This window comes from Miniopterus natalensis, chromosome 5, assembly GCF_054644295.1.
Source record: "Miniopterus natalensis isolate mMinNat1 chromosome 5, mMinNat1.hap1, whole genome shotgun sequence".
NCBI classification, from domain to species: domain Eukaryota; kingdom Metazoa; phylum Chordata; class Mammalia; order Chiroptera; family Miniopteridae; genus Miniopterus; species Miniopterus natalensis.
Window position 1 is genome coordinate 9,398,007 of NC_142085.1, and position 144,179 is coordinate 9,542,185.

The 144,179-nt window shown below is 44.9% G+C and overlaps 1 protein-coding gene and 1 long non-coding RNA gene across 3 annotated transcripts; both read right to left on the reverse strand.

Moving 5' to 3' along the window:
* Nucleotides 1-21,947: 21,947 nt before the first annotated feature.
* On the reverse strand, nucleotides 21,948-112,829 carry FKBP5 (FKBP prolyl isomerase 5). 2 transcript variants are annotated; one of them, XM_087817357.1, is made up of 11 exons: nucleotides 112,743-112,829; nucleotides 73,786-73,914; nucleotides 69,368-69,512; nucleotides 52,133-52,275; nucleotides 51,087-51,201; nucleotides 40,727-40,883; nucleotides 34,992-35,082; nucleotides 32,427-32,510; nucleotides 26,276-26,461; nucleotides 23,387-23,626; nucleotides 21,948-22,481 (listed from the first exon to the last, which is right to left on the reverse strand). In XM_087817357.1, exons 2-11 carry the CDS (start codon nucleotides 73,891-73,893, stop codon nucleotides 22,374-22,376), a joined length of 1,377 nt encoding a protein of 458 aa, XP_087673483.1. In that variant the 5' UTR covers nucleotides 73,894-73,914; nucleotides 112,743-112,829; the 3' UTR covers nucleotides 21,948-22,373. The 2 variants fall into 2 exon arrangements, with proteins under 2 accessions (XP_087673483.1, XP_087673484.1); XM_087817358.1 differs by having other exon boundaries at nucleotides 73,786-73,917; nucleotides 112,743-112,823.
* A 24,959-nt stretch (nucleotides 112,830-137,788) lies between these two features.
* On the reverse strand, nucleotides 137,789-138,287 carry LOC107545597 (uncharacterized). The gene is made up of 2 exons (XR_001604047.2): nucleotides 138,017-138,287; nucleotides 137,789-137,903 (listed from the first exon to the last, which is right to left on the reverse strand). It is a non-coding gene; the product is annotated as an uncharacterized LOC107545597 (long non-coding RNA).
* Between the last annotated feature and the right edge of the window lie 5,892 nt (nucleotides 138,288-144,179).

Below are 144,179 nucleotides of genomic sequence, written 5' to 3' on the forward strand. Positions count from 1 at the left end.
GACTCACCCTCTTCTTGACTTCTCCGCCTAGAGGGTCTTTGCTTCCCCCGCAGCTAAGAGATTCCGCCCTCCTTCCATTCTCTCCCTGTCTTTCCCTCTTTCCCTCTGTCTTTCCCTCTTTCCCTCTGTCTCTCTCTCTTTCCCTCTGTCTCTCTCTCTTTCCCTCTGTCTCTCTCTCCCTCCCTGTCTCCTGCAGTTTCCTTCTCTGCTGATGCAGAAATTAAGGGACTCTGCTCCTGCACCTCATGACTGACTTTGGGTTAAAAATGGTCTCTTTTTAAGTACAGCATTCTTCTAAAGCAATTAAGTATAACTTACAATAAAATTGTCTGATATTGTGTTCAGTTTGATGAATTTTGACAATCTTATACACTCATGTAACCACCGCCCAAAACAAGGCAGAGAACATCCCATCCGTGGCCCTTCCAGTAAATTCCCACCTCTACTCCCCAGAGGCCACCACTGCTCTGGGTTGTGTCAACACAGGTTAATTTTGCCTGTTCTTGAACTTCACGTAATTCGAATCATATAGAATGTACTCTTTTATGTCTGACTTTTTTGAGATTTATCTTTGGTGCCTGTCTCAGATCATTCTATGTGCGGGTATATTACAGGCATTGGGGTTCGTGGGTTTACCAAGATAGAAATTGAGGGGAAACCCCAGAGAAATTCCAGACAGATTTTTTAAAGCTTATGCTGGAGCACCAGGGAGGCAGCACAGAAGAAAGGACTGTCCTCTGAACTGGCCAGGCAGGCTTTAAAATTTATTTTATTTTATTATTTTATAGGTTTTAGAGAGATAGAAAGGAAGGAAGGAAGGGAGAGAGAGAGAGAGAGAGAGAGAGAGAGGGAGAAACATCGATTTGCTGTTGCTCTTATTTATGTACTCATTGGTTGACTCTTGTATGTGCCCTGAGCAGGGATCAAACCCACCACCTTGGTGCGTCAGGGAGATACTCCAGCCAACTGAGCTACCTGGCCAGGGCTGCAGGTGGGCCTTTTGGAAAAGGCGGGCTTGCAGAATTTTCCATTTCAGGGTGAGTGACTTCCTTTTCCAGCTGTGTTGCCTGGTAACTATGTTTGCGCCTTTGCTGTGGGGCAAGATGGCCCACTGCTCATTACCGCCACCCCAGGAAGGCCGAACCTAGATCGGTGTGCATGGGGGTTGGGCGTTTAAGCAGGAAGTTAGGAGGGGGAGATAATCAGCTACCTCTGTGTTTTAGAGTAGGGAGTGGAGGAGTGGTGACATTTTTGTGTTCCTCTTAGCCACCTGGTTTTAATTTGGCTTTCTGGCCTCCCAGTATTTTCCATTCTCCCCAAGTCTGGGGCTGTCTCAGATACACCACAGTTTGTTTATCTGGTCTGCTACTGACAGACATTAGAGTTTTTCCTGTTATAGTACGATATTTTTTAACCAAAATTTTGTTCACGACCTTTTCCAGCTTTAAAAAGTGTGTCATCTGGTCATTGTCAGCTGCTTCATGCAATTATTCAAAACTTGAATTTCTTTCTTTTTGGAAGTAAGAGCTTCTGGTTGTCAATCCTGGCTGCTCAGTAGAACCACCTGGGGAGCTTTTAAAAGCCAACACGAGGCCACACCTGAGACCAATTAAGTGAGGCTTTCTGGAAGTGGGGCTCAGCCTCTGGTTTTAAAGCTCCCAGATGCTTGCAGTGTGTGGGCAGGTGGGTGGCCAGGTGCCTGCAGTGTGGCCAGGTGCCTGCAGTGCGGCCAGGTGCCTGCAGTGTGGCCAGTTGGGCGCGCTCTTGCACAGAATTTGAGATGTTGGGAGTCCTGGAGTGTTGCTCGTTCATCTTTTGCTTCCTGTAGTACCTGCTCCATGCTCCGTGCTCTTAAGCCTGGTATCTTTTCTTGTCTCTCTCTTTTTAAAAATATGTCTTTATTGATTTCAGAAAGAGGAAGAAAGAGAGAGAGAAACAGTGATGAGAGAGTCATTGGTCAGCTGCCTCCTGCACGCCCCTGACTGGGGATCGAGCCCGCAACCCGGGCATGTGCCCTGACCGGGAATCGAACCCCGATCTCCTGGATCATAGGTCAATGCTCAACTGCTGAGCCACGCCAGCTGGGCTCTTTTCTTCTCTTGAATTCTTTTTTGTGTCTTTTTTTGTTAATCTTCACCAGAGAATATTTTTCCCATTGATTTTTAGGGAGAGTGGGAGAGAGGAATGGGGAGAGAGAGAGAGAGACATCGATTGGTTGCCCCCCGCATGTGCCCCGACCAGGGCCAGGGATCAAACCTGCACCCTAGGTACGTGCCCTTGACCAGGAATCGAACCCTCAACTCCTCAGTGCTCAGGCTGACGCTCTAACCACTGAACCACCCCGGCCAGAGCTCTTCTCTCGATTCAATGACACTCAGATTCCGTGTTCCCTTTACTTGGTTTGGTCATTAAGGGCTTTTTTTTCCTTCTTAAATGTTACCAAATTCCTTGTTCCAAGCTCTCCACGGGTCCTTCACGTTCTTTTCTCCCTCACTCCCCTGACTTTCCTGGGCATCTGACCCAGACCCCCGAGGCTTCGAGAGGCTGCTCCCGAAAGCCCAGGCCCCTCATTGGGTCACTTCCTTTAGTTCATTGGTTTCTTCCAGACACATTGCAGCTGCTCTGTTCCTCTGTTTATACACGGACACCTTGAAATAACTTCTGTTTTTATTTATTATTTATTTATAAAACATATCTTTATTGATTTCAGAGAGAGGAAAGGAGGGGGAGAGAGAGAGATAGAAACATCAATGATGAGAGTCATTGATCGGCTGCCTACCCCGCAACCGGGGCCTGTGCCCTGACCGGGAATCGAACCCCGATCGCCTGGATCCCAGGTCGATGCTCAGCCGCGGAGCCAGGCCCGGCGGGGCTGAGATGGGATTTCTGACTGAATGTCTCTCTGGGAACGGTTTTCTGGTTTGTTGTCCGGCTCTCGGGTCTGTCCCGCCGCTTCCCTCCTTTCCCCGTGCGGCGTTGGCGCGGGCCCTCCGCTGGCTGCTCCCTGACTGTCCAGCTTGGGCGAGCTGCAGCGTTTCAGGCGGAGGAAGAGCTGGGCCTTTTCCAGACGGGCGAGAATCTCCCTGCGGCCGGGGCTGTGGAGCCTCGCTTTCCGCAGCGGGGATGCGGGCGGCCACAGCGGTGTTCACGACGCAAGGCCGGGCCCTGGCCAAGCAGCCGAGGAAGCACCTCCAAAAATTCTCTCCTCAGAAGAGCACTGAGGAAACCGGCAAAAGTGCTCCCAATGAACTTTCCAAACTCTGGAAATTGCAGCAATACAGAAAGTGTTTATGCAAGAGAAATGGCTGACTCTCAGTAAGAACAGTGAGCTTTTTAGGGTTTTTGTTAGTTTTTATTGTCGTAAAATACACATAGCAAGACTATTCTTTCCCCCTTGAATGATCTCGGTACACTTTGTCAAAAATCATTTGACCATATATGCAAGGGTTTATTTCTGGGCTCTCTAGTCTCTTTCATTGTTCTATATGTCTGTCTTTATGCCAAGACCACACTGGGTGGTTTTGTTTAATTTTTATTTTATTAAAATTTTAAAATTTCACTAATTTTGTAGTAATTTTTGAAACCAGGAAATGTGAATTGTATACTTCTTCAAGATTCTATAGGCTGTTTGGGGTACCTTGAGATTCTATATGAATTTTATGATGGCTTTTTCTATTTCTGCAAAAAAAAATCATTGGGATTTTATAGAGATTACATTGAATCTGTATATTGTTTCTAATATCTTCTGGTGGAGTCTTGAGGGCTTTCTTTATATAGAGTCATGTCATCTGCAAATAATGACAGTTTCTTCTTCATTTTAAATTGGGATACGTTTTATTTCTGTTTCTTGCCTAATTGCTCTGGCTAGCACCTCCAGTAATACGCTGAATAGCAGTAGCAAGGGTGGGCATCTATGACTTGTTCCTGATCTTAGAGGGAAAGCTCTCAGCTTTTCACCACTGAGTATGATACTAGCTGAGGGTCCATCATACACGGCCTTTATTATGTGCCCATTTTAGTGAGTTTTTTATTCATAGATGAATGTTGTATTTTTTCACATTCTCATTTCTGCATCTATTCCTCTGATCGTATGAATTTAATCCTTTATTTTGTTAACGTGGTGTATCATATTGATTGATTTGTGGCTGTGGAACCCTCCTTACGTCCCTGGAATCAACCCCACTTGATTGTGATGTATAATGATTCTAATGTACAGGGGTGGGCCAAATTAGGTTTATGGTTGTGAGCGCACAAGACACGGTTAATAAAGCTATTGTGCTGATCATAACCTGTATGTATTTTTCCACATGAACACCTATTTGATGTGCCAGGAGAATTTTGTTTAGGATTTTTTGCATCGATGTTCATCAGAGATATTGGCATGTAATTTTCTTTTTTCGTCCTTGCCTGGTTTTGGGATCAGGATAAGGTTGACCTTGTAAAATGAGTTAGGAAGACTTTCCTCTTCAGTTTTTCAGAAGAGGTTGAGAAAGATTGGTATTAAATCTTCTTTGAAACCATCTGATCCTGAGCTTTTGCTTTTTGGGGAGGTTTTTGATTACTGTTTCAATTTCCTTACTAGTGTTTGGTCTACCTAGTTTTGGTCTGCCAATTATTCATGGTTCAGTCTAGGAAGGTTTAAATATTTCTAAGAATTTGTCCATTTCTCCTAAGTTACTAAATTTGGTGGCATATATACAGCCTTTCATAGTATTCTTGTACAGTCCTTTGTATTTCTGTGGTGTCCATTGTAAATCTCCTCTTTTGTTTATGGTTTTATTTATTTTTGAATCTTTTCTCTCTCTCTTTTTAAAAATATATATCTTTATTGATTTCAGAGAGAGGAAAGGAAAGGGACAGAGAGAGAGAAACATCCATGATGAGAGTCATTGATCAAGCTTGCAACCCGGGCATGTGCCCTGACCAGGAATCGAACCCCAATCGCCTGGATCCTAGGTCCATGCTCAACCACTGAGCCACGCCCGGCCGGGCGAATCTTTTCTCTTTTTTCCTGAGTGGGTCTAGCCAGAGGTTTGCCAATTTTATCTTTTCAAAGATCCACTCTTTGTTTCATTAATTTTTCTATTACCTTTTAGCTCTCTACTTCATTTATTTCCGCTCTAATTTTTATTATTTTCTTTTTTCTACTGACTTTGGGCTTCATTTGTTTTTCTTTTTATAGTTTCTTTAAGGTGTAATGTTAGATTGTTTATTGAGATTTTTTGTTTTGTTTCTTGAGGTAGGCTTGTAATGCTATAAACTTCTCTCCTACTGCTTTTACTACATCCCAAAATTTTTGGTATGTTGTATTTTCATTTGTGTCTACATATCTTTTAACCTCTTATTTCTTCTTTGACCCTATAATTATTCAGGAGCATGTTCTTTAATCTGCACTTATTTGTGTTTTTTCTCAGCTTTCTTCTTGTAGTTAATTTCCAGTTCCATACTGATGTGGTCAGAAATATGTTTGTTATGATTTCAATATTCTTAAATTTATGTAGACTAGTTTTGTGCCCCAATATATGGTCTATCCTTAAGAATGTTCCATGTGCACATGAAAAATATCTGTATTCTGTCATTGTGGGATGGAAAGTTCTAAAAATATTAAGTCTATTTGATCTATTATATCATTTAAGGCTGATATTTTCTTGTTGATTTTCTGTTTGGAGGATCTATCCAATTGTATTTTTGTCAGTTTCTCCCTTTAGGTCTGTTAGTAATTGCTTTATTTATTTATTTATTTTTTAAATATTTCTTTATTGATGTCAGAGAGAGGAAAGGAGAGGGAGAGAGAGAGAGAGAAACATCAATGATGAGAGAGTCATTGATCGCGTCCACAACCCGGGCCTGTGCCCTGACCGGGAATCGAACCCCAATCTCCTGGATCCTAGGCCGATGCTCAACCGCTGGGCCACGCCCGGCCAGGCAGTAATTGCTTTATATATTTTGGTGCTCCCATGTTGTGTGCATGTATGTTGATGTGTTATGTCTTTAAAACATTATTTATTTTTTTGAAAGAGAGGAAGGGGAGGAAAGGGAAAGAGAGAGACGCCGATTTGTTCCACTAATTTATGCATTGCTGGTTGATTTTTGTATGTGCCCCGACCAGGGATCGAATCCACAACCTTGGCATGTCGGGACAATGCTCTAACCCACTGAGCTACCCGGCCAGGGTCATGTTATGTCTTCTTGATGAATTGCCACCTTTTTCATTATAAAATGTCCCACTTTGTCTCTTGTTATCTTTTTTATCTTGAAATCTATTTTGTCTGATTTAAGTACTGCGACCTCGATTTTCCTCCTGTTTCCATTTGCTCGGAGCATCATCTTTCCGCCCTTCACGTGGAGCCTATGTTTGTCTTTGGAGCTGAGATGAGTCTCCCGCAGGGAACATATGGTTAGGACTTGTTTTTTAATCCATTTTGCTGCTCTGTGTTCTGATTGGCGAGTTGAGTTTATTTATATTTAGGGTGATTATTGATTTATGAGGACTTATTACAGCCACTCAATCTGTTTTTGTCCTGGTAGCTCTGTAGCGCCAGTGTTCCTTTTCCCTTGGGATTCTATCTTCTATTTGAGTTTGGTGGTTTTCTGTGATGTTTTGCCTATTTCCTTTCTGGGTTTTTGTTTTGTGGTTACCATTAGATTTGTTTTAAATGTTTCATACATACAACAGTCCTTTTTCTTCTGGTTGCCTCTTCTCCTCACTCACCTGTATGTGTTCAGTCACATTTCTCCCCCCCCCTTTTTAAAATTCTTTTTTTATTTATCTTTATTGTTGAGAGTATTACAGGTGTCCCATTATTCCCCCAAATTGACCCCCTCCACTTCGCTCCCACCCCCTTCCCAGGCCTTCACCCCATTATTAACTGTGTCCATGGGTTATACATATAACTTCTTTGGTTAATCTCTTCCCACCCTCCACCCCCCTTCCCTCTTTCCTCTGAAATATGATTGTCTGTTGCATGTGTCAATGTCTCTGGATCTATTTAGTTTATCAGATTCTTTTGGTCATTAGCTTCTTAAAGAAGACCCTTCAACATTTCCTGTAGTGCTGGTCTGGTGGTGATGAACTCCTTTAGCTTTTCCTTGTCTGAGAAGCTCTTTATTTGACCTTCAATTCTAAATGATAGCTTTGCTGGGTAGAGCAATCTTGGTCATAGGTTCTTGCTTTTTACCACTTTGAATATTTCTTGCCACTCCCTCTGGCCTGCAAAGTTTCTGTTGAGAAATCAGCTGACAATTGTATGGGGGCTCCCTTGTAGGAAACTAACTGCTTTTCTCTTGCTGCTTTTAAGATTCTCTCTTTGCCTTTAACCTTTGGCATTTTAATTATGATGTGTCTTGGTGTGGGCCTCTTTGGGTTCCTCTTGTTTGGGACCCGCTGTGCTTCCTGGACTTGTAAATCTATTTCTTTTCCCAGGTAGGGGAAGTTTTCTGTAATTATTTTTTCAAATAGGTTTTCAATTTCTTGGTCTCTTTTTTCCCCTTCTTGCACCCCAATAATACAAATGTTGGGCCTCTTGAAGTTGTCCCAGAGGCTCCTTATACTATTTTCATATTTCTGGATTCTTTTTTCTTTTTGCTCTTCTGGTTGGGTATTTTTGTTTCCTCATGTTCCAAATCGCTGATTTGATTCTCAGCATCCTCTACTCTACTGTTGATTCCCTGTAAATTATTCTTCATTTCAGTTCGTGTAGCCTTCATTTCAAATTGGTACTTTATTATGGTGTCAATTTTCTCAGTTATTTCCCTAATAGTCTGCTAAACATCCTTATAAACAAAATTCTGAACTCTGTATCTGTTAGCTTGCTTGGATCTATTTCATTTAGTTCCTCTTCTAGAGATTTCTTCTGTTCTTTCCTTTGTGACATGTTTCTTTGGCTCCACATTTTGGCTGCTTCCAGGTGTTTGTTTCTATGTATTAGATAGAGCTATGTCTCCTGGAATTTGTAGAGTGGTTTTGTGTAGTAGGTGTCCTGTAGGGTCCAGTGGCTCAGCCTCCCCAGTCCCCTGAGCTGGGCCTTCCAGGTGCTCCCCTGTGTGGGCTGTGTGCACTGTCCTATTGTAGGTGAGCCTTGGTTGCTGTTGGCGTCCCTGGGAGGAACTGACCCCCAGGCCAATCAGCTGTGAGGACCAGCTGCAACTATAGCCAGAGAGCTGCTGTGCTGGAGACACCCCTATGGAGCAGGATTTACCTCAGTGGGCCTTTGGTGTTCACCAAGTGCGCCCCTTGAGTGTGTCACTCGTGGATGTGGCAGGGTTGTAATCCAGCGTGGTCGAGTCACCACCAGGTGCACTGTCTCTGGGGCCTCCCGGGAGGTGCAAAGTCAGCCTCTGCCAGTGCCTTGCCCAGGGCCACCCAGCATGAGCTACTCAGCAAACCATAGTTGGCTGCTACTTGTGCTGGGCTTGGAGGTGCCCAGGAGAGGCCAAGCTATGAGCCAATGCAGCTGCTGCTAGTGCCAGGCCTGGGGCCGCTTATCAAGCTGTATGGGGCAGCTGCTGCTTGTTTGAGAGATTTTAGGAAAGTCCTAAGCACGAGGCTCGAGAGGCCACTTGCACAGAAAAGCCCCTGGAAATGGCCTGGATGAGCTGCAGGTGGGGAGGGCGGGGCCTCCGGGAATCAGGGGGCGGGGCCAAAGGCGTGAGTCAGGTGCTGGCGACTCAAATATGGCGCCTGCCTGCCGTCCGTGGTTGGGGAGGACACGCCAAAGGAGCCATGGCCTCCGCCAGCCCTTCTGCCCAGGAGGAAGCCGCCCTCCGCCTCTCGCCCGGATCTCAGGCAGGTCAGTTCCCCCCGAGTGTCCCGGGTCCTTTCCAGCTGCTGCCCGGCGCTGGGCCCAGAGGGAGCGTCCGAGTGAGTCCGCGCCGGGCCCTTTAGAGGAGCTGCTGGGGCTCCGCAGCCTCCGCCACCCTCAGCCGCAGTCCCCGCTGGTTTCACAGCCCGGAGTTGTGGGGACTCCTCTTCCTGGCCCTGGAGCCCTGGGCTGGGGGCCTGCTGTGGGGCTGGGACCCCTCCCTCCTCCAGAAAACCTCTGCTGCCGAGATTCCCTCCCGGGTTTACCCACGGCACCGGGTGTGGGCCCGAGGCCGAGTCTCCATGATTCAGCCCCGCCCCGCCCGCGTCTCCGCCCCTCCTACGGTCTCGGTGCTGCTTCAGGTCCCTGGTTGTGGGGCTTCTGTGCAGCCGGATCTCAGGAGGCTCTGAGTGAGGGTGGCTCTGTGTTTAGTTGTGATTTTGATGAGGTGGCGGGAGGCGGCGGGCGCAGCTGTGACCTGCGCCGCCAGCTTGTTTCTCTCTCTCCTCCCCTTTTGTAATTTTTTTGTTAAAAATGATTCCTTTTTATGCTGTCCATTAATTACCAAATTGCCGTCGTCATAGCTACTGTTAACACCCCCTCTCCCCCTTGAAGCTGTGTTCAATTTAGTGTTTAATAACTTTCTCTGAAGCAGATTTGCAGTTTCCTGCGTCCGCCTGTCGGCCGTCTTACTCGGTTTTGCATGGCTTTGCCTTTCTGTTTCCAGGATCAAGAGCTCCTTTTAACACGCGCAGCAATGCAGGTCTCGCGGCGGCAAATTCTCTCAGCTTTGTTTTGTGGGGAAGCCGTATGTCTCTTCCCTTCTGAAGGGGAGCTGTTAGCCCTGCCTGATGGCCCCTCGCTTTCAGCATTTTGAATATTTCTTTCCACTACCTCCTCTCTTGTAATGTTTCTACTGAGAAATCGGATGATAACCTGATGGGGTTTCCTTTGTAGGTTACAGTTTCTTTTTCCTCTGGCTGCCTTGAGAATGCTTTCTTTGTAATTAATTTTTGACAGTTTGAATAAAATGTGCCTTGGAGAGGTCTTTTTGCATTGATATAAGTAGGTTTTCTGTTAGCTCCCTCCCTCCCTCCCTTCCCTCCCTCCCTTCCCTCCCTTCCTCCCCTCCTCCCCTCCCCCCCTCCCTTTGTTCTAAAGTGCATTTCTCTCCATAGGCTTGAGGAATTCTCATCAATTATCTCTCTGTCCCTTCTCCCTCTCTTCTCCCTCTGCTATACCTATTACCCTTAGGTTGTTATTTCTAATGTAGTCAGACAGTTCTCGTGGAGCGTTTTCTCTCTCTCTCTCTCTCTCTCTCTCTCTCTCTCTCTCTTTTTCAATTCTTACCCAAGGATATTTTTTCCATTGCTTTTTCAGAGAAAGTGGAAGGGAGAGGGAGAGGGGAAGGGAGAGGGAGAGGGAGGGAAAGAGAGAGACACAGAGAGAGAGAAACATCGATCCCGACCGGGGCTGGGGATGGAGCCTGCAACCGAGAGGTGCATGCCCTTGACTGGAATCAAACCCAAGACCCTTCAGTCTGCGGGCCGATGCTCTAACCACGGAGCCAAACTGACCAGGGTCTGTCTTTCTTTTTTTTAACTGTTAGTTCTCTCTTCTTCTTCCTTTTGGGTCATTTCTAGGTTTTTATCTTTGAGTTTGCTAATTCTCTCGCCCATCTATTCTGCTCTATTTTCAGTGCTCTCTGATGCTTCCTCATCACATTTCTTGAGTCCTTTAGCTCCATAATTTCTGTTTAGCTCTTTTTCATAGTTTCAACCTCTTGGGTAAGGCACTCCTTTTGTTCATTAATTTTATTCTTTAGTTCACTGAACTGTCTTTCTGTGTTTTCTTATATATCGTTGAGTTTCTTCATAACTTGAGTTCTCTGACATTTACATTACAGCCTTAAATGATGTTGTGTTTTGTTCCATTTTCTCTCTGTGCTCCCAAGTTACCTTGGTTGTTCGTGGTATTTGGTGGATTGTTTCTGTCTGCACATGTGAGGTAGTGATCTCTTCTTGTGTGGATACTGTTTGACTTTGGACAATTCAGCAGGTTGGTCGGTAGGACACCTCCTTTTGTTCTCCAGTAGGTGGTGCTATAGTGCAAGTTTGTGTTTTCTCTTACAGGTACAATCTGCGTTTCTTGGATTAGTGGTGAAGCAGCATTGTTTTTGGTTAAGGAAAGTGCCATATACCCACTTGGTTATGGGGCATCACCACTATGGAGGGGGAATGTGGCAGGTGGTAGAGAACTCATTTTGCAAGCACCCAGAGTTACCTTCTTTTTCTGCTGAGTTTTTGGCTTTACCAGGCTCTGCCAGGGCATGTGAGGAGAGAAGGAAAGTTCATGGTAATTTTAGCTCTGACCCCCTGGCAGTAATGGCTGTGAGTCCTACTGTTTTAAAATTTCCCAGCCACCTCTACCTGGGTCCGAAGTGATGGGGAGGGGAAAGCAGATGCCTTTTCTGGGAGGGTAACTGCTTCTGCCCCTCTTACACTCCAGGTTGTAGTGTTAGGTCTGCAGCCCAATTCCTCCCACTACCTCTCTCACTAGAGCCATGGTGGGTGGCCAACTGCATCTCTGGCCACTGTCCTTGTCGTTTCCCTCATCCTGCCTCCCCTACTCAATCCAATATGCCCACCATCAGATGTCCCGATGTGTGGACAGGCGATCTTTTGTTGTTATAGTTTTCTGACTTGTAAATTTAAGGAGAGAAACAATGAATCTTCCTACTCTGCCATGATTGCTGATGTCACCTCCGTTTCTTGATTTTTTTTTATGATAGCCATTCTTACAGGTGCGAGGTGATACCTCATTGTGGTTTTGATTTGCATTTCCCTGGTGATTAGTGATATTGAGCATCTTTTCATATGTCCGTTGGCCAACTATATGTCCTCTTTGGGAAAATGCCTATTCAGGTCCTGTGCTCATCTGAAAATTGGATTGTCTGTCTCTTTTGTGTGTGTGTGTTAAGTTGTATGAGTTCTTTGTATATTTTTGAGAGGTATATTGTTTGCGAGTATCTTCTCCCATTCAGCAGGTTGGTAGTCTTTTCATTTTGTTGATAGTTTCCTTGGCTGTACAAAACCATTTCAGTTTGGCATAGTCCCATTTATTTATTTTTTTCTTTTATTGCCCTTGCCCAAGGAGACACATCCAAAAACATGTTACTAAGACTGATGTCGAAGAGTTTACTGCCTGTGTTTTCTTCTAGGAGTTATATGGTTTCAGGTTTTACATTTAAATCTTTAATCCATGTTGAGGTTATTTGGGATATGGTATAAGAATGTAGTTCAATTTCATTTTTTGCATGGACCTGTCCGGTTTTCCCAGTACTACTTATTGAAGAGACTGTCTTTTTACCTCATTGTATATGCTTGCCTCCTTTGTTGCAGATTAATTGATCATATAAGTGAGGATTTATTTCTGGGCTTTCTCTTCTATTCCATTGGTCTATAGATCTGTTTTTATGCCTGCGTTCTACTGTTTGGGTTATTGTAGCTTTGTAGTATAGTTTGAATTCAGGGAGCATGATACCTCCAACTTCGTTTTTTCTCAAATTTTCTTTGGTTATTTGGGGTCTTTTGTGGTTCCATATAACTCTTTAGAATTAGTTGTTCTAGTTCTGAGAAGAATGCCATTGGTATTTTTATAGGGATTGCACTGAATCTGTATATTGCTTTAGGGAGTAAAGACGTTTAAACATCATTAATCCTTTCAATCCATGAGCACAGTATATCCTTCCATTTACTTGTATTCTACTCAATTTCTTTCTCCAGTGTCTTGAAGTTTTCAGAGTATCGGTCTTTCAAGTGTTTGGTTAGATTAATTCCTAGGTGTTTTATGGTTTTTGATGCAATCGTAAATTGTGAATGGGATTGTTTTCTTAATTTCTCCTGATAGTTTGTTATTGGTGTATAGAAACACAACAGATTTCTGTATGTTGATTTTGTGTTGTGCTACTTTACTGAATTAATTCATTGGTTTAACAGTTTTTTGTGTGTGGAGTCTTTAGGGTTTCCTACATATAGCATCATGTCATCAGCAAATAGTGAAAGTTTCACTTCTTTTCCTACTTTGAATCCTTTTATTTTTTCTTGTGTGATTGCTGTGGCTAGGATTTCCAATACATTGTTGAATAGAAGTGGTGATAATGGGCATCCCTGTCTTTCTCCTGATCTTAGAGGAAAAGCTTTTAGCTTTTCATCATTGAGTATGATATTAGCTGTGGGTCTGTCATAGGCAGTCTTTATTATGTGGAGGTATATTCCTTTTCGTTGAGAGTTTTTATTATAAGAGGATGTTGAATTTTGTCAAATGCTTTTTCTGCGTTTATTGAGATGATTGTATGATATTTATCTTTCATTTTGTTAATATAGATGTTGACCCATCCTTGCATCACTGGGATAAATTGCACTTGCTCTAGGTGTATCTTACATTTATATTATTGTTGAATGTGGTTTGCTAAGTTGAGAATTTTTGCGTCTACATTCACCAAGGATATTAGCCTGAAATTTTTTTTCCATGATGTCTTTGTCTGGTTTTGGTATCAACGTAATGCTGTATTCATAGAATGAGTTTGGAAGCATTCTTTCCTCTTTGATTTTTTAAAATAGTTTAAGAAAGATAGGTATTAATTCTTTAAATATTTGGTAGAAATTACCTGTGAAACCATGTGGGCCTCTACTTTTATTTGTTGGAAGCTTTTTGATTACTGCTTCGAAATCATGGCTAGTAATCAATCTGTTTAGGTTTTCTATTTACTTTTGGTTCAGTCTTGGAAGGTTGTATGTGTCTAGAAAATTTTCCATTTTTTCTAAATTGTTAAACTTGTTGGCATATAATTATTTGTAGTATTTTTTAATGATTCTTTGTATTTCTGTGATGTTTGTTATAACTTCTCTTCTGTTTATGATTTCATTTATTTCTGCTCTTCATTTTTCTTTAAAATTTTTTTTTTTAATTTATTGATTTGAGAGAGAAATCAGTTTGTTATTTCACTTATTTATGCACTCATTGGTTGCTTCTTGTATGTGCCCTGACTGGGAATCAAATCTGCAACCTTGGCCTATCGAGATGATGCTCTAAGCAACTGAGCTACCCGGCCAGGGCTTTCATTTTTGTTGATGAGTTTGGCTAAAGGTTTACCAATTTTGCTGGGTCTTTTCAAAGACCCAGCTCTTAGTTTTATTGATCTTTTCAATTGTGTATTAAATTTTTTCTATTTTCTTTATTTCCACTCTGATCTTAATTATTTCCTTCTGCTTACTTTGTGGTTTGTTTGTTCTTCTTTTTCTAATTTCTTTAGGTGTAAAGTTAGATTTTTTTTTATATCATATTTTTGTTTCTTGAGGTAGGCCTGTATAGCTACAAACATCCCTTTTTAAACTGCTTTTGTTGATTCGCATAAATTTTGAAAAGTTGTGTTTTTGTTTTCATTTTTCTCGTGGTAGTTTTTGATTTCCTGTTTGATTTCCTGTTTGATCCATTGATTGTTTAGTAGCATGTTGTTTAGTCTCCACATATATGTATTTTTTTCTAGTTTTCTTCCTATGCTTGATTTCTAGTTTCATGCCATTGTGGTCAGTAAAGATGCTTAATATAATTTCAGTCTTCTTGACTTTACTGAATCTTGTTTTGTGGCCTAATATGTGATTTAGCCTCGAGAATGTTCCATAAGCACTTGAAAAAAAAGTTTATTCTGCAGGTTTTGGATGAAATGTTCTATCAATATCTATTATGTTGGTCTGACCTAATGTGACATTTAAGGACATTATTTCCTTATTAATTTTCTGTCTGGATAATCTATCCATTTACATAAATGGGGTATTAAAATCCCTTATTATTATTGTTTTACTGTGGTTTTCTCTCTTTATGTCCATCAATATTTGCTTTATATACTTATCTGCTACTATGTTGGTTGTGTAGATATTTACGATTGTTATATTCTCTTCTTGGATTGACCCCTTTATAATTATGTAATGTCCCACTTTCTCTCTGTTTACATTCTTTGTTTTAAAGTCTTTTTTGTCTGATGTGAGTATTGCTACCCCAGCTTTCTTTTCGTTTCTATGTGCATGGGATATTTTTTCTGTCCTTTCAGTTCACTCTGTGAGTCTTTTGATTTGAAGTGAGTCTCTTGTAAGCAGCATATAGATGGGTCACGTTCTTAAAACCCGTTCAGTCACCCCATGGCCTTTTGTCGGAGCCCTGAATCAATTTACATTCAAGTAATGAGTGATAAGTATGTATTTATTGCCGTTTTGTTAACTGTTTTTGGTTGCTTTGCATTGCTCCTCTGTCCTTCCTCCTTCTCTTGATCTCTCCCTTGCTGTTTGCTGGGTTTTTTTAGTGATTTGTTTGAGCTCCTTTCTCTTTATTCTTTGTGTATCTTTTAGTTTTTGGTTACCACGTGGTTTCTGTATTTCATTCTGTATCTATAGCAGTCTATTTTTAAGCTCATAGCATTAGAGTTTGAATACATTGTAAAAGGACGACATTTTTACTCCCCCCTCCATGCTCTATGTTTTTGACGTCAGATGTTAGATCCTTTTGTCGTGTGTATCTCCTACCTACGTATTGTTGCTTGAGTTTGGTACTTTTGTCTTTTGACCTTTTAAATGCCAAATTTGCCATATTTATTAAATATTTGACTTTACCTGTATGATTTTTTTCTTTTATCATATTTGTTATTTCTGGGGCTTCTCTTTTCTGCTTAAAGAAGACCCTTTAATGTTTCTTTTAAAACTGGTTTAATGGTGATGAACTCCGTTCGTTTTTGCTTGTCCAGGAAACTCTTTTTCTCTCCTTCAGTTCTGAATGGTACCCTTGCTAGGTAAATTATTCTAGGCTGTAGGTTCCTTTCTCCCTGCCACTCCCTGCACCTATTGAGGCGACTATACTCATTTATTAATGTGCATCACATGGGTTGGCATGTTGGCGACAAACCGTTCTTGCACCCCAGGGGCCAGTCCCACTCGATCACGGGGTCTGGTTCTTTTAATGGGTTGTTGGATTTGGTTTGAAGACGTTTTGCTGGTGACTTTTACGTGCACGCTCCTCCGGCACATCGACCGGCAGTTTTCTTTCCTTGCAGTGTCCTGGTCTCGTGCTGGTAACTGGGAAATGTTGGGCTTGTAAAGTGAGTTTGGTCGAGTATCGTCCTCAATTTGGGGGAAGAGTTTCACTCAGATTGATATTCATTCTCCTTTGAATGTTTGGTAGAATGAAAGCACCAGTGAAACTATCTGGTCCTGGCCTTTTTGGGGGTGGGGAGGGGGGTGTTGAATCTTGATTCAATGTCTTTACCACTTAGAGTTGTATTCAGACCTTTTTCTTCATGATTTGGGTTTGGCAGGTTTTGAGCCCTAGGAATTTGCCCCTTTCATCTAGGTTATCCGGTGTTTAGTGTACAGTTGCTCATAGCACTCCCGTACGATCCTTTCTATTTATGTAGCATCATTCGTAACGTCCCCACTTCCATTTCTGATTATAGTGGCATCACCGGACTAAAGGGGTTCGTTTGCCTGCGTGCATCAAAGTCCAAATAGGAACAGGAGAATGCAGCCAAGAAAGTAAAGGTCTCTTTCTTTCTTTATTGATGTTAGAGAGGACGGGAGAGGGAGAAACATCGATATGAGAGAGAAATATCGGTCAGTTGCCTCCGGCACATGCCCGACCGGGGATCGAACTCACAGCCTGGGTAAGTGCCCTGACCCCGAATCAACCACACGACGACGCCCCAAGTAAGCCACAGCAGCCAGGGCGGGAGAGGCTTATTCTTAAGGAAGTGGTGCCATGGCCACAGGGGACTAAGGGGAGTTAGGCTCCCGGTCGGCGCTGGGGTAGAGGGTAGTTGATGTCTGTTCAGAGCCTTTCCCTGGGCACGTGTGGTCACTTTTTAATTTTCCCTGTACATACACTTGTTTTTTTATGTCCTTGTTTTTAACGTCTGGATCCTGAAAGGGGGGGAAATGTGAAAAATGAGGGTGTGTGTGTAAAAAGGTTGCTGGCCCTGTAAGCCCCCAGCAAGTAACTTCAGCCAGAGGGCGAGGGGCCTGCAACGGGGGGAGGGGAACCGGCTGCCACCTGCGCCCCTCAGTGGGGAGGCGGCGGGGGAGGGACCCCAGCACCCGGGGGCAGGCTGCCGGCACCTGCCCCAGAACAACTTGGAGCTGCCTGCCAGGCGGCTGGAGGCTGTGGGCGGGCGACTCCGTGCTGAGCCGACTCTCCCGGCGGCGGCCAGGCCTCAGTGGGCTCGAGGTCCGAGGCGGCTCCCTCAGACCCTGGCGGAGCAGCTGTCGTCTAGCTTGGGGGAGAGGTTCCTGGTGCTCCCTCCTCTGCCCCCCAGGCCCCCCTCCGCTTCACGTCTGATCTGCGGGGGCCGAGTTACTGCGTGGGGGGGAGTAGAGTTAAGATCAACGTGGCCTGCAGGCCACAGGCCCACTTCGCAGTTAAGCCCCCTCAAGCCTGCCGTCTGTTCACCACCTCAAGGAATTCCAGGCCAACGTCGGGCTGCAGGAATCGCCAGAAAGCCACGCTTCTGGCCTCCACACCTCAGGACAGTGACGGGAAGCAAGGTCGGAGCTGGAGCTGCGAGGCGGCCGGATGAGGAAGGACAGCAGTCCCGTGCTGGGCGCCTGCCATATTCGGTACCGGGTGGCGATGCGCAGTCCCTGGACCTCCGTGGGTTCCCCTGAGCACTGGCTCCGTGTCCAGGCTGCTGTCATCTTGCAGAGGGTCAGAGTACACGTGTGGGGTTTTGACTGAAAAGGTCAGGCGTTCCCAGTGTGGGGACATGGTTGTGAGCTGACATCACTGGTGCAGTAACTGGAATTAATCGTTGATCCCCAAACACTGACCATTTACTGTCCTTCCACCCTGTCGCCGTGGTCAGAAGCCTGAAGAGGTAACTGGAAAGCCAAGTCAAATGCCTACAGGAAGAAGGTATTTTATGGAAACGCTGATCCAAGCAGACCCGGGTCAGAAACACTTAGTTCCTCAAGAAAGGCCGACACGTAACGGGCTGTATTCGTAACGCGGCAACTACGCCAAGTTTGAAATACGTGCCCCGGGATCCCTTGCGTAACGTTGGGTTAGTAAGAACCACATGATCTTGTGTGAGATTTGGAAACAGCCCAGCAGCCCCATCCTTCATGTATCTGGGGGTCAGTGGGGAGAGGGTGAAGCGCCTGGCACGCAGGGAGCGCTCGGCGGTCTGACCCGTCTTCGCCTGTGGCTGCAGGACAGCGTTTCTTACGCACTGTTCTCCGCAGCTGGCACCTACCCTACTCCTGCGGCAGGTCACTGAAGATTTCACTCCTCGCTCTGGAACATGTTCAAAGGGCCGGGTCCCTCCACGCACGGCTATTGAAGTGTCTGCAAAATGAGCTGCGTACGGAGGAAAACCTTTTGCCTTTTCTCGCACGAACCAGGTTCCAAGGTTGGGGCTGGCAAGGATCTGGCACCTGCCAGGGGTGGGGAAAGTCCGACTGGGGGCCTAGGTCTGGCCCTGCTGAGGAAACGGCAGGCGGGGCTCGAAATTCAGTAAATCTAGGAGCTTTTTTCACAGCTAATTTTTAAGGAGGTAATTTTGTAGGGCCCACGAATTATAAATACCCAAATGGCCCCTGATCTAGAGACAAGGATCTGAGAAAACAGAAGCCAAACACGCAAGTTCCTTATCTCAACCTGGAGCATGGGGTTGAAAAGCGCAACACGCCTGCCCTTGGGGTGCTGGTGGTGCCCACACAGCTTTCACTCAAGCAGAACGTGCGGCCCACGCTCTGTGCCGTTTCAGTTCCACCCAGCGCTGAGGGACTTTGAGGGACCACCACCATCCCATCCCACAGGCCAAGAGATCCACGCTTCAGGCTAGAGAAGGGCCCATCTGGGGTTGTATGAGGGCATCAGGTGCCCTGCACGGCCAAGGGGCAGACGCCTTACCGCTGGGTCTTCACCCTTATGACCAAAGTCCTCGGGGATCCCTGTATTACGGACCCCGCTCCACTTGTGCATCTACGGGAAGCAGCGGGCTCCAGCAGGACGCTTCTTCGGAGCTACATTCAGTGACGGGCCCTTTCTGTCGTGTATCATTAAGGTCACACGTAAATTATGTGCGGTTATAGGTCGAGAGAAATGACGCTAATGTAGCAGCATCAAAATTATTGTTCCTTCTCTGTATCTTCTTCCTACCTCCCCCGAAACATCAGAAAGTCTGAGAGAAATCTGAGGCCGCCCCGCGGGTCCCCCCAAACATCTGCAAGCCATCAGAGGATGTCCTTTCCCGTACAGCTCGCCAGTCGTTGCTATCCACACACCTACGCAGCCAACGAGGGACCGAACGTCAGCTGGGGGGGGCGGGGATTCTGAATTTGGGGATTTTGACCAAACTCAAACCCAATGCATCTGCCACCAATGTCGGTGCCAGTCTCCCACACGTTCTAACGCGCATATTAAGAGGGGTCCCGTGTTGCTAGAGAGACCAAACGGGTGGGAGCAAAGCTCTCCACCGATACTCCCCACGCTCTGGAGCCTGGAGCAGGCTGCCCCGGGTTACCCAGGCCACCAGTGTACAGCCAGAAGCTTTCTCTGGCTCGCCTCGGGCTCCCCAGCGCGACCGTTACTTGCTTGGGAAAGATGTGGAAACGAAGGGAACTGTGTCATCACTAAACAACTTAGCGGCCAGAGGGGAGGACTCAGATCCAGAGACAAGCAGGGAATTCAGAGAAGAGACGGCGCCTGGAGCCCGCACCGACCTGGCCTTCTGGAGGCCTCGGTGGCGCCCCCGGAGAGGTGGCCCTGCCCGCTCCTCGCCCCCTTTTGTGGCGTGTGAGTGACTCACAGCATGTGGCCTCTTCACCCGAAGCCTTCGGAGTGTGTAACCGTGAGCATCGGAGGAAAGCCGCTGCTTACGAGAGGCGGGCCCAGCGCAGAGCATCGCCTGGCGCAGGCTGGCGTCTCTGTCACATATTTATTCAAGGGCAAGTGAAATCTCTTCATTTCCCAAATGAACCCAACTGACAATCACTTAAAACGGTGGAATCCCCACTGGGAAATGAAACAACAAAACCCTCTTGTTTCTGGTTATTTGGTTCGTTTGAACAAAGACGCACCATCCGCGGCCTCAGCCCGAGGCCGATCCCGCGCCGTGCGTCGCGGCGAGGGCAGGTCAGCACTGTCCTTGCAAGTTCCTGTCTCATGTCAGCGTGGGCCCCACTGTAGTTTTCCAACCCAAATCTTTCCTGCAGGCTGTTTAAGCAAAACCAAGAACAATGTGAAATCACATTTTTCGTGTTTAAGGGACATAGAAAAAGTGCATCTGAATGGTTTTTAAAAAATGTTTTTAACTCATCCCCCTCCATACGCAGCCTAGAAGACGGTCCTCAAAGGCACCTGCCGGTGTCCGGAGAGCCTGGCTGAGGTCACTGGATTCCATACAAGAACCTGTTTCCTTTGTCCAGCGGCGACGGGCACCTGCTGCGTTTGCTCAGGCCCGCTCGCTCTCCTCCACACTCCTCCTGTTCCCCGGTGACACGTACACGCGCGGGAGACAGTCGCAGGGCTCATCTGGTTTTAAATACTTTTTTGTTTGTTACCTGCAAAAAGTTAACTGGCCTTTATAGGATCAAATCTCAATCCTGGGTGGAGCCACACTCTGTCTAGTCAACAGAGCTACAAATGCTAAACGTTTAGGCAAGAAAGCAAAACTGACTTTTGCTTTTCATATTTCCCAGGTAAGATTTGGGACTTTTAAAAGAAATCTCTCATGGAAAAAGAAAACAAAACATGAACGAGAATTTAAAGGGATTTTCATTACCTTTAACAGAAAAACACAACTTAATTCCATTTGTTCCATGGAGAAGACAGGTATAAAAGGAAGTGATTGAGATTTAACGTGGGCTCTAACCTAATAATGAAAGTGTTTTGTTAAAAACACCATAAAAATTAAAACCAGGATTTGAAAACGTGAGACGTTGCAGGTTGAAGCGAATGTTCCCTGGGCTGCCAAGTGCGTTCCCAAGGTTTCTTGGGCTGTGGGAACAGGAGGCCAGGCTCCGTCTCGTTTATCCGTAAGGGCTAAAACTCAACCGCGTGCCCAGGTTTAAGGCTTGCCCTACTCAGTGCCCAAGTATTGGAGCTTGTGCGCTGGATTTACCTGCACAGGCAGCTTTTTTCAATTCTTTTCCCCAAACGTCACCAGAACAAAGCAGCTCCCGGCCAAGGAAAAGAAAGCCACGCGCGTCGGCCTGCAGGGAAAGCCCCAACGCTCAAGAGCAACCAACCACTTACTTTTTCAACCCCACAGATTGTTTTAAAAAATTCAGCTACTGCCCTGGCCAATGTGGCTCAGTTGGTTGTGCACAGAAAGGCTGCAGGTTCGTTTCCTGGCCAGGGCACGAACCCAGGTTGTGGGTTGGATCCTCGGTCCATGCACATTCGGGAGGCAACTGATCAATGTTTCTCTCTCCCTCGCTCTTAAAAAAAAATCAATAAAAACATATCCTCCAGTGAGGATTGAAAAAAATTTTTTTTTTAAATTCAGCTACTTAATAGTAAAAAGTCAAGGATTTTTTTTTGTTTAGTCTTTTTACATGAGAGAGGAGTGTAAATAAGTTCCATAAACCAGTACACAAATGTTTATGAGCCAGTAATTTTAAAAAGACAACCAAAAAAAGCTGCATGGATCCTAAAGGATATGTCGGCTCAGAGGTTCTGTAAGAGCAAGCCTGCCGTTCCTAGGACGGGTTAGCGCGGAGCCGGGTAGGGGCGGCCCTGTGCTCACCGAGGAGCAGAGGAAGGCGAGCAGGCACGATTCTCATCACTCTTCACATTTCAGCCTCAGAACTCTGTCCCAAGCAGCCGATGCTGGTGCAGAAGCTCCCTCCGCTCAGTCACTGCTGAAGTGTTTGGGGAGGGGCAGGATTCCTGCTCGGGGACAGGCTGGGCGGAGGGGAGGGGGGGATGGCCTCACAGGGCTGCGTGAGCCAGCAAGTGGGCTCTGAGCTTCTGGAGGTCAAGTCTGTGACCCGGCTATGGACCTGAGGGGACACCAGACCCCTCTACCATGGGTTCTGTTGGTTAAAAATACAACAGTTGCATTCGTAGCGCTAGTTACTTAAAAAACAAGACTTCACCCTCTTTTCCCCCATCCAACTGTAAGACAGGAAAAATTCATTAAGCATTTATTTTTAGGTTTCTGAATTGCTATTAAAATTCAATCAAATGTAAAACCTAACAGACAGCCCCAAATTGTTAGGAGTATCTCACGGGACCCTGAATTGGGCAGTGAAGTTGACATGAACTGAAATGAGCTGGACTCCGCTGTTGGCTGTCTCCGCCCCAACAGTCATCTGTTTGTTCCCCCGGAGTGGTCCCATGCCACCCCTCGATGAGAGCGCTGGGCAGCAGCAGGGTGTGGTTTTTGGGAAGCTACTGGTTTTGCCATTTGCTTCCAGAATCACATAGACTATGACGAACTTGACATTGAACACTGTTTAGTCCTGAGTTGGGGAAAGCCTGGGGAGGGGCCGAGTTCATTAGGACTCTTCCCTCCTTTGCCTGGTGTCATACATGGCCTTTCGCTCTCTCTCCTTCCACGGCTTGGCTTCTGGTTTCCTTTTCATTGGTGACCCCTTCTAAAGTCTTCTTGCCCATTGCTTTACTGGCCTCTTCCTGAGGAAGAAACAGTGAAATGCTCAGTTAGTTCCTGGCCCCACAGACCACAACAGGTCCCCCACGAGGGGGCAGAACAAGGACTGGACTGAGGTTTCCCGACTGCGTAAGCCAGGCCGCGCTGCCAACAGTCAGAGCGGGAGTGTTTACTTTTCTTTAGTTAAAACAACTAGCTTGGCACTGTTTAATAACCAAGTCCACGTGACAAGCAGGTTGGGAGTGAAGGATGAGCTCAGGGGCAGAACACAACTCGTGGCAGGAGAGGCTGGCCTCTCTCATCACCTTTGCCAGGGTGGCTCCCGAACCTCCAAGCAGAGGGCATGGCGGTGGGCTTCCCCACCACGGCCCATTTTCTGGGAAAATTGGAGGTCTCAACATGAAGGTATTATCTGGAAAAAACCTGATGCACTTGATTTTTAAAAAATAATAAAAGCTTTTGCCTGGCTGGTGTGGCTCAGTGGTTGAGCACTGACCTATGAACCAGGAGGTCATGGTTCGATTTCTGGTCAGGGCACATGCCAGGGTTGTGGGCTCCATCCCAGCAGGGGGCGTGCAGGAGGCAGCCGATCAATGACTCTCTCCTCCTCTCCCTCCCTCTCTCCAAAATCAATAACAACATATAATAAAACAAAAAACAAAAATAAAAGCTTTAGCACATGTCTATGGAATTAATTTTCCTCACCTCCTGCAGGACACATCAGTGCCTCTACTACGTGCCTTGGTGAGCAGAGCAGCCCCTTTCTACCTCTGGGCCCAGAGCCCCTCAGGGCAGCTCGGAAACTTTTCCCTAGTCTCTGCTTCCGGGCCACGGAGCTGTCCCCGTGCCCAAGCTTCACCTTCTGAGAACACAAGTCAAAGGCAAGGTCAGTTCTGATCTACCTGGCGGCAGTGGGCTCTGCACACACCTTGGCATCCTGCTCTGCAAACTTGGTGAACATGTTGGCGTAGATCCTGCGGTCCCGCTCGTTGTGCTCCTTCGCCTTCCTCTGGCACATGGAGATCTGCAGTCTCGCGGCCTTGTTCTGGGGGTTGACCTCCAGCACCTTCTCAAAGTCACCCCTGGCCGACTCGAACTCGTTCATGAGCAGCTGGGCTTCACCCCTCCTGTACAAGCCCTTCTCATTGGCACTGTCCAGTCCTAGGGCCTAGAACAGATGGTGTATGTTTTAGAAAAAAATGATGTAACTTGTGGGAATTATAAAGAAACTCAGTATTTAAATAACTTACTAAAGCCGTCTGGCCAGGGAGTTAGACAAAGCGTACTGAAAAGATGGGCTCAAGGTTACTGCATACTACTCATCAAAACACAACTACCCAAATTAATTTCCGTTTTAATACAATTTCTATAAAGATCCCAAAGGATTTGGAAGGGGGATCTTGAGAAGTTCGTTTTAAAGTTCAATGAAAGGAGTAAATGCCCAAGAATGGCTGGGAAAATTTTGGAAAAATGAAAATAAGAGGGAACTGAGTTGCCTTACCTGAGAAAAAAAATATACTGTTCATTTTTTTAAAAAGTAAACCTAGTTGGAACAGGTTTTGCAAGTACTGAATGGGGTTATTTTTATACTCTTACGGTGGGGAAGATTTCTAATTAGAAAGGAAAAGGCAGATTTGACTCTATAAACACTAAAACTTTCTTTACAGAAAAAGATACCATCAATGAAGTTTAAAGACACATAAGGGGAGCAGGGCCTTATCGTCTCTACTGTCAGACAGAGGGTTGATAGTGATCATGTACAGACTGTCTCAATCGATCGAAAACAAAGAAGGCAATTCACAGAAGTACAAATGGCAAATAAAGAAAACGTGCAATAAGAAATGAAGAAAAATTTTTTGTTGCCAATAATACTGAGAAAAAAAACCACTGATAATATTCAATGATAATATATATTAAAATTTAAAATGTTACTGTATTAAAACAATCATGTCTTTTGACCCAGTATTTCCACTTCTAGGAATTTATCCTGTAGAAACAATCCCACAAGTATGCAAAGAGAGACACCACATAATTTGATATATCAAAACCTGGAGCCCAGTTGGCAGGGCTCTGGCTGAGCGTCGACCTAGGATCCAGGCGATCAGGGTTCGATTCCCGGTCAGGGCACATGCCCAGGTTGCGGGCTTGATGCCCAGTCGGGGGCGTGCAGGAGGCAGCCGATCACTGACCCTCCCATCATTGATGTTTCTATCTCTCTCTCTCCCTCTCCTTTCCTCTCTGTGGAATCAATAAAGATACATTTTTAAAAAACAAAACAAAAACCCTGGAAATTTACCAAAAGGGATCAGTTAGATAAACCATAGATATGTACAATGGATACTAAATAGATCTTTAAAAGAATGAAGGAGAGTTATATGATAGATTGATAAGATGCAGAAAAATGTCCTCGTTTTATAAAACTATGTATCTAAATCTATATATTCTAATTTTATTTATTTTTATTTTTAAAAAATATGTCTATTGATTTCAGAGAGAGGGAGGGAGAGGGAGAGAGAAACATCAATGATGAGAGTCATTGATTGGCTGCCTCCTGCACGGCCCCTGCTGAGGATCGAGCCCGCAACCTGGGCACGTGCCCCGACCGGGAATCGAACGGTGATCTCCTGGATCACAGGTCGCGGCTCAGCTGCTGAGCCACGCTGGAGTATGTGTGAGATGAATGAGTGGTTTTGGGAGAGACAGTCAGTGGGAATTTTATAAGCTCTTACTTTCCTGTATGTTTCCAATAATTCTGACTTCTGAATAACTTTATACTACTATAATAAAAAATAGAGAAGCGAAAAGCTTAAAAATGTGATTAACAGTAACTTTTTTTCTTAGGCAAAAATTGAGTAAAATATGATATTCTGGGAACATACTGATCCACAAAACTCAAAATCTTAAAATTCCCAAATAATCTTACAAAGGAGGTATGAAATTGTTGCTTCTTTCTTACCCTTTTCTGTTTATCTTTAAGGTACATGCAACTATTGGCTTTTACCCACAGCGTAACACACACGGTTCACTCTGAGAGCAGACACCTGCCTAACAGCCAGCGCCCGGGGACACGTGTGTAAAAGCACCAGAACCACGCTGCAGACGGACTGTGCCAGAGCCCCGGGCGCGAAACACACCGATGCAAAAAGGGGGAGCGCTGTGAAGCTGGGTGGGCCTTTCAAATTATTTGTGTGTATCCTTAATCAGGGATAAAATAAATAACAAAAAGTGACTTCTTTATAGATGCTCTACATGAGCCAAAGGGGCCTGTTACATGCAAGTCCTGAAAAGCTTAAGATAAATCTGTTCTTATTAATGTGAACCTGAGGAGCTATATGTCTAATCTGATACCAAGTGCTACAGATTTAAGACAGGTCATGGATAAAAATTGTTAAATTTTATCAAAACTTTTATTCATGCCCTGGCCAGGCGCTCAGTGGTTAGAGCGTTGACCTGCAGACCAAAGGGTGGCGGGTTTGAGTCCCGTCAAGGGCACATATCTCGGTTGCGGGTTTGCTTTCCACCCCGATCAGGGCAAGTGCGGGAGGCAACCAGCTGATGTGTCTCTCACTCGATGTTTCTCTCTCTCTTCCACTCTCTAAAAAAGTAATCAATGGGAAAAACATCCTCAGGTGAGAGTTAAAACAACAAGAACACTTTTATTCATAAGGTATTATTATAAATGGTCGAGGCATCAGAGAAGTCCTTCGTTAAAACCTTTCTGAGTTTCCCAGTTCGTGCTGAGAAATGGAAAAGCCCCAACAGTCAGTAAGGCCGGGAGAGAAGCCGGCCCGGGGCGGCGGGGACGCGCGGGCCCTACCTTATCGCAGCACTGGACGGCCTTGGTGTACTCGCGGAGCTTCAGGTAGCACATGGCCAGGTTGAGGAAGGCGGCGAGCAGGAAGGACTCCGAGGCCTTGGACTCCTTCTCCGACAGGCCGTACTCCATCTCGAGCCAGGACACGATCTTCCCGTACTGAATCACCGCCTGCAAGTACTTGCCGCCCTGCGGGAGAGGAGCAGCAAATGACTCTGTCCCCACGGAACGCGGCCGGGCGCGCTCGGGCCTCCCCGGGCACCAAATCCTCGAATGGAAACCCGCCTCGGACAGGCCCCGGGATCCCATCATTTCTTTTTGTTCTTAGGGTGGCTGGCCAGGCACCTCTTCTTCCTGAGGTCGCAGCGGCCCGTGGGCTGGTCCAGGCCAGCACGGCCCAGGCTGCTCCCCCGCACGCACCCTCGCCCTGCCCCCAGGGGCAGGTGTCGCAGCGGGAGGGCAGCAAGGCTTTGGGGTCACGTTCTGCGGAGCTAGTATCTGCCTGCCAGCCTTCCAGAGGCTGGTGAGTAGCCTCAGGCCACGTCACTGGCCCTCCTGGCGGGGAGGGTCCTTCTCCTCTGCCCGGGACATCAGCACTGCACAGCAGGCACATTCCAGCAAATCTTTAGTGATCTAAAGCAGGGGCCGGCAAACGTTCTGCGAAGAGGCAGGTACTGAAATGCAAGGCTTTGCAGCCCAAACACTCTGTTACAACCCTGTCGCTGGCACTGCAGAAGCAGCTGAGGAAACAGAGAAATAAGTGGGTGTGGCTGTGTCCCCATCGAACCCGCCCTCGAGAACAGGCTGGGGTTTGCTGACCTCTGTCCTATGGACAGTGGGAATACACACAGTTGAACAGCAGCATCCAACAAAAATAACTATGAAACAAATCGCAGCGGTGTCCGTTAGCTACATGAGAAAAACCTTTCTCTTAATCATGCTTTGCCCTTACCTGACTGGCAGAATTCGAACACACTGTGAATAAGTGTAATTAATTCTTGTGAAAATGAATTATACATTTGCTCTATATAAGAAATGATGGGGCCGAGACAATGTGTGTGCTGCAGTTTTAGGATGAATGAGAGAAAGGTGACCATAAAGCTCGAAAGCAGGTGACACATCTTCTCGGAGGGCAGCCAGACCATGAGGACAGTAAACCCAGTGTGAGCGACACAGTGTCAGTGTCAAATTGAGATGACGTCGCCAGGGTTCATGGGTCAAAGCAGGGCGCCCACTCCGTGCAGAGGGTCGTGTCTCCCCTCAGGTGCTCCTCTCGCCACGCCTCACTCGGCCACTAAGAGAAGAATCGCAGAGCAGGTCTGCGGACGTCCCTGTCCCTGTCCCCGCCGTAAAGGACTTCAGAGGGCTGGCTTAAGAAATGAGCTCCGCCCGCGGAAGGAAGCCCTGCGGTCCGCTTTCGGCGAGGACGGGGCAGGCCGGTGCCAAGTGGAGAGCCCGGGTCTGAACCAGGGGGAAGCTGCAGCCCCAGGGCCCTCTTCACAGGGAGGACGGGCCGGGGCGGCAGAGGGCGCCCCGCTTCTGCTTTACAAACGCAGTGCAGGCGGATTCGGGGGGGCTTCTGGAGGCGGCTCCTAAATCAGCGTGTGGGCCTCGCCGCTGGGGAATTTGATACGGGCTGTAAGAATATGAAACCGGGCCCTTTCATAATAAATGCTGAAATTCTAGAGGAAATACTATTGTGCTTGCTATGGACTGAACTGACCCCCCATTCATATGCTGAAGCCCTACCCCCAATGTGGTGTTTTGAGGTGGGGCCTTTGGGAGGCAATCAGGTTTGGGGGACTCTGGAGGTGATGCCCTCGTGGTAGAATTAGTTCCCTTGTGCGAGGCACCAGAGAACTTGCTGCGTCTCTCCCCCCACCCACAAGCACCTAGGGAAAGTCATGCGAGGACCAGCACGAAGGAAGCCACCTGCCAGCCAAGAACAGGGCTCTGTTGAGACCCTGCTGGCACCCTGACCTTGGGCTCCATCTCCGGAACTGGGAGAAGTGAATTCCCTTTGCTTAAGTCTAGTCTCAGGACTTTATTACGCAGCCGAGGTAACTAAGACACTCATTATCTTTTGTCACAGCCAAAGGCTCACCTCTCCTTTTCTGGCCACTACAAAAATAAAAGGAAGAAAGCCCTCGCCCAGTTCCAGGGTTCCTCTCCGTCACTCTCTTCTCCTGCTGGACTGTGAGCTCCCCGAGGACAGGAAGCATGTTCCATCCCTTCTGGAGTATCGAGGGTTTAGCACAAAGAGGCCCTTCATGCAGGTTTACTGAATAAATATTAAGTCAAAGGACTATAACCAGGGAATCCAAAGTTGTTCTATCCCTGGGAGCGACACGGAGGTGGCAGGAATGAAAGGTGTCGCTCCCGTTAGACCAGGCAGGGACGGCTTCCCTGCTGTGCCTAGTTCCCTCTCCCCCTCCCCCCTTCATCTTTAACGTACCGTTACCTTCCCGACGATCTCCCACTACACTGTTTCAGGGAAAGAAAAGAGGAGCCAGGGAGCGCACAGGCCAGGTCTCAGCACCTCGGCAGGTTGTGGCTACGGGTTCTAAACAGAAAAACAGCAGCAGCCTCCTAGCAGCTCCTTACGCTGAGAGGCCACGTGAATTTCGTGAAAGCTCTTTCATATATGATTCTACATCATTTTCTTTAGATCTCAACTTCCAATGAGCACAGGTATTTGTTTTGTGGTACTTCTGCTTCTGATGTGCTCACACAGGAATCCCCCACGGGGATGACGGTGGCCTCCGGGACATCTGGCCATGTTTGGAGATGGTTTTTAGTTGTCGTGACTGGAGGGGTGTCTGTACTAGCGGCATCTAGTGGGTAGAGGCAAGGAACGCTGCTAAATATCCGACAACGACCATGACAGCCTCCCAACAACACAGAATCATACGTCCCCAAACGTCAGTGCTGAGGCTGAGAAATCCTGCTCTAAGAATGTAAGGCCCTGGCCGGTGTGGCTCAGTGGGAGTGCTGTCCCGTGCACCAAAAGGGGGCAGGCTCGATTCCCAGTCACGGCACATACCCAGGTTGTGGGTTTGATCCCTGACCGATGTTTCTCTCTGACATCAATGTCTGTCAGTCTCTTTCTTCCTCCCTCCCTAAAATCAAGTAAAAAGTAAATAAATAAATAATGTAGGAGAAAGAAGTCAGGGTTGACTCTTACGAGTTTTTTTACCCTAAAATCCTAGACTCATAAATGACTTATTTCTAAATCATAGCACTGGTTTCCTGGTTCAGCAAGGGCGGTCAAAACATAGTAAAAGCCCGGTCTGTCTGAAAAGGGTTCCGGGGCTGAAAGACGGTCCCTAAGCAGCTCGCCGTGGGGATGCCTTCCTCCCACGGAGCACACGGGGGCGCCAGAAGCACACGTCCCTGCCCTGTCCTCAGACTTCCTGCCACCGCCTGTGTCAGAAGAAACTCTAAGCGGCTGTGACAGTGAATGCTCTGGTCCTGCTGAATGCTGTCAGCTACGGGGAGAAATGAAAATCGTGTCTGCTTAACTGACGCGCACAATGCCTTGGCGGGATGGCATGTTATCTGGGCTTGATTCTGTCTAAGCCACGAAAGAGAGGCCTCTCCCACCTTTCTTTTCTTCAGTGCTCAGAGGCTGATACGAGGAATGCACAATCTGAACAGCAAAACCACTCACAGTCGGCCGGCCACAATTCAACTCTCCTAAGGGGAGAGATTTACCCACTTCAGTGAAAACCCAATCGCAGGTCAGTGGAAGTGGAGCTCCAATGTCCTCATGGCCTGACATGCACATTTTAATGTCACCTCTCTGCTGTCACCACAAGTCTGGACTCTGCATGTGCACAATGCTCCAGGTCAGCCCCCGGAAAGACGAGGCCCAGGAGGGCAGTGTGGAGACTGAAACCTGCCCTGAAATCTCAAAAGGGAATGTGGACAGGAAATGACCCACTGACCAGTTTGAGGCCTTTGGGCTAAAGCCAGGCTCACTGCCAGGGTCTTTTACCTATAATTAGGGAGGTGCCTCCGGGGAAGTGTTTGGTAGTACAAAATGTTCAGAGACATTCTGGGAGAAAAGTCTTAGGTCAGTGGTTTTGAACCTTTTATGAATTTTCCCCCAATGGACTAGTGTTTTGAAAGATTTCGTCTGTCAAGTTGCATGTTAAAAATAATATGTTCCATATGTGTGACTGCTGATCCAGGTTTTATTCAAAGATCAGTCATTTTAAGAGGGTTCAGTTGTGATACTAAGAAGCAACCAAATTCAGTAACTGTACAGACACTTAAGCAAAGCTTTTTGCTACTGATCACAAATTCTGGCTTCTCTCTCTGTGTTCAGGACACAGCCCTTGATATGACATGCGCCCTTGCCATTGTCAGCAATGTTCCCCAACGTTCCAAGCCATCAGCAACCAACAGAGCTTCTGAGCCGTCGAGCTGTTTTACTCTAACTCCAGTTAAATGCCGAGGGCCTCAAACACCCACCTCAACTGTTAATGTTCTACTTAGAAGTTTTGGGAAGTATTAAAAAATACGTTTAAAGACTTTAATGGACTCCAGGCATATAGGAAACACCATTCAGGACCTGTGGTCTAAAGGGATTTTACAGAAAAATTTCTCTTTATTCTAGTGTATTATATATTTGTGTCTACGAAAAGCGCACTCAGAATCTCACTTGAATAGTTTACAAGTATCCAATATACATAAATTGAATTTAAAAAAATCAAACTTGCTCTCTTGAGTTTAAAAACCCACAGGGCTGGGAAGAAACTTGGGGATCATCTAATCTAACTCCCTCAAGTTTTCACTTGAAAAAATAACCTCTTTAGACCTTAAGTGACTTTAAATCATCTGGAGCAATAACACCCAGTTTCCCCAGGGTCAGACTCAGAGCTCTCTCCACCATGCCCCAGTGTTTCCTGGTGATCCATACTTTATTTTACTATGCAATATACACCCCCACTAAATTGACTTCATGACCCAGTGGCGGGTCTCCTCGCAGTGTGGGAAACAATAACCACGCCCGTGCTCCCTGCTGCGCCGGCCCTGGCCCTGGCTGCGCAGTCTCACGTAACTCTCCTTTGTCTCCCGCGTGCACACCGCCTCTGCTCCAGACAAGGCTGTCAACCAACCGCACGTCTTACAGCCAATGCTCCGCAAGGACTTGTTGAAGCACATTTACGCATCACTGCTGTAGGCTGTTGAAAACATCATCTAATTTTTGTTCTTGGGTTGCAGCAGCAAGAAAAGAGGGAAAGCAGCCTTGACAGCACTGCCCTTTCTCCGGCTCTCTTGCTCACTCAGCCCTTCCTGACACGGAGCAGGGACATATCTGGGGTGGGAAGCACTGATCAGAACGGAGTAAAGTGTTCTCTTTTTGTTTTCTATGGAGAGGGGGTGCTAAGATCTGACTGAGGAAATCACACATTCCTAGGCGTTAGAAGAAAGGGTTTTCGAGAAGCAATCAATGACAAAGCTCACTCACAAACGCAGGGGTGGCGGGGACCTTCCTGGCCACCAGGAGAAATGAATCCTCTCCTGCCAGTTCCTTCTGAAAGGTGCTGGTTCTCTTTCCTCTCCTCACGTGACTTCACCAAGGCCATGGAAATGGCGTGAAACTCACCTCTACGAATTCCCTGGCTGCTAACAATTATTTTATTCTTTCTTTGTCTCATCCCACAAATGCTTACTGAGCGCGACTATGTACCAAAGCAAGGTGCTTCCCTCCTGCAGCGACCCCGTGGTGGCCGGCAAGCCGACCTGGCCTGCCTTTAGGGACGGCTACGATCCAGAGGAGACCATGTGGAAGAGGCATCCGCGCCCGGGCGGGAGGCTCCGTGAGCTGGGGCCGCGTCCTGTACAACAGAAGGCTGTGGGTTCAGTCCCCGGTTGGGGCGCCTACAAGAGGCGCGTTTCCGTTTCTCTCTCTCTCAAATCAATAAACATATCCTCGGGTAAGGATTTTTAAAAAAGGCATTTGTATTCTTTTTGTCACGTTAATTCATTTGTTCTCACTATTACACTGAGTGACAGACTTGTAAGAATTCAGGCTCACTCTTACCCGGAGGGGTGCTGATAAACTTCAGAGGAGGGAGTGTCAGGGCGATTCACGGACTCCCGAGGAAGTCCTGAGGCAGAAAGGGCTGCTCAGGAACCCACATACCTTGAAGTACACAGTTCCCTTCTCCTTGACGATGGCAGCCTGCTCCAATTTTTCTTTGGTATCCATCTCCCAGGATTCTTTGGCCTGTGTGTAAATTTGTGACAATGGTTAGGTGAACGGAGAAGGAAAAGGCGTCAGCTGATGCCTGTAAGAACAAGGCCACCCACACCTCAAACACACTGGCTTTTAAAGCCGCCACTGCCGAGTCACCGCCAGGCTAGAACTCGCTTTCCAATGACAAAGCTCCAGCGGGAAGGAAACCGTGGGGGCTGCTGCAGAGCGCGTCTTTAGATGGGCAGGTGAGGCCCACAGCGAAAGCCAGAGGCCCTAATTTCCCTCCCGCAGCCGGCGCCACTAAACCGCCGTATGACCTCAGCAAGCTGTTTCTCTCAAGCCTCGGTTTTTCAGCTCTAAAATGGGAACACTACTGTAGTCAAGTCAAGCTGTATATTCATGAGAATTTTTAAAATTCCAGACCATGTAGCTGTTTCTTCCACTCTGACGCAACCAGATATAATAAAGCTTCCACATTGCACTCACCTGCGGTGTACACCTGGGGAATTTCAAGGAAAACATAACTGGGGGGCAAAGCTGATGCAAAAACGCCATTTCAAAGCCCCAAATAAATGATTTCATGGTCCTCTGCTCATCTCTATTGTGCGTATCATTCTTCTCCCCCATTAAAGGTGCGAATCCTGCCCGGCCCAGGGGCTCAGTGGTCAAGCATCGACCTAGGACCCAGGAGATCGGGGTTCGATTCCCGGTCAGGGCACAAGCCCGGGTTGCGGGCTTGATCTCCAGTCGGGGGCGTGCAGGAGGCGGCCGATCAATGACTCTCTCATCATTGATGCTTCTATCTCTCTCTCCCCCTCCCTTCCTCTCTCTGAAATCAATAAAGATATACTAAAAAATAATTAAAAAATAAAGGCACAAATCCAAGACAACTGCGTTTTCATTACGAACGGCTGGATTTAGAAGGATCAGAGTCCACAGATCCGCCTGGGGTCCTTTCGGGAGAAGGAAAAGGCCATGTCTGAGGTATGTGCTGCATGGGAATTATGCAGCTTAAGTGGGTGCCTATAAACTTCTATTCAAAAGGCACCTAGTGGGGTATTCCTGGTGTTAGAGGCCCCAGCAAAGTGAAAATGAGCTACTAGTCTTTCTGGCACCCCCCCATTGCTTCTTAACAACTTAGCTCTATCATTAAAAATCTAGTAATAAGGTCCTGTGCACTTTATATTAGGTTCAGTCCTTATAGAATATAAAAATATTCTTACTATGAGGCAGAAAATTAAATCGCGCTGCCTCCAACATCGCACACCTTCACATGGTTTCAAATAAAGCAAGTGGTGTTATTCCCGGAGCAGCGACAGGTCCAGGCTCGCGGTGCGCACCAGCGGGGGTGCCTGGGAGCAAGGTCACCGGCCACGGGGGAGGAGAGGGCGCTACTTCATTAATATGGGAAGAGGCCAGTCAAGGCCCAAATAACCACCTGCTACAGATTCGCCTTTCTCTTTAACAATAAAACTCTGTGCTGTGGAGACAGCTCCGGAGGACCAGTGCTGAGCTAGCAGCCCTTCAGGAGAGCGCCGGTCACGGCGAGAGCGCATCTGCTCCGGGGGTGTGAAGTGTGAGGGGTATGGTCAGGAACATCGCTGTTGGGGGAGAACCCCAAAGCAGCCCTCCCCTGCCTTTCTCAGCCCGTAGTTACAGGTCTCCTTTCAAAACCGAGTAAAATATAAACAGTCACGTTTCCAGTTCACAGCTTAATGCACAGACCTGGAGGGAGCACTGGAAATAAGAAAGGCACACAAAATGCAGGGCTCTGGGCTCTCAGGACGGTGGGCTCCGGTGACTGATGCAAAGGGGACTCGGCTGGACAGGACGGAATGCCCAGCTCGGCATCTGCTTTGCGTTTGCCCAGTGAGGCTGCTGCTGGCGGCTGCCGGAGGCAGGCCTGAGATGGAAATACACTCGAGGAGGCACGCTGTTTCTGGAACTCAAGGCAATCAACAAACTCTTTTTTTCTACTTGGACAGATATGGGAAAAAAAAGGCCTGGGGTTAGCAGGTTTGTCCTTGTGTTCCTCGTCACAGAGGCTGGTGGCCCATTTTTGGATAATAACTGCACTTTTTGGATAATAACGTGGAGCCACAGTGAGGGCCTCTTCACCACTCCTGAGAAGGGTACAACCCGTTCAGCACTGGAAAACTGTGCCCCCTCCCCCAAGGAGCTGCTTGGCAGAACGTGAACCTTTTTGTCTTCAACCCAGGAAAAAAGTACAAAAAGAACAAGTCTAGGAACAAATAGGGAACAAGTCTTGGATTCTACCCAAAAAAGTACAAAAAAGGGCTGACACATAGGAACAAAATCAGAACACTGCGCTCCTTAGCTGTGATCAGCTGTGCGGGCTCAGGGGTCCACACTCCAGAGGCAGTCAGAGACAAGAGACAACATGCACGTAACACCAGCGACCTACCCCACCTGGCAATACATTCTCTAATTCACAGGAAGCGGATGGAGAAGAAATCTACCACGATTTCAGAGAAGTTGGTATTTTCTCACCTTTTCGAAGCTCTTAAGTGTAACTTCATATATAAGCTCAGCATTAGGTTCAATGCCAAATTTAGGCTTCCCTGCCTCTCCAAAACCATATCTGAAATGGAGAGTAGAAAAATAAAACTTCACAAGAATTGGTGTATTTCCAGGCACTTCCTTCGGTACTTTGCGGCATCACATCAGCGCAGAGCTATTGTCTGCGAGACCCTGAAGACAGACCAGATGCTGAGAAGACCCAGTGGCAGGTGCCACTGTGCAGCTGTCAAGAACCAACTGGACCGAGCTCTCTCCTCCTTCACGTTCATGTGTAAGGCAACACCCGTGCTCCTGGGCCCGCTTGCTTAATGCGGCCTTAAATGTCACAGCCTTTTTCCCTGCTTGATTTTCTACCTAGTTCTTTTTATAAAATAGCCATCATTTGGCTATCAGGACCCCTCCCTGAAGCTTCCGCAGCAGGAGGACAGGGAAGGCGGGCACTGTCATCGCTACAGTGCTGTTCCTTAGAGGTGTGTTTTAATAAGCTTTCAACTCAAAAGTGCTGTCTCCTCTAACAGCCCCACTTCCAGTCAGATGAATGGGAGGAAGGGCTCACACAGCAGGGAAAAAAATGTATTTTCGCAGTATTTCTTCAATAGTTTTAAAGAGCACATTAGAAAATACAAATGACATAACAAATATATGACCAAAAAGAACAGCCCTAGCAAGCTCTAACCCTCATAAAAGAAACACTCTTGCCCTGGCCGGTGTGGCTCGGTTGAGTGCCATCCTGTGCACTGAAAGGCCACCGGTTCAATTCCCGGTCAGGGCACATGCCTGGGTTGTGGGCTCGATCTCCAGTCAGGTGGGTGCAGGAGGGAACCGACTAATGCTTCTCTCTCACATCAGTGTTTCTCTCTCCTCTTCTGTCTCTCTCTACAAATCAATAAAAACATACTTGGAAGAGAAAAAAAAAAGGAATACTCTCACAGCTCTGTGGCTCTCACACTGTAAATGCTACACCTTTTAGCCAAAACTTACTGAACAAAATCACTGCACACATATAAATCTGTTTTTTTGGATCATGCAGGGTTTTTAACAAATGCAAGGTGTTCGGGGACCACACGTCTACCAGAATGAAGTTCTGGCGGAGCTTTATCTGTCTGGTCAATGGTTTCTCAGCGGTTAACACGGGTGGGGGCCCTTTTTCTGCCAAGGGCCATTTGGATATCTATAACATCATTTGCAAGCCATACAAAATTATCAACTTAGAAACCTGCTTGCTATATTTGGTCAAACAATTAACTCACCCCTAATGTGATGGCTGGAACCGCTTCTCTTTGCTGAGGCCTTGGCAGGGCCAGACCAAATGATTTCACAGGCTGTATATGTTTAGGACAACGCCCATTCGGAAAGCGTGCCCTGGAAAGCGAGTCTGTTCTCATCTGTTTCAAGTCAGACTGCTCTTTAATATATGGAAGGACAATGCAAAAAACTTAGTAAACCCAAACTTCCAGGCTACGGGCTGAAAGATGCCAAACCAGGTCGATGCTAACGAATTTTCTGTGGGGCAAGCGGACCTGGGTGCAGATACACGAACCTCGCTCCTTGCCCTGCTGTCTGCCCCTTGCCTGACTTTCCCCGGAGGAAATCGAGGGCCCATTCACCTCCGCTGTTCCACGAGTGAAGGGAGCTGGGCAGCGCGAGGCACTGGCGGCTGGCAGGACTGGGCTGTGGCAGTCATGACAGCCGGGCAAGGGTATCTTCAGCAAAGAAATGAGCGCGGGCGTAATTACCAGCGGCCAATTTTAGGGAGTGGTGACTAGCTCTACCTGAGCCTTCAGACCTACGTATCTGCTATTTTGTTTCTGCCAGCTGGTGAGTGAAGAACATTCCGTGACTGCTGGGAACCAGGCTGGTGGGTGAGCCCCTGCTGCGCGTGTTTACGGGCAGCATGTTATATTTGGAGCCCTGTGCTGAACAGGTACCGACCCAACAGATGATGTGGCACATGCCTCAGACCAGTGACATTTGGCAACGCGTAAAGATGGGTTTGTCACAACCAGGGAGGCGCTAGTGGCATCTAGTGGGTATAGACCAGGGATACTGTTGAACACCCTACAATGCACAACAGTCCCCACAACCAAGAAACATCCAGCCAAAGATGTCCACGGTGCTGAGGGTGAGCAAAGCTGCCTCAGAGGACGCGCGGGCAGCGAGCGGGCTCGCGGCTCGGGTCGGGGGGCGCCAAGCTGTCCTGGCCTTGCCCAGTGGGGGTGAGGAAGGCTGGGGAGGGGCATCATTCCTGTGGCCTCTCCCGGGTTCGGATGGGAGCTTCCGTGCGATGCGCGTGGACACAGCGTCCGGGAGGAGCGTCCGGCCTGACGCGCGTGTTACTCGGGGAGCTGTCTGCCTGGCGCTGCTCGGGCCGGGCCCGCAGACGCGGACGCCACGAGTGGAACCTGGGGCCCGCCCGAGACACCCTGGGCTACAGTAACAGAAGGAAGTCATCATTAATGGGTTTCGTTTTCCTTTTCTTTTCTTTTCTTTCATTGTATCTATATGAGAAGATGGATTTTAGCTGAATATATTCCACAATAGATGTAATTCAAGCCACCATGCTGTATGCCTTAAACTTACACAGTGATGCATGCCAATTCTTTTTCAATAAAACTGGAAAAACAGACTTCTATTTGGTAAATTGGAAAGGCCACAAAGCAAATTTTAATAAATTCCAAATAAATAAAAATAAATAATAAATATAATGCTCTTGGATCACAATTCAATAAAAATAAAAATTTTAAAAGTCAGAGAAAAATATCCTCCTGGTTAGATGTCAAAATGTTAATCTTAAGAAACTACTGATGAAGGTGTACTTCAAATGAAAGAGCAGACATCAGACTCTCTGGGATACACATAAAATGGTACCTGTGGGAGCCTTCATAATACATATATTTAAAGATCCTAATTCTAACTTTATTCCTTTTGTATATACTCATGTAACAATTTGTAGTAAAGGGCTTGTTGATATACCTTGATATGTATTCACTCCCAAACACATACAAGTACATAAACATACAAATAAATAAATATGTATTAATTTGAAGTCTTTAACAATAGTTTTAAAATATAATTAAGTTAGTAATAGAGTAAATAAAACAATGTATATGCTATTAATGTTCTTGAATTAACAGTTGCCTGCAGACAGCAGAGGCACAAATAATGACTATTAATGACCATTAGCCTTCACGTGCATACAAGCGCTTGTGCCGTAAGTTCTTACCAATTGCTCCCTTTTAATAGATGAAGAAACTGAGGCTCAGAGAGAAGTGCTTCCTGAGAGTCACACAAAGAGGCAGTGTTGAGCCAGGATTTAAATTTAGACTCCGTGTGTCCCCAGAAAATGGTTTGGTTTTTGACCAGACTGCCTCATGGTTACACGCTACGGCTCCTGGCAGCCTGCTTTTGTTTGGGGTTGGTACAGGACCAAAACATAAGGACAAAGTCAAAACTAGCCACACTTAAACTAAAATGCAAAAGATAAACCAGTCACGGTATTTAAAGGAATATGAAAGATGCTGTCCTGACGAGGCGAGAGGAGAAGGGTTCTTTGGAAGCGTTCTATAAACAGCTTAGGAACACATCCCGCCAAGGAGTCTACGGAATGGAAGAGAAGGGATGCCCTGGGCCCTCAGAGAAGGAAACGCAGGGGGCAGAAGTGCCACAGAGCCCGTACGGCACCAGCCCGTTTCCAACGCGGGGACGCAGCGCTGCACGGGAGGGACGGGAGGTCGGGGGGGGGGCACACTCGCCCCCAGCACGCACAACAGGCCGGCGCCTGGGCTTTTCCACGCACCTGGACGCCGCGGCGCAGTGCGTGTTGAAGCGGCTCCTGTCGCAGAGCAGGTCCTTCACTACCTCAACATACTGACCAACGCCTTGAAAACAACATGTTCCTTTTTGACTACGCTAAATTATTTCCCCCAAAAATGTGAAAAAACGCTTACACCTAGGAATTTATGAACAGTTGTTGACTAGTTTTATGACTCAAAAGATCTGAAAAATCAACCATATGTTGTAACAGGGTTTCCTTTTTCTTGCGGTCTGAGGGTAACATGGAGAGAAAGACAGACAGCACAACAGCAAGAGCCACTAACACACTGAGGGGTTTGGTTTACGGGAGTCAGGCGCTCTGCTAAGTCCTTACGTGCATCATCTCACTCAGGTCTCCATCACTTCACGAGGCAGATGCTATTGTCCCCATTTCACAGAAGAGGAAACTAACGCTTAGGAGAGCTGAGTGATTTGCAGACGTCTACACAGCTTACTAACAAGGTTTAAGCGCTAATGGCACAACAAACAATTTAAATTTGCAAGGAACTCTTTGCATTAACATAAGGATAATTTCTCTCTGCCATTAAACTTCGGACACCTGCCTCTACAAGTGCCTTGTCAGCTAGGTTAAAATATAACAACCTGATTCATATAATATCATATGCTCACAGTGTGTACAGAACTTATCCTCAAGGAACTGAAACCTGAAAACACACATGGGACATAAATACCACTCTCTTTATATAAACCTAGAACTACTGTCATTTTGGAATGCTGGATTAAAATCAGCAGGTATTATTTAGTTACGGAGGAGAAAGCCTTCTCTATGCGTTGCTTGATTTTAAAAAGTTCCTTGTAGAAAGAGAGAAATATAGGTTCACCTGAGAGTGAACTACAAACACAGAGTGAGTGTAAATAAAACACACTGAAGTGGGAATCCAGGAGTGGGGAAAGGAGTGTGACAGAGAAAAAGAGGGCGTTAAATAAAAGGTGCCCCAGGGAAGGCTCTAACAGGTTCAAGGCGGAGAGCACTCTGGAAGGAGTTTCAGGTGAGCAGTGGGCTGGTTAAAACATCACTTGAGAGACAGGAGACGGCCGCGTCGGGGCGAAGGTAAGCATGCCGCCGATGCCCGCTGAGGCTGCACAGCAGCCCAGAATTACCCAGCGCTAAGGGCAGTTCGTCAGGATTCTTAATTCCTCAAAATCCTCCTGACTGAAATCCAAAGAGCCAGAGAGGGAGTAGACGTGAGATAAGCAGATGCACTTACAGGCAAACAGAATCAAAACGCCCTGGTTTCTCTCAAGGGTTCATTTCTCAAGATAGAAGGGTTGGATCCATGGTATAATTTTAGATCTAAAAATAATACCAAACATGTTTTCACAAGAGAGATTGTTAGTGTCTGATAGTTCTAAGCTTGGAAGTGCTAATGGGTGTCCTTATGATGGGAAAAATTTAGGGAAAAATGAGTCATCTCTGCTGCCTTTAGGTCCAGGAGGAACACTTGTTTTTTTCAGGGACTCTGTATAAGAACAGGTGGCACAAACTCAAGCGGTAATAAATCATCCCAATGCTTCTTCTACTCCCAAACCCCTGTGTTTTACTGCCTCCTGCCCAATTTAGAGAAAAGAGAGGAGGGGGCAAGAGGGTCAGGTGAGAAGTGCCGATGGCCTCCACCCTTGGCAATATGGCAAAACGAGCACCCAAAACAGCAAAGCCTGCCCGCCGGTCCTGTTCACACACAGCAATCGAGTGGACGGGCCCTAACCCTTTGTCATAGAAGGGCCAACGATTCACTCCCCCTCTAACTGCAGCCCTAGTTGATTAATTTTCCCCACTGTTAGCAGCAGCGCCCCGGGCAGTGCCAAGTGCTGAGCAAGCGAGCAGCTCCCCGTCCTTGGGGCGAGCCGGCCGTGCCGCCGGAGGTGCTTACCGGGGCCCCACGTGCAAGATGCACTGCTCTTCCCGCTGCATCTTCTCCAGCGCCTTGTCGATCCCGATGGGAATGTCGTGGTCCTCGCCCTCGCCCACGGTGAAGACCACATCTCGGCAGTCAAATGTCCTGTCGCCACAGCGGCCCTCCAGGTGGACTGCGGGGAGCAGACGGACAGACGGTCACTGGGGAACTGAGGGACGCGGCCCGTGGTCACCTGCCCTTCCCCATTTCAGCTGACACCCGAGTGGTGTGACTTGTCGAGGCCTAGGCTAGCCGGTCGGAAAACTCAAGAGCAATCATATTTCTTCCCATTTTAAGTTTAAACTTTGAATTACTGATAACCGCGACAGTAAGATAGCTCAGTGGGTAATAAAACAGTGGAAAATCGGTTTAACTTAAACCCACGAAACGGCAGAGGCTTCCTCACAGGATCAGGAAATACTACATTATTAGACAATTATCAAAATGCCAATAATTTAATATCTAGAACTGCACCTTGGCCTCGGGTGCTCGCGTGAAACAAGGAACGGCGGCCTCCCCAGCGGCGCGCAGGTGCGCAGGTGAACTCTCCTGAGTCCTAAGCTCGTCCACAAATATAGCTGAATAAAAATGGAAAACCCAAAGGCGACATCGCCAGCTACTGACACAGCTCTACCCCTTGGTGGAGAACTGAATGTAAAGTGAGGCGGAATCCATAAACGCTCGACTGTAACCTCACAAACCAAACTGCCTGCGACGTGCAGAAGTCAGCTTCTCGGGGCCCAACTCCCCCTCCACTCAGGCTCACTCATTTCCGGGGTAATTTCATGTTAGATAAGGGGCTTTTATGTTCTTTCAAGACAAAATAAGAAAAATGCATATTTTTTTTCTTGATTGATTAGCCTTCCCCCCCCCAGGATAAACAATTCTCTGAAACTTTCAACTACTTTTAACAGTAAGGGTTATTATTCATTCCTCACCATTTAGGTCTGACTCAGTAAGAAAAATCGATTGCTTGTATCACGGCACAACAACGCCATAATGTGTCTTTCGTAAGAAAATTCTTTATTCTTCTATAATATAATGGTCTAGATTAAAATGTAATGATTTCCTAACATGTTTACTTTTTTTTGACTGGTTGCTCTACTTTAGATCAATAGCTTGCTTTAGAAACTAAAAATTTTTTTTTAAAAATCACTCGTTCTGCCCGGCTGATACGGCTCAGCGTTGAGCATCGACCTGGGATCCAGGAGATGGAGATCGAGGTTCAATGCCTGGTCAGGGCACATGCCTGGGCCGAGGGCTCGATCCCCAGTGGGGGGCATGCAGGAGGCAGCCGATCAATGACTCTCTCATCACTGATGTTTCTCTTTCTCTCTCCCTCTTCCTTCCTCTTTGTGAAATCAATAAAGATATATATATATTTTTAAAAAATCACTTGTTCTGTTATACCCATTCCATGAGACAATTATTTTCCAAATACAAATCTAATTCCAACTTACTCTACTTTTGAACTACATGATCTCAAAGGTCCTGTGAAGCTCTAAAATTCTATGATTCTATAACCCCGTAATATAACTCTCAATGTAGGCGAAAAACCAGTTTCAAAGGTAATTCCCACAGTTAATCACTTGATCGCTTACTTTTAGCCTGGGCCTGAGAAATGAGAGAAACTCTGAAGAGGAAACAGCAGCTATGTATACCCTAGGGGCCACATTGTCTCAGGGGCATTCATGCCTTTCTAATTCACTAGGATTAATACCACTCTGATTTGTTCCTGCTGCAGACTTAGGATGGAGTCTAAGACGCTCTGCCAAACTAGAGAAGGCCTGACTCTCAGGGTGGAGCTGGCACAGAGGAATTTTGTCCTTTGTCCCATACTCATAAATGCTGATGATTCTATTCCGCTCACTTCTAGAATGCTCTGCATAAAATAAACGTAATCAACTTGCAATACATTGAAAGTTCTTTTGAATTGGGAAATATTTTCAAAATAAATTCAACTTTATTATTTTCAAATACATACATATACTAGAGAAGTTCAACAGAGAGTCCAAGGCTTCAGATATTTTTACTAGAGTAAATGCTGATGCTTCTAAAGAAGTTGAGAGTTCTGAAAAGTTTCCATCAAGTATTTTAAAATCTGCCCAAGAAATTCAGACCAAGGCGATGACACTTTTCATGAGAAGATCTGCTGAGTGAGCAAAGTGAGTTCCAGCCCACGTACTGTGGAAGTCCTCAAGCGCTGAGACTACCCTAGCAGCTCACAAAGGAGTTGACAAATCTTTCTGTCTGAGGTTTATTGTTAGAAGTATCTTCCTCCCTAAAAGAGAGTACATTTGTGGGGGAGGAAACTATCAGTACATTCATTGTGGTTTTTGGTTGATCAAGTTTGAATGTGTTTTCAAAACAGGAAATGCAGAGACTGCAAGGACTCCTGCCGTGTGTCACTTTCCTGGCTTGCTTCTGGGCTCAATGCATGTACTAGATATTAAAATTACATAAATAACTTCAGAAGTTCTCTTTACATGTGATACCCCATGACATTAGGAAAAAAAGACTGGCTACTAATAAACATGTTGGGAAAGATAAGCGAAGCAAGCAAGCAAAACAGAAAAGTTAGCGTCAAATGATTACGCAGGCGTGATTAGAGAAGCAAAAAATTCACTGCAGCTGGCCTACGACAATAGACGGCAGGACCAACGTTAGTAGCCACCTAATAGGAAGGTAAAAAAATTGTAATAACTTTTATAAATGCTACCTTATATATGGACTAACCTTTTTGTCTGGCAAATCTCACTCTTCTAAATTGGACCTGTGCAAGCACTACCATAAAATCTGAACCTGATAAGCTGATCTGCGTGCACACCCCCCAGTTTGTGTGCATATATAAAACCACCGCCTTTTAATATTGACGCTATCTGGAATGTTAGACGAAAGGAGGTATGGTAGCCTCAGAGAGTATAGCCCACTGATTCTTTACATCTACAAGTAGCAAAGGAGCTATACAGCTCCTTAACTGGCTTCTAAACTTGGAACACTGGTGTGACAAGTTCTACAAGACTGCTGACAAGCACTCACACACCACCTCCGAGCCACAAAAATGCATGCCTATTGCCACAGTACGGTTCCCCCTTCCTGGTGAAAGAGGCAGACATGCCCAGCTCCTACAAAGCCAGTTGCTATTTTTTAAATTATCTCAATGATTTTGCTACTAAGGAAAACTATGGCAGCTCTGGCTGTGGAAGCAACTTCTGACCTTGCATCTCTTAATGCAAATACTCACTTAATAAATATTTAATAATAACCACCATGACTCACTGGGAGCTCGGCCTCAGGAGGTCTGTTGCTAATTCCAACCAGCATAATTTACGGGAAGCAAATGATCTATGACGTGCCCACAGAGAAAAGTACATACAGGATGCTTCTACTTAGGGATTTTTTTGGTAAGGAAAGAAATACACAAGTTAAAAACGGACAACATTTTCTTTTGACTTACAAGCCTATGCAACTTAAAGGGGAGACGGAGGTCCTCCAAACCCCAAAAAGTCAAACCAAACCAAATTACTCGAGTTTAGCTATGCAGTCCGAGTGTAACCACATCAAGCGAGCCCCGGCTGCTGCAAAACATCACTTAAACTGGAGCTCTGACTTATTGTTCTGACTGCCCTGGAGCAATTTTGTTTTGAAGAGCACAGAACACCCTGTTCTGAATGTGGCTGGCACATGAACTCAATGTGCTGACAGCAATTTGTACTCCGATTAAAACGTGTGTGTGTGTGTGTGTGTGTGTGTGTGTGTGTGTGTGTACTGCAGTAACAAAAACTGGAATGTAAAAACTGTGTAATTTGTATTTTAGGAAGCAAAAGTGAGAGAAAGAGGCTCCACAACCTAAAAATAAAGTGCTGTAAACGCTCCAGCCTAAAGAGTAGCTCTGGTGAGCGTCTGTTTTCCCTTCTCTAATTATAGTTGCTGGTGTCTGATAGCTTTGCACTCATTCCCAAAACAATTACTGGGTCATGGGGATCTAAATGGGAATGTTGTAATAGCATTACTACTAGGCAAGATCGGCTATTTGGCCGGAGAAAACCAGGTTGTGACAGGTTACTCCCACTTGCCAAGGGTTTTTTCCTCTGCTGCCTAATTCATGCCAAATGAGCTTCTCTCTGTCTGTGTCTCCTGCCTAATAGAGCAAGAGCATCCAGGAGACAAGGGATCTTAATGGCCCCCTGAGAAGGCAAACGAGGAAGCAGAGATGGATTTCTAAAATCAGAGAGCATATTTAATCACTGATTAGAAGAGAAACTGTTCCCACTAGGCCTGGTGATCTGTTTGGGGGCAAACTGCCTCCCTTCTTCCTCTGCACCACTCTGTACTATTCCAGATGAACAAATATCACTGTGAGGTGGCTTATGAAACTGAGGGACAGATGCTAACTGACAGCAGGCCTGGAAGCTGACTGCTTGAGTAGAATAACATTTATACGGCTGACATATATCTCAGCCTAAACAGAAGCACATGCAGAGCAATCAATTCTACACCAACACAAACCTTCGCCACTCTGCCCTTTACACGGGTTAGCAGTTTCATCAGACCTGGATCCCAGACCCAGTTTGCCAGTAAACAATTGTGGCTTTGAGCAAGGTAATTTAAATGATCTGACTCAGTTTCTTCATCTACAGAAGAGGGGAAATAATATTAGCTAACTCATAATTGTTCAGAGGATTCAATTAAGTACTGATTAAAGCTTCTGGCCCAATACCTGGTATTCACTCGTTCTTTACGTCAGGGTGTCTACTACGTGAAAACACTGTGTTACGTACGGATACAGAGATGAACTCAGCGAATATTAGCTATTACTTTCCTGTAAGGTAAATTATACCAGATAAAACATGCTTTAGAACTTGGTAAAAGAAACCAACCAATGGCTTCACAGAGAGGGCTGTCAAAATGTGAAAAAAACGTAAAAGTAGGCAAAGGCAGTGTCTTCTGCTCCTTTGTACCTCACAGTGCCCAACACACAGTTCAGGGCCAGAAAGTAAATATTTATTTAATGAGTAATCTGAAAACAGGACAGTAGGGGAAATGGTAGTAATTTTCACTCATCTATGGAATTTCCCTTGTTGATATATTAGTCAGTATTCCTATTTTCAATAAGTTCTAAGAGCTATTTAAATTCTTTACTGATATGGAGCTTTTGTTTTTTAATACTACAATAAAATAAATGATCCACTGGCTGGATTTTTAAATAACAAAAATACTATTTTCTACTAAGATTTCACTCTACCTTAAGACTTAAAGATACCTTTTCAGAAGGAGTTATATAAATCCAAAATATCTGAAAGAATAAACACGGTTCATTTTAGACCAAATGACACAGGACATTATTTTACAAAAACACGTAATAAAATGGTTTTAAGAATTTGCTCTCTTACTAGACAAAATTTGGCAGGACATTCATAAATACTTCAAAAGCATATGAAAAACCAAACTAAAAAAACCTCGAGCTCTATCAGATCTTAACATGGGCATACGTGAAATCTTTCCTCTATTTTCAATTTTTGGTGCCATTTTGTTTATGGTGTTTTATTTACGAAGAGCAGACAGCTAGATTTTTGCTGTCATTTTGCACTTATGAGAATTCCACCTCTACTTTTTTGTAATCACTGGTACGATCTGTTTTACTCCTACCATCTTATTTTAGGTTTTTTATATAGTGTTTTCTTGTTATTTTTCCTTTATTACTTGTGCTGCATTGATCCAATTTTCCTTGTTCCTCTACTTCCCTGCTCCCCACTGGGTGGGTCTGGAAGTTCTATAGGCGATTCTTACTAGTACCTAGAATTAAATTTTAAACAAATTATTTCAAAGTATATATAATTTTATCAGTATTAACAATTAATCAGCATAATCTCTCCTGGAATAAGAACATTATTTTAGCCCGGCCGGGCGTGGCTCAGCGGTTGAGCGTCGACCTAGGATCCAGGCGATCCCGGTTCAATTCCCGGTCAGGGCACAGGCCCGGGTTGTGGGCTCGATCCTCAGCAGGGGGCGTGCAGGAGGCAGCCGATCAATGACTCTCATCATTGATGTTTCTCTCTCTCCCTCTCCCGTCCTCTCTCTGAAATCAATAGATATATTGAAAAAAAATTTTAAAAAAAAGAATATCACTTTAGGCAATTTTGCCTCCCCTCTCCTTTTTCTATCTGTGCCACATTTTGTTCATATGACCCAGAACCTAGCTCCAGACTGTTAAGCTATTATTATTTTAAAATATATCTTTATTGATTTCAGAGAGACAAAAGGAGAGGGAGAGAGAGAAACATCAAAGATGAGAGTCATTGATCGGCTGCCTCCCTCATGCCCCCCACTGGGGATCGAGCCCACAACCCGGGCCTGTGCCCTGACCGGGAATCAAACCGTGATCTCCTGGATCACAGGTCAATGCTCAACTGCTGACCCATGCCAGTCGGGCGAACTATTATTATTTTTAACGCTAAAGTTCCACCACTTCAGGAATCAAGATAAACATATCCAACTTCACTCCTTGGCTTTATGTTTTGTGCTGTTTTAGTATATTCTATAGTTATTATTATCATTCTTCTTTTAAAAAGGCATGCGTCTGCATGTTCCGGAAAGTTAATTTTGTCGTCATAGTTAAATGATCACTTGGCTGAGTAGAGAATTCGAGGTTGGGAATACTCATAGTCAGACACAGCGTTCGGAGCCTGGTATTTGGTATTTAGTATCCCCCACAGCAAGTCTGATGTCCTTCTGCTTCTCAGTCCTCGACAACAGCCTGTCCCTCCCCGGAAGAGTTCAACATTTTCTCTGCAGCTACGGAGTTCAGTCATTTCCCCAGGACGCATCCCGCACGGGCCACTATCAACGGCCCGTCCAGTCCTAAGACTCTTCTGTCTTCTCTACATGTTTGATTAGATGCTCGCTGTCTGTCCTTCACACATTATCTGTCTTCCCATTTTCCTTTTATCGCTTTGGTTTTTGCTCTGTGTTCTGAGATATTCTTGACTATCTTTCCTATCACGAACTCAGATTCTGCGACTTTCCATTTTGCTCTCCAACCCTTCCTCTAATTTTGACAACCATTTTCGTTTTTGTTTTAATTTTTATTTACTGATGAGAGAGGGGGGGAAACATCGACTTACTGTTCCAACATGTGCGCTTCTTGTATGCGCACTGACCAGGGACCAACCCGCAGCCTTGGTGCGTCGGGATGGCGCTCTCACCAACCCAGCCACCCGGCCAGCTTTCAAAGAGCCGGTTATTTCACTTAGGCATTTAATGTGTTAAATATCTCTTAAAACAGTAATTAGTATTTTAAGAGTTCTCTTCTATTTCTTCTTAGCTCACCTTGGTTCCTCTTTTCCACGGTATCTGCTGACCACTCTTTGTTGTCTGACCGTGGTATAGAGGAAGGATTACACGGGATGAAATGGTTACAGTTAGTGACCTAGCGCAGTGCTTCTAAGCAGCTGACTACATTTCCACGGTCCACCTTTTCCCAAACGGGGAAGGCTAACCGCAGAGGTCTCTGGGTGAGGGTCCCACAGGTATTTCCTGGGCACTGACTCTGTGCTGAGCACGTGCACAGGAAGGCTGGGGACACCTTTTCCACTGGTGATGTACGAAAAAGTTTTACTTAAGGAACAAACACTTGAGCATATTTACTGTTGTGCAGACCTGCTATTTCACCCTCCCCACATCTGTTTTAAAAGTTCAAAAATACTTGATGCCCTCTTCTATAGTCCAAGCCCTACATGTGGAGTCTTCTGAGGCAGAGCCCTATTTTATTTTAATCTGGCCTTACTACCTCTAGCCTGGGAGCAAAAGTCACAGTCAGACCCTAGGGTAGTAATTCTCAATCCTTGGCTGCAAACTAGAATCATGCAGGGGAGTTTAAAACACAACAACATAACACTCTTGTGCCTGAGAGTTCCATCTTTTGAGGTTTGAGACTTTTGTTTTAACTGGTCTGGGCTGAAGCCCGGGCATCAGGATTTTAAAAGCTCCCCAGGTGATTCTAAATTCAGCCAAAGTTGAGAACTACTACACTAGAGGTTTACTGGCCCAGCTGTCCCATATTGTTTTATAACAACCCTGAGGATTGCCCCACAGCCTGCTTTGGCTCCCTCGCGCCAGCTGCCTGTGAGCTTGGAGTTCTGCCCACGCTTGCTGAGGACGGTGTGTACCTCTGCAGAGATCTTCTCTACACCTGTTTTGGGCTGGGTTTCCTGAGTCTAGTTTACATCAGTCCAATTTCATCTAGTTTACATATTCCAGAAATTTTTCATAATTGCTGATCCACTTCCTGCATTCCCCCTGACTTCCAGCACTAATATGGACTTCTTCCTCTGTTTGGCAATCATTCCCTCTATCTTGCACGTCAGTGGGATTTGGAAAGGGAAAGGAGGTGAGAGGAAAGGGTACTCCCACAATCTGCATCCAGAGGATCACTCTTGAAATTCCCGCATTTGGAAACTGCCGCCGGTTGCCTGCGTTCTTTGCATGCAAATGTGGCTGAGAGCACTGTGAGGCAAGAGGCAAGGGAGCCACATCCAGCCAGCACCCCGATGGACTGGCTACAAGCAGTGAATTTAACAAAGCAGAGCATGTGCGAGGCCCGAGGCCCGGAGCTGGGGGAAGAGGAGCTGCTGGCTCTTCAGAGCCTTATGTCAGTCAGATTGGATTTTCTGTGAAGGCAAAGCTTAAAAGTAACAATGCAGCCCCTACTGGCATGAAACTAAAGTGCCACGACTAACCGTCATCGTAATGTCCATTAGAATACTTTAGAACATGGTGACTTTTTTAAATGAAAAAGGGACAACACTGAATAAAAATTACAAGACGGTCATCTTAATTGAGGTAAGAAAAAGCACACTGAACAGCACTTGGTAATACACTGAAGAGAATTTTCTTTCATTCCTGTAGCTCATAAACATTAGAATCCCATCGCAGCATGGTCAGGGCAGCGGGGCCCTAGACACCAAGAGGCCTACCCTGCCTGCGTCACCGCGTCTGAGGGCAGCCAACGCTCAGAGGCGAGGCCCGGACGCAGCCGGAGGGAGCCAGGTCCCCACCTCCCGACTCCTGGTCTAGGTGTTTCTCCCACATTCCACACCCAAGCTCTTCTTTATTTATTCTAAACGTACTGTAAATGATAACCACCTGAGCACTTCAACTGCAACAGTACAGTCGTTTATAACCATTTATAACCAGTTCCAATTTTAAAACTACTAATTCGGACTAATTTGCCAGACTCATAAAAATGAAATATGGGTCCAAAGTAGTATATACAACATTAGAGATAAAAAAATCAACTATTCTAGTTTACAGCTTTAAATGAACTCTTTATTTTCCAGTGAAAATGCCTTTTATAACCGTTCACGTTGCCACCTTTGTTTAGTGGCTTTTTTTCCTTAATGGAAATAGTCCTCTGTCCTCTCACAACTCCTTTTTGAAGTACTTCAGCTCAGTTAAGTGGCATCTGTCCAGCACGTATCCACGCAGAAAGCATTTAACGAGCACCAAGTGTGTGTAAGGCACTGTGGGCGATGCTGGAAACCAAGGGATGAAGAAGCTTCTAGCCCCCAAGCGCTCACTGTGAACTGGGGAAACCGCAAACGCTGATTACCAAGTTGACAAGCAGCGCACCCAGGGGTGGGCCCGATGTGCTCTGGGAGGAGGAAGGCTCAGTCAGCCAAGACCAGCAGTGTCCTCGCTCCCAAATCGGCCAATGAAAAAGTGGAAGAGCCTCAGGTCCCTCCATAAATGGCAAAGCAGACCTTGAACCCAGGTCTCTTGACATAGAACAGAACAAACACTATCATCCAATTCTGATTGAGTGAAAATGATAAACTGGTTTTTGTTTTTTTTTATCTTGATCACAGCCAGTGAGATGGGTTTCAGAGGCCTGAAGGGCACTGTAATCTACTGCTCTGTTTAGTAACTCCAGAACTAGCAATTTATATAACTTCTCTAAACTCGCTTTTCTCGTCTTGGGATAATAAATCTTACCGTCTAAGGTTATTGTGCGAAATAAATGAATAGCTACGTACAGCCACTAATACAGCTGTTGGCACACCAGAGAGTTCATGCAGTAAGAACTCCCTGGTGGACGGGATATTCTGTTCATTTTGTGACTTGGCAGAGGCTGGCACAGTACCTCGCACGCACATGGTGAGTAAATATTTACTAAATGAAATCGTTACTAAATAAGTGTTAAATTTAAAGCTATTCTTGATATATATTCAATATATTTATTTCTATAAACAAGCTTTTTAAAAAGAAATCTCCATTTCATCCACATAAATGGAACCCAACTCTTAAAGGCTCCGTTGGCTCTAGCTTCAGCGCTTACCTTCTACTGTGGCTCCTTCGTTTGGGTATGAATAGCCTTCCCCTTTCCTTTTGATTCTCCGGATAATGCCTCCATCTTCAAACAAATCCTCTCCTTTGAAATCCAGGAGCTCAATCTGGAAAGGAAAAAGAGACTTGGCTGAGAAAAGATCAAACAAAGCCAATTTAACGTACTTAAGGGCAAGGACAACTGATTCCCCTTTTCATTTTACAAGATAAAGCCCTGCTTTATATTTATCTATGCGTCTCAGTCATTAGAGGGTAGGAAGACGAGAGCGCGGCACTGTTCGGAACCTGGAAAGAACCTTCCAGTACTGCTGACGCCTGGGCCCGCATCCTGCGGGGAGCGTGGCACAGACAGACAGGAAACACGAGAACTGCTGGTGGGCCAAAAGCCAGAGCTACAAAGTGCTGGCCCCAAACTATTTTGTCTGACTTGAGACACCACCACTTTTCCATCCCAGGTTCATGGCATTCCCTTCTTAAAATGTAAGAATAAATCCTATGAAATCAGGCCTGTAATCACCTACGGGCGGATTTTCCCCAGTTACGCTGTTTCAGGTATTCCCCCCCTCAATTTTAGAATCAGGTTTGGCCAAATATGTGTAATTCAACACACGATGAATAACATACTATCTCCCCTACTGTGTCTAATGAGATCTGTGACATTTATAAACCTTTATAACATGGAAATACCTTAAAACTTGATTTAGGCATATTTCAACATTTATTTCCCACATTTCCATCCTGTCCTCTGGCCAGTTTTAATATGTCATACGCACGCCACCGACCAGAACCTTTACTCCTAAGCCTGGCCACTTGTTTATTTGGATACAACCTTTCTGTGCCAGAGACACGTTTCTAAGAAAGCACTGGCACACACCCCTTGGGTCTGTGGGAAACAATTCAAGAAGCCGAGCTCCAAAATAAATAAATTGGATCTTAATCTCAACAGCGAGTTCAGCTCCTCTTCCCACTGCCTGCTGCTTCAGAACCAGCACCAGAGCGGAGCAGATGCTAACAAGGGAGCATCACACACATACTTGCCTCAAAAAAGAGAGTTGCATTCGAGGGAATTTTGGGGACACTGCCAGCCGAGCCATATGCATACTCTGGTTTGCACAGTAAGTGGCACATCTCTCCTTTCTTCATGGTGGCCACCCCAATGTCCCATGCCTTGATAACTTGGCCTAAGAGAAAGAAAAAGGTGAGAGGCTGAAACTGCAATTATGTTAGGTACTAAGTCTTGGTTTGCTCATGTGGGGCTTAGCACAAGTGACTCCATTTTGGACGAACTGTCTCTTTTTTAACAAAAGCTATAGCCATATTTTAAAAGATTTAATTGTCATAACAACAAAAGTTGAGACAAATTTCCAACTCTTTACACTACACACTCAGGTAGGAAGGGTTACAAAAGAACTCAGGAGCCCGGCCAGCGTGGCTCAGCAGTTGAGAGTCGGCCTAGGATCCAGGAGATCGCGGTTCGATTCCCGGCCAGGGCACAGGCCGGGGTTGCGGGCTCCAACCCAGGAGGGGCGTGCAGGAGGCAGCCGGTCAATGCTTCTCTCATCATTGATGTTTCTCTCTCTCTCCCTCTCCCTTCTTCTCTCTGAAATCAATAAAGACATATCTTTAAAAAAAAAAAAAAACAACTCAGTAAAAGCTCCACACTAAGAAATAAATTAAAAAAAAATTTTTTTTGAGGGCTACCAGAAGATACCCTGCTGAGGGGGACAAAAATACCTATTTCCCAACTGCTCAAAGATTAAGTCTGAAAAGCGGCAGTAACATAATCTTTGAAATGCAGCAGGGTTGCAGTTGCTACTTAATTTATAATTTCAACCATAATAATAAGTGAGTATTTTCTAGGCAGGAATGAAACAAAAAAAGTACAGAAAGTGGAATTTGCCCTGTCCAGGTAGCTCAGCAGATTACAATGTTGTCCAAGGTTGCAGGTTCGATCCCCGGTCAGCACACATACAAGAATCAACCAATGAATGCACATATAAGTGGAACAGCAAATTGACATTTCTCTCTCTCTCAAAATCAATCAATAAAATTTAAAAAAAGAAAGAAAATGGAATTTGTCCTAAGGAAGCTTATAATTTAGTCGGGTAGAGAAAACCACCACCAAGAAACAACCAGAGAGGAATCAACTGCATAAAAGAGCCTATAAAACAAAGCCTGTTATTATTATTTTTTTTTTTTTAAAGAAAAACAAAATGGTATGTGTCCTTTTGTCAAATCACAGGAAATACAGAATTCAGGAAAAAAATGTTTTTGGCCTAATTCTAGGAAACTAAAAGTTAATCTTACTGCTCAACTGTATAGAACTCTATTAGCCTATGGAATCTTATCTTAAAATAAGCAGTCTCAAATCCTTTGGGAAACAATAGAAGATTAAGGTGCTATGTCAATCAAAAACTTAAGTATTCAAAGTGGGGTCAGGTAAACAATGAACCCCAGAGGAAGTGAATTCCGAAGAGAGCTGATATCTTGGACTGAGAGCTGGTGGCAGGATGTTAGAAGAAGGGAAACCCTATACTGAGGTATGTAAAAGGGGAGGGATAAAGCATTCGAGCCTCATGACTTCAGCTTAGTTTTCAGTATCATAACTCTTCAAAATATCAGATACACTTATTTTAGTTAAAAATTTATATAATAGCCCTAGCCAGTTTGGCTCAGTGGTTGGAGCATCAACCCTTGGACTGAAGGGTCCTGGGTTCGATTCCGGCCAAGGGCACATACCTCAGTTGCAGGCTTGATCCCTGGCCCAGTTGGGGCGCGTGCAGGAGGCAACCAATGGATGTGTCTCTCTCACATCGATGTCTCTCCCCCCCCCTTCCACTCTCTCTGAAAAGCAACAGAAAGAATATCCTCAGTAAGGATTAAAAAATTTTATATAATATACGCCTATTATTAAAACACAAGCAAAAGATTAAAGGCCACCCATTTCCTCCTTTTAAGAAGCACTGTTATGTTTCTTTTGTATCTTTCCAGTTTGTGCTGTTGCTTTTTAAAAAAATTAAAACACAAATGACGCCATACTCTACATTCAGTTCTGAACCGCTTCTTTATATCTAACAGACGCTCCTTGACTTATGACAGGGTTACGCACGGATAAACCCATTGTGTGCTGAAAACACCGTAAGTCGCAAATGCACTTAATGCACATGATAACCTATGGAATACCACAGCCTGGCCCAGCCAGTTGCTGCTGACTGCGTAATGCTTCTCTACGTCGTAAGAAACTGTAAGTCAACCCTCCGTAAGCCAAGGACCCTGTATCTTGACCTTTCTCCGTCGATAGAAAAGATACTATGCATTTCAGAGGTTCACAGTGCAGGCTGCTTGAACCTCAGGCGGCCTGGATTTCAATACCAGGTCTGCCCCTTACTAGCTGTGTGACCTTGCGCAAGTTATTTCATTTCTGTGCCTCAGGCCTCAACTGCAAAATAATAGATACTAACACCTGCCATCATAATAGTACCAGCTGTATAGCTATTGTGAGAATTATTAAACACTGTGTGAGATCTCGCATGGTATAGCGCCTGGCATGCAATACGCACATACACGGAGAACATCACCACCATGGTGCGAAATACAGACAGGCCAATCTTGTTCTCAAGGACTGCAGTGCCCCAGTCCCTCTCCTAGTGAGAAATGTGACCAACGGTGCTCTAACAAGGCCATCTGTCCGCATGTTTGCCTACTCTGTGCAAGTTTATTTGGAGAGTAAATGCCTGGAAGTACAAAGGTTATGTGCATTTTCCAGTGGATAGATATTGCCCAACTGCCCTTCTAAAATGGCCACATCAATTTACACGCACACACACGGCTCTACTGTGAAAAGAGCCCCAGACCATCAAAAGAAACGTAGAGTGCGCTGAACAGGCTGCTTTCCTGTCGCTGGTGCTCTTCAAAGACTGTTATGTTTTAGGGTGGGCCAGTGAGAACACTTGTTTTAAACTATCAACTGACATTTTAAGACAAATACATTACACAGCCCTTCTGAAAAATCTTTATATTGCGGGGGTCCTACTGTGCATTTGTTCAAGACATTTAGCCAGTTACCGAGGAGCAAAGGTCTGCCTGGGCACTAAGAATACGAAATGGCCACCCCTCTGCCTTCCAAGGGACAGGCGTGCCGTGTGGCCAGCGCAGGAGGAAGACACGTGGGGTTTTTCTCTTCTCTTTTTAAAACAAAGCCTGGTAGACGCTGAAACAGTGTAAATATGGGGTATCTGCCTTGGGGTGAAGGTTGGTGTCATCAGCAAAAGCTTCATTCATAGGCGGTAGGTATGCTGGGCCTTGGAAGCTGGGAACATCAACCTGTCAATCGAATCCGCAGGCGCCGCACGCTGAAGAAATCACGCCTGTGCCTTTGCTCTCCCGCTCACTTGAGAACATGAGAGCTTCTCGGACCCGCAAAGCACACGCAGGACAGAGCCGGAATGATACGGACGCAGGTGTGTTTCTAGAATCGCCAACATTAGGACCCTTTTCCTAAAACGCATTTTCCCTTGATAAAAAAAAATAACACATCTTCATTATAGAACTATTGGGAAGTGTGGAAGGGCAGAGAGAACACAATAAAAACCTCCGAAACCTCAGCATCTGGGGTAAACTGTCCAGTTCTCGAACCTCCGAAACCTCAGCATCTGGGGTAAACTGTCCAGTTCTCGAACCTCCGAAACCTCAGCATCTGGGGTAAACTGTCCAGTTCTCGGTTCATTTCCTTCAAATTATACAGGGTGGGGCAAAAGCAGGCTTACAGTTGTTTGTACGGATGGTGGTGATAAATAATGCATAATAATACAAGAGTAAACTGTTTCGTGTACTCACAACTGTAAACTCACTTTTGCCCTACCCTGTATATGCAGACTTTGTTTGCAAAGTAAGTTTTAACATTCTTAAAATTCTGGTCATAGTTTATTTGGTTCTGTAGTTTGCTCTTTATTTCATATTACATGAACATTTTCCTTTTAAAAGATAGTATCTGAAAACATTACTTTTATTTTTTAAATTTTATTTTTTTCCATCACCATTTATCCCCCCATACCCTCTTCCACCTCCCCCTTCTCCCCCCAATCATATTTCCAAGAGTTCTCTTTTATTTTTCCCTTTGTTGCTCAATCCCCCCCCCCCAGCGAGCTGTCAGCCTGCTCTTTATCTATGAGTGTGTCTCTATTTTGCTTGTTAGTTCATGAAAACATAACTTTTAACAACTATATACTATTTCACCTTTTGGATATACCATAATTCCATTACTCCCGTTAACGAACATGTAGGTTGTTTGTTGTTTTTTACTATTACAAAGTTTCAGTGAACAGTTTTTGACCTAAATCTTCATGTGACTTTTTTTGCAAGTAAAAAGCTCTTACCTGACACAGGACTGTGGTTAGTTGGTTAATTAATTAATTTTAAAATATTTTAAAGTATTTTTTTATTTTTCAGTTACAGTTAACATACTTTATATTAGTTTCGGGTATGTAACATAGCAGTTAGACATTTATATAACTTACGAAAGGATCCCCCTGCTAAGTCTAGTACCCACCTGACACCATCCAGTTATTACAATATTATTAACTAATTCCCTCTGCTGTGCTTCACATCCCTGAGACTGTCTTTATAGCTGGCAATCTGCACGTCTTAATCCCTGCCCCCTTTCACCCATCTCCCAACCCCTCTCTGTATCTATGAGTTTGTTGGTTCATTTATTTTTTTAGATTCCACTTATATAAGTGAAATCATATGGCATTTGTCTTTCTCTGTCTGCCTTATTTTACTTCACATAATACTCTCTAGGCCCATCCATGCTGTAGGTGGTAAGATTTCATTCTTCCTTCATAGCTGAGTCATACTCCATTGTATATATGTACCGTCTCTTCTTCATCCGTTCATCTATTGATGGATATTTAGTTTGCTTCCATATCTTGGATATTGTACATGGTGCTGCAGTGAACTCAGGGATGCATATGTCTTTTCAAATTAGTATTTTGGGAAATAGCCAGAAGTGGAATTCCCGGGTCCTGTGTCTCTTGATATAGCCATTGTTTTAGTCTATTTTGCCTGGTTTAAGTGTTGCTAGCCCACCCTGTTTTGTTTCCATTTTCAGGAAATACTCTTTCCATCCCTTTACTTTCAGTCTATGTGTGTCTTTTGATCTGCAGTGAGTCTCTTATAGACAGCACATATATGGACCTTGTTTTCTTATCCATTCAGCCATCCTATGTCTTTTGATTAGGGCATTGAACCCATTTATATTTAAAGTAATTACTGATAGGTATGTAGTTATTGCCATTCTACTGCTCATATTTTTTATTCTTTCTACTTCCTCCTCTTCTTCTAGAAACCCCTTTAACATTTCTTGTTATACTGGTCTGGTAGTGATGAACTCTCAGCTTTTTCTTGTCTGGGAAGCTCTTTATCTATCCTTTGATTCTAAATGATAGCTTTGCTGGGCCAGGCCAGCATGGCTCAGCGGTTGAGCATCGACCTATGAACCAGGAGGTCACGGTTCGATTCCTGGTCAGGGCACATGCCGAGGTTGTGGGCTCCATCCCACCAGGGGGCATGCAGGAGGCAGCCGATCAATGATTCTCTCATCATTGACGTTTCTATCTCTCTCTCCCTCTCCCTTCCTCTCTCTGAAATAGATTAAAAATATACATATTTTAAAAATAAATAAATGAATGATAGCTTTGCTGGGTAATCTTGGTTGTAAATCCTTGCTTTTCATCACTCTGAATCTTTCTTATGGAGCTCCTTTATAGGTAACTGCTTTTCTCTGTCATTAACCTTTGGCATTTTAATTATGATGGGTCTTGCTTGGTGTGGGCCTCTTTGGATTCATCTTGTTTGGGACTCTCTGTGCTTCCTGGCCTTGTACGTCTATTTCCTTCGCCATGTTAGGAAAATTTTTCATCATCATTTCTTCAAATAGATTTCCAATTCCTTGATCTCTCTTCTCCTTCTGATACCGTTATGATGCAAATGTTGTTACATTTGATGTTATCCAGAAGCCCCTTAAAATATCCTCATATTTTTAAATTCTTTTTTTCTTTTTGTTGTTCTGACTGGGTGTTTTCTGCTACCTTGTATTCCAAGTCGCTGATTCAGTCCTCTGCTTCATCTAATCTGCTCTTGATTCCCTCTAATGTATTCTTCATTTCAGTTACTGCACCCTTCATTTCTTACTGGTTTTTACTTCTCTACCTCTTTATGTGTCCTATTCTCTTTGTTAATATTCTGAGTTCACTGAACATCCTTATAATCAGGGTTTTGAACGCTACATCTGATAGATTCCTTGTCTCTATTTTATTTTTCTGGAGTTCTGCCCTGTTCTTTCATTTGGAACAGGCTTCTTTGTCTCATTTTGGCTGACTCCCTACGGTTGTTTCTATGTATTGGGTAGAGCTGCTACATCTCCTGGTCTTGGTAGAGTGGCCTTATGTAGTAGGTGTCATGTGGGGTCAAGTGCTGCAGTTTCCTTAGTCATCTGAGCTGGGTGCTCAAGGTGTATCCCTTGTGTGCCCTCCTGTTGTAGTTAAGCCTTGATCACTGTTGGCACATCAATGGGAAGGATTGATCCTCAGGCTGACTAAATGTGAGGACTGGTTATGACTATAGCAGAGGAGCTGTTGTGCTGGTGCTGACCCCAAGGAGCAGCATTCACTTTAGTGGGGCTCTGGTGCTTGCTGAGCCAGCCCTTTGGGTATGTCATTTATGGAGGTAGCTGGGTAGCGCTTTGGTGTGGTATAAAGCTGGCCACCAGGTGTGTTGGTCCTGGGGCCTCTTTGGAGGGGCTCTGGTACAGACCAAAGTCAGCTGCTTCCTTTGTTCTGCCTGAGGTCACCTGGTATGAGCTACAAAGTGATCTGCAGATGACTGCCACTTATTCTGGGCTTGGAGGTGCCTGGGAGAGACTAAGATGTGAACCAATGCTGGCTACCACTAGTGCCAGGCTTAGGGCCACTTAGCAGACAGTATGGGGCATGCTGAGGCCAGATGCTACTTGTTTGGGGCTTGTGAACCATTGAGAGATTATAGGAAGGTCTTCGGTACAAGCCATCTGTATGGGAAAGCCACTGGAAATAGTGTGGGTGGGCCCGAAAGTTGGGTAGGGTGGAGTCTCAGGGTATCACCAGGGCAGAGCAAATGGTATCAGCCATGTGTTTGGACTTAGATATGGTGCCCAACTGCACCTGCTGGGGAAGGACTCAGCAAAACAGCACTGGCTTCTGATCAATACTTCTGACTGGGAGAAAGTGGTCCCTCTAGCCCTCGCCTCAAAGCCAGACAATTCAGTTCCCCCCCAAATGTCTCTGGTGCCTTTTCGGGCTGCTGCCCCAGCTCTGGAACTCAGAGCAAGTGAGGCCAAGCCTGTGCACTGGGGCTCCAGCAGCCTTCTGCCTCATTCAGCCACAACCCCCGCTGGTTTTCACAGCTGGAATTTATGGAGACTTCTCAGCGCTGAGATCCCGAGCTGTGACCCCTTGCTTCTTAGAGCAGACCTCCACAGCTGAGATACCCCTCCTGATTTTTAACCACGTGTGGGTGTGGGCCAAACTTCTTCAGCGTCTCCACCCTTCCCACCAGTCCTGACTTGGCTTTTTTTTTTTTAATCCTCACCAGAGGATATTTTTTCCACTGCTTTTCAGAGAGTGGAAGGGAGAGAGATAAACATCGATGTGAGAGAGACATCGAATGGTCGCCTCCCGCACGCACCCTGACAGGGGCCAGGATCAAGCTTGCAACGAGATACATGCCCTTGGCCAGAATCGAACCCAGGACCTTTCAGTTCAAGGGCCGACACTCTAACCGCTGAGCCAAACTGGCTAGGGCATGGCTTCTTTATATCCCTAGTTATAGAACTCCTATTCGGCTAGATTTCCGGCGGTTCTGATTGTTGTTCTGTAGTTTGGTTGTAATTTTGATGTGGTCGTAGGAAAGGGCGAGCATGGTGTTTACGTACGATGCCATCTTCACATCGCTACTCTTATTATTATTATTACTATTACTATTACTTTGTTAATCCTGTCCCGAAGATATTTTTCCCACTGATTTTGAGTGGAAGGGACAGAGGGGGAGAGAGAGAAACATCAATGTGAGAGGGACACATCGACTGGTTGCCTTCCGCACGCTCCGTGACCAGGGCAGGGATCGAACCTGCAACCCAGATAAGTGCCCTTGACGTGATCAAACCCATGACCCTTCAGTGTGGGGATTGACAATCTAACCACTGAGCCATGATGGCCAGGGCTCTATTATTATTAATTAAAAAAACTTGAGTGTATCACACCACAAACATTTCTGATGCACTTCTGTTTCCACTTAGTCGCAGAGAAAGTCATCAGAAAAAAGAAACACTATCAGCAGAGAAGTTTGGACCCACTTAACTCACAGTCTCATTTGTTAAAAATTGTTTTTATTCATTTCAGAGAGAGGAAGGGAGAGGGAGGGAGAGATAGAAACATCAACGATGAAAGAGTCACTGACTGGCTGCCTCCTGCACGTCCCCTACCAGGGGTCGAGCCCGCAACCCGGGCATGTGCCCTGACAGGGAATCAAATTGCGATCTCCTGGGTCACAGGTCAATGCTCAACCGCTGAGCCATGCTGGCCGGGCACAGTCTCATTTTAGTGAGAAGGTAAGCTGTGATGCTCAAGGTCTGCTGGTAGTCCTGGATCCCATTTCTTCTGCAAAGTGTCTCCTACATGGAGACACAGCACTCTTACCCCATGAATTCTAGAAAAGAAAATGCAAACTTGCTTGCCTGAGTAAATATTAAATCCCAACCTGTGACATTCTTTGGGTGCTGCGTGGTCTGTTTTTATGTTTTCATATGTTCCACTTGATGCTTTTAAAGTGACAGGGAGCTTTTATGCTCTCATGGATGATGGCAGATATCTACCTAAAGACTTAAATATATCTTGACCAGAAGTAGAGAGGGTAGGTTAACTTAAAAGGTTGCTTTAAATGAAGCATCATAAAAAAGAACATATACATACCTCAAACATTTTTTAACTTAAAACATATCAATGTTCAGTAACGCACTAACCTGTGTTAGAAGGTCAAGGCCTTGTGTGTAAGTGTGGCTCCAGTGATAAGAGTTCCACGTCATCTTTACTAGGTAAGTTACACGTGATATTTCATTTGCAGTTTACAATGTGGGTTTCTTTAAAGTAAAGGGGGGTAAGAACCGGAAGACACTTATAAAGCAGTTAGCATGCAGAATCCTTCTGGTAAAAAAATGCACTCTAAAGGGCCTCTATGTTGCTTTTTACCCACCCCTAATTCAGTAGCTGTTAAAAAAAAATGCTGTTAGCAATTCACCTTAATAAGTATTTCTAAAAATGTTTAACTTATTTTCCATAGAATTCCTTTTTTAACACTAATTTCAATGTTTTGTATGCTAATAAAATTATAGTTACATAAAGTATAATAAACAGGTTTCAACTGATTCCAAGCAACAGTCTGCAAACTAGCCCCGAATGTCTGCAAGCTGACTGACACAGCTAGGCCTCAGTGATGTCTGAAGCTGGCCTGGGTACACAGCGCGGCCATGCTCTTCTCCTGCTGGACATAAACAATCTCACGAAACATCAACATCAGCCAGGGTCACTGTGAGACCATGAGAAAGTAAGACAAAACAAGAAACACTTCAAAATTTTGTCTGAACATAGAAAAAAAGGTCACTGTGCAACCTACAGAATACCAAACATCCCCATCTCCTGGCTAACAGGAGTGACTGCTACTTCCCTGGCAGGTGTAGCTTTAGTCTCACGCTAGTCAGCCCTCCTAGATAAGATTTATTAAGACACCCAAAGTATCGCCCCGCCGTCTAATAACATTCAATCCAATGCAAAGCCCCTCTTCCTCAAGCCCTTCCCCAAATTACCTAACACAAGCCCAAATCCTATAATAAGCCCTTACAAGCACTCTTCCTGAGACACCCATGGTGTGCATGCTCCCTCTCTACAATAAATAATAAAATAGGCCCAGCTTGTTCAACCACAGCTGTGTTCCCAGTGGCCTGCTGCTGGAGGGCACTGCCAGGCCGTCACCTGGCTGAAGTGGAGTGTGGGCCCACAGCACAGAAGAGGAAACCAGCATTAGTCCGGAGTTGGTTAAGCAAGCTTCCACCACATTTCCTTAGGTTCAGTTCCTGGAAGAAGCATTACTGGGTCTAAGCAGAAACACTTGAGATTCTTGATCTTGGGGCTTCCGGTCAAGACGCTGGAGTAGGGAAATGCAGTGCTCGCCTCCTCCCACAGCCACATCAAAATTACAACTAAGCTACAGAACAACCACCTTTCAGAACCGCCTGAAACCCAGCGGAATAGAAGTCCTACAGCTAATGACATACAGAGGAAGCCACAGCAAGCCTGGCGGGAGGGGCGGAGACGCTGAATGAGCTGGTTCCACACCCACATGTGGTGGATTAAAAATCAGGAGGGATATCCTGTCTGCAGAGGTCCCCGCTGAGAAGTGAGGGGTCCCAGCCCAGGGTTCCAGTGCTGGAAAGAGAAGTCCCCGTGACGTCTGACTGTGAAAGCCAGCGGCGACTATGGCTGAGGCACAATGGGGCTAAGGTGCAGAGCCCAGCTGAACTGAGTCCTGCTCCATGGGGTCGCCCCTGCACAGGAGCTCCTCCACAGTGGTCACGGTGTCCTTGAAGCTCATCAGCCTGGGAGTAAATCCCTCTCACTGACTTGCCAACAGCAATCAAGGATCAGCTACAATAGGAGGGTGCACATGGGGGGGGGGGGAGTGCACCTGGAGCGCCCAGCTGGTGTGACCAGTGAGGCTCTACAGGACACCTACTACATAAGGCCACTCTACCAAGACTGGAAGACACAGCAGCTCTACTTAATACACAAAGAAAGATATTCCAAAGGAAAGAGCAGAATAAAGCTCCAGAAAAAGAACTGAACAAAATGGAGACGAGCAATCTACCAGATGCAGAGTTCAAAACATGAGTTATAAGGATGCTCAATGAACTCAGCAAAAACTTTAACAAAGAGGTAGAAACATAAAAAAGTAGATAGATTTTTTAAATCTTACCATTTCACCATTTTTTAAAATATATATCTATTGATTTCAGAGAGAGGAAGGGAGAGGGAGAGAGAGATAGAAACATCAATGATGAGAGTCATTGATCGGCTGCCTCCTGCATGTCCCCCACTGGGGATCAAGCCCGCAACCCGGGCATGTGCCCTGACCAGGAATCGAACCGCCATCTCCTGGATCCTAGGCCGATGCTCAACCACTGAGCCACCCCCAGCTGGGCAAGGAGATAGATTTTTTAAAAGGGGGAAGGACCATGTTTTTTTTCACTTAGGGCAATGTCCTCGAGGTTCATCAGTATCGTCGACTGTCAGAATTTCCCCGTTGGATGTATATGACGTTTTGTTTATCCATTTACCTGTAGATAAGCACTTGGGTTGCTTCCACCTTTTGGCTACAATGACTAATACTGCTATGAACATGGGTGTACAAATACTCTGAGACCCTTTCAGTTATGCTGGGTATATATCTAGAACGAAACTGCTGGGGCATATGGTAGTTCTATTTTTCACTTTTTGAGGAACATTTCCCTTACTGCCTGCACCAGTTTACATTCCCACCAACAGTACACAAGGCCCTCAATTTCTCCACAACCTTGTTAACACTTATTTTTTGAGAGTAGCCATCCTGATCAATATGAGGCGATATCTCACTGTGGTTTTGATTTGCAGTCCCCTAGTGATTAGTGATGGCGAGCATGTTTTCAGATTCTTGTAGGGCATTTATATCTTTGTTGGAGAAACGTCTAAGTCCATTGCCCATTTTATAATCAGGTTATTTGGGGTGTTTTGGTTGTTGAATTATAGGAGTTCTTTATGTGTTCTAAATATTAACCCCTTATCACATATATGATTTGCAAATATTTCCTCCCATCCCATAGGCTGCCTTTTCACTCTGTTATTGTATCCTTTTGATGCACAGAAGTTTTTAATTTTGATGTAGTATAATTTATGTATTTTTTTACTTTTGTTTCCTGTGCTTTTGGTGTTATATCCAAGAAATCATCGCCAAATCCAATGTCATGGAGCTTTTCCTCCAAGGTTTCTTCTAAGAAAATATAGTTTTAGGCCTTATGTTTAGGTCTTTGATTAATTTTAAGTTAACTTTTGAATATGGTGTCAAGTTAGGGTCCAACTTCATTTTTTTGCATGTGGATGTTTAGTTTGAGAAAACATCATTTGTTGAAAAAATGGTCCTTTCCCCATTCAATGGTCTTTGCACCCTTGATGAAAATTACTGATTATATAACTTTTAAACGTATGTTTGCATTTGAAGTATAAACATACAACACTACAGGATGAAATCTGTAAGTATTATACAGAAAAAGTACCTTTTCATATGGGAGTAGAAAAGAAAAAGATAAAATATTTTAACTGTAAAAAGTTTTCCTTTAAAATATAAAAGCTGATAAATACTTAAATATGAGGTTAATAACTAATAAGTTTCAGATAATTACAAATATATCTGATTCACTCCTGCTGTACTTTCTTTAAAAGTTTTCAGGACTCAGGACCAACTTCTGATCTGCAATATTTTGCAAGTATACAGGGTGGGGCTAAAGTAGGTTATAGTTGTGAGTCCACAAAACACAGGGTTTATTCTTGGGTTATTATTTACTGTATTATTTTCCATCTGAACTGTAAACCTATTTTTGCCCCACCCTGTATTTTGCATATTTTTACAAATAAGCTCTTCCAATTCTATTTTAACTACTGTAGTCACAATAAAATCCCCAAATGAGTGTGGCTTTCCATTGAACTATTTACTTGTATTTATTCCCTTGGAGCAGGTACAACATAAGAACCAGGAGAGTTCCATATATAATATGTACGCTACAGTCCATTTTTATTATTTTTCTTCATTTTGATGAAGTCGGTACTGCTATAACACATAAATATAACACTATCTAACCAACGTCTTGTTTTACGCAGGTAACCAAACACATTATGGCACAGAAGTTTCCCCAAACGCACACTGCTCTACTGTCATAGTTAATGCTCACCTCAAGGGAGCCTCTGAGGGAGCGCCACCGGGTTGGCTGTGGTCGCTTACAGTCTTTATCCCTGCGCTCTTTACACAAAGTGCAAGAATGGAATCACAGACTCAGGCTTAGGCTTGAAGGTCTTCTCCAGGTGCCCCCTTTTCACAGGAGCGGGACAGGCGAGGAGCCTTATCCACGCTACGTCCCAGCGCAGAGCGCAGGCACGGCCCGGCTACCCAGCACCCCGGGGACGGCCCCGGGAGCCGCGCCCCCGGACAGGAGGGGCGCGGAAAGCTACTCCGGTCCCTCTGCTCAGAATGACAGGAAATGTAAGAGGCTCACTCACCAGAGCGCTTCACTGAGAAACTCTGGGCAGAGGAGCTGGCACTACAAATTCCCAGCAATTCTTAAGTCTGCTTGTGAAGATAACTGCTGAGAGAAGACTTACCTCAAATCTATCAACGTCCTCAAGACAGAAATTCAAAGCGTAGGGAAAAAGTTTGGGGCAGTGGGAAAAAAGAGGCCTGCCACGGCCATTCACTCTGATACCACCTAAATTAAATAACGTCATAGCCATGCTGCTGGCCCTTGAGTTTCATATCCCTAAATCAACAAAAATGAAAAAAAAATCTAATTTAACTGTCATCATTATCTGCTACATCAAGAAAAAGAATCCATATTTCATTCTGATTGCTATCGTTTTAAAAAAACATGTGCTTTTATTGATTTGAGAGAGGAAGGGAGAGGGGGAGAGAGAGAAGTATTAACGTGAGAGAGAAACACTGACTGGCTGCCTCCCATGGACCAAACCTGAAACCCGGGCACTTGCCCTAAATGGGAATCGAACTGGCGACCTTCCAGACGCTCAGCCAACTGAGCCACAGTCCGCCGGGCCGACTGCTATCTTATTGAAACACAAGACTAATCTCACACGAGCCAGTAGCTCACTGAGGGGCCAAAGGAGAAGGCGCAGCGCACAGCCAGCCCCAGAGCCCGGAGAGAAGAGCGGGGGGAAGCAGACGGCACCGCAACGCACAGACACCTGCGGACGCGGGGAGGCGTGCCGGGCAGGAAGAGTTCAGTTTCTTAGTTCCTCACTTTCTGTTTCCCTCCCAGATAACTGCTTAGCTACAATTCAACTAAGCTGTAGAGGCAGAAAAAGAAACCACAGCAAACACTGAGCCATGGTGGTGGATGGGGGATTACCCCTTTTCTCCTGCACTTAATCTGGGAGTGAACCAGGCATCTCACACCTGTGGTAAATAAAAACAAAAAGGCATTGCACATTGCACTTAGATGTGGGATCTAGTGAACAAAATAAACTAACAAAACAGAAACAGACTCACACATGCACAGGACAGACTGGCAGCGTCAGAGGGGAGTGGACCAGGGGAGTGGATAGGGGAAGGGATTAAGCAAAGAAAAAACACCACCTCGTAGACACAGACAACACAGTATGGTGATTACCAGCGGGAAAGTGGGGTGCAGGCAGGTGGGAGGGCAAAGGGAGGTAAATGTGATGGAAGGCGCACTGAACTTGGGGTGGCGAACACAGTGCAATATGCAGATGGTGTACTATAGAACAGTACACCCGAAACCTATATGATTTTATTAACCAACATCACCCCAAAAAATTCAATATAAAAAAAGACATTGTAATTCAGCCACGAATTTTCAACAGGCAACATGGTCCACAAAGTTCCATTTGATGTACGAGCTATTCTTCTTCTTAAAAGATTAAATAAATAATATTAAATCAACTAAAGACATTTAAAAGCATTTGAAAATAAGTCAGCAAAAATCACATTTAAGACTTATAAACAGTGGTTATTAACCTTTTTTTCTCAGGACCCCTCTACATCTTAAAAATTGAGGACCCCCAATTTTACTTATATATCTTATATAGTTGCAATTTTAAAAATAAAAAGTTATATACCAATTCACTTAAAAATAAAAATAACCTCATTATGGCAATATATTTATTTTTATGAAAATACTGTATTTTCAAAAACAAAAAAAAATTAGTGAGAAGAATGACACTGTTTTGTGCTTTTACAAATTTAAAACATGTCTGACTTTAATAAAAGACAACCAGATTCTCATACGTACTTTTACATTCATTTGTTGCAATTCTGGTTGATGGCAAAAATACCCAAACTCACAAAGATAGTTGAGAGAGGTAGGAGTATTTTAATAGCCTTTTCAGGTCATTATGAATGTAATCATCTGTTACTACATCAAAACTAGGCAAGTGGTAGCTTTATAAATGTTAGGTACAATGCAGAACCTGAAAACATATCAATGAACTTTTTACATTATAGTACAGTAAATTCCATTGGTCTAGCTTGCACACTGAATGAATCTTTTACTCATGTATAACTTTATATCTTGCACTGGTCACAGGGAAAATACTGCTTCACTGAGTTAGACAGGTTTTTCCAAATGTTAACAGATTTCATCATATAATATTTTTAAAATCACATACATTAATACCCATTGATCTCATCAGAAGTTTCATGTTTTGCGAAGCTGTGAAGTTCAAAGTGGCAGATACAAATGTCCAGAACTGCAATCTTCACTTGAAAATGCAATGGTAACAAATAGTGTCAGCTGTTCTCCTTGAAGTGACAGGTTACTTCATTCATTTTCAAGAAGATATCTGCCTAATACTGAACAATCAAGTCCAGATAATCAAACTTTTTGCCCTTTCTAATAAAAATGTTTCATGAAAAAAAATGCAGCTAGTTCAGCTCACCACTAAAGCCAGTGCACAGGTGCAAACGTTTCCTTGGGGGAACCACGAACTTGGTGTGCAGTGTGCTTACCTACTTCCCTTTCTCTCACAAAACAGCAAGACAACTGTTCTGTGAAACTCAGGGATTAGGACTGAATAAAATTAGTACTTTTTACACTATATCAAGGACATTATTTTTTTTTTAAGAATTTGACCATTTATTTAATATGTTTTTATTGATTTCAGAGAGGAAGGGAGAGGGAGAGATAGAAACATCAATAATGAGAGAGTCATGGATCAGCCGCCTCCTGCACGCCCCCTGCTGGGGATGGAGCCCACAACTCGGGCCTGTGCCCTGACCAGGAATCCAACCATGACCTCCTGGTTCATAGGTTGACGCTCAACCACTGAGCCACATCAGCTGGGCTCAAGGACTTTTTTTTTTTGTCTTGTTTTTTTTTTTAATATATCTTTATTGATTTCAGAGAGAGGAAAGGAAAGGGAGAGAGAGAGAGAGAAACATCAATGATGAGAGAGTCACTGATCGAGCCCACAGCCCCGGCATGTGCCCTGACCGGGACTCGAACCCCGATCGCCTGGATCCTAGGTCGATGCTCAACCACTGAGCCACACCTGGCCGGGCTCAAAGACATTCTTAAGTGAAACTGGCTTCCTTTCTTTTCTAACTTAAACAGTAAATGAGGGCAGTAAAGGATACACGACTGCTGGTGTACTTTGGTGCCACTGCTGAGATTTGCCCTAAGGCACCAGGGGTCTTTACCACTACAGGTTTTACACCATCAGTGCAAATGTCAACAGAGTAAAAATATAAATAAAATCTTAGTGTTATTATGAAAATAATTTTGACATTATAGACTGCCTAAAAGGATCTCAGGAACCTCCAGGGATCCAAAGACTGTAATTTGACAACTACTACTCTGTTTGTTTGTTTGTTTATTTATTTATTTATTTATATATTTTTATTGATTTCAGAGAGAAGGAGAGAGAAGGAGAGAGAGAGAAACATCAGTGATGAGAGAGTCATTGATCGGCTGCAGCCTGCAACCTGGGCAGGGACTCAAACCCCGATCTCCTGGATCCTAGGTCGATTTCAACCGCTGAGCCACACCCAGCTGGGCGAGAACTACTACTTTAAAATATCTTTACTTCTGTACCCTGGCCATGTGGCTCAGGTTGGTAGGGCGTCATCCTGTACACCAAAGGTTGCAGGTTTGATTCCCCGTCAGGGCACATATCTAGGTTGCTGGTTCAATCCCCAGTTGGGGTGAGTTCGGGAGGCAGGGGGCAACCGATCGATGTTTCTCTCTCTCTCTCTCATTCTCTACCCCTTCCTCTCTCTAAAATCAATAAATAAACCCTTAGGTGAGGATTAAAAAAAAAAGTCTTTACTTTTGACAAGGATAGGACCTTCTAGCTCCTATACATATAAATAGCAATAAATCTAAGCAAACACAACTCAAAAATACTCTCTTACCTTTGCCAAGACTAAAGACAAATGGTTCATTTCTATCACGACTGGAATCAAACTTCTTTCCATTTGCCAGCTTTCCGTTGTAATGGACATAAACTCTATCTCCGATCATTGGCGTTTCCTCACTGTTCCCCGCCCTCTTCACAATCTAGGGGGAAAAAAGAAAAAGGAGGCGGAACTTTTAACTTCTAATCAGAGAATCAAAAGATCACACAGCCCATTTCATATCACCCAGGCAGGTCTGCAAGTAATTATCTGTCTTTTCTAAATGCTCCCTTCCTAGTTCCCTCAAAAACCCTCACTATTAGAACATGGTCCTACTCGACACTTAATTTAATGCTAATATTTAATCTTATTGTTAATCACACGGATCCCTCAAAACAGCTTACCAACAGATCCTGCTTCATTGGTTTAATGCTCCCCATGCTTTGACCCTAAAATCTCTCAAAACACATACAAACTGAATTAGACCAAAAAAAATTAGTAGACTTTCAAAAACATTAAAAAAGTAGTCTAAAGCAAAGTTCCAAAGGTGAGGTTTTATTTATTCCCTCTTTTGCTAAAAACATTAGCTTCCGACTAGTTTCCACTAACTTGATTTAATTTCAAAAAGCCCAATTTCCTGGTATAACAGGTTGCATTTCCTATTATTCGAATATTCAATGTATAAAAATACAGTGTCACTGGACAGCTTGATATAATACAGAGTAATTTATTTTCTAGTAATGGAAGTGCCAAAAAAAATGCAAGCTACAAAATATTTAGCTATTATAAAATCCAGTATGTTTATTTTGTTCTTGGCAGAACAAGTCACTAGTGCAATTGGTCAGTCCTGGGAAAAGAAAACCAAATCCAGGCACGTGGTGTAAGTTACTCTGTCAATCACCTATGTCAAATTAAGACAACAGAGGATGGTAGCTAATGTCCCAAGAACATCTTGTTGGGGGAAGGTTCTGAATTTCTATTTAAAGAATTCAATTATTTGTTTTTACACTCTTTGAGATGTGTCCCTCTTGCCCCACACCCTCATATCGCCACATAAACACTATCCTAGAATCTATAACTTTCTTAGTTCAAAAGCTCAGTCTCTAAAAAAGAATCATTACTGCAACTCCATCAAAAAACTGTTAGAACTAATCGATAAATTCAATAAATTTGCAGAACATAAAATCAACATACAGAAATCAGTTGCATTTATATACACTAACAATGAAATATCTGGGGGAAAAAATTCTGGAAATGGAAATTAAAACCACAATGAGCTATCACCTCACACCGGTTAGAATGGCTATTACCAAAAAGACAAGAGATAAAAGGGAATCATCATGCACTGCTGGTGGGAATGCAAACTGGTGCAGCCACTATGAAAAAGAGCAGGAGCCCTGGCCAGTGTGGCTCAGTGTTCAGAGCATCCCACATACACCGAGGGGCTGCGGGTTCGATTCCGGGTCAAGGGCACGGACCTGGGTTGCAGGTTTGATCCAGTCGGGGTGTATGTGGGAGGCCGCCAATCGGTGTGTCCCTCTCACATCGGTGTTTTTCTCCCCCCCCCACCTCTTCTACTCTCTAAAAATCAATGGAAAAAATATCTTTGGTTGAGGATTAACCAGAAAAAGAAAAGAAAAAGAACATTGAGGTTCCTCAAAAAATTAAAAATAGAACCACCACATAATCCAGCAATCCCACTTTTGGATATAAACCCAAAGGAAACGAAATCACTGTCTCAGAAAGGTATCTGCAGTCCTGTGTTCACTGTAGCATTGCTCACAGCAGCCGAGCCTTGAAAGCCACCTAGGTGTCCATTCCATGGCTGCGTAGATAAAGGTGTCTTTCTCTCTCTTTCTCTCTCTCTCTCTCTCTCTCTCACACACACACACCCACACACACAGACACACAGGAATGTTATTCAGAGCTGAGAAAGAAGGAAATCATATCATTTATGACAATATGGATGTACCTGGAGAGCATTATGTTAAGTGAAGTAAGCCAGACAAAGAAAAACATTGTTATATCCCTTACACGTGGAATCTAAAAAAGGTGAACTCACAGAAACAGAAGTAGAATGGTGGTTGCCAGGGGCTAAAGGGTGGGGGAAATGGTGAGATGGAAGTCAAAGCATACACACTTTCAGATATAAGATGAATAAATTCTGAGGATCTGATGTACAGCCTGGTGGCCATAATTAACAACACTGTATTGTACACTTGAAAGTTGTTAAGGGATTAGAACTTATATGTTCTCACCACAAAAAAGAAATGGTAATTATGTGACGTGATGGAGGTGTAACTAACCCTACTGTGATAATGATTCTGAAACCTAAAAGTACCAAATCATCACATTCTGCACCATAAACTTACATAATGTTACAGGTTAATTATATCAACAGAGTTGGGAAAAATATAATTATAATTTAAAAAATTAAGTTAAGAGCTACTTAAAATAATCATTACTGCCCTTCAAGAACTCCCAAGGGGAAAACATTTCAAAAAAATTAACCTGAAAGAAATCACTGGATATTCTAGAAGTGCTCACGAACTGCATGCAGTGAGTGGGAGCCTGAGCCTCACCCGAAGGGAATCTGCATTTCCAGACTGTGAACAGTAACCGGGAGTCAGGCAGCGGTGCACCAGCAGGCGATGCTGTGCTATCACTTCAGGTTTCCCCAGCAGGACAAACTTGTGCCCAAATCTGGAGTTGCCTTAAGGCTACAATCCAGTCTCAATCCATTTAAAAAGACTTAAGCTCCACAATGTAATTTCATCTTCCTGGGCTAGTTACTGACTTCCCAGAGCTGCCCTGATCTTTTTATGTGTAACAGTTAATAAGAGAGGTTACCAGGGCGTGGCCCTGTGCGAAATGTTTCGTGTAACCCTGATGACCCTCTAAGCTGGGCAACCTATTCCCCACGGACAGGTTACCTAAACTGCCCTAGGTCACACAGTTAGAAGGCCTGTTCAATCTTCACAAAGGCCAAGCCGCTCCAGACAGTGAAAAATGATATGATTGAAAGGATTTACAATCTCAAAATGTTTTTTACAGGCCTAAAAATCTTATTAGCTTACTCCCCACAACAAAGCACACCCTGAGGCGAGTGGGGACTGTGCTCTCTGCTGGGTGCTCTGAAAAGAGGAGGGAGATGCGGAGGACAGTCCGCAGAACCTCACTGTCTCTAAGAGCAGCCTGGGGTTTGGGATGAGCACGTCTATACCGGTCCAGTTGAGAAGCCATCTGAAAGAATGCATCATGACACAAACCAATAGCATAAAACCCTTATTCTGTAGTTGCAAGTGTCCAAAATTCGGCTTGGCCCACAGCAAGCTAACAGTAAAACATGTACATTCAGAAGAGATTCAGGCACAGAAAAAAGCATTCACAAAGCGACATTAGACAGAACAAACTAGAAAATCTTCATTTGCTACTGCAGACACAAGAAAATACTAAAACTCAGCTTAGAGGTAATACTTAGAACGTGTAAAATAATCTTTTCAGGAAAAAATTAATAATTCCACAAAACTTGTATATATAACAGTGAAGGAGAAAGAACTTAATGTGACTAAACTGTGTGACCTCTCTCAGCGTCAGTTTATTCCCTTATATGGAATATAAATATCCACTTTCCATACATAAACAGAAGAACCAGGAGGCCCTCTGATTGTATTATAAGGCCACTGTGAGACACAAAGTAACGCACATTAACTAGAGGGGAAAAAATATAAAGTGTTTCAAAAGTGAGATACAGTCTTTGATGAAGCCTCAGAAATATCTTTACTTCACACAGGTACACTACTTGTACATAACACAAATCCTGTGGCTCAGCTGGTTAAGTGTCGTCCCAGGCACCAAGACTGTGGGTTTCATTCCCGGCCAGGGCACATACCTAGGTTGTGGGTTCGATTCCCAGTCGGGGTGCCTGTGGGAGGCAATGGATCGATTTCCCTCTCTCTAAAAATCAATAAACATATCCTCGGGTGAGAATTAAAAACAAATCCTTTTGAACTTCGCAAGTTAGCTCTTCTTTTTTCCTTTAAAAAAGTCTTTTAAATCGTTATTGGCTAGCTTTAATATCCTGAAATATTGTATTAAAATAACAACCCATTTGTACACTCTTAGGATAGAGATAGGCAGCCTTTTGGTGTCAAATGTAACCTGGACCTGACCCCAGACCTGCATTTACTTACATATAAGATACTGGGCAAGGTAATTTACCTACCTGGGCCTCAGTTTTACCATCTGTAATCTGGGACTAAAAATAAACCTCCAGTTATGAAATGAAATGAGAATTCAGCTGTAATGTTTGGCATTTAGTAAGCCTTAGTCAACATTATTCACCTCCAGCCTCACCCCAAAAAAAGACTTTTACAAACAATCTTTGCAAACAGTAAATGTCCCTACATGTCCTTCACTCGCCCTGCTGGCCTCACCTTTAGCACTCCTCTGTCCTTTTTAGAGGTGATATCCTCTCCCTGATCAGCAACGGCTGCTGCTGCGGGGCTTTCTCCATTGTTCTTGGCACCTTCATCAGTAGTCATTGTCTTTTACAAGTAGAGAACCTGCTGAGAAGAAACATATTTTAGGAAAAATATCGCTTCTTTATGCATCGTAAAATGCTCCCAGGAACTGAGGGGCAATAAGGTTAAACACTGAAAATGAAAACGAAACATGCGCTCTGGGCACGTGTTGGGACCACGAGGTGTGTGAATAAAATATCATCCAGCTCTTCCATTCCCCACCCTGCTCCGGTCCCAAACTGAGCAGCGGTATAAAGCAGGCTTGGTAGTGATTATACTCCTGAACGTAATTACACACGGAGAAGTGGTCCTCTCAGAACTCTGAAAGCACCCTTTTCCTGCAGCCACATTCTTGACAGAGAATCAAGAACTTATCTAGTCATCCGATAAGAGAAACGTCCATCTAGTTCATTGTGAGAAACAGAACAGGCCTTGGAAGCTGACAGACCCCAGCCCAAGTCCCAGCTCCATCAGCATCTGTTTGACATTTGCAAACTCAACCTCACTGAGCCTGTTTCACATCTGTAAAATGGACACAGTACACTGCTTAGAGTTACTGTGAGACATTAAGATAACGTATGTTAAGCATCTTAAGAGATTAGTACTGAGTCACAACTTAAAAATGTAAAAAAAGTAAGCATTTATTACGATTATCATTGAGTCTTCTACAGGGTCACATGTCTCATTTCTTGCTCAAAAATCCCTACAGAATGAGGTCCTTGCCTGCCGTGATATTCAAGGTCCTTCACAATCTCATCCTAATCTATCTTTTGGGTCTGGCTTCCACTACTTTCTTTTACTCTTTTCATGCAACTCAAGCTCTAGCCAAACCAGACCAATTCCTCTTCCACAGCAAGACCTGTGCTTTCCCACCTCCATGCTTTTGCCATTCTTTTCCTTCCCGAACATTCTAGCAGCCAAACGCGGCCTCCAGCACCCCTTGGAGGCGGTCTGCCCTCTTCTGTGCTTGCTTACCTCTCCCCTTGACTTGGTGTCTATAACGGATTCATAACACAGACTTGTTGGATTTAAAAGATCCTTTAGAGCAAGGGCCACGCGTTCATGTTTCGATCCCCTGCAACGCCTCTACCTTTTAGATTAACAAGGCAGGAAGGGCCAACAATCTGGAGCGCCCTGCGAGCTCTTTCACGCTGGCCGCTTGAACATCTTGGAAGCCTTTTCTCCTACTCTGTAATTAGGGTAACGACAGTGTCTACTTTCACCGCCTGATCTTCTGTGTGCATTTTAAAAGTCCACTATCCCAATGTTAGCTCTTATTATTATCAGTCCCCCAAATGACGGACACTTTGTCCTGCAAGGGAAACCGGCGTCGCCAAAGGCTAACCAACAGATGGAACAGAACTTTTGCACCTCGCCGGCTGCGCGCTCACCTCCACGCTGCTCTCCCGGCGAGCAGGGGAGTCGAGAGTCCCTCACTTCCAGGGCTGTTCCGCAGCAGGCTAGAAACAGAGGCCCGGCTCCCCAAAGTCACCTGCTGGGTCTTGTCGCCACAGTCAAAATGAGCTATTTTACACCCGTGAAAATGTCTCGAGACGACTAAAACACATGTTGCAGTGTTTTAACTCATTTTCAATTGACCTAAATTTACTTTGGTGTCAACAAAGACACATCAAATTTTGCTGCCCCCAAAAAATCTTCTCAAAGAGAACACCCAAAACCAGGGGCTAAGCCCCTTTGCTTTACCTGCTAGTACAGTTTATGCCAAATACAAAAGATCCAAATGCTTGGCCGGGGATAAGGGAAAGGCCAGGACAAAGTGTTCTCAAACAAACAACAACAAAAATGAAGTATCTAGTTGCATGTGATGCTGGGCTAGGTGATTGGGGAAACCAGATGAACAGGGCTGAGTCCCCGCTTCTAGAAACCCACCTCTTAGAACAGGCTTCTCTGACGTGCAGAAACTTGTAGCAGGAGCCTCAAAAGCAGGGGGTAAACTATTTTGGAGGTTATGGACTGTATCCCTGGGAGAATACATACAATGAGGGGGGCTGCCGCTTCACAGATACACTGACACCCATCCAGAGACCCAAGGGAAACCCTGAATTATACCAAGAAGGAAATTAACACCAGGTGAAAGGTTATTCAGGAACAGGACAGTCCCCGTCTCAAAGCATGAACCTACAGGCGACTTACAGTTAAAAATGGAAAAAGGGCCTTGCAGTGAAGTGACCTAGATGTACCCTAGACACAAGGGCTCTGCATCACGACCAAGCTCTGCGTCACCAATAATACCACAAACTGGTATCACTCACGGTGCCTCCCGACTGGTGTAGCGAAAGGCATACATGTGGTAGTCCTACCAAAAATGTCTAACTCAAAACTAGCCAAGAAAAGGCAAAATTAGGCTGTGAAACATTCTACAAGACAACTGGTGTAGACTCCCAATAATGTTAATGCTATAAAAGACCAAAAAACAAACAAACAAACAAACAAAACTAAAGTCTCCTTTAGTTTAAAGAAGACTAAAGTGACACAACAGACAAACTCAATGAGTGGTCCTTGGCTGGATCCTGGATTAGAGGGACAAAAGTTATAAAAGCGCATTTTGGGAAGAATTAGAAAAATGTGGAAAACAGACTGTCCATTAGATTAGTATTCCTGTGTAAGGTTAGCTCTCTGGAATGTGATCCAGTGCTGCGGTTTTATGTGGAATGACGTCCTCAATTCTTCGGACACGTGCTGAGTACTTCAGGTGAGGCGTCACAGGTCTGCCACACACTTTCCAGCCATTTAAGAGAGCACGTGTAAACACAAACGTCACAAAAAACAAAAACAAAGCACTGAGAAAACACGTCTGCAATACATCCAAAGGCAGTGCTTTTCTTTTGAATGTTCATCATCTGGATCAGTTTAATTTTTTATTGAAAATATTGTCAATCAAAAAAACATTTTAGTTTTGGTCCTAACCCTGCCCTTTGGAAATAACAGCTTTCTGAAGTTCAAATCAACAGAAAACTTGTATAAACTGGTTTGCTCTTTGCTCTCGGCTCTAACACTTCAAGGGATGCAAGTATTCTTCATAACCTCAGAGAACAGTTCCGAGTAGCACGGAGTCCAAGTGAAGAGGGGCAGCGTGAATAATTAAAATGCAAACATAAAACAACAATAAAGCAATTTTTTTTTTTTAACTTTTGAAGGCAGACAAATCTGGAAGAATAAAGAAATAAACTGAACTTTCCAGTATTTCTCCTTAATTCCAGTTATGTCGTTTGGGGTATAAATTTTTGTAAACAAACAAAACAAATTAAAAAAAAAAAAAAAATCAACTTTTCTTTGATCTAGTGTTATAAGAAAAAAGGCAGGCCCTGGCCAGTGTGGCTCAGTTGCTTGGAGTGTCGTCCAAAAGGTGGCACTGGTCAGGGCACAGACCCAGGTTTCAGGTTCGATCCCCAGTCTGGGCGCATGCAGGGGGCAGCCGATTGATGTTTCTCTCACATTGATGTCTCTCTCTCTCCCTTCCTCTAAAATCAATTTTTAAAAAAAGATAAAAGGCAGTAAGAACAGATGATTCCTAAAAACCTGTAAGACACCCACTTCTTGACAAGTTTCCCTTTTTTTCGTAAAAGAGCCTTTTCTTCTTTCCTCCACCCTAGGTTTAGTCTGGATTTAAAATCACTATGTAGCTATGGATATTAATCTATGAAGAAACTCGCTGTTCTGAACAGTTAAAGGGGAGAAATTGCTACCCAGCCCATCAGAGGGAACGCGCAGTTCCTTCTGCTAGGGCCGCGCCCGCGCGCACGCTCCCCAGCGCGCCAGGCGGCCCGCACCCGAGACGGCAGAGCCAGAGTGGCTCGGGAGCTCACCGCCAGGACACCGCAAGCGCCAGGGACAAAACCAAGCTGTCATCTCCCCCAATGAAAAGTCATTTTAAAGCTTTACCCATTGATTCCCGTGGAAATTACCTACTGTGCTGCTGGTAAAGTACTGATCTCTTGTACCATACCGTCCTGTCTACCAGGAGAGTTCTGACAAAAAGAAGACGGGAACTGGCTACTCTGATGGAAAATCACAGCACCGCTCTCCCAGCACCGCAGCCCCCGGGCCGGGCCGTCAGGCCTGCGGCCCCTACACTGAAACACGCGGGCAGCGAGCGCCAGGCCCGTCAGGGAGTGCGGGGTGCGTGCGTCTGCACTTTGAAGGCATCCTACCGACGACCGGAAAGCCCTCATTCACTTGCAGCCCCAGGCCTCTCTCAGACATTCACGTCCAGTAACACCGCAGGGGCAGCCAGGAGCCATCTACCTGTAGACGCGGCACACGCAGGAGAGAGAGAAATGCGCACGCAGAGGAAGCCAGACAGACAACGCCACCATCTAAAGCTGCACCCTACACCCACCTGCCTCCCCACGCGGGGTGGGAAGGGGGCGGGCAAGCCTCCCCCTACACATGCTCGGATTTTTTCTCCTTTTAAAAAGAAACCTTTGAAAAGATACACAAATGTCCAGAAAGCGCATGAAAAGATGTTCAAAATCATTAGTCATAAGGAAAATGCAAATCAAAATCACCATGAGACACCATGCCCATCAGCACGGCTAGTCCCAAAAAGGGAAAAAATGACAAATGTTGCCGAGGATGTAGAGAAATTGGGACCTGCCGGTGGAAATGTTAACGGCACGACTCTGTGGAAAAACTGGGTGGTTCCTCAAAATGTTAAACATAGAATCACCATATAATCCAGCTACTGCACTCTTAGGTATTTACCCAAAAGACGTGAAAGCAGCGCGGGCCGGGAGGTTCAGCTGGTTGGAGCACCATCCGCTACACCAAGAAGGCTGTGGGCACACACGAGAGGCGACCAATCTTTCTTACTCTTCCTCTCTCTCTCTCTTTCCCTCCCTCCCTCTAAGAAATCCATAAACATATCCTCAGGTGAAGATTTAAGAAAGAAAGAAAGAGAATCAGGTAGCCAGCTCAGGGGAAAGAACACTGCAAGAAGGGGACATATGAGTTGAAAGTTGAAAGATAAGGGGCCTATTCATTCAACAAATACTACTGAGCACCAACTATGTCAGGAACTGTTCCAGGCAATGGAGCTACAGTGTAAACAGCAAAACAACTTCCATCTCCATGGAACTTAAATTCTGATAAACGTGAAGACAGTAAGAGTAAGTCTCTACTACTTGTTCATGTTTTTGATTAAAAAAATTCAATCTCTACCTGTGCCACAGCGGTAGGTTATTAACATGGGTTGGCTCACTAGGGCCAAACAGTTTGATTCCAAGTCTGATGGTGATTTCTAAGAACAAGCCAGCAGCGTGACATGGGGCAGAGATCTGTAAACTGTGTACACAGGCGGCTAACGTGTCCTAATTTTTGTACCCTCACAAGCTAGTGTAAAGGAATGACGTACAACAGACACTCCATAAACACTGAAATGAACTGCGATTTTCAAAAGCAGTCAATATAAAGACGGCAAAATGCCAGGCACTATAAGCAATCAAGTGCTGAAATATATTACCAGTGGACTGTATTCCTTCCCTAAATCTACTCTGAAAAATCCAGTCTGGAGAATTACACAGTACTTGGATGTTCAACTATAAAAATAATACTCTGTTCTAATCAGGAGTGGTAATTAAGAAATCCTCGCATAGTTAACATATGTTGGAAGTACAGTACGCTAAAAGTACATGTCTGTGCATACATACACATAGCAGACTTATCTTATGAATTATATTAATTTGGCATTAACACAGGCAGTCAAGAACAGAGGACCTCACCTAGCTGTCAACCTCTGAGCACAGTAGACCCCCTTATCTATAGTGTGCTTTCCACGGTTTCAGTTACCCACAATCGACTGTGATCTGAAAATAGTAAATGGAAAATTTCAGAAACAAATTAACTCATAGGTTTTAAATTTCACACTGTTTTGAGTAACGTGATGAAATCTCACATCATCCTGCTCCATCCTGCCTGGGCCCTGAATCTTCTTTGTCCAGCGTGTCCGCACCGCACATGCTGCCCATTTGTTAGTCACTCAGTAGCCACCTCAGTTATCAGATTGACTGCCTTGCTATTGCAGTCCCTGGGTTCAAATACGCTTTTTTTTACTTAATAATGGCCCCAAAGCACAATACAGCAATGCTGGCAATTCGGGTATGCCAAAGAAAAGCCATACCGTTGTTCCTTTAAGTGAAAAGCTGAGCCCAGCACAGTAAGGTATTTTGAGAGAGACCACATTCACATAATGTTTATCACAGTATATTGCTAAAGTTGTTCTATTTTATTATCAGTTATTGTTGTTAATCTCTTACTGTGCCTTACTGACAAATTAAACTTCACGGTAGGTATGTCCGCATAGGAGAAAGCACAGGGCACGCAGGGTCTGTCCCAGCTGCGGTGCCAGGCATTACACGTTACCTGGCGGTCAGAGAGCGGGATGCCGAGGGAAGGCCCCGTGGAACGCCACGTCCTCGCAATCCTGTCCCACTAAAGCACTGTAATATACATTAAGCAGATTTAAAACAAGGTTCGCTATGTTTCCCGAGCTCCATCGTGTTTCCAAGAGAAAAGCTGTACAAGAACATCATTTTGGGTCTGTAAACAAACCGTCAGCAGAAGGAACAAACTCTGGCCACTTCAACCCCTCCACGGCAGTACAGAAGTTCGGAAGGAGGACAGGGCCTGAGGAGGGGTAGGGGGTGCTGCGCTCAAGCGTGGTGACCACAGGCCTCCGGGCACAGGGTTTTGAGAACACGTGAGTGTTCTGCTACAGGAGAGACTTGGTGTTTGGGGAGAAGCCTAGGGACGAGTGGAATCTATAGGCTATAACAGATTCTAGGCAGGGCGAAATAAAGACTTATTTTTGTTGTGTACCTGCCACGTCCCAAACCCGTCCATTCTCAGGTGGTACCTTCCCCTGTATGCAGATCTAGTTACTGACCCTCTTTGGGGTCAGGCTCTTAGGGCCTGTAAAGGCGACAAGTTAATCTCATGAATTAATCCTGTCAGCTAGAAAAAGATTCATCTATCTCACTAAATAAACACCCTCTTGAAGTGACTCAGATATTCCACAGTTCCAGAACAAATTTCTAATTAAAGGGTATATGTGGTAGAACACTGAACCACGCCTGAATTTAAACGCAGATCTACTGGTAACTAACTATGGAATCTTTAACCCTCGCTAAGTTTCTCTAACTGTAAATTTCAGGGGGTTAGGCTAGAATGATATCTAAGGTTTATTCCAATGCTAATATTTTCTATTTAGAATCACTTTTAAATGAATAAATACATGTTTTACTTTATGGGAAAATGAGGTTTGATATGTAGAAAGGAAAACAACTCCCAAGGAAACTCCCAAGGAATGGAAAAAGCTATTTTGGTATTACAGAGTTCACTTTCCATCGCAACCCTTTGGCAGACATTATTAATTCTGAATCCCCCCACCCCCACCTAGGTACTGTACCAGGTTTCTATAGCTGCCATAACAAATGACCGCAAACATAATGGCCTAAATAATACACATTTAATATCTTACACTCCTGGGGGTCAGAAGTCAGAAACGGACCTCCCTGGGCTGAGAGCAAGGTGCTAGGGCTGCCCTCCTGCTGGAGGCCCGAGGAGAGGATCTATTTCCTTGCCTTTTCCAGATGCTGGAGGCCACCCCAATCCCTCGGCTCAGGGCCCCGGCCCTCCATTTTCAAAGCCAGCAACACTGCGTCTCTCTGATCCTTCTTTCGTAGTCACATCTCCCTCTGACCACAGCCGGGAGAGTTCCTCTGCTTTCTTAAGTTTAAGAATCTACGTGACGACAGCCTGGACTCCAAGATGCCATCAGTCGTGCCAAAGAAGGAGAAGCAGCTCATGGATGTCAAAATAGCGGAGCCACCAAGCTGACACTTATGCGGGATGTCCCCCCCAACACTATTGGTACTGTGTCCTGCAACTTTGCTAAGTGCACTTAATTGTTCTAGTAGCTTTTTAAAAGAAATTACAGATAATTGTGCCACCTGTGAATAAAGAGTTTTACTTTTTCCCTTCCAATCTGGATGACTTTTATTTATTTTTCTTGGCTGACTGCACTGGCTAGAAATTCCAGTACAATAGTGAACAGAAGTGGTGACAGTGGACATCGTGCCTTGTTCTTGATCTCAGGGGAAAGAATTCCGTTTTTCAGCATTAAGTATGATTTCAGGTGTTGGTTTTTCACACATATTCTTTATCAGGTTGCGGAAGTTCCCTTCTACTTCTAATTAGTTGAAAGTATTTTTTATCAGCAAAGAACGTTGGATTTTGTTAAATGCTTTTTCTGCATTTACTAAGTTGATGACATGGTTTTTCCTTTTCCGGTTTAACACAGTACATGATGTTGATTTGATGTTCAAATGTTAAACCAACCTTGCATTCCTGTGACAAATCCCTGTGGTCATTGTATTTTACCCTTTTTATATGTGCTTTTTTGCAACTATTTTCCTGAGGGATGTTAGTCTATAATTTTCTTTTCTTGCAATGTATTTATCTGGTTTTAGTATCAGGATAATACTAGTGTCACAGGATGAGATAAGAAGTATTCTCCCCTCATCAACTTTATGGGGTAATTTGTATAAAACTGGTATTATGGCTTCCTAAAATGTTTGGCAGAATTCATCAGGGAAGTCATCTAAACCCAGCGTTTTCTTTGAGGGAATTCAATTTCTTTAACAGATGTAAGATTACTGAGGTTGTTCATTTCCTAAGTGAGCTTTGCTATTTAAGTCTTTCAAGAAATGTGCCCATTTCACTAAGTGTCTATCTAATGTATTGGCATAAAGTAATTCATATAATTCTTATTTAGCCATTTAGTAACTATGGGATCTGCAGCTTAGCCAACTCTTTCATTCCTGGTATTAGTAACTTGTGTCTTCTCTTTTTCCTAATCCATCAGGCTATATAGGTTTATTAATTTTATTGGTCTTCTCAAAGAGCTAGCTTTTGATTTCATTAACTTTCTCTACTGCTTTTCTGTTTTCTATTTCAATGGTTTTGGCTTTTATCTTTTTTTTTCTTAAAGATGTCTTTATTGATCAGAGAGAGGAAGGGAAAAGGAGAGACAGAAACATCAATGAGAGAGTCATTGATCGGCTGCCTCTTGCACACCCCCAACGGGGGATCGAGCCCACAACCCAGGCATGTGCCCTGACTGCGATCTCCTGGATTGTAGGCCGACACTCAACTGCTGAGCCACGCTCGGACGGGCAGCTTTTATCTTTAGTTCATTTCTTCTGCTTACTTTGGGTTTCATTACTACTTTTTTTCTAGTTCCTTAGGTGGAAGCTGAAGACACTGATTTGCAATTTTCTTTCTCCAATATAGGTATTTAGTGCTACAAATTTTCCTCTGAGTACTTGCACTGCTATATGCCACAAATTTTATGTTGTTTTCATTTTCAGTAAGTACAATAATGCTCTAAATTAATCTTTGGATATTCTTTGACTCATGAGTTTCTTAAAAATGTGTTAGTTTCTAAATATTTAGGGGTTTTCCAGATATCTTTTTGTAATTTTAAATTTCCTTTAGGTCAAATGACATACTTTTTATGATTTAAGTAATTTTAAACTTATTGACATTATTTTCTGGATCATAATGTGGTCCCCATATTAGTAAATGTTCTGTGTGCAAATGAACAGAATGTATATTCTGCTATATTGGGTAGAATGTCATATAAATGTCAATTAGGTCAATTAGTTGATACTGTTGCTTAAATCTTCTAAATTACTGATTTTTTGGTCTACTTGTTCTTTAAATTATTGAGAGATAAGTATTGAAATTTCCAACTATAATTGTGGATCTAGTTCTCCTTTCAGTTCTATCAGTTTGACTCATGTATTTTGAAGCTCTGTTATTAGGTGCATAATTATTTAGAACTATCAATTCCACTTGATGTACTGACCACTTTATCATTATGAAATGACCACTGCTGGTAATAATCTCTGCTCTAAAATCTACTTTGCCTGAAATTAATATACTTATTCCAACTTTCTTAATTAGTATTAGCATGGAATATTCTTTTCCAACCTTTTACTTTTAGCCTATTTGTATCTTACTTATTTATAAATACGTTTTTATTGATTTCAGAGAGAGGATGGTACAGGAAGGGAGAGAGAGGAGGAGGGAGAGAGAGAGAAACGTCCATGGGCTGCCTCCCGCAACCTGGGCACGGAGCCAACCGGGAATGGAAAGGGCGACCTCTCAGAGCACGGATGAGCCCAGCCGACCAGCCACAGCGCCCCGGGCAGCCTCGCTGTGCCTTACCGTGGCCAGTGGGCGTCCTGTAGGCACCATACAGCTGAGTCTTGCCTTTTCACCCCATCTACAAAGCTCTGCCTTTTCACTGAGTTGTCTAGACTTTTTATAGCTGATGCGATTACTGACAGAGTATGGTGTAAATCTGCATCTTGCTATTTGTTTTCTACTTGTCACATCTGTTCCTTGTTCCCTTTTTCACTTTTTTGGGGATCTCTGGGCTTATAGTTTTTATCAAATTTGGAAATTTTGAGCCATTGCTTCTTCAAAAACATCCCCCTGGTCGAGACTACAATTATGTGTATATTAAGCCACCTAAAGTTGCCTAAAGCTCACTAATGCTCTATTTATTTTTTCGTAGTCTTTACCTCCTCTCTGAGTTTATCCTGCACAGTTTGTATTGCTATGGCTTCAAGTTTACTGATCTTTTCTCCTGCACTGTCTAATATGCTGTAAATCCCACGTAGTATATTTTTCATCTCACACACTGTAGTTTTCACCTCTAGATGTTCAATTTGGGTCTTTTAAATATATTTCATATCTATTTAACATTCTCAATCTTTCCTCTACTTTCGTGAACATATGGAAAATAGCCAAAACTGTTTTAATGTCTTCATCTACTAGTTCTATCATCTGTGTCATATCTGGGTCTGTTTCTATTTTTTTATTTTCCTCCTCATGGGTTGTATTTTTCCTGTTTCATTCCAAGTGTGATATTTTGACTGGAGGCCAAATGTGAATTTTACCTTGGTGAGTGCTAAATATTTTCATATAAACTCTAAATATTGAGCTTTGTTCTGGGATGCAGTTAAGTTACTTGAAAACAATTTTATCATCTTGAGGCCAGTTTTTAAGCTTTGTTAGAAGGAATCTGGGCAGTCTTTGGTTTAGGGCTTAATCTGCCCCACAGCTAAGGCAATTCCCTTCTGAGGACTCTACGCAGTATCTTGTGACTTATGAGGTTTTTTTCTGTTTGGCTGGTAGGAACATAAACTATTCTCAACCCTGAAAAAGAAACAGGGGTTGTTCCCTCTAGTTCTTTTGGGTAGTTTTTTCTTAGCTTTGGGTAGTTGCCACACAACACATGCAACTTATCAGTACTTATCTGAAGACGTACGGGGACTCTCTGCACACCTGTGGCGTTCTCTCTCTCTCTCTTTCCTTTTTTAACATATCTGTATTGATTTCAGAGAGAGGAAGGGAGAGAGAGAGAAACATCAGTGATGAGAGAGTCACTGATCGGCTGCCTCCTGCATGCCCCCGACTGGGGATCGAGCCCGCAACCCGGGCATGTACCTTGACTGGGAATCGAACCGCAATCGCCTGGATCCTAGGTCGATGCTCAATCGCTGAGCCACGTGCAGCCGGGCTGGAGTTCTCTCCTTTTGCAGCTCTTGTCCCCAGATTTTAGCCACCTTGGCCTCCCTGGACTCCAGCTCTGTTTTTTCAACTCAAGGAGACTGATGGGCTCTGCCTGGGTTCCGCCTCATTACACTGCAGCCTGGAAACTCTCCCGGCAGTAAGCGAGGATAACTGTAGGGTCATCTGTGTCTTTTTGTTTTCTTGGGGATCACTGTCCTGTGCTGCCTGTTGTTCAGAGTTTACAACTTCATATATTTTTTCTGGGGTTTCTGCTTGCTAGTTATATGATTACAGCCAAGGGAGTAAATCCAATCTGTTATTACATCTTGACTGGAAGCACAAGTCCATGAGTACATTTTTAAGCCAGAAAAAGGGAGACACAGTAAAAAGAAACAACTATTATGAATGGAGTTCCAAGTGGGGAATAGCATCTGATAAACACTGTTTAAATAAATTTTGACTGTCTGAAATTTGAAAGGTATAGTTTTCTCATGACATTACAAAAGTCAAAGCCTGTAACTGATGACAGTAAATCCCTCTCCCCAAATGGCAGGTACTTTATTTTAAAACAGCAATCAAATTATGGCTTTGTTCATATTTCTGGGTTTGTGGATAATTGCAGTATCTCCTCTTTTCCTTAATCTATATAAAAATGATTATTTTAAACCTTACAAAAAATTAAAATTGGGATTTTACATTTCTAAAGGCCATTAATAAATATACCAAATTTTTAAAAATCTAAGTTAAAAGCTGTTTTCCCCCTTCTTTTGATTAATTCAACTGAAAAATATACAGTGGAAATCATCTTAGTAGTTCTTGAACTACTAAGTTGGCTTGTGGTTGACAACTGGTATTAATAGTTGTTAGCAGGTCTATAAAACTGGCTTTTGTTTTGGAACAAATCTCAAATGGACACCTATAATATAAAAATCCTATAAAGTATCTCAATATACTGAGATTTTAACACTGCTTAAACGAGAAAGAAAACCCCAAACTATTTAGAACACACACACACTCTAGAGGAGCGCTTACAAGGAACGTAGGAACAGCAGTCTGTCACCAAGCCACATGGCTGGCTTCTCTGTGTGCCCATTTAAACTTTTAACTAGCCCTAGAATCTGTAGGCCTTTGACCTTAAAGAGCATATGCTTTCATAAGAAAGAGCATATACAGATGCAAAGAAACTGATAAAAACAACGGGGACAGAGAAGGCAGTAAAGAGCTCTGTTTGGAAGACTTTCCTTTACCCCTTTGAAAATTACTTTCCACCAAAGTGGCTTATATGGCTCAGAATGCACTGTCTGGCTCCTTGCTTTCATGCTACTCAACCACCATTCATTTCATTTATCAATGGCAATTATACAAACTAGCCAAATTCCCAAATGTTCATCTACGAAAACTTCTGAGAAAAGTCCTAAACTAGGGTGTGAGGGAGGGCTTTTAATGGAGTGTGAGAAGGCAGAGAAGTAATGGAAGGAAACTCACTGGAGACAGAGAGTTAAAGGAGCTGAGTGTTAAATCTGAGACTGGCTCAGTCTAACCATGACTTATACACCAGCTCCTTACCTTCACACACTCACTCACTCTTTCTGGGAAGTTAGGTAACTTGTTTTTATCTACAGATCTAAGGGCTGCCTCTTGAATTAAAAAAAATTATTCTATTCGCCAACACTTAGTTAAAATTTTAAAATTATAAATGTAATATATTACAGGAATTTGGAGAAATAAAAACAGTTACCATAATCCAAATATTATAATTTAGGGGTACTTTTTAAAAAATAGACTTTATTTTTTAGAACAGCTTTGGGTTCGCAGCAAAATTGAGTAAAATAGCCAAAAGAGCCTTGAAAAGAACAAAGTTGGGAGGACTCACACTTCAGGGTTCCAAAGCTTAGTACTGAGCTGCAGTAATCAAGTCAGTGTGGTACTAGGGTAAGAACAGACACATAGGTCAATGAAACAGAACTGAAACTACTAAGAACTGAGAAATAAGCTCTTAGATTTACGGTCAACTAATTTTCAAAAAGGGTGCCAAAACAATTCAATGGGGGGAAAATAAGTCTTTTCAATAAATGATTTCTGGGACAAATGGATTTCTACATGCAGAAGCTTAGAAGGTTGGACACCCTTCCTCACACCATAAACAAAAAGTAACTCAAAATGAATCAAAGACCTCAATGTAAGGGCTAAAACTGTCAAATTCTTACAAGAAAATGCAAGGGTAAATCTTCATTAACCTTGAATCAGGCAATAGTTTCCTGTGTGAAACAGAAAGCACAAGCAACTAAGGAAAAATAGGTAAATGAGATGCCATTAAAATTAAAAACTTTTGCACTTCAAAGGGCACGAAGTGAAGAAACAACACATAGGATGGAAGAAATTTTTGCAAATCATGTATCTGATAACAGGATTGTATCTAGAACATGTTACGAACTCCTACGACTCAATAAAAAGACATCCCAATCTAAAAATGAGCAAAGGACTCAAGTAGGCATTTCTCCAAAGAAGATATATGAACAGCAAACAGACACCTGAAAAGATGGATGCTCAGTATCATCAGGCACGAGGGAAATGCAAAGCCAAGCCAGCGAGGCACCACTCCACACCCCACAGACACTTAAGGAGCCCTGACACAGATGTGGGGCAAGCGGAGTCCTCGGGCACTCCAGGAGGAATATAAAATGGTGCAGCTGCTTGGGAAAAGAGTCTGGCAGCTCATTTAAAACACTTACCGTTTAATCGATTCCAAGAAAATAAAAACAAATGTTCACACAACAACTTGTACATGAGTGTTCCTAACACATTATTCATAATAGCCAAGGAGTAGAAATAACCCAAATGTCCACTAACTAATGAATGGATAAACAAAATGTGGGAATCCGAAACAATGGAATATTATTCAGCAACGAAAAGCAATGAAGACTGATAACATGCTACATGAAAATACTATGCTAAATGAAAGCCGGACACAAAATGCTATTTACTGTATGTCTATTATATGAAATGTCCAGAATAAGCAAATCCATAAAGACAGAAAGCAGGGTAATGGGGGAAGTAGGAGTGACTGCTAAGGGTATGTGAGTTCTTTCTGTGGCGATAAAATGTTCTGCAGAGGGATACCGTGAACAGCTGCACAACTCTGACTGTACTGGAAACCACTAACTGGCTTGTGTGCCTTAAAGAAGTGAATATTGTTATAAAAATTATTCTATTGAATAGGTGGAGCATAAAATTCATGATATACATCACTTCCAATTTATTTATTCTACATAACACTGCTGTGAACATTTTTGTGCCCAGGCTTTTATCATATCATATAATTAAAAGTATGGATTCTTCAAATAGTCTGCTTCAGTGGGAATCTTGGCTTGACAACACAGCAGGTGTATAATCTTGGGTAGGTCACTTAACTTCTTTGTGCCTAATTTCCCCATCTATGACATGAAGTTAATATTCACACCTCTTGGGAGTCTGAGGATTAAGTAACGCATGTAAAGGGCTTTGCATGGGACCTGTCACAGAGTAAACTTTCAACATTAGTGGCTATTTTAATTGTCATTCTAACTTGTATTATTTTCTTAAGATGATTTTCAGCAGTGCACTGGGTTAAAAACCATGAACATTTATGTATCAGAGTACATTTTGCCAAACTACATTTCAAAATGTGGAGCCAGTAGTAAACACGAGAACCAGGGTAACCATGCCATCATCAACATTATGCGACAGTAGATTTGTTTTGTTAATTTAATAGGTGTCCCACTTTGTTCACTTTTGCTGTTTTTGGCCCTTAGCAGCTTGACAATCAATGGTTTTCTAATTATTCTAAGAACGCTGCACACCACGAACACCTACTGAACGTGAAATCTGTGTAAGACCCTCCACTGGGGGCTACAATGGAAACTGAAATGAGTAAGGCTAAAGATTTTGCATGAGGTAGGTAAAGAAACAGTTTAATTCAAGAGAACTATGACTAAGTATAAAAGAGCTACAGGGAAAAGATGGCAGCATTTGAACTAGTTCTTAAAGGATGGGCATAATTTCAACTGGCAAGGGTGTGGCAAGAGTAAAATCAAAGCTGGGTAAAAGCACGCAGCACATTCCAAGACTCCGTGGCTGGGGTACAAAGGGCCAGGAAAGGGAATGGGGAGAGAACAGGGCACAGGGCGCTCTGGGAGCACAAAGTGGGCCTCTAAAAGAGAGCCAGTGACCCTGCGAGCTGAGGGGGAGGGCTTCCCACAGGGCGAACTGTGCAGAAAGACACCAAGACAAGAGTCATCATGACCATCCAGGGACTTGCACGTAATCCAACTTGGCTGAAGTGAAGGGCACAGGCGGGAAGGAGGCAGATGATGCTAAATAAATAGGCAGAGGCCTGACTGAGGAGGACCTTGTGTGCCAAAATAAACCATTGGAACTTTATTCCAAAGGAAATAGAGAACTGAAGCATTTTTAAGAAAAGAAGTGACAAGCAGGCTGCCTTAAAAAAGTTTGCTCTGGCAACACTCCAACGACTTCCCATCTCACACAGAATAAAATCCAAAGTCCTTCTTATGTTTAAAACCTTACATGCCAGCCCGGCTGGCATGGCTCAGCAGTTGAGCACTGACCTAGGATCCAGGAGGTTGCGATTCGATTCCCTGTCAGGGCACATGCCCGGGTTGCGGGCACGGTCCCCTGGGGATCGTACAGGAGGCAGCCGATCAAGGACTCTCATCATTGATGTTTTTCTCTTTCTCTCCCCCTCTCTCCTCTCTCTGAAATCAATAAAGATATAAGTAAATAAAACCCTACGTGCTGGTCAGTGGCTCTCTCTGAAATCATCTCCTATTGCTCCTCTTGTCACCCTGGCCGCCTCGCTGCACCCTCCGAGGGCTTTTGCATTTGCTGTTCCCTTCTGCCTGGAACCCTTCCCTCAGACAGCCGCACAGTTTGCTCCCTGAGCTTCCTTCAGGTCTCAGTTCGAATACTTCCTGATCAGGCAGTCCTTCCCTATTACCTGATATAAAAAGAGCAAGAAATGAGAGCAATCGGCCCTACCATTTTTTCCCTTCACTTACCAGCTGGCACATATGGCATCTCCTTACCATAATGTTAATTCCATGATAGATTCTCTCAATAACCATGATGTAGGAACTATTATTGCCATTTCCAGATGGCAAAATTAAGGACCACAGCATTCTGGTGAGCAGTGGAACCAGGTAGAATGACTCCAGAACCTGCACTCTGACGACTTCCCACGCTGACTCTAGTAGGGTTGTAGGTTCCTGACTTTGCTTCTAGATCAATCATTCCTGTGAACAGGCACCATCTTAACAAACACTAAGATAGTAAAAACTCTAAATTCATACTATTTCCTTCTAAGAAGATATGGATTCTTATCATTTGTTATTAGCCAAGTTTCAAAAGCCAGGACACATTTCTTTTAACTTATCTTTATTGCTGAAAGTTTTACAGATGTCCCCCTTTTCCCCACCATTGACACCCTCCTCCCTCCTCCAGCCCCCTCCCCAGGCCTTCCCCACACTATAGTCTGTGTCCATGGGTTATGCATATATGCATATAACTTCTCTGGTTAATCTCTTCCCACCACCGCTCCCCCTTTCCCTCTGTTATACGTCAGTCTGTTGCATGCGTCAATGTCTCTGGGTCTACTTTGTTCGCCAGTTTATTAGATTCCACATATGAGTGAGATCATGTGATGTTTGTCTTTCTCTGCCTGGCTTATTTCACTCAGCATAATACTCTCTAGGTCCATCCATACTGTCCCAAAGGGTACGAGATTCTTCTTCTTTACAGCTGCGTAGTATTCCACGGTGTGAATGTCCCACGGCTTTTTTATCCACTCATCTCCTGATGGGCACCTGGGCTGTTTCCAGATCTTAGCTATTGTAAACTGCGCTGCTATGAACATCGGGGTGCATATATTCTTTCTGATTAGTGTTTCAGGATTCTTAGGATACATTCCTAGAAGTGGGATCACTGGGTCAAATGGCAGTTCCAGCTCTAATTTCTGAGGACACTCCACAGCTTTCTACAGTAGCTGCCCCAGTCTGCATTCCCCCCAGCAGTGTACTAGGGCTCCCTTTTCTCCACACCCTCGCCAGCACTTGTCCTTTGTTGATGGAGCCATTCTGGCAGGTGTGAGGTGGTACCTCATAGTCATTTTAACTTGCATCTCCCTGATGATTAGTGACACTGAGCATTTTTTCATATGCGGGACACATTTTTTAAATGATCAATTAAAATACACAAGGTATCTATCTGGACTTTTACCTGTCTAACCATGAGCTGTACTTTTTTCTTTTTCTTTGTAATTGATCTGAGAGAGGAAGGGGGAGAGAGAAACATCCATTTGTTGTTCCACTTACTGATGCATCACTGGCTGATTCTTGTATGTGTCCTGACCGGGGATCAAACTCGAAACCTTGGCATATCCGAACGATGCTCCAACCAACTGAGCTACCCAGCCAGGGTCAATTTTTCTTGTGTAAGACCCACAGAATTAAAACAAGCTGAAAAGATTCTATGAAACTAGAAGGAACATAGCATATGACACCAAACCATTTTTCCAAGACCCTTTTCCAAGTAAATATTCAACTTCAGGAATAAAATTAACTCCATTTTTAAAATAACCCATTGAAATTTTCTGAGATACCACTACCAAAGGAAGAACATGATGTTTTCCAGTAGAGACAGCATGTTACCAGTAATGACAGTATTACAGAGAGTAAAAGAATGAGTGAGGTTTCAGTGACGTTCTCTCCTGATTTTTTTCCTGCTCCTCAGATTTTCATTCCTTCTGTCACTTACTCTTTCACCCACCTCCCGTTCCTGAGGACCTCTTTTCAAAATGCAGTTCTCGGTGAGCAACGCCCAGCCAACACTTCATGCCAGCCAGAACTCAGCCACTCTTAATGTCAACCACTCCCAATCTAGTTATAATCTGTCCCTGTTCCCTTCTCCAAGTTTTGATCTTTAATCGCCTGACTATAGACACTTCAGGATCCATTTATATCCCTATATTTTTTAATAAAATTATTTTATTTTTATTTTCCAACACTGGCACCTTCTGAATATACTTACCTTTATTATCTGGCTACTCTAGCTTTACGTTAACACAAATTTTCTCCATTTAATCAACAGGCCCTGCTCACTGCGCTTCCTAGTGCCTTACGGTCCAACTGCACAGCCCTGACCATACCCTGGGTCCTCTGCACCCCCGCCCTGCACTCCCAGGCTCCGCTGGCCTGCCTTCTGCGGCCCACGCACCCTCCCCTCCCACGGCCAGGAGACCCCTCACAGCAGCCCACTCCCGAACTGAAGGCCTTCAAGTGGTTCCCCAGCGCAACAAAGCCAAACTTCAGGTCAGCGCTCGGGGTCTCCTACCCCTTCAGGATGCCGCTGGTAAACGTTTATGTTCAACTCTCTAGGAGGCCAAATCCTAGCAAACCAACGTCTCCCTCTTCCACGCCTGAGTCAGTGCACCGCACACCACGGGTCGGTGGAGGCTACAGTCCACCGCCTTGCACATGGATGTCAACTGATTACATGAGACAACGGGGATATGTTGCTGAATCTACCATCTTCTCAACATCTCAAATTACCAGAAGGTCCATTTTCAAAGTTGAACCCTTCTAAAATGACAGCGTGTACGGTTATCAGAAAATAACACTCTATATACTTAGTGAACATTAGAGTACAAAGTGGTAAAATATCTTTAAGGGTGAATTTGCCGGTATCTATCAAAAGCTGAAGTACAGCCCGGCCAGTGTGGCTCAGTGGTTGAGCGTCGACCTAGGATCCAGGCGATCTCGGTTCAATTCCCGGTCAGGGCACATGCCCAGGTTTCGGGCTCGATCCCAGCAGGGGTGTGCAGGAGGCAGCGGATCAATGACTCATCACTGATTTTCTCTCTCTCCCCCCCTCCCTTCCTCTCTCTGTAATCAATAAAAACGTGTTTTTTAAAAAATTTATGTACAAATACCCTTTAGTCTGGCCATACCACTTCCAGGAAATTACCTGTAGATATTCTCATAGAAACAAGCAAAATTACATGCAAAAGATCATTAAACACAACACTGTTGCAACTGTGTTTAAAAACGGGGCACAACTGAAATTTCTTATATATCCGCCGGAACAAGGGGAACACTATGCAGCAATGAAAAATAAAGGGGCAGCTATGTGTGAACGGACATGGAAAGATGTTTAAGAATGGCACAGGGGGGATTAACTTACAGAACAGAATGCACATTATTCTATTTGTGTCAAGAAAATGCATTTGCATTTGTAAATGCAAGAAAATGTCTAGAAAAAAATATACCGAACCATTAATAGCAGCTAATCTGGAGAATGGGATTCAAGGGAAGAAACAAGGTATTTGCTTTGTTTTTAATTCTCACCTGAGGATATTTTTCCATTGCTTGTCAGAGAAAGTGGGAGAGAGAGAGAGGGAGGGAGGGAGGAAGGGAGGGAGGGAGGGAGAGAGAAACATCAATGTGAGAGAGACATCGACTGGTTGCCTCCCACACTCACCCCAACCGGGGCCGGGGATCGAGCCTGCAACCCCGGTACGTACCTTGGCTGGAACCGAACCCAGGACCCTTCAGTCTGAGAGCCGATGCTCTAACCACTGAGCCAAACTGACTAGGACTCATTTTTTTGGTTTTTTTTTTGTGTGTGTACATATCTTTTAAACAATAATTTTATTAAATTTTCACTTAAAAAAGAAAAGGCTGAACACAGCAAAGGCTCTTAACTTTAGATGACTACTGTATAACCGATCCTGATGATCCACAGTGCAGGAAATATGAGCCACTCAAAACTCTTAATGAGAAGCTCCTCCATTCATTCAACAACTATTTATGGAACACTTTATACAATGTGTCAGGCATTGTGCCTGAGGATACTGACATAACGGTGAACAAGAAGGGCCTCCTCCCTCCCGCCCAAGCTCTCACAAAGGGCTCTGGTCTTCATTTTTCCTGTTTCCCCTGTAAAAAACACTCTGACTCCCAGGGCTGTGTTCCCATTATGCCTATTATACCTATGGTTTCCCGTAAAATAGACACAAATTTACAGAATAATTATATCAAACAAGAACAAAGAACAAATTATTAACTCCTATTTCCTTTATAATTAAAAAGTTATTAGAAGCCACATTTGTAGAAAGAACTGTTCAACAAGCACCCTTTCAAATAAATAAGTAACCTAGATGCTAAATGAAGTTTAAGAGAATTAACTAAGAACATTCAAAAGCAAAAAAAAAAGGTTACAGGAAATTTTTATTTTCTTCATTGATTATATGTTTACCAAATTTTTTTTGTTTACTAAATTTTTTGTACAATGAACATGTACTACATAGTAAGAGAAAAGTAAAAACTGTTATTCAAAGAACCATGGACTGCAACAGCTGCTGGGTAAAGTTACACTCCTTACCCCACTATACCAGGCCCGTTATGATCTGGCATTGAGACTCCATTTCTGATCAACTCAAAGCCCATCACTCCCCCCTCTGCTGGAAACATTCTGGGACTTTCCGCTGGGGAACCACAGTCCTCACTTCTTAGGGTGGACCTCAACCCCCAATTTCTGGCAGTCAGCATTTCCCATCCTCTTGGCCACCATAATAGTTCAGAGGTGAACACATGTCCCTAACAGATCCAAACCCAAATCAATCGGAAAAGAGGCTAATTTTAATGAGGCTATTAAAATGATTATAAAAATGCAGCTAAGTCCAGCCAGCGTGGCTCAGGGGTTGAGCACTGATCTAGGATCCAGGAGATCCCAGTTCAATTCCCGGTCAAGGCACATGCCCAGCTTTCAGGCTCAATCCCAGCAGGGAGTATGCAGGAGGCAGCCAGACAAGGACTCTCTCTCTCCCTCTCCCTTCCTCTCTCTGAAATCAATAAAGATATATACTTAAAAAAAAAAAAGCAGCTAAAATTCCTAAAAAGAACCTTGTAATAAATAGAATGTTCATTTAATGTAACAGTGAAAAAGTCCTAAGTTGCCTCTTTTATTGAAATATACACCAATAGAACAGCAACAAAAATACACTATCAGAAAATTCCTGTTTTAAAAAAGCTATTAAAACTTCATGCTTGTCTCAAAGAATAAGAATGTTGAATCTATATAAATCACATCCTGTTAAAAAAAAAAAAGTATAGGAACAGTAAGAAAAATACAGGTTATCAGGCATATGTGTTACTCATACCTCCTCTGACAAGGAAAATAACTTTAAAAAGATTATTATGAGTAGTATTTTCTGAGGTACCTAAAATACCATAATATTAATGTTTTACCTCAATAAAAAATTAATACAAATAAAATAAAATGACACAATACCTAAAAAACCCCCACAAAACACTTGAGATACATTTAATTAATGATTTCTTTTCAATGCTTAGAAAACTACAGAGTATATTAATAAGTTACAGGAAAACAAAGTTCAATTCAATAGGAGAAAATAAAACTTAAACATCAGAACTTGTAAGAGTAAAATGGGTCATCTTGTAAAAGAGAGACCTCTTCTTCCCTGGAACTAAACTAAAACCAAAACTGTAATTCTCTGGAAATAAGACATCCTTTAAGAATTCAACTGATGTGCCAGCTGTTCTATTTCTTGAAAGCGTATAGCTGAACACATATAATAATAATCTGTTGCATTTTTTTTCTAGCATTGCACAATTTTCCTGCCTACAATGCACATATTGTATCTATTATCATACTTCAGCATCTGACAGCATCGTTATAAGAATCTATAATATTCATCTCTAACTAAACGCATATATAAATTTTAGTCTTCAAATGGCCATGGATTTCAGTAGTTAAGTATCATATATATTTTTTCCACAAGGTCTAAATACAATACATTTCCTGAACTTTTAGCTTTCAGTTTCCTGTTCGTCAATGGCTACAACTCTAGAGGCAATATATAAACACACCCCAGACATGGTATTTCCACTTTTCACAACAGTGGACATGAACTTAATATGGCCAAATATAACTACACTCCATATAAATGGTGCACGGCAAATAACAGCAATAGCAAGAATTTAAACTTTTATAAAAATGAAAACATAAGTTATATTCCTTATATAAGAATTCACATAACAAACTCCTTTTATAACTTAGCATTCAGAAAAGGCTTCTCTCCTGAAAAACTGATATGCTTTCTTTATCAGACAATAACTATGAAACCCATCCTGTTTCCTTTTTTCTCTTGCTTGCCAGGAAGCTCAGAGCTAAATTTAATGTTCAAATACAAAAACTATCTTGCCTCAGATGACTGATGTAAAGATTTCTTTGCACTCCTTCGTACTGCTCATTATTTATCAAGTGATTTATGCTTGTTTTCTGACTTTGTTTTTAAAGGTCCTAGCCTTTTTTGTTTTAATTACAAACTATCAAACCCTTGCAATGAATGAAATACAAATTATAAAGAAATTTAACAATTCAAAAGATTTTTATCTTTACACCTCTAAATAATCTGTTACTTCAATTTGTTAAACAAAATCTGTCAACCTATATTTATATAATATGTAGGTTCTAAAATGTATCTTTATTTTCTTCTTTTAAAGTTAATTATTTAACATAGTTCATGATTTACATTTAGAAACGCCATTGGCACATTTCTAAAATAAAAGAATGTTAAAATGACACAAGATAGAGACAAATTACTAAATTTGGGATGCTAGATTAGGAGGACTTACAATTTTTAAATGTTTTTAATTTACTAACAAATTTGGTCTGGCAAAGCTAGGTAACTGTCATAAAAAAAACTCACATGAAATACTTTAAAAATCTTATTACTGTTGCCCTGGCCCATGTCTCAGTGGTTAGAGCACTGGCCTACGCACCGAGGGGTCGTGGGTTCCATTCCAGGTCAAGGGCACTTACCTCAGTTGCAGGTTCACTCCCCGACACCCCTGTCGGGGTGCATATGAGAGGCAACCAGTAGATGTGTCTCTCTCACATGCATGTTTCTCTCCCTCTCCCTCCCTCCCTTCTACTCTCTCTGAAAAGCAATGGAAAAAATATCCTCAGGTGAGGATTGAAAAAAAAATCTTATTACTGTTATCGGCATTCTCAGATGCAAAATAGACCATAGGTATAAAAATATTTAAATAGTTTAGAAATCTTTTAAAAAGAGGGATAAAAAGTCACACTTCTTTAGAAATTACAGACACACACATACATGAAAACATTCATACAGGGTAATACCAAAAAGTTTGTTAAATGGAAATAAAAGGAGATATTAAAATGAACAAAAACAATATGAAGACCAAAAAAACCCAAACTGGCAAATCTAGATAAACTATACAAAAATATATCATGAATTAAAGAAAACCTAGAACACAATCATATTAAAGATAGAAAAGAGAAATAAACACATTACATAAGAAGAACTACAATCTATAAGAATGCATAACAATATAAAAGCACTTCACTTCCAGGAGCCACAAATAAAAACCAGAAAATGATCATAAATGGGAAAAGCAGGACAACCAAATTTATACAATAAAAGTGACAAAAATCAACTTTCCCTTTCTCTCTCAACATAGAGAACTGCAGGGCTTATACCTAAAAATGTTAAATTACAGAAAATGCAAATATTCTAAGAATGAAGTTAACAGAACATTTGTTACTATATAAATTTAGAAGAAAAGGCTAACAACCATTCATAAATAAATAGTTGAACAGATTTCTTTCAAACAACAATGAAACAATTCTGCATGAGAAGCTGTTTAGACCTGGCTGGAGTGGCTCAGCTGGCTGAGCGTCGCCCTGTGGGGGGCAGGGCACGTGCCCGGGTTGCGGGTTCGGTCCGGTTGGGGCGCACACGGGAGGCAACCCATCAATGTTTCTCTCTCACATCCATGTTTCTCTCTCTCGCAAATCAATAAAAACATTTTTTTTAAATCTGTTATAAAGAGTAATCATTCAAATACAAAACAAGTAACAGATCAGAAGAGAGAAAAAAATCCTTTCTCCCTTCAGAAAAATGAAGACGGGAAGAGACGAAGCCGTGGGAAGTGTAAGGAAGTGGTCTGCTACGAAGCACTGAGGACATGGGGTTTTACTTTCGTATAGACATGTGTGGATTACACAATTCAACTTCACTGTGTTTAAAAATCATGTAAAATTTACTATTAAAGCAAAGAGGAATCCAGTCCAGAAGTCCGTTTTTCAAAACTGTAAGGAGTATGGCCAGATGAGCAGAGGCCTGGAGCATCTCTATGTAACCTGACCCCTGCCCCTTTCCATCTTTAGTCACGGGAAAGAACACAGGACATGATTACCAGCTGCAAAATGGTTTCACAATAAAATTATGCTTAATGTGACTAAAAACACCCGTGCAACACAGGACTTTTCAAAATTGGGGGGGGGGGGGGATCTTGCCAACGTTAAAACATTTCAAAGGAAGATGGGTGCTGCCATAGTGATTCAGTGATTAGGAACTGCCTTCATCTACATGAGAAAAAATTACCTGCTCTGTAAAAAGTGAAGGGAGTACTTACTGAGCAAGCAGAGTAACCAGACCCCAAGCTTAGAGCTTTTGAGATATCCTATCACATTGCATCTAGATAGGAAAATTGCACTGAGATAGGAAAACAATGTAGAAGGAAACGAGACTTAAATAAGTTTCTCACCATTAAGTGTGGCTTATGTTTAAGTGTAAGAGACTGAAGCAGATGTAACCTTAGAAACTACTGCAACAGAAGTACAAGGTCAGGGCCTGTGAGGTGAAAGTACAACTGTTCCAATTTTATTTTATTTTTTATTTTAGAGAGAGGAAGGAAGGGGGAGGGAGAGGGAGAGAAACATGGATGAGAGATCAGTTGCCCCCCCCACTAGGGAAGGAACCCCCAACCTGGGTATGTGCCCTGGCTGGGAATCAAACCCACCCCCTTCTGGTGCAGGGGGTGACACTCAACCACTGAGCTACCCTGGCCAGGGCTGGTGCCCAATTTTTTTATGCTAATCTTACTGTCCTGTCAATCACTCGTAAAACAGCCCTAAGAGAAACAACTCTAAAAATGAAAAAAAAGAAACCCTTTCTTCATGAAGCAGATTTTGGAGTCTTGGTCTTAAATGTTACTCTAAGGACAGTAACGCTCATCCAAAAAATGTAATCATGGGCTTCTCATTAAGGAGGGTGAATTATTATCACATTATTTTATTCCTGGTGGTAAAGCTACTTTTTATCTTGGTGTTTAATCATATTAGTAGAAAGAGTACTGGTAGTACTACCATAATACCCACCCAGAGGGTTGAGAACCACACTAGGATGACACGGAGCCTTCATTTCGCTCCGGAAGACACAGGCCTGCTCACTAATTAGCTGTGGATCTTGAGCATGCGACTTCACTTCTCTGGACCTCAAGGTCCCGCCTGCAAAGCAAGATGGCTGGACTAGAGGGTATTTCCCTCCCTTCCTCCACCTGGCCCTTCCCACTTTATGGCGTTGGTGATGCAGGATCTAGACTGGGATTTTCAAGGACAGAGAGGAAAACAGTAGCAGAAACAGCCCGCTAAACTGGAGAAAAGAAATGGACATATTTACAAAAAGAAATGAACAAATTAAAGAGGCATAACAATTCGGGAGAAAGATCGTGAGCTTCATTGTCAAAATTAGTTTGGATAGCCCAGCCGGGCGTGGCTCAGCGGTTGAGCATTGACCTATGATCCAGGCGATCGGGGTTCGATTCCCGGTCAGGGCACATGCCCGAGTTGTGGGCTGCAGCCAATCAGTGACCCTCTCATCATTGATGTTTCTCTCTCTCTCCCCCTCTCCTTTCCTCTCTGTGAAATCAATAAAAATATATTTTTTAAAAAAAATTAGTTTGGATAGAAGTTTCAGTTATACTGAAGTCAGGAGAGACAGTGAGAACTAGAGAGACAGGCTTAGAAATGTTATCTGTAGGACACAAGAATGCTTCACAAGCCACCCAAGAAATCCTCCCAAGTTCCCTCAGCACGTAGGGGAAGATGTCACAGTCCCTGACTTAATCATTCATAATTCTGCCCTGACATAATCGCCCACTATTTTCCGACAGGGTATTCCCTCCAGCCAGTTTGGCTTCAGCATTTCAAACAAACCCAGGATCACCCCGATTCATCATCACTCGGTGTTCTATCTGAAACTCATTTTCCCTCCTATCAGCTTATACCACTAATTTATCATACTCTAACCGTGTCTGAGGCACATTCTCAGCGTGACACGTGTCAGCTCCCTTAGCTCCCTCGGCAGCCCTCGGAGGGAGGTTAACCGTATTGCGAAGGTCACGCCGCAGCAGAGCCAGCTCCCATCGGGGTAGTCCGGCCCCGAGGAGCCTGTCCTCTCAATCTGCTAACAAGTCCTTCGAAGCTCAGGCCAAGCAAACTCCGTCACCTTCCTGAACTCCTCATCTGCTTAGCAATTATTTCTGCCCCTTGAGTGTTTAAGTAAACTACTCATTTGCCACTTACCATGGCGACCTAGGTTGTTATCTATTGTGTATGTTCTATCTTTTTTTTCTTTAATCCTCACCTGAGGATATTTTTTCCATTGTTTTCAGAGAGTGGGGGGGAGAGGAAGGGGGAGAGAGAGAGAGAAAAACATTGATGGGAGGAAGACATTTAGGTTGCTTGCCTCCCACACGCCCCGGTACCGGGGCCGGGAATGGAGCCTGCAACTGAGGAGCGCGCCCTTGGCTGGAGTCAAACTCGGGACCCTTCAGTAAGCGGGCCAGCACTCTAACCACGGAGCCAAACCAGCTAGGGCTGCCCTACCTTTCCGAAGTGTCTTATTTATTCTGTAACAATGCTAATTAGAACCTAATAGAACATAGTATCTGGAGCACTAAAGTGCTTATTAATAAAACTGTGATAGTATTTAATACAGCTCAAAGATGTATACCAGGCTCCAGGCTAAGTACTATGTATTGTCTCATTTAATCCTCACAACAACACTGAGGTAGGTATTAACACTGCCCCCTCCCCAGTTTTATAGAGGAAGAAAATGAGGCTTAGAAAGGCTAAGTAGCTTGTCCGATATCAGAGTGGCAGTGACAGTCTCACCTAAGGGTCTACGCCACACTCTTAATCTCCAGCCCACCGCAAAACACCCTGAAGAATCAGTCCTAACAATTCAGTTCAACTTGCTCTCATTCTGCAGCACTGCGCTGAACATTAAGGATTCAGAATTAGGGGTACAGCTGATGCCCTCAAAAAATTCCCAGCCCACTTAGACTTCAAGACCAAACTTTGATATCGTGGGCAGAGTCACCACATCCTCAAAACTTAAATATTTTAACTTATATCTGAAATGAAAATATCAAAAAATCCTTAGAAACTCCCTTGCCCACCATTCCTTCCTCTTCGGCTCCCCCGCTTCCTCTGCCCCAGGATTCATCTCCCAGTGTCTGTATCATGGGGCAGAGAGCTCCGTTAATCCTCATGACTAGCAGGATGTCTACGTTTAAGTTAGTGGTAGATCAGACTCGAGGGTCTAGCTGATGAGTTCCATGCCCACATGAAATACGGGCAACGAAGGACAGCTAGAAAAAAAGCAGTGGCGAGGAGGGGCAAGGAAAAGAGGGAGAGGAGAGTCCCACTGTAAAGTGAAGATGATAAAGGGGGGCAGGAAAATGGACACAAATAGAACGCGAAAGAATCCAGAATAAATTCAGTGGGGACACATAAATGAAAACGCCAAAATCCAATCAACTTTATGAATGCTGACTCCTTTAATTATTTCTTTTCCTAACCCGTAGTGGAAACAAAAAAGTATGTACATGAAACAGCAACTGAAAAGCCATTAATTACGAACTCCTATAAATTAGGAGTTTTCTGAGAAAACATGCATTTTAGAATTTCAGAGCTGCAAAGAGACTTTAAATTTAATACTATCTAATCCGACAGACTCATTTTATAATTAAAACAAGGCTCAAAAGGTTAAATAACTTTACTTAACTCGCCCAAGATCAGGTAGCTCCTTAGCAGCAACAGCCTGAACCTCCCCCCAGGTACTCCTACCACACTAGGCTTCCGAAATGGCGTGTTTCCCCTCCATTCTCCACTCTTCGAAACCATTAAATTAATTCCCGCAGAAGCATCTCAGAGTGCGCATACTATTCCTTGTTCCCACCGGAGAAAACCATCAGATATCCTGGATTACCTAAAACAGGAAGACCATTATCTGATTCCCCATCAGTAATCTTAAGCTGGGTCTCATTCCCACCAGGAAGAGATGCGAGCATTTCCCAGAAGAGCAGAAAGATGGAAGATCTCCACAAGCCACCAAAAGCAAGGCGTCCCAAACTATAATCCCTCTGGGAAGGACTCAAGCCCCAAACCCCTGGAGGCTGGATAGCTGCTAACGGGAAGCACAATGGATGTCACTATTGTCTCCTTTCTATTTTACACCCTCCCAACGAACCTCCATCTCCTATCTTTCTGATGAATGTCAATTCCTGGAGCCTGTAAAGAAGGAAGTAATTAAAAGAGGATCATGTCACTTTCAGCAAAGATGGCTTTTAGATAGGAACTACCTTGGCCAGGGAATAATGGGACAAGGGATAGGAGAAGAGTTTTAAAGTAAACCTACAGAACTATACTTTTAGCCATGAAAACACTACAAGTCCTGAAAATGTGATATATAGTCTCAGTATTTCCTCCCCCCTCCCAACTGCAAAGCACTTGCAGATACTCTGGGATAGAAGGAACTCATGCTGGGCCATTTCTGTGGTCTAAGAAAGTCTGCTGCTTATATTCCTTGATAAAATGCCAGTCGCCATTCACCAGGTTTGAGCTGGAAATCAGCTACAGTAGTACCCCTTTATCCACAGTTTCACTTTCTGCAGTTTCAGTTAGTTACCCCAGGAAAGGGAAAGTTCCAGAAACAAACAAACAATTCATAGGTTTTTAATTGCACACCACCCGCGCCATCCCACCCAGGACGCGGAGCTTAGCCACGCTGCGCATGGCGCCCGCACGAGGCCGCTGTCTAAGCAGGGCAGGGGCCCAGGGCACCCGGGGTACGCCAACGAGCAGCTGTACAGAGCTTCCTTCCAGTCAGAAGGTGAGGACAGCGCGGGAGGACACTGAGACCAGGGTCGCATCACTTTTACTACAGTGAATTGTTTTAATTGTTCTATTTTATTATTAGTTGCTGTTCCTCTCTTACGTGCTTAATTCATACATTGCACTTTATCATAAGTATGTACTTATAGGAAAAAACACAGTGTGTATGTATATATGTGTGTGTGTGTGTGTGTGTGTGTGTGTATTTAGGGGTCATATTATCATAGTGTGTATGTGTATGTGTGTGTGTGTGTGTGTGTGTGTGTGTATTTAGGGGTCATATTATCATGGTTTCAGGCATCCACTGGGGAGTCTGGGAAAATATCCTCTGCATAAGGGCACTGTATCACCTTGGTTTAAAAATAATGATTATCTGCCCGGCCGGGCGTGGCTCAGTGGCTGAGCGTCGACATGGGATCCAGGCGGTCGGGGTTCGATTCCCGGTCAGGGCACATGCCTGGGTTGTGGGCTCGATCAGTGACTCTCTCATCATTGATGTTTCTATCTCTCTCTCCCTCTCCTTCCCTCTCTCTGAAATCAATAAAGATATATTTAAAAAATAATAATAATGATTATCTAGGCCTTGAACATGATGTGCTTGCCCATAAGGCTGACTGAAGCCTCTTCGGGCAGGGAAGAAAAGGCCCTGTTTTACTTCAGAAACCTGGCTTAATTTTGATATGTATGAAGTTCATCATAAATTAGGGATAACTTCCTGCTTTAACATGTTAACCAAATTAGGACAAACACAGTAGAAATGAAAAGTTCAAAAAGATACAGAGAGACATTGTAAAGTTCAAAACAAAGGGATTTAGTGACTCACTGAGCTTAAGTAAAGGAAGAGTAACAGCTACAAACTACCAGTAAGAACACAGAGTCATTAACAGCTAAAGAGGAAAAGTCAGGAAGAGAAGCGATGTTACATTGTGTGGTTTTTTGGGGGGAGGGCCTGGGGGGAAGGGCTGTTGGGTGTGCAACTGCTAGAGATGGTGTTTAAGCACATTTAGTTTCAAGACATAGGTGAAAATCTGGGCCTCAAATTTGGAAGGCCTGAAGTTTAGACAGAAGATATAGGTTTGAGACCTAAAAAGCACTGCAATGGCTGAGTTTTTAGAGAAAGAGAAGGTAACAGGAAAACATTTAGACAACAGCATTCCTCAGATAAAGACCTTTGTAGATAATCTATCTTTCTAAATGAATGGTACTTTATTCTATAGATACAGAATATTTGGACTAATTTCTTCTAAATAAAAGCTAAAAAATTAATCTTTCTTTCCCAGGCTATAAATTGACAGTAAGCTAAGGATAAAAATTTTCATAATTAACATCTATCCAAAGTCTAGTCTCTGAGCTAGAATACACTACTTTTTAAGTTTCTCTAATAAAAAAACTTTTGGAAGAAGCTGAGAGAAAATATGGTACACCAATTTAACAGTTAAAAGAGGCGCATTAACCAAAATTTTGATAATTAATAAATCTAGAAAATAGGTACATGGAGGTTCATTATACTATTCTCTCCAGTTCTAGATATTTTGAAACTTCCAGAATAAAGTCTTAAGTAGGCTACCTATAAATTTTATATATATATATACACACACACACACACCTCACCCAAGGGTATGTTTATTGATTTGAGAGAGAAAGGGAGGGAGGAAGGGGGAGAGAGAGAACAGAGAGAGAGAAACACAGATTGTTTGCCTCCCCTACATGCCCGACCAGGATGGAACCCCGCAACCTTTTGTTGTATGGTCGACGCTCCAACCAGCTGAGTCACCCAGCCAAGGCTACAGATTTTTTAAAAAATTCATGTCAGTTAAGTCATGCCAACTCAAAACAAAATGCTAACAGGTAAAATCTTTTCCAATATTTTATCTGTTCTCAATAAACAATGAAATTTGTGGGCATGAAAGGGTGAAAAGGTCCTGTCATTTCAGAGGAACATGAATATATTCATTAACCAGAAAAAGTCCTTTTATCCATGTTGGCCGACGTTGGACATTTGTCATTTTTTCCTTCAATGAACTTATATTTTTGTTGAAGAAAAATATATAAGACACATAAATGTATGGTTTTGGTTAATAAAGTCAAAATAGATGTTTATCCCCAGCATCAATGATGAATTTATTGAACCTGCAGGTTAGACCTCTTGTTACTTCAAACATCTTTCACTCACCCTAGCCTGTGTGGCTCAGTTGGCTGACCATCGTCCCATACACCAAAAGGTTGTGGGTTCGACTCCCGGTCAGGTCCCATACATGGGTTACAGGCTGTATCCTTTGTTGGGGCACATGCAGGGGGCAACTGATCAATGTTCTCTCTCACATCAATGTCTCTCTCTCTCTCTCTCCTCTACTCCCTCTCTCTCTAAAATCAATGATAATCTGTCCTCAAGTGAGGATTAAAAATAAATGTAAATAAAATTATTTTTTTTTTAAAAACAAAATAATATCAAACATCTTCCACTCCAGTAAATAACCAAATAAACAACTTTCTTATGTAGATGCAAAAAAAGAGAAAGAATTTTTAAAAATGAACCAATATCCATAAATTATACCTAATCCCAAATTGTGAACACATATTTAAAATTATATAGAGAGGGAAAAGTTGAATTTTTTAAACAATTATAGTCTAAGCTATGATTTAAATAGATGTAATTTAAATCAAATCACTCTATTGAGACTCTGAAAGCACTAAGACTAATAGAGAGCAGCAAATTCACTTACCAGTGATCAAGAATAGTTTATATGGTTTACAAACACCAATCTTTCCTCCCTATGATAAACAGCACCATCCCCAAATGACAACACGTTTGCTACCTCCTGGCCAGTAAAGACTGTACATGTCTGTGCAAAACCCAGCACACTATAGGTGTGCATCTCTTTTAACAAGAATCATCACCATTCCCAGAAAGCTATTGCTAGCTATCAGTCTCATTCACTAGTGACATGCACAGGACAACAAAGTAAAGCAGGGTTCCCTTGCTGGCAGTTCTGCCCTAGATAATTTTCAGTATCCCATTTCTGAAAGAAATATGTCATCATGAAACTTCAGAGAGAAGCAGCATACATACATATATGCAGAGACAAAAGACTGATTCTCCATATCATTAATTCTCAATGGAGGCATTTCACATTTTGCAAATAAAAAGGTCATTCTCCCACCTTCAACGAATTTTTGTAGCTTTTTTCCTTGCTAAAGTAAAATTTACATATGGTAAGATGTAGATCTTAAGTATTCAGTTTAATAAGTTTGAACAAATGTATACACCAACAATTCCTTGTACTAATCTTGCAACTTCCCTTAAGTTAAAAATTATATGAAAATAAAGTTATTGAAACAGTACACTTGAATTACCATCACCCAAATCAAGCTATAGAGGATTTCCATCTCCCTAGAAAGTTCCCTTTTTGCCTTTTTCCAGTCAACCACAGTACCCAGAAACAACTGACTTGATTTCTATCACCATACCTAAGTCCTGACTCCTCTTGTACTTTTTTACAAATGGCATCACTTGGTACATTCATGTGTCTGGCTTCTCTTGCTCTGAAAAATATTTCTGAGATTCATATATGTTGTTGTGTCAATCAGTAGTTCATTGCTATTATGAGAAAAGCTGCTATGAACATTTTGTATCAGTTTTTTATGGACGTGTACTTTAATCCTCTTGGTGTAGTAAGATTTCATTTAAAAATAGGGGGTTCACATATAAATAAGCCTGGGAAGTCATAAAGGATAAATGGATTGATTTATATATGCACATATATCTATAGTAAATATATAGTTACATATATAAAATGCAAAAAAAAAAGAAAAAAAAGAAATTTTATCTATCTACCTGTGTATCTACCTACCTGTATGTGTGTATATACAGTTGACCCTTGAACAACACAGATGTAAACTATGCGGGTCCACTGACACGTGGATCTTTTTCAATAAATACAGTAAATGTATTTTCTCTTCCTTCTGATTTTCTTAATAACATTTTCTTTTCTCTAGTCTAGCTTATTTTATTGTAAGAACACAGTATATAATACAAACCACAGAAAATACGTGTTAATAAACCGTTTATGTCATCGGTAAGGCAAAGACAGGCTATTAGTACAGTTAGCTCGCCACATCTGCAGATTACTAACTGCAGATTGAAAATACTGTTTTGAATCCCAATTGGTAAAATCTGTGGATACCAAACCCTAGGATGCGAAGGGCCAACTACAGTTAAGTTTTGGAGAAGTCAAAAGATATACTTGGATTTTCAGCTTGGGGGCAGGGGCTGGACACACCCAGCCCCGGCCTTGTTCAAGCGTAGACAGTACACACACCCATAGCTACACATATGTAAATGAAGAGATTCTGAGAAGTCCATCTAGGGTCAACAAAAACATATTAAAAGAATTTATAAAGTCCATAGTGAAAATCTAAGAAGGGAAAGATGACAACCTCAATTTTTCTTAAGTATTATGTACCTTAAGAGCAATTCAAACAAGAAACAAATTTCTCTCCCTGTAAATTACCCCATTTTGCTTCCATGAAAATACCTTCGTCTCACAACAAATCCCCTTCCCAAACCAGAATTTCAGAACATTAAATGTTATCATCCACCATGCAGTAATTTTTAAGCTAGGGGCAAAATCTAGAATGTGTTAAGATTACAAGATTTTATTTTATTGTCTTGCTCTTTTAAACGCTGAACATGGAAGTAATTCCATCGGTTAATATTTAACGTGGTAAAGACTATTTTATCCTCAATGAGAATGTATTTTCTCCATTCCTAAAAGTAATTCGCTGCAGCATTGAGTCTGCGATAGAGACATTCTGACTTTCAAATACCACTGTGTAATTTTCAGCTGACAGCAGAGCAGGCTCTTTAATCTCCAGAAGCAGGAAACAAACATACATGCAAATCTTATTTCTGAAGAGATCAACCTGAAATTCCCAGCCCTGCGTCTGCTAACTCAATGGTCCTTTTCAGGGCGCTAGGAATGGCTCCTCATTTAACATCACCTATGAAACGCCAAGGTGCAGGCAGGACATTACAAAGGGCTCTAGAATTAACCCCCGCCTGCTTCAGGAAGGGTCTCCAGCCACAAAAGGGTGAAAAGCCCTCTTCCAGTCTTCCATCTTTCTTCATCTTTGTTCCTTCTTCCAAAGAATGGGCAATTTCAAAAACATCCAATTTAAATGTTCTGCTTTTTTTTATCTTAAAAAAACATTCTTAGTATTTGGATGTTCCCTAACTTTCACAGATGTGTAACTGTTTACTTAAAAACTCATTCTTTCACTCTGAAAATACATCATTTTCATTTTTCTAATAATTGTACCTCTCTCTAAAAGAAAACCACCTCAATTAACTGTTACAAAAATGACGGCAGCTCCAAACAGCTACAATTCCCAACTTACTTTCTATTATCTTTTACCTGATTATATGAGAACCAAAACAAAATTTTATTCTTATTTTGAAAGTGTTTTCTTCCAGACCAAGGGTAGAAAACAGGTATACCATGTGTGTAGACCCCAAACTCCCTCTGGTGATTCTTCTCTCTCATTAACCAGGTGTTTTCCAAACAACAAGAATTAAATACTAAATTAAGCATAAAATGAACTTGCCCCTTTTGAGCACTATGGCCTTACATGTTCAAGTTTCAGCAGAATGTAGCTCAATTCTCATCAGAACAAACTGTAAGGTACAAATTATTTTCAGTGCTTGAATTTCAGTGTTTCAAGTACTGCTAAAATATCCTCAGTGATCCATGAGCTACACAGATTACGGTTACAAGGGTACATAAGGCCCTATTTATGTAAATTATGTAAGGCCCTACTATAAATTATCCCAACCTGTCTCATTTGGCAGAACTGTCTTTTATACAATAAATGAACATCTTATTTGCAAATTAAATCACACATAAGTGGCTAGTGTTTTAAATCAATAGTTATGTGATTTACATACCAATGTACACCCAGTTTCTGATGAGTATAGATTTAATTTTCTTTACACTTTGGGGGATTACTGTCAGAAACTAAAAATGCACTGTAGAAAAATTCAGAAATTTAAAATAATGAAAAAAACAAATGTAATTACTAATCAGCTAGGTTAGAATGCTCAAATAGTTTCAAAATTATAAAATACACATTTTAATTGTTCAGCATTAAATAATTATAGAATTTAGGGGGCCAAAATATGTATAATATGGACTCTTCTTTAGGAATTGTGAAGATTATACAGGGTGGGGCAAAAGTAGGTTTACAGTTCACATAGGAAAAAATACAATAATTAATAAATAATATTACAAGAATAAACTCTGCGCTTTGGGTACTCACAACCGTAAAGCTCCTTTTGTCTCACCTTGTATCAAAGGCCTACAGTGGATATTCCTAATGCCAGGTATAACTGCTAAATAAAGCAGTACTGATGTCTAGCAGTGTCATTTGATTTATCCCCAAATTTAACTGTTTGAACATGTCCTTGTCTTTTTGTAGCTTTATTCATTCAAAAATACTTGCTCACCCCAAACTCAAAAGGAGCCACACCTGAAGGTAAATGACTTGCAAACACTCCCAACGTTTATTGTGTAGATGTTAGAATTCAACTTATGCTTAATTTTGAAACTGAAATGTGGTTGATAATTTTACGATACTGTCTACCACAGATGAAAATGGACAAAAATCAGTAATTAAAATATCTAAAAACTGAAAATGGGCTTTTAATTATAAAAGGCACTTTTATAGTTAAAGTTCCTAAAATATTCTTTTGTGTAAATGAAATTATGAAATATAACTTTAACTTATATGTGATATATTTAAACACCATCTTGGAATGAAGACTGTAAAACTTCTAATTACCCAAGTAATTATAATTACCCAACTAATACATTCCCCAATTTTATGCGATTCCTTACAACTACTTATATAGGAAAAAAATACTGTACATGAAGACAGGCCACTCAGTGCAATTCATCTACCCTCAGTAAGGGTCAAAAAGCCAACCCGGCCTTTCAGAGCAACAACTTCTACTGCTACAGAAAGAGGATGTCTTTCTTCTCTAGTCTGATTCCATCTTAAGCTAAGAAACCTTTAGGAAACTAAAAATAACTCAAGATATGTATTCTTTTCCAATCTAAGAATAAACAGAAATTTTAAGATTTAATTAGTCATCTAATCCAATATTTTCTAAGTTTTTCATGTTGAACTGGTGAAAATTATGTTTTAAAAAAGATTCACCCCAAATTCCCCAAACGAAAAAAGTTACTCAGAAACATACTTGTTTTGTTAAATGTTGGAAAGGCAAAAGACCTCATAACATATATGCCTGTTGTTTTAGAAAAATAAAATATTTTACAAAGACCATCTTTGATTATTTTTTTTAAATCCCAAATAGTCACAACTAGCCCCTTGGTTAGAGGTCTAAGTAAAATTACCATTCAATGAAACACTAATAAGGTAATATAATTTAATAGAAATTATAGCTTTGTCTTTAAGAAGTTAAAGTTACATATATTAAGTGTAAATCATATCCAATAGATATAAAACAAGACACATTAGAAAAAATGAGTAACCTCAATGTTTCTCACAAATGAATGTTATTAATAACCCTCATTTAAAAAATACTTCTTAAAAGTAATTATTATATATCATTTTAAAATACATTTTTCTGTAGATGTCCTAAATTGGTTAGGGCTACAACTGCAGATCATTAAATGGAGGTCAGTTGGAAAGAGACAGACAGAAAACGCTAAGTGAAAGTATGCCAAATAAAAATTTCCCACCAGAATAATAAATTTTTGAGCCTATCCTTGAATTCTGATTCAAACAGCACAAGAAAAAGCTACTATAATTCTCTAAAGCAAAAACCCTTGGGCGGGGGTGGGGGTGGGAGAACTCCATGGATTAAAAACACTAACCCAAAATATTGCCTTAACTTGTCCCTTGTCCACAATGCAACAAAATGAGAAGACAATAAAAATAAGCGCTCCTGTCTACCCTCAGAGAGGCAAAGAAAGCTCCCATTCACTGGAAAACATACTCCCGAAAAGTAAACGCAAAGCCCCGAGCTCAAGCCGCTTCGTGCAGAATTTACTGAATGGCGGCCAAACGTAGTACACGCCGTCCCGAGGCGCGGGGCAGCTCCGGCTCTCCGCTCTCCGTTCACAACTTGTACCTTACTACGCTTTCGCCACCACTGCAGACACCGATTTTTTAAATGAGACTCAGATGCTCCTCCAGGGTCATCAATTGCCAGAGGTCAATCTACGCGCTGACCCCCTAATTTCTGTGTCTTTACTAACCAACACTGGGTTTGGGGACAGCAGCCTTGGTAGACATCAATGGGTGGGAACGCGTTGTAACGTCCCGGGACCGACCCGAATGAGGAGCCTGGAAACAACTTTTACCCGGCTCTCAGGCGGCATCAGGGTGATCGCCCGTCAGAAGGGGCGCCGCACGGGCACCCTCCACGCGCGCCTGAGAGCCGGGATGCTGCTCCCGGTCCTCCGTCCCAGGGCGGCAGGTGAAGGCGGGGGACGCGCATCCGCATCCGCCGCCCGGGAGCGCCGACCCAGAGCGAGGAGTGCGGCAGCCGGACGCTCCGTTATCCTCACCCTCCACCGGCCCCGCGGGCGAGCGAGGCTCCATCGCGCCCTCGGCGTCCCGGCGCCACTTCTCCCGCCGCCCGGCCCCGCAGGGCGAAGTTTCTCTCCCGCCCGCGGCGGCGGCTGCTGCTCACGCGCCGCCCGGCTCTGCGCGGGTCCCGTCGCCTGCTCCGGGCGGCCGCGGTCATGGGCGCCGGGCCTCGGGCGAGTCGGGGACCGCCGACGGGAGCCGGAGCCGGGACCTGTCAACCCGGGCGGGAAACAAAAGCCGGGTGAGGACGAGCGGGCGCGAGCGGCTTCGCCTCCGCGAGAGGGAGCGCGGGGGGACCGGGAGCGGCTCCCGCGGCCGCCCGGCTCCACGCCTCCCGGAGGGAGCGCCGGCCCCGCGGCGGGCTAGGCGCAGAGGGGCCCCGCAGTGGGGCTGGGGGCCTCCGCCGCGCTGGCCTCGAGGCTCCCCGGCCTCGCTCGCTCGCTCGCTCGCACGCGCCGCGCCCGGGTCGAGGAGCCGCGTGAGGGGGCGGGGAGGCGGCGCGGCGGCGGCTGGACAGCGAAGGAGGGGATTCGGCTCCCGGGGCGCCGCGGCCGCCCGCCCGATCCCTGCGGCCATGGAGCCGGTACCTGTCGCTGCGGTTGCTCGTCGGCTCCGTCTCTCTCCGCCTCACTCGAGCGAGGTTCGCTCTCAGCCCTCCCTGCAGGCTGCCCGCGCGCCGGACGCCGCCGCCCAAGACTGGCAGCGCCCGCGAACCGGCCCGAATCCCCCGGGCAGCGCCCGGCGCCGTCCCGCCCCTGCCGTCCGCAGGACCCGACTTCCATTGGGCCCCTAAGCTGTCAGTCCGCCCCCAAAAGGCGCGCGGGCTGCAGCTCTGCTAGCCCGGATTGGTCGCCGCGAACCGTCCATGCAAATAAGACCCCGCCCATGTCCATTTGCACCTCCGCTCCAGTGTAACCTCCGCCTCTGCGCGCCAGCCCACGTGTCTGACCCTAGCCCTTTGTGGGGCTGGAGGAAACTGACCGACCCCCCATCCTCCACCCTACGCGCTCGCACAGACACACCGCATGCACACACACACACACACACGCACACGCACACACACACACACACACACACACACACACACGCGCGCGCGCGCGCACTCACGCACAACCCCACCCCTTACTTCCAGAGAAAGTAATGCCTGAACAAGCTAGTTCACTTTGCGAACCTTTCAAACATTAGATCCCAGGTGGTTGAGACAGCAAAGTATCTTAAAAAAATGTTTGTGTTCTCTACCAGCACCCCTCCCCCAAAGGGTAGGTCTGCTGAGCAAACTCAGCTTCAAGAGGGGCCCAGGCCCCTCCAAGCAGATAGCAATCTCTGAGTAGCTTCCATAGAGTTTCTGGGCCTTGGGGAATAACTAGCTCAATCCCTTTATTTTTTGTGTGAAAACAGAAGCCTTAAATCCCATAGCTATGGGACTTCATAGTTACCTATGGAAACCTAATGTCTCATAGCTAGGTTAGAAGCTGCATCTCCTAGCTCCAAATCTGCTCTCTATACTATACCACGTTGGTCATTTAGGTCTTTATGAACAGCCAATTCGACAAATCATTCCTGCCTTCAAGAGGTGGTGCCTGCGGAAAAGGCAATTAGAGCCAACCCTGATGCTTCCTTAAGGGCAAGGGCCCTGTCTGTATGCCTAAAAGCTTCCCTTTTGATCAGATGTCAGAAAGAGTCACTGAAACAATTTATGCATGCATTAATTCAGCAATACAGTGGTGATTAAAACTACTCTGCATACTAGCACTAATTAATTAAGCATCTACTATGCTTACTAAAGCAGATATTAAGCACTGTACATTGTGCAAGGTATGCAGAGTTGAGAAGACATTGTTACAGCCCTTGAGAGCTTCAGCCTAGAAGATAGTGATATCCACATTACACGTCAACACTCCTCGTCTTACAGGTACGGTGACAGATGTCTGCATAGGGCACCGTAGAAGGCTCCAGGGAGGAAGGAATCAGCTCTTCCTGGGAGTGGCAGGGAGGGCCTCATTGAAGAGGTGATCCTAGAGCTGAGTCTTAAAAGATTGTGTTTGCCAGATAGAGGAGTATGGAAGAGGAAGGAAATGGACTCCCCAGCAGTGGGAGGATAGCAAGAGCAAAATGAATACAGAGCTGGAAAAGCCTAGTAATTGAGGGAAGAGCAAGGAGCAGTGTGGGCAAATCTGCAGGGCTGTGTGGCCATGTCACATGCTCTGGGACCAGGCTCTTCCAGGAGCAAAGCAGAAAGGCACGGGAGGCTGCCAGGCTGTGTTGTAACACACTGCAGCAAACAACAACAGGCCCTGTACATATGCTGCAGGCTTTTTTTTTCCTAGGCCAGAGTCTGGGGAACAGTCAGTTCCACAGTTCCAATGGCAACCTAGCTGGCCCCACCCACTCTCTCAGAAAACCACTCCCCTCACTGCACTTGCCCTACTCAGCATTTGGAAACACGTGTGCTTGCAATTTCCCTAAATATTGCTGCCCTTCAGAATTCAAAGATAATATGGGCTATGGCTGCAGACACCTGGGTGTGGGCTGAGCAGCCCTGTCCTAATACACAGAGCAGTTCTGTGCTGGGTTTGTCACCAAGGTTGGTTTTGTGGGAATGTGACCTGTGCTTGGCTTAATGCTCTGCTGTCACCATCTTGAAATTCTTAATCATTTTTCAACAAGGCGCCCTTCATTTTCATTTTGTGCTGGGACCTGCAAATTCAGTACCCGTTCCTACCTGTCACCATTAGTGCCCTGGGAATGCTTGTGATAATGCTCAAACCACATTTCACTTTGAAAGCACTTGGCATTCACTAGGTTGGTTCATATGTATTGCATCACTTGATTCTTACAATCTCATCGTGGAGTAAGCCAGTACTACTAGGTCTTTAGGAAGAGCCAATTCAACAAATCATTTCTGCCTTCAAGAGGCGGTGCCTGCAGAAAAGATAATTAGAGCCAACAGTGATACCTCCTTAAGGCCAAGGGCCCTGTCTCTCCCATTTATTAGTTGAGAAAACTGAAGTTTGACAACCTTCTCCAGGCAGCACAGCTAGGAAAGAGCAAAGCTTATACTTGAACTCAGCCCACCCAGGCCCTATTCCATCCACTACAGAGTGACCTCATGTTGGTTTCAGAATCCTTTCAAAGTCAGATTTGTGCATGAAGAATGTACTGTTTTAAGAGTCAGAACATGTGGTGGAGTGGATATCTGTCATTTTATAGCTGCCTATAACCTTTTGAATAGTTTTTTGTTGTTTTTTTTGTTTTTTTATCAATTTTGAAAAATTCTCAGCCATTCAAATACTGTTTCTGTACCTTTTCCTCTTTCCTTCTGAGGCCCCAGTGGAAACACATGTTAGACCTTCTCCCTACTTCTCCCTTTCTTCTGTATTTTCTATCTTTGGTCCTTGTATGTTTTGTTCTAAAATTTTCTTCTCACTATTTTTCAGTTCACTAATTCTCTCTTCAGCTTTTTTTTTTTTTTTTTTTAAATCTCCATCCATTAAGTTCTTAAATTAGATTATTCTATTTTTTTTAGTTCTAGAATTTCCATTTTGTTCTTTTTCAGATCTGCTATGTCTCCTCCTATATCTGTCTTTCAGTGCCCTGCTATAATTTTCAAGCTTGGCTTTTTCTCTCCTTAAGCATAGTAAGTATAGTTGTTTTATGGTCTTTGTCTGTTAATTCCAATCTGGAGTCCCTGTGGATCAGCTTCCATTGTCAGTTTTTACTACTGGTTCTTCCTCATGCTCTTTTGCCTCCTCATGTACCTGGTTATGTTTTGGACATTGCATTTTTTTAAAAAAATCATTTGACCCTGGCCAGTATGGCTCAGTGATTAGAGCACTGGCCCACAGACCAAAGGGTTGCAGGTTCCATTCCCAGTTAAGGGCACGTACCTGGGTTGCAGGTTCAATCCCTGGTCCAAGTCCCTGTGTGTGCAGGAGGCAACTAATTGATGTATCTCTCTCACATCGATGTTTCTCTCCCTCTCTCTCTCTCTCCCTCTCTCTCTTTCTTGCCCTCCTTCCCTTCCTCCCTTCCACTCTCTTTGGAAATCAATGGAAAAAATATCCTCAGATGAAAATTAACAAAAATAAATAAATATATTTTTAAAAAATAAATAATTTTAAAAATCATTTGAGGCAACAATGATACTATCTTCCTCTGCAAAGGATTTCCATTTGTTTCTGCAGGCATCTGGGGACACTAGCAAGCTAGGATCACCTTAACCTAATTTCAGAGATTGTGATTTCTGAGACTCCCAGATGACTTAAAGCTGGACTATAGTCTGTGGGAGGGTTTGCTTACTTATGGCTCCCCCTTACTCAGTGCTGCAGTTAACTCTTTGAGGTCCCAGTCAAAACGGGGAGTTATTTTAGTTACATATTGTTCCATAGCAAACTATCCCCAAATGTAGTGGTTTAAAACAGTTGTCAATGGACTTTGCCTTAAAGGGCCAGATGGTAAATATTTTAGGCTTATAGGCCATATGGTCTCTGTCACTGCTATTCAACTCTGTCATTATAATACAAAGCAGCCATAGACAACACATAAATGAATGACATAACTGTGTTCCAATATAACTTTATTTACAAAAACAGACAGCCATCCTCAAGCTGATAAAGGGTACCTACAAAAACCCACAACTACATCATGCTTAATGTTGAAAGGCTGAATACTTTCCCCAGGAAACCAGATAAGGAACAATACATGGATGCCCACTCTTGCCACTCCTGTTTAATATTGTACTGGAGGTTTTCTCCAGGGCAGTTGGGCAAGAAATAGAAATTAAAAGGCATCCAGTTTAAAAAGGAGAAGTTAAAACTATCTCTACTCACAGATAACATGATCTTGTGTAGAGAAAACCCTAAGGAATCCACTAAAAAAACATTAAAACTAAAAAATGAATTCAGCAAGGTTGCAGGATACAAGATTGATAACAAAAAATCAATTGCATTTCTCTTTATACTTTCAATGAAAAATCCAAAAATGAATTTAAGAAAAAAAATTTCATTTATAACAGCATTAAAAAGAATAATATACTTAGGAATACATTTACAAAAGAAGTGCCAAACTTATACAATGAAAACTACAAAACAGTATTGAAAGAAAATGTAAAAGACCCAAATAACTGGAAAAACAGCCTATGTTCATACATTAAAGGATCTAACATTCTTAAGATGAAAATACTACCCAAATTCATCTATAAATTCAATGCAATCTCATGAGGCATCCCAGCTGCCTTCTCTATAGAAACTGGCAAACTGATTCTAAAGTTCATATGGAATTGCAAGGAACTCAGAATAGCCAAAACAATACTTTTTAAAAGTAGAAGAACTCAGATTTCCTGATTTCAAAACTTACTACAAAGAAATCAACACTTCGTACTGGCACATGGATAGATATATAGATCAGTGAAATAGAATTGAGAGTCCAGAATTAAACAGACATATTTGTCCTCAAGTGATTTTGATTTTTAATTTTGCAGAAATTTTTAAATTTTTATTTTATTTACTTATTTTTAGAGAGAGAGAGAGACATTGATTTGTTGTTCCACTTATTTCTGCATTCATTGGTTGATTCTTGTATATGCCCTGACTGGGGATCGAACCTGCAACCTTGCTGCATTGGGACAGTGCTTTGACCAACTCAGCTATCCAGCCAGCCCCTGAGGTTAACTGATTCTTTGGTAAGGGTACTAAGTTTTCGTGAGTATAAAGAAAAATTAAAACCCTTGTGCACTACTGGTGGGAATGTAAAATAGTACAGCCTCTATAGAAAATGGCATTTCCTAAAATGTTAAACATAGAATTACCATATGACCCAGCAATTCCACTCCTAAGCATATACCCAAAAGAACTGAAAACAGGGATCCAAACAGACACTTCTACACCAATGTATATATAATTATTCATAATAGCTAAAAGGTGAAAATAATACAAATGTCTATCAATTGATGAATGGATAAACAAATATGGTAGATCCATACACTGGAACATTACTTGGCCATAAGAAAAGATGAAGTACAGGTGTACGCTACAACAGGGATGAACCTTGAAAACACTATGCTCAGTAAAGCAAGCCAGTCACAGAAGACCATATATCATATGTTATGTGGTCCCATTCATATGAATGTCCATTGAGAGAAGAAGTAGATTAGTGATTGCTCAGAAGCTGGGGAAGGAAGGACAGGAAGATGCTAGGTAAAGGGTACAGGGCTTCTTTTCGAGGTGCTAAAAATGTTCTAAAGTTAACTGGTGATGATTACAAGTATCTGTGAGTATACTGAAAACCAGTGAGTTGGATACTTATTTATTTATTTATTTATTTATTTTTGTTAATGCTCACCTGAGGATATTTTTCCCCATTGATTTTTAGAGAGTGGTGGGAGGGAGGGAAGGAGGGAGGGAGGAGGGGAGAGAAAGAGAGAAGCATCAATGTAAGACAGAAACATCAACCGGTTGCCTCCCTCAAGCACCCCGACCTGGCCAGGGATTGAACCTGAAACCCAGGTACGTGCCCTTGATGGGGAATCAAACCCCTGACCCTTTGGTGAGCAGACTGAGGCTGTAACCACTGAGCCACACCGGCCAGGGCCTGAGTTGGATACTTTAAATGGGTTAATTGTATGGAATGTGAATGAGTTATATTTCAATAAAGCTGTTAGAAAACAAACAGGCAGCCATCCATGGGCCTAGTTTGCTTACTCCTGGCTTAAAACAGGAGCTATTGTATTTATTTGCCCATAATTTGGTAATCTGAACAGGATTCAGCAGAGACGACTGGTTTTTATGTGACATCCGCGGGGCAGCTTGACCAGGCCTGAATGATTTTCTGCCAAGATGGCCTTCCTCACATGGAAGGCCAGTGGGGCTCGGCTGGGATGTTGGCCTTGGCTCTTCCCCACATGGTCTCTGCATGAGGCTAGGCTGGGTTTCCCACAGTGTGGTGGTCTCAGGATAGCTGGACTTTTAAACATGGTAGCTGGCTTCCTTCAAAGAGCAAATGTGGAAGCTACCAGGCCTTCTTAAGGTTTAGGCCTGAAATTTACGGTGTCATTTCCACCACGTTCAGTTGGTTAGAGCAGGTTGCAGGCCGTCCAGATTCAAGGGGAAGAAACTAATAATGGTGTGAAGACTTAAATACGTGGTTCGCTGGGGGTTCCTAAAGTAACAATTTATCTCTGTCCCCTAATGATTCACTTCCCTCCACATACAAAATATAGTTGTCGCCCTAAAGACCCCCAAAGTCTCACCCCATTACTGTAACAGGATTGAGCTTGAAGCCCATAATTTCATCATCTAAATCAGGTCCAGGTGTGGATAAAGTTTCTCAAGTGGTGCTCCTCAGGATTGGATGACTTTTGAATTAAGACAACTTATCTGCTCCCCACAAGAAACGATGAAGCAGAGAAAGGAAAATCTCAACAGACACTCCTGTTCAAAAAGTATGAAGTGGCAGGCACATGGCAGCCCTAGGTCCACAGAGCAATTCTGAAATCCAGCTGGGCACACGTCACTAATTCCTTGGTTAGGTCCCAGTTCTTAGGGTAGTTGAACTTCTTACATGGCAACTGGCTACCCCTATAGACAAAATATGGAAGGAAGCTGCCGTCTTAAGTCTTGAACTAGACCTGACACAACATTACTTCCATTACATTCTATTGGGTAAAGTGGATCACAGAGCCAGCCCGGAGTCAAGAGTACCTAGGGCATAAACATCCATAGCCGTGGTTCACTGGGGGTCATCAAAGCATAATCTACCACAGGGGTGGTTTATCAGAGTCTCTAACTTTGGAAGGCCCTGAACTCCAGTTTTGTACCCCGAGTCCTAAGAAGCTTTCAAAAGCACAGCTCAGCCTCTCCAGAGACTCAGATTGGCAAATGCCTTCAGTCAAAAGCAGCCCCAAGTGCTGGACTTACATCTCTGGTAGGGTTGTCAGATTGAACAGATAAAAAATTCAGGACACCCAGTTAAATTTGAATTTCAAATACACAACAAATTATTTTTTAGTATCAGTATGTTCCAAGTATTGCATGGATATACTTGATAAAAAATAATGTGTTATTTATCTGAAATTCAAATTTAACTGGAACATACACTAAATAATTATTTGTTATTTATCTGAAATTCAAATATAACTGGGAGTCCTATATTTTATCTGGTGACTCTAATCTCTCTAGAGTCCTCTCTTTTCATGCATCTTGGTCCAGTAATTCCTCGTGATCTTGCTAGATTTTTGATGCTTTTAAGATTTAAAACTATTTATCTAGCATATACCGTTGTTTTTGGCAGGAGGACTGGTCCAAATTCTAAATGGCCTTTCTACATTTGGGGAAGTTCCCTCATTATGAGTTTTGCCCTTTAATGGGGAAGTCAGAAGTCAAATCCCTGGTTTCCCTTGCAGCTAGAACAAAGACATGTGACCTAGCTCTACCAATCACATACCCGTTTGGAAGTGCAGGACATGAGGCTTGGTGAGAGGCCCCCGCTTTTCATTGGACAAGTGTTTATAAACAATTCCATGTTTTAAAATGAGGCAAATCTATGTATATTGTAACAAAGCTTGCTAGTCATCTCCTAATATCCATTCTCCTCTTCTACTCTGATCTTTGAGCTGGGTACATGGTTACCTGGAATAAAGAACATGTTTCCCAGCCTCCCTTGCAGCTAAGTGTGTCCCTGTGTTCTGACCATTGGGAGCTGAGCAGAAATATCATAGGAAGCGTCCTTAAGGGAAAGAAGGACGACCCTCTTTCCTTTCCTCTTCTGCTGGCTAGATGCAGAGGTAATGGCTGGAGCCCAGCCCTATTGCATCATGAGTTAGAAGCCCCATGCTGAGGACAGTGTAGTAAAAGACAGAAGGAATCTGGGTCCCTGGAATTGTAGAGTGTCCTAGTTTTGCCTGGCTACTTACCTCTGGACTTCATTAATGAGAGAGGAATCAATGTATAATTTTGCAGGGTACTGATATTTTGAATTTTCTGTCACTCACAGCTGAACCTAATCTTAACTGATACACATAATGATGTGGAATGATATAGAAGATAAATTGTTAAATAAAAAAAGCAAGGAGCAGAGCAATGCATACAATATGGTAGTATTTTGGGGGGAAACGCAGATAGATATACCTGTGTTTGTATATGAGCAGCATTTTCTGGAAGGATATAAGGTTTGAATTTTTTCCATGTACAAATATTACTTATTTGAAAGCTAACTTTTAAAATAATCAAAAATTTAAAACTAATTAATAACTAAAAATGATTTACACTTTTAAGCCACATGAATTTTGTGGAACTATGGCTGATTTTCCTCTTTCTACATTTCTATAATTTTAGGTTTCTAAGCATATTTACATGCAAAATCACTCCAGACAATAAAAATAATTTATGCTTTAAATTAATATATAAATATTTCTGTTTTGTCGATATGCATACACTTTAATCCCCAGGACCTCAAAGACCAATATATTGAACATATGTTTTGGACTGCAGGTTCATTCAACCATATATCTATCTAATGAGCACCTACTATTTATCAGGCACTGTTCTAGGTAAAACAGACAAGATGTCTTTTTTCATGGAGCTAATGTGCTCACGAGGCAGGCAATCACCAAGGAGACAAGTAAGATTCTTTCCACAGGGCTCACTATGACGAAGAAAACACAGGCTAACGTGATAAAAAGTGTTGAGGACACCAACAGAGCGGGTGGGGAGGAGAGACCCCTGAGAGACCCCTTGTGCTGAGATGGGAATGTCGAGAAAGGGCCAGTTATGGAAACTGCAAGAGGGTGCAAATTCCAGGACAGGAGCCCTGAGCGTGGGAGACACGGCGAGAAGGGCAGGACAGCGAGCAGAATGGAGGTGGAAGGAGTGGCCCCGAGGAGGCTGGGGGGTGGGCGTATGTGTGCTTCAGTGAAAGGCCACCCATGCCCAACCACATTGCTAAAATCAGAATGACTAGCAATACCAAGAACTGGCAAAGAGGTGAACAAACAGAACGCTCAAACTTTGCTGTTGGGAACATACAGCCACTTTGGAATACAGTTGGGCAGTTTCTTTGGAAGTTAAACATATACTTACCATATAATTCAGCAATTCTGCTTCCAAGAGAAATAAAAAACATGTGTTCACAAAGGGAGTTGTACAAGAATGTTCGTAGCAGCTTTTTCATAATAGCCTCAAACTGCGAATGATGATAACCTCCATCAGCAGTAGTGGGCAAACAAATTGTGGTATATCCATACAATGGAATACAATACAGCAGTAGAAAGGAACAAACTGATACATGTAAAATCATAGACAAATCTCAAAAACATTATGCTGAGCAAAAGAAGCCAGATGCAGCCCGGCCGGGCGTGGCTCAGTGGTTGAGCATTGACCTAGGATCCAGGTGATTGGGGTTCGATTCCCGGTCAGGGCACATGCCTGGGTTGCGGGCTCGATCCCCAGTCGGGGCGTGCAGGAGGCAGCCGATCACTGACTCTCTCATCATTGATGTTTCTCTCTCTCTCTCTCCCTCTCCTTTCCTCTCTCTGAAATCAATAAAGATATATATTTTTTTTAAAAGAAGCCAGATGCAAAAGAATACATACTGCGTAATTCCATGTACCTGAAATTCTAGAAAATACCAATCGAATCCAAAGTGACAGAAAGCAGATTAGGGGCAGCCTGGGCCAGGTGGGGACTGATTGCAAAAAAAGGAACAAGGAAACCTTTAGAGTGAAGGAAATGATCTACACTGTGGTGGAGGTTACACAGGCAGGTACACTTGTCACAGCTCATCAAACCGTACATTTCAATGGGCGCATTGTATCATATGTATATTACACCTCCGTAAAGTTGACCTAGCACACATGCAATGTACGTGCTTATTTACTAGTCTGGTATATTGTCAGCTTCTCTCTATTTCCTAAGAAGGAGCTTGTAAATAATCGCTTCTTAACTGCTCACTTGTTTTTTTTCATTATACCCCTAACCCCAAAGTGAATTCAACCTGTCACCCAGAATTTCCAGCTTTGGAAGCTGACTCCATCACCTCAGCCCTCACCATAGAAATGTTTATCTCCGTTTTACAGAGAGCAGAGGTCCAACATAGTTACATCAGCAGAAGTGCTTTCCCTGGAGGCCTCATTAGTGGATTTGGGGGAGCCCCTCAAAGCTCCAGGGAGCTTTTTTCCTATGCTGACCGATGCCCAAAATTCACAAGTCCCAGTATCGCCCTTTAGCATTAGGCGTTAGGGGCCTGGGGAGGGAGGTGGCACCAATCTTGCTGACGCCATGAATGAAGACGAACCCCACAAGCTGAGCGATCCACTCCACAAACAGGCCCTGCGGGGCCTGGGGCCACGAGATGAGTGACACCCACCCTGCTACTGCAGCATTCATAGTCTCAGCTGAGGGGCCTTGGTTCAGTGGGCCCAAGGCCCAGCCTGGAACTTGTTTGAAACACAGACTCCTGAGCTCCCAGAAGAGTCTTATTTGGTTTGGGCGTTGTTAACAAGCTCCCAGGTGTCTCCCGCAGACCATCTTTGAGAAACAGTGGTTACCACAGAAGGAATGCTGAAGCCATTGAGAATAAATAATGGCCGAAACTGTTCCACATTTGATGAATGAACCCCAAACAGGATAAACACAGGGAAATCTCGCCATGGCACATCATAATCAAATTGTTAAAAAAAAAAAAAAAATAGTGATAAAGAGAAACTCTGGTTTAGGGGATCTAAGAAAAAGCTTTTAAGGGATGGGAGGGCATTGGAAGAAAGCCCCAGAAGCGGGTAAGGAGCGCAGGAAAGGAGGGAAGGTGAACCTCATAGTTCAAAGTGAATCCTCAAGGTCCTCAGGGTTTGCTCAGGAGCAGCCAGTTGGACCTGCCACTGGGCAAGAGCCCAGGCTCTGTTTTGTAAGCTAATCCCTCTCCACCTGCCCCTTGGCTGTGAGGAGCCAGATTTGTATCCCATCCCAGCCTAGTTCTCAGAGATCTCTGGGTTCTCTTTGCATAGCTGGATGGTGCTGTCACCCTGTTGTGCAAACAACCAATAGGTACAGTGTTTCCCAAGCCTGGCTGCATGCAGGGCTGTGAGCTGACTGCCCCCGGGGAGACCAGAGCCACCAGCACCTACTTTCTGGGGACTTAGCTCTGGTGTCAGAAACCTGGCCGACCCTCAAGAACTGAAGTTGGCCGTGTGCCCCGTGCACTCCCAGAAAATATTTGCTCAGGTTTCAGTGCAGCTTTGCTTTCCTGGGCAGGCCCTACGGGCACAAAGCAAAATGACTCTTATCCCAAGAAACCGGTGTATCAGCCTACACAAGGGGCAGAGGCAAAAAGGGGGGGGGGGGCTGACTCGGGACATTTGGCAGCTGAGCAGGATATTGCTCAAGTCAAGGAGAACCCTGGGACTCAAGAGAGGTGGCGGCCAAGGCCAAAAGCAGTGGCTTAGAAGAGAGAGGACCCAGTGAAATTCTGCATCATTTCAAAGACCTTTGACAGGGCACTTACGGAAGCTGGCCCATGTTGTAGATGATTTAAGTGCCTTAACTAATGTAATCTTCAGCGACAACCCCAGGAAATTGCGCCAATGACCTGCCAGCCCAGCAAGTGGTGGAGCCGTGACTTGTCCTCTAAGCCACACCAGATTCAGAAGCGGGCATAGGAAGACAAGCTGTTGGCTGGTCGGGTGGCGAGCTGAGTGTGTTAGAGGATCAGCAAACTCCTACCCTGGGGATTCTTGTCTGCATTTTTCCCCAGAGTGAAATGATCAGTCTGCACACAGGATAGCAGAAAATGAAAAAAATCAGCCACCTGTCCAAAAATGTACAGCCACCTAGGGTGATTTCAGCCCTTCCATTCTACCATGCGGTTGCCCGGTCTCCCCACCCACCACATCATCTTTCTTTCCTGCCTTCCTGCCCTTTCTACCATGAAATCTGGGGGCCAAACATTCTCTGGACCTCCCTGCCCTTCTCTCATCTCCCCAGTTATCAAAATCTTTCAAGACACCCCAAAGCTCACCTCTTCCAGGAAGCCCTCACAGACACACCCATCTGGAACAAGCCTCTCCCTGGCCCGCGTGCTGAGATGAGGGGTTTTGTTCTTTCAGCATCGGCCGCAGCTCACCTTGCATTAGGGCGCTTCTCAGTGGGTCTGTCTGCCTGGCGGCATAACCACAGGGATGGCTCAGTATGTAGCTGACACCTGCCTGTGTCATGGGCAGCAGGTCACCAGAAGATCCTGAGGACATCTCTCTTCATTGACTTGAAAAGCTTAGGCTTGGAGTGTCATATGAATTCCACGTGAAAGCAAGAAGGTAAGATGAAATCATGGTGCATGGAACTTCACTCTCAGAATCTATTTTCTTTCAAATTTTCTGTTCTATAAAATTAAAATAGCTTTAGCATGGGAAACATCATACTGAAACAGAGATGAACCCTACCTCTTGGTTCCATTAAATTTTTAAAATATTGTTGAAAGGATTACAGATGTCCCCCCCGCCCCCACTGACCCCCTCCACCCTGCATCCGCACCCCCCCAGGCCTTCCTCATACAATCGCCTGTGTCCATGGGTTATGCATTTATGCTTTTAGGTTCTTTGATTAATCTCCCCCCCCCATTCCCCCACCCCCGCCTTCCCTCTGAGATCCCTCAGTCTGTTCCATGCATCTGTGTCTCTAGATCCACTTTGTTCATCAGTTTATTCTGTTCATTACATTCCACATATGAGTGAGATCATGTGATATTTGTCTTTCTCTGCCTGGCTTATTTCACTGAGCATAATACTCTCCAGGTCCCTCCATACTGTCCCAAGGGGTATGAGATCCTTCTTCTTTACAGCTGCGTAGTGTTCCATGGTGTGAATGTCCCGCAGCTTTTACCCACTCATCTCCTGATGGGCACCTGGGCTGCTTCCAGGTCTTAGCTATTGTAAACTGTGCTGCTATGAACACAGGGATGCATATATTCTTTCTGATTAGTGTTTCAGGATTCTTAGGATATATTCCTAGAAGTGGGATCACTGGGTCAAAGGGCAGCTCCATATTTAATTTTTTGAGGACCCTCCATACTGCTTTCCACAGTGGCTGCCCCAGTCTGCATCCCCACAGCAGTGCACGAGGTTCCCCTTTCTCCACACCCTCGCCAGCATGTGTCATATGTTGACCTGTTGATGGAGCCATTCTGACGGGTGTGAGGTGATATCTCATTGCGGTTTTAATTTGCATCTCTCTGATGATTAGTGAGTTTGAGCATTTTTTCATGATTCTTGGCATCTGTATGTGCACTTGGAGAAGTGTCTTATTTAAGTCCTTTGCCCATTTTTTAATTGGATTGCTTGTCCCCCTTTTGTTGAGTTGTATGAGTTCCTTATATATTTTGGGTATTAACCCTTTATCAGATGTGTTATTGGCAAATATGTTCTCCCATACAGTGGGCTCCCTTTTCGTTTTGATGGTTTCCTTTGCTGGGCAGAAGCTTTTTATTTTGATGCGGTCCCATTTGTTTATTTCCTCCTTTGTTTCTCTTGCCCTAGGAGATGGATCAGCAAACATATTGCTACGAGAGATGTCTGAGATTTTGCTGCCTATGTTTTCTTCTAGGATTTTTATGGTTTCACATCTTACATTTAAGTCTTTTATCCATTTTGAGTTTATTTTTGTGGATTGTGTGAATTGGTGGTCTAGTTTCCTTTTTTTGCATGTATCTGTCCAACTTTCCCAACACCATTTATTGAAGAGACTGTCTTTACTCCATTGGATGCTCTTGCCTCCTGTGTCAAATATTAACTGACCATAATGGCCTGGGTCAATTTCTGGGGTCTCTGTTCTGTTCCACTGATCTGTATGACTGTTCTTGTGCCAGTATCAGGCTGTTTTGATTACAGTGGCTTTGTAGTATAACTTGATATCTGGTATTGTGATCCCTCCAACCTTGTTCTTCTTTCTCAAGATGGCTGTGGCTATTCAGGGTCTTTTTTGGTTCCATATAAATTTTTGAAGTGTTTGTTCTAGCTCTGTGAAATATGCTGTTGATATTTTAATAGGGATTGCATTAAATTTATAGACTGCTTTGGGTAGTATGGATATTTTAATGATCTTAATTCTTCCGATCCATGGACAGGGTATATGTTTCCACTTGTTTATATCTTCCTCTATCTCTTTTTGCAACAACCTATAGTTTTCCGAGTACAGGTCTTTTACCTCCTTGGTTAAGTTTATTTCTAAGTATCTTAATATTTTTGTTGCAATGGTAAGTCATTCCATTAAATTTTAATGAGTTCATTCACTCATCAGACATTAACTGACTCTGAGTGTTCAAAAGCTCTGTAAGTTGGAAGACACAACAGTAAGTGAGGCCGGATGATGCAGGGGTTAACTGCACAAATTCTTCAGCTGGACTGGCTGTGTGTAAATCCCACTCCACCACCTATTAGGCATGCCACCTTAGGAAAATAAGTCACTTAAACTCTCTCTGTATCAATTTTCCCATCTCTAAAATGGAGATGATAAACGGCAGCAACTATCAAGGTTGATATGAGGATAAAACAAGCATATATATATATATATATATATATATATACACACACACACATATACACACACACACACATATACATGTATATACATATATATATAGAGAGAGAGAGAGAGTAGTCAGAATAGTGCCTCGTATGTGCAAGTCAAAATGTTACTTTAAACCATTAGTGTCAGCACTATTATAAAATGTCTTCTAATAGAGACCAAGAAGGGCCCCCTCAATCTGAAAAGAGGAGGGGCTGGGCATGCCAGGCAACAGGAACAGCACATACGAAGGCTCAGAGGTGTACACCAGCAAGGCCATTTGGGGGGACCTGGAGGCTGGAACGTCATGCGCTGAGGGGCAGGGGCTGTGCATGCCTTGCACGGAGGGATGGCTGTGCCCTGTCTGGCAGTTGGGCCTTCATCCTGATGGTAGTGGGGAGCCGTGCAGGGTTCTAAGTTACAGATCAGCTGTGTGTTTGAGGCAGATCATTCTGGCAGCCGTGTGAAGGATGGTATAAGCCTGGAGGTGGGACTCCCCCATTTATAAGCCCTGGGAGGGAGGTGGTGAGAGATGCCAAGGCAGTGGGCCCTGAAAGGAGACAGGGGATGGGAGGGATGGGACAAGAATAACCCATGGGGTGGGACTGTTTGGATGGGGTAGGAGAGGGCAAATCAGGGGTGGCACCCAAGTTTCTGCCCAGGGCCACCATGAGACATCAGTAACAGTGTAGGAAATACAGCCAGAGGACCAGACAGGCGGTGGTGTTTGTGATGCTCTGGGGGGGGGGTGGGCAGAGTTGACGGCTTCCGTGGGGAGCATGTTGTGTTTGAGCTTCACCCCTGGGGGTTGTTCTGCGTGTGTGGTGTTCCCCCCGGATCCCTACCCAACAGACACGCACACTCTTAGAAGACAGTTACTGTCTCACTCATGTCTGTGCCACCCCTCACCCTCCCTGCCCACCCAGCGCCACACCAGCCCCGGGCTCTGTGCTCAGGGAATCCAGGCTTGCTCTCTGCCCAGCCCTGTGTCCCACACGCAGCCACTCCTCCCCAGCAGTCTCTGGGTTTCTGAGAGAAGTCCCCCTCCCACGTGAGGGGCCAGCCTGCCTGAGGCCCTGATGTCTGCCCAGAGCCGCCACATCAACCTGGGGACTAGGCCTTCTTCAGAGCCTCCCCACCTCCCTCCCTACAGGGGAAGCAGGGCCTGAGGCCTCTGCAGCCATGGACAACGGAGGCAATGGAGTGGCGAATGTGACGGTGGAAGCAAAGAGAGGCGCAGCCTCACACTTACTGGTCCCACAAAATGACGGCTCTTTGAAGATGTTTGCACTGAAGTCATGGAATCCTTACCCCACCCCCATTCCTGTCAGGCCCGAGCAAGGTGCTGCCCCGAGTGAACTCGTAGCTCTAGGGGCTTTATCTGCTTCCCCTAGGGCCAGCAGTAAGGAAAATTGATACAAAAAGCTCCAGTCTGTAAGGCCCTGGCCGGGTAGCTCAGTTAGTTAGAGCACTGTCCTGATTTACCAAAGTCTAGCTCAGTTAGTTAGAGCACTGTCCTGATTTACCAAAGTCGCGGGTTCGATCCCGAGTCAGGGCGCATACAAAAATCAACCAATGAATGCAGAAATAAGTGGAACAAAAAATGCATGTCTCTTTTCTCTCTCTTCCTTCCTCTCTCTCTAAAATCAATTTTAAAAAAGAGACCCCAGTTTGAAGTAAATCCGGAGGCAGCCAGATCCCAACAGCAGGGCACTCTCCTCATTGGCTCAGCAGGAATGAGCTCCACTACCTGAGAACTGAGGAGGCTTATAGATGTGTGCCCATGTGTGAATGCATGTGAGTGTGTACACCCAAGTGCATGTGGGCACACCTGTGTGCCCACGTGTGCATGTGTGATGCATGTGCACAATGCCTGCGGGAGGAGGGGCAGGGGAGTGCGGTACATTTTTGCAAAGTTAGTAGTCCATTTGTGGGCATGTAGGTAGGAGTGGGCTGGGGTGTGGTCATGGGAGTAGGAGCCACGTGTTTGCTGTGAGAGCGGGTTTCTGCCCAGGTATTTGCGAATGGGGACAGGTGAGGTTGGGGCAGCCATCCTCTGGCCGAGGCCCTGCCTTTTCCTCTCATCCTTCCTGAGGTCACTTCTCTTAGGGGCCCTAAGGAAGAATGAACTCAGATTCTGAAAGCTGGAGGGGGCCTGTGCAAGTGGGTGGGAGCAAGAATTCACTTAACTCTTCTAAGGTGGCTGACAAAACAGATATCTTCCCCTTGGGGGGGCCTGCCCAAGGGAGGGTCACAAAACGAGGGAGGCTCTGTCTGTTCTGGTGGAGAGAGTCTCTGTCTGTTCTCTAAGGAGACTTAGGTGACCATTCAGTGGATCCCCAAAACTGTGGGGCCTTAGTGGGCAGCATCTGAATTAAGTCAGAAGTGATTGGGAGAATGTGAGGGGAAGGAAATGGGAGGGAGAGGGCAAGGCATTCTAGGTGCAGAAATAATCCGAGCAAAGGCACTGAGGCAAGAAAATATGGGTACACTGGAGAAAGTTAGAACTGAAGGAACCATAAAACTCCTCTGGAGGTGGCCTTCCTCCCATACACAGGAGAGAACCAGACAGAGAGAGGAAGCGTTGCTAAGCCCAGAAGCAGAACCGAGGTCTCCTGACTTCCAGGTCAGTGCTCCCTGCTTCTCCAGAAAGCCTTCCTGGGAGAAGGCCATGGAGTCAGGAGTCTGGCTGTTGATTTCGCTTCCTTTGCTGTCTTATCTCCAGAGAGGGAGGGCTGAGTCAAGGGTCTCGGTTCTTTGCCTCCCTCTGCCAGCAGCTAGCTGTGAAACGGGACAACAATGGGTCCAGGCTGCCTGTCACCACCTGGGCCAATTAAGCAGAGACAGGGTTGAATCGAATTGTGTATGAGCGTTTATTCCAATATTGGGGGCAGTATGGAAGAGCAGTAAGGGTCATCCACGAAAATCTGCTCTGCAACCCCCCCCCCAATAAGCCAGCTGCTTCTACTGGGTGGAAGGACAAAGATTACATGGGAAAGCAGGAGTTGCAGGCATGGGGAAGTGGGCAAGGTGGGCCGGGGGTTGCAAAGGGCGGGCGCCTCCGGGATTCCACTGTTTGGGGAACTGGGCTGTTAATCTTTCCATGACGATGAAGAGGAGAAGGGACCGCATTCCAAGGGTAATTCCCATGTCCTGGGGCTACAACTCCCAGCCAGGTTGGAAAGTGCTTTATCTAATTAAAACAGAACAATCACAGTTAACAGAACATGATTAATATTTCTTATAACTACAGCTAACAAGCATGGTAAACAGACCATGATCAACATCTCTGCCCCTAATAGCTGTGTGATACTGAACGAGTCACTTGACCTCTCTGAGCCCCTCTTCTCAACGTGAAGGGGTAAAGGCCTCGCCTCGCCTGAGAATGCTACCTTTGCCTCCCAAGTGAGCTAAAATTTGTCTTCCTCAGCTTCCAATCCGCAGCCCCGGGCAGAAGCTACAGCTCAAATAAGTGTTAAACGAAGGAAAGGGAATGGTGAGCTCCCTGACTAACTTTTCTTCCCCCTCCTTACTTTGAGAGCCTCGGCCTCTTCCCTCCCCAGACCAGATAAGGGGTGCAGGAGGCCCAGAATCCTTCAGGCCTTGAAAGGGAAGGTAGGAAAAACAAATAACCTAGTTGCAGAGGCCCTGACTTCTCCCTGCATCTGGGTGGGTGCCCTAGGGAGCGCCCTTCCTTGCAGCCTTGCTGAAAACTGCTGCGGTGAGGGAGCTGGAGAAGGGGCGCAGCTGGCCTCTAGGGCCTCTAGCAGCAGAAGTGGGGCGCGGCTAGACCCAGAAGGAGCCCAGGAGGGCTTCTCCCTCACTCTGCTTCCCCACTCACTGCCTCTCTGCTCCAAAAAGTGTCCCAAGCCCTCAGGTCTCAATCCTGAGGGGTCAGGTGGGCTCTGGGACCTCTGGTTTCTCAAGCCACTGATTCCTTAGTTATTTTTGCATTTGAATTGCCCTCCTATTTTGAGGGCCCCTTTTCATGTGAAAAATGTTATTGCCTACTTCCCTCATCCATGAAGGCAGCTGTTTCTTTTAACCTTATAAAACACACACATACACAAACGAATCTAATCTATGGGGGTAGAAATCAGATCGTGGTCACCTCTGGGGTGGGGATTGACTGGGAGGGGGCACAGGGAATTTAGCGGTGCTGAAAATGTTCACAATCTTGATCTAGGGGATGGTTATGTGGTTATATACATATGTAAAGATTTGTGCATTTTACTGTACGTAGACTCCCTAAAGGACACGCATACAGAGAAACACACAGCAGACCTGCTGGGCCTGTGTAAACACCCCCAGAATGCCTCGGTGCTGGCTGTAACCAAGCAATTCCCCTTGGACCCCAACACCCACACACCGGGCACCTCAAGTCTGGACACCATGCTCCTCTTGCTCCCCAGATTTATGGGGACAGAGACCAGGGGATGGGGTGGAGCCCATGGGCCGTAGACTCCCTGCAGCGCTTGACTGGAACTCCTGTTCTGGGAAGTTGAAGGAACAGAAAATGCACCCGTTTCCCCTTTCTGGGAGGGGGGTTTCAGTGCTGGTCTCTCCAGGCCAGTCTTGGCTGGGGGGAGGGGGATGTCCCCAGTAGAGTCCAGGAGAAAGTGCCCTCCCTGCATCCTGGCTAAAAATAACCCAGGCTGAGCTACTGCCACTGAACAGCAGGAAGGACAGAATGGTGTTTGCTTTAGACCTAGCAGCAGCGCGGCAGTTGGGGGCCAGGGAGGGGTGGGAAAGGAAGGGAGGGCTCAGAACCCTGGGGGTGGTCTCCCCTCCCCCACCCCGCTGCAGCTGGCCCCCTCAGGGGTGCCTGGGAGGGGTGAGTGTGTCTGGTGTCAGGGCGTCAGCAGGAAGCCAGGGAAGGTTGGGATGGGTGGGGAGGGGTCTCTGTCCTGCTAACTGGAGCGTGGAGGCTGCAAGAGCAGGAGTCACGTACTCCTCGGGGCCTCCCCTCTGCGAAGCGCTCAGTCCACGCCAGGCTGCCTCTGTGGTCCCAGCTCTCCTGCAGTGTCGCCGCCTGCCCTTGGGGGTTCCCGGCACACACAGCGCTAAGGGCTGGCACTTCATAGACACCCTGCTCTGTCTTCCGCTTTACCCAGAGAGATGGGGAGCTGTGCGGTCCAGTGGCGAGGAATTTTGCTGGAATGCGAAGTACAAGATGTGTCAGTGTGGGATCCAGCGAGGAGTGGCTTAGCGAAGGGAAGGGGCCCTCCTCGTCGCCCCCTCTTTCTCGCTCTCCTCCCATAGCTCCCAGCCTGCCTGTCTCCTGCATCAGAGGCCTCACATGGGGAGCACCACTCAGCAGCTGCCCTCAGCTTTCCAAGGCGACAAAAAAGAACTGCCATGAACTGAATGTGTGCCATGTTCCTTACGTGGATTACCTCATTTAATCCTCTTAGCAAGCCTGTGATATTGGAAATATTACTCTCCCCATTTACAGATGACAAAACTGAGGCGCATGGTGATGAAGTGCTCATCCTAGGATCCCACTAGTATTACATGACAGAGACAGGGCCTGAAGTCATGGTTTGGGACAAAGAATGTCTGGGATGACTGTCCAGAGAACAATGAGAGAATTTTGGAAATTGGACCTTCCTAAATAATTTAGAACACGTGGTTGCTATACTTGATACTTTGGTAGAAAAAACAGCAATGGCTTTAGAGCCAAAATTTGTACGACCAGCTATGATTTGGGCCAAGGGCCTTAACCATTCTGAGACTTAGTTTTCATCTCTATAAAAGGGGTACAATAATCCTTGCATAGAATTTCTGGGGAGTAATGAATTTGAACCCAGCATTTTTTTCTAAACCTAGAAAACACCAAGCTGCTTCCTGCCTCAGGGCCTTTGCATGTGCTGGAACCCTAAGCCCTCGATGTTCACATACTGGTTTGTTCTTGCAGTCTAGGTTTCAACTCAAATGTAACTGTCCTGAGAGAAGACTTCCCTGACCACCCAACCTACCCCAACACTCTCAATTGCATCACTCTGTTTTATTTTCTTTGCACTTAGCACTATGGGAAATTACCTTGCTAACTTATTTGTTTTGTTTCTCTGTTTATGGCCTATCCTCCCTTCCCAACTACCAAGGATGTAAGTTTCTTGAGAGCTGGGACCTCTGTGGGGTTAAATGGCCCATTTCCTGAGCTCAGAGCAGCACCTGGCAAAATCAGAGCTTGCTAAACATTTATGAATGAATAAATAAATGTGCCTTGGAAACAGCATTATATTTAAGTGTCTGACTCTCCCACAGGCCTCATTGAGCCAAAGGGCAGTAAATATGGGTTAATGAGAGCTTGAGAGAAAGCCATGGGCCTGGCCCATGCCCAGCCCTGAAGCTCCCAGGCTGCAGGGAGCCATGAGGCTACTTGGCTTCTGGCTGCTCCAGGATAAAGGGCAATCCTTTTGCTGGAACATGAGGTTCTGCACCATCTGGGCCTGCCTGCCTCTGGCCTCATCTCCCTGGGCTCCCCAACCTGCAGTCCATGTCCAGGCCAGACCAAACAACTCAAAGTGCCCACCAGAGAACAGGGGGCAGCTTAACGCCCGTGTGCCTTTATACACACTGTCCCTTCTACCTGCAATGCCCTGTGCCCTTGCTCTGCCTGGGCTAGCTCCTCAGTCAGACTTGAAGATTGGCCTCCTCAGAGGAGCCCTCCCTGACTCTTCTGGCCACACCCAGTCCCCAATTTCCTGGGACATTATAATGACCTATTTTTGTGCATCTTCCCAAGTAGCCCAGAGATCTCTCAAGGGTAACAACCAGCTTTTGTGCCCCCAGTATGAAGCACAATGCCTAATGCACACAGTAGGTGCTTAATAGGTGCTCCAGCACAGCTTTTGGACTTTGGATTCCCAGGCATTAACACAATTCCTGGAGCACACCGTAGGTGCTCATTAAGAGCCCATTGAATGCATGAATGTGAGCAATTTGACACTGGCAGAAGCTGGAGGAGAGGTGAGGAGTGGGGTTGGGATAGGAACGGAAGATGCTTCTTGGGAAACAAGACTGCATCGGAGGAAAGAAGGCAGAGGGGACCTTAGGAAATGTCCCAGGAAAATGGACATACAAAAAGCAAAAATAATGGAGTCATATAAACAGAGCTCTCAGTGAGCAAGGAGAGAGAAAGAGAGAAGGAAGGGGAAAAGAGGAAGGAAGACTGGGTTCAGAGGGGACAAAATGTGCCCTTGAGAGCCGCAGAGGACAGGAAGCCAGGGAGCGGGGCAGGCCAACTACCTACAGGACATCTAGCGCCCTTGCTTCAGCCCCTGGGGGTAGATAAGGGTAGCAAGGGCAGTGTGGTGCTGTGGTCCCTTCCCAGGGTAACAGGACTGGATGAAAGGCCACATGTCACCAGGTGTTGGAACATCTTGGGAAACTCTTCCTCTCTCAGCTCAGGAAAGGCCCTATGTTATGAAACAAAGCACCCCAGATATCACAGTCACAAACCTAGTTTCTTGCCTTTGGGTGAGCAACTTAGCTGCTCTTTCCTGAGTTTTCCCATCAGGGAAGTGGGTAATATTCTCCTTACTTAGAGGAAACATTAAGATCATACCGAGCTAGGACATATAAGTGAAATGGACACAAATGTCAGGGATTGACATGATGGCGATTGCTCCCAAAGCCCTGCTATGAATAGGTCCTATGAGTGCAGAGCCCTGGAACCCAGGCTCAGCCCCCGGTGTTTAGGCCCAGTGCCAGCTCAATACACGCAGAGCCTGCTCCCAGGCGAGGGGGTGAGTGCAGCAGGCCTCCCAGCCGCTGAGAGATAATGAAGCTGCCCACAGCCAGCAGGCCTGACCATCCAACTGCACCACTGGTGTCCTCTGAGGCCACCACATTTCAGCCTGGTAAAAGGGCCGAAAACACTTTTCTGGCTAATCGCACTTCAAGGTGCGCAAGGGCTCCAGGCAGGCAGAGTGCCTGGAATCAGTTGAAGGGAGAAGGGAATACGACTAAGGCTGGAGACGGGGAGGATTTGGAGGTGCATGACCTAGGCAGTCTTGCAGGCCACTTAGTGCTGGCTCTGATGTCAGACACCTCGATGTGAACCGGAGCTCTGTCACTTCTCTGAGCCTCAGGTGCCTTAACTGTCCAAGGGGGCTAGCGATCTCTGAATATCTAAGCCACTTTGAGATTAAATTTGTCACCACTCAGAATATCATTAAGTCACCAAGTGTCAAATTCCATTTTGCAGCATCTATTAGGAAGGTGTGACTCCTGGGGTAGGGGGTGGCATCCCCCCAAACCCCCATCCCCTACCTCTGCCGTGTTCTCTGTGACTGATGGGGGAGGATCATGGATTAGCAAGTCTGCGAAGCTCTTTGAGGGGGAGGGTGCAACTTAAATAGAGCCTTCGGCTCACTAATCTAGCTGGAGTGAAGAATATGGCTGAAGTGCTCAGGTGGCAAGGAGTGGCGGATCAACCTCAAAGGCCCGCCAGAGAAACTTCAGACCCAAATTGGAGAGTCCATGGCCTTGGAGGCAGTTTCAGGGCTGGGTGATGGGATAGAGAAATAGGACTAGGGGCTTCACCCTGCCAGAGTCCAACTTCTCTCCTCCAGGGCTCTCTCTGTCCCCCACTCCCACCTCCTACAAGAGTTTAGAACCCAAGTGGGAGCCATGGTGGGGGTGGGGTGGGGCCGGGGTCAGGGGGGAGGTGGGCAGATGAGAGCGGGGGTGATTGTCAGCAGGATGCTAGGGCTGAAGAAGGAAGTATAAATATAAAGCAGCCAGGGTAGGACTGGACAGGGGCCATATGAAACACACCGTACATTCCTGCCCCAGCCCCAGAGTAACAAACTGTACCAGCCTTTTTGAGAGCCGGGAGCTCTGAGGAGGGCAGGGAAGAGAGAAGAGGTTCCTTGGAGGTTGGCCCTGCTTCCCCCTCCCCCTCTTCTCCCGCAGCTCACACTGTGGGGAAAGTCCCGAGGTTACTTTTGCAACCACAGGAAACCTACTATCCCTGCTCACACTCTGTACCCAGTGTTCTCAGCAGTTCCAGACCGGGAGGGAGCAATGCGTGGGGGAGGTGAGGAGCGGGTGGGGACACAGGCAGCCACAGTAGTCCAGGTAACATCAGGGGAGGTATCAAGTATCACCGGGACTGAGTCACAGCCTACTGTAAGCGCTGCAGTGGAGGTGCAGATGACAGAGGCGCAGGGAAGGAAGTGCCTTGCCCAAGGTCACACTGCTAGCTGTTCAGCAGGGTGGGACCAGAGTGCATCCAGAGTTGGGCAGTGCTGGGCAGCCCTCATGGGTGTAGTGTGTAGGAGTGGCAGGCCAGGGAACAGGCAGTGCCTGGGGACTGAGGGTGGGGAGCGCAGATCCAAGGCTGCCTCAAAGCTCTGGTTGGCTCTGGGCAGGTCTGGCTTGCGCACTGTCCCCTCCACTCCTCCCAAACCTACCCCCCTCCTTAAATATTAGAGATAATGCATGTAAAGTACCTAGCATGGATGCTGGTTCATGATGTCAGTCAGAATGAGTCACCTCCACGCCTCCTCTCTGCTCCTCCACAGATACAGGTCAAGGCCTAGAACCTCCTGGGATCTTTCGCCGATATCACCACCTCTTTCCAAAGAGTCCTTATAGCTCTTACAAACATTTGGTACTCACCACCTGCTGGCCTGGGTTATTATTTAACCTCACATGCTGTGTGTTTGTCTCTTCAACTGGCCTGCAAACTGCCCAAGGGCAGGAAATCATTTCAATACACCCAATATTTACTGAACATCAACTCTAGGGCCAAGCTTGGCCTGTGGGGGATGAGCTGAGTGACGGGGGAGGCCTCAAAGAAGAGGACTTTGTTTCTGCCTCAAGGACTTTCTAATCTGGTTAGAAGAGCAGGATTAGTGAAATCGCTAGAATATGAGCCAGGCCACAAGCTGTGTGGTGAGAAAGGTACAAACCCAGTGTGCTGGGCATTCAGAGGGGAGAGGAGTCAGGTTTGGCTGGTGCTGTTCCAACCAGGCTTGAGAGATAGGTAGACGTGGAGCACAGGGTCTCCAGGCATGGCAAATGGCATGCCAACTGTGGGGTGGGAAGGAGGGCTAAGAAAGGACTTTAGAAACTGTGCCTTAAATTTTAAAATTTAATTAAAAAATCCAGCAGAGCCTTCCATACAGTAGGTGCTCAGTAAGTCCTTGGTTTGGAGACGCGGAACCTTCAGGCTCAGCACTCGGTGCTCTCTTTCTGCAGAAGGGTAGGCAAGGAGAAAACATGGATCTGAATAAATCTGCCTCTTGGGGCTGGACAAAGGGGGGGGGGGTCAGGCTCCAGTTTGGGGTGGTCTTCTTCCACCCTACCGTGGCTCCCACTCCTTAGCGTCTGGGCTCTTGCTACTCCTGGTGTCCTGCCAGAGGTTTCCCGAGCTATCCAAAAGGGCTGGGCTTGCCCTGCCAGCCCCTGGGAGTCCCTGCTCAGTAGAGCAGCCCCGGGGCTGGGCTCCGGCGGGGATCGCTCCACTTGGCCCCTCTGCCCGGCTTCCGTCGTCACGTGACCGCATTCCAGGTCTCCCGAGTCTGACGCTGTCGCGCCCCCGGCGATACTCCAAGAGCCCCGGGCCTAGCGCCGCGGGGCGGGGGCGGGCGCGGCCCCTCCCCCCGTGGGGCTGCACCACCTGCCCCCCCACCTGCGCTACTCCAGGCCCCACACACGCCCGGGCTCCACACCAGGGCTCAGGTGGGGGGATGGACAGGTCTGGGCGCTCTAAGGCCAGGAAGCGGCCGACCACGGCTGCAGCGCGCCCCCGGGGTGCCGCGGCCGCCCCCGGCCGCCCCCCGGGCCCCGTGCGGCCCCGGCGCGCTCGCCGGCTGGGCGGCGGGGAGGCTGCGCGCCGAGCGCGAGCCGCGAGCGCAAACAGGGCGAGGAGGCTGGTGCGAGCGGTTGGGCTGGGTGCCAGCGCGCCGGGGCTGGAACACAATGTCCCGGGCGGCGGGCGAACAGCCTGACTCAGCAGCGGGGTAAGTGGGTGTGCTCGCTCACCAGATAAACCGCTCCTGCAGCCTGCGGTCAGCGAGCCGGCTCCCGCGGGAGGGGCGGGCTCGTGCTGGCTCCGGGGCCGCCCCCGCCCCGCCCGTCCCCGGCGCGCTCCGGCCTCCACGTGGCCGCCTGGCGCGTCCCTCCGGCTGCCCGCGCCTCCGGGACAGCGGCGCGCGGGCCCAGCCGCAGGTGTGGCCGGGCCTACGGCTGCTGGACACACGTCCAATGTCCTCCGAAGCCCGCCATGCTGGGAGACCTCTGGACGACGGAACTCTTCTTCGCTGCAGGTGGAGGTAGAAATTTGCCCTGCGACGTAGAGGAGCAGAGGAAGAAGATGCTGGCAGAAATGGGACGGGGGGGCAAAAAGGTCTCCCCCGGCTCTGTCCTCGGCTGACCCAGAGTTCAGTCTCTTCCTGTCCCCACCCCTCAAAACCACTAGGCCCCTGAAGAGTTCCTTAGAGGAAGGGAGAAGCAGGTGGGAGGTGCTTTGAAGCCTGAGACCCTGCTTTTCTGCCTTACCCACCCTCCTACCCAAAGCCACAACAAAGACCTGCTAATCCTGCCACCCAGCCACAAAGCCTCTCCTTCCTCCTCTGTGCCTGCTGTTCCCTGTGGTCTGATAGGGCCATTGTGAAGATGACAGCCCCCAGGGCCAGGAGCTCAGATGGCAGCCCAGAGTAGGACTTTTCCTGTGGGGCTGGGACCTGTCCCAGGCCCCAGCCAACCGAGGTGTCTGCAAGGTACCCCAGAGGACGTGCTGTGCCTGGAGTGTGCCAGGGCAGGCAGGGAGGGGCTCTATCCTCTGCTGAGTTCCAGGAAAGGCCCTGGCAGTCGGCTCAGGCTTGGGCTCCAGGGCCTTGGAGGGTGGGGCTGGGGGAGGGACCCTAGCTTGCTGAAGTGCCTCACCTGGACCTCAAACAACCTCCCAACCTCCCCCCCCACCCCATCTGATGGCATCTCTGGCACCCTCTGTAGCCAAAGGTAAGGAGATGCATGCCAACGCAGGCCTGGGCCAGGGACCACCTTTCCACACATACAGGCACACTTCCCACACATCTGCTTACCCAGCCAACAGGGAATCTCCCAGACAGGAGGCACCCTCAGTGTCGTTGACTTCAAACTTTTACCTTATGTATGAAATCTGTCCATGATATCCTGGGTCAGTGATTATTCTGAAGCTGTTTGCACACCTATAGTGACAGGGACACCCTCACAATGCATCCCACTGCCCTTCTAGACTTATCTCCAAGCCCAGTCATATACAGGACACCTCACATGGCCTAGAGGTGACTGAATTTATGTTCCTCACACCAGCTCCTCCCCATTGCCCACCGTGGCCCTCCCATTCCCCCAAATCATCATGAGGTTGGATTAATTTTTAACTGTTTTCTCTCCTTCACTATCCTATATCTGATCTATTCCCAAATTACTCCCTTTGTTGCTTTTATTACAAGATGCATTGTTATTTTTGTCACCCCTTCCTCTCCAGCCCCATAGGTTCCACCTTTGGCCCAAATTCCCACAGCAGCTGCCACACTGTCCTTTTTAGCCCAGGTTTTTCCTTCTTCCTACACACCCTGCTGGAATAATCTTTCTCAAACACTGTTTATTGTGTGTTATCAACTTTGGACTCCTCATTAAGCATACTGGGTACACCAGCTTCTAACCTATGTGTTCCATATGAAGGTGCCAGGATTCATTCGTGGTGTGCCCAGATCACAGGGTCCAGCACAGTGCTGGTGCAGAGCAGAGCAGCAAAGTGACCCATCTGTTTGGCTGTTCTTTTCTCATCGTAACAGTTCTCTCCCCAGACTTGGTCTCCTCAGTCCTGTCAAGCCTGTTGGCTTCTTGATGCTCACTCAGGCCCTTTTGTTTTGAGGAACCACTATTTTTCATTTCCCAAAATGTTTAGAGAGGGGTGGGGAAGGGAGACGCCGGCATACAAGTTTGACCCAAATACCAACTGCAAAGACCTTGAGTATAGAGTGGAATGAATGCAGCTGCGTGCTGGGAGCCTCTGTTCCAGCAAGAAACAAAACCACTGAGGAGGGTGGAAGGCAGAAAGGGCAGCTATGCAACCAGTGGCTTTGGGTTTACAGAGGGATCTTGCCATTGGAGATTCCAGCTTGCCTAGTTCTGGGTCCCTGGCCTGATGCCCTTAGATTGTTCTCTTTCTTGGCAGCACATCACACTCACACACACACAGACATGCACCCATACACACATCCCAATCACCTCATAACCCAGCTCAAAATGTACCTCCTACCGGAAGGCTCTGATAATCTCCACCCCACTTTGATAATTTTGTTATCAGCGTTTCTCTGAGCCTTATGAGCTATCTGTCTTCAGTCTTTTCTATATTTTATTGTTTGGTTATTACCTGTAGTGATTACCTGTAGTACTTTCAAGCCCATAGATAATAAACTCCTTTATGGCAGAGGCAGTGTCTTTATCTACTTAATATCATTTATTTATTTTGAGAAGGAAGCAGAGGTGAGACAGGGCAATCAGACTTTGGAGGCCACATAAACTTGGTGCCACATAAACTGGATCCTGGTTCCAACACTTAGCTGTTTGGCTTTGGGCAAGTCTCTTAACCTCTCTGACCTAGTTTCTTCATCTGTAAAAGGCACCAGTGACACTTGCTGAATGAGGGGCAAAGATGACAGAGAATGCCAAGTGCCAAGAAAGTGCCTGTTGCAGAAGACAATATAACGTGTCTTCCTTCCCTGCAGGGTTGGAGCCTGCCCTGAATTCCAGGACAAGGTTCTTTAATTAACGCCCCCCCCCCCCCAATACACTGAGGCACTTTTAAACGGGAAGAGGTACATTATTAATAATTACACCGGTACGTATGGCCATCCTACCCCAACTCAACAACCCGTGAGGGCAGAGTTCGGTTCCTGCAGCGGGGTCACCGGGTGCCTAGGCCTGGCGCCGAGCCTAGTTCAAGCTCAATGAAAGTTTGTTGAATGAACCAGCGGACGGAACGTGGCCTTCCATCAGCCAGTGAATAAGGTTGAAAAGCCCGCCCCCGCGCCTCCAACCCCCGCCGCGTCCCGGCGCCTCCCGCAGCCTCCTTTCTCTAAGGTCTCCTCGCGACTCCTTCGGCCCCTTCCCCCGCCCCGGTTGCCTTGACAACAGTGACGTGTGCGTGAGGGGCGTCACCTCTCCATCCTCTGCTGGAGGCCGGGGCCCCTTCTCCTCCGCACCCGGGGACGGGACGAGGTTGGGGGCCTCGACCTTCCCGCCCCCCGCCCCGGGCCTGGCGCTAACTACGCCCATCGGGCCGCCCGCTCGCGCGCGTGGCTCGCGGGAGTGCGGACCCCCCCACCCCACCCCCGCCCCGCCCCCAGCGCTGAACTGGAGGGGGTCCTGAGGCTGCGGGCTTCAGGCCCAGGGGGGCCCTCTCCAGCCCTTCGCCCCCCACCAGCCACTGGATCCCGAGCCCAGCGCTCAGCCCAGGCCCTCCGTTCCCCGGGCAGCCCCCGGGCTCCTGGGGGTGCGTAGGGAGCCTGGGGCCTCGGGGGGCGGCCGGGCGCTGTGGGGCACGGGAGAGAAGGAGTTAAACTAGGTGCGGGCGCGGGGTGGGGGAGGGGAGGAAGGGAAAGTGAGAGCGGGGGCGCGAGGGAGGGGTGGTGGTGTGGGGAACCAGCGCGAAAGAACATCCTGTGCCCGCCGCCGGATGCGCGCGGGGGGAGGCGGGCCGGGCGGGGAGGCGAGCGGGAGGCCCGGGGCGGGGAAAGGCGCGGCCTCCGCCCCCGACGGCCCTCCTCCTCCGGGGCGCCGCCCCCCGCGCTCCCGGGCCCTCGCCGGCTCTCCCGCGTCCCTGCGCCCTAGCGGGAGCGCAGAGTTAGCCAGAGGCCTCCTGGCGGGAGGACGCGCCCGCGGGGGGCGGGGGGGACGGGCTCGGGGGGGGGGGGGCCCGCGGCGGGCCCTGCACCCCGGCCCTTCCCTCCGCGCCGGCTTTGTGCCGGGGAGGCTCGCACGTGCGGAGCGTCCCCTGCGCGCCGGGGCGCAGCCCAGTCACTCCCGACTGCGGCGCTTCCCGGTAGCGGCGGGTATTAATAGACCCGTGTTCCGGAGGAGGAAATGGAGACTCACATTGTGGAATTTGCCCAGACTCAGGCCGGTCGGGCTGCAAAGGCGTTTCAGTAAAGTAATCTCGTGCCCCTTAGCTTCTGTGCGCACAGGCGCTGGCTCCCTCCAGAGTCGCCCTCCTCGACGACCTAGAGCTCCGTCTGGCACGGTGGGCGCCCCCCGCCTCTGCCCCGTATCCGGTGAGGTTCCCGAAATTGTTCAGGGCGGTCAGGTGGGTTGCAGGAGTTGGAAGTGATTCGCCTGAAGAAGACCAGGGCAGGAGGGGTGGAGGGACAGTGGAAGGGGCTGAATGACGTGACTTTCAGGCCTCTTCCGGGCCCACCGTCGCGCTCACAACCTTGCCATGAAATCGGGTGAAACCTGATTATCATAGTAGTGAAGTACTTTATTTAATCCCCACAACCAACCTCCGGAGATATGTATTATTTCCATTTCACAAGGGGGGGAAATGAAGCTTGAAGAAATTGCAAAGCCGCCCTGTCCTGTGTGGCCCACTTGGTTGGGCGTCTTCCCCTGCCCCCAGGGGTCCCGGTTGGATTCCCATGGGGGTGCGTGCAGGAGGCAGCCAATCAATGTCTCTCTCCCCCCTTCTATCTCTCTAAAAATCAAAATTTTTTTTAATTAAAAAAAGAAAATTAAAACACAAAGCTAAGTGAGTGAGCTGGTTTTGAGCCTGGCTAGAGCCCACACACTCAGTAAACTAAACTGCACCCGAGGATGGAACATCAGCTTTGAAGGTAGAGAGCTGGTGCGGGTGGCAGAGAGGCATGTGCTAGGGGCAGCCAGCGTCCTTCTGCTTGGTGAGGGCAGGTAAGAAACTTGGCGCTGGCTGTGTGTATGTGCAATCTCAGACCTCTCTCGCCAGCAGTTCCAGATTTCTGGATTTGACAGAAAAGCCAAAACAAGAAAACAAAAGCCAAGTTCCCACAAAGAGTTGCCGCTTTCATTTATGCTCCCTAAGAACATCAAAACAGCTACCATCTATTACCATAATTTCATAAAAGCAAGTATGTTTGAATTCTCCTCAAAGTAGGAAAGACATCATCTGAATCAAAAGCAATCATTCCCAAGAAAGAACAGTCATTGACTTTACACTAGCAAATAGACATTCCTCTGTTTATTATTTCATTGTACTGTGGACTAGTGGAAGTGTCATACCCCATGGGGATGCCTCTGCCTCTAATCCCTTTGAATTATTTGAGGGCAGAACCAAAAGAAATGGGCTTGAGGTGTAGCAGAATCAAATCTATGGAGAGACCAGTAGCTCTGGGTCGCACCCCAGAGAAGGGCAGTTTCCTTGTTCTGAAGGATCTAGCCGCAGGTCCTTAGAACCTAAAACAGTCCTCATCAGGCAGGTGTTTCTTTCCTGGAGTCGAAGGGTGGTGA

Coding starts and splice junctions, on each gene's coding strand:
- FKBP5 (XM_087817357.1), bottom strand. CDS start 73,893: ATGACTACTGATGAAGGTGCCAAGAACAATGGAGAAAGCCCCGCAGCA. Junction 69,513..73,785: donor AGGACAGAGGAGTGCTAAAG/GTGAGGCCAGCA, acceptor TTTTCCCCCTAG/ATTGTGAAGAGGGCGGGGAA. Junction 51,202..52,132: donor ATGCAACTCTCTTTTTTGAG/GCAAGTATGTGT, acceptor TTTCCTTTCCAG/ATTGAGCTCCTGGATTTCAA.